This window comes from Salvelinus alpinus, chromosome 30 (assembly GCF_045679555.1).
Source record: "Salvelinus alpinus chromosome 30, SLU_Salpinus.1, whole genome shotgun sequence".
Classification (NCBI taxonomy): Eukaryota; Metazoa; Chordata; class Actinopteri; order Salmoniformes; family Salmonidae; genus Salvelinus; species Salvelinus alpinus.
Window position 1 is genome coordinate 37,653,298 of NC_092115.1, and position 131,938 is coordinate 37,785,235.

A 131,938-nucleotide genomic window follows, 5' to 3' on the forward strand; every position below is an offset into this window, starting at 1 on the left:
GGAGTCATTATTAATTATGATATTAAAGATAACGATTATCATTAGAATATTTTTATCAACTTAATACGTTTATTCAATGTTCTTTTAGACTTTTTAGAATTTTAATAATTCGTGTTATTAGAATTAGTGTTGTGAGTGTTATTATTTTATTTTCCCTCAAATATTAAAAGTAATATCTGAAGCACTTGGGTCTATGCTTCTTGCGTTGGCTGATGCATCTCTCTCTCTGTCTCTGTCTCTGTCTCTCTCTCGCTCTCTTTCGCTCTCTTTCGCTCTCTCTCTCTCTCTCTCTCTCTCTCTCTCTCTCTCTCTCTCTCTCTCGCTCTCGCTCTCGCTCTCTCGCTCTCTCTGTCGCTCTCTGTCGCTCTCTCTCGCTCTCCCCGATATGATATGTTTATAGGAACTGGAGTCGCCCGCGCTACTCTCCGATTGCCAGTTGAAACGCATTAGCGGCTCTCTCCCTTGATTATAAGAAGCGCAGACGGGGAGTCGGGGCGCGCTATGGCCTCTAAAGAGACCACCGCTGCAGGTTTCGTTCACGTCAGCAGGGAGAATACAGGTAAGCGCAAAACTGCTCTTTTAAAATCACTATCATGCTCAACACCTGCTGTAGCCTACATACTATATTTCCTGGGCAGAATACTAGAGCCTTTCGCTGTTATGAATTCCAATGGTTATTTTATTGAACATGTCACTCTCTTTTACGTTCCATGTTCTCTCTGCGCAGGCTAAAGGCTGTGTAAGCCCACGTCAGAAATGATAACCTGTTATTCCTATCGATCCGAATCGAAATATATAGGCTACGTTGAGATTGCTTTGGTTCCCGCTGCCTGCTCTGTATTTACCACAATCATACTGTAAACGGTTATTAAACCCCACTTCTGTCAGTAGCGAGTTGGTTGTATGTGTGTTACTGCAAATACGTGCCTGCCTGTGCTTGCCTCTGGGTGCTTTGACTTGGCTTTAATAGTTTTCATTTGAGTGTGTTTGTGTGTAGGGGTGTTATGCGAGAACAATCATTTTGTTTGAAGCTTGCAGGCATGGGTTTCTGCATTGAGAGGCCCTCTACCTGAAGAGATGGTCCATAGTGCCCTTAGGGTGTGCAGCGCTCAGCATACCACTGCTTATTACACACACACACACACACACACACACACACACACACACACACACACACACACACACACACACACACACACACACACACACACACACACACACACACACACACACACACACACACACACTGAGAGTTATATTTATACATGTGACAAGCACGATCACACTCACATTGGTCACACATGCCAACACAATGGTAGTGTCTGACATATACACACACACAAACACATTACACACACCGACTGACACCATTGGACAGAAGGGTGTTAAAAGGGTGTCTCTCACTGTTAATTATCGTGACGGCAAATTAATCCCTTGTTTGTTTCTGGATTTGGCTGTGGTAATGACCAGTCAGAGCTAAAGGTGCAGAGAGAGGAAGGAAGGGATGTGTGATGGGTACTCATGGAGAAAGAGCAGGTCCATTAGACAATCAAGGCAGGTTTTTAACTTCGCCAACAGATCCGACCCACTTGCTTACAGCTACATTAGGGTCAGACAGGCTTCCTGTGTAGATTAAGACCCGGCGGAGCCGGCACCAGAAATGTCTCAGAAAACGTCCCTCAATCCAGGGATGAGAAATGCATTGTACTCCGTATTGTCCCGCTATTACAACTGTTACACTGAGAAGATTGAACGACTGATTGAATGACTGATTGAACGACTGTTACGACTGTTACAGTCGTTCAATCTTGTCAGTGTAACATTTGGGAGTACAATGCATTTTTCATTCCTGGATTGATGTAGGGTGAATTCAGAAAGAGTGGGACATCATATAAACTGGGACAGCTTAATCCCTGACACATTTATTTATTGGTCTGACGAGAGAAAGTCAACACTATTGTGACTAAGCCCTTGCAGAGAAACCACATGATCAAAAGTACATCACTTCATTGGTGTGACATCATAGAGCAAGTGTCAAAGTGGGAGCTCACCCTGCGAAGCACACAGTAATATAAGTGACATCGATTTTTTTCTGTTTTGATGTTAAGGTTATAAAACTGTCATAAATAATGCATTGTGCCAAATTGTGATGTAAATGTGCATACTATTTACATGTACTATTGCATCAATATACATTAAAAAGTTGCCAATATTTTGTTTATCTTTTGTATTTCAACCATTTTTGTTGTTGTCCCGCTTTACCAACTATAGCTAGCTGAAGTAGGACGGCTTGTAGTACTATATCCTGTAAACATGTTTTTTGTAGTACTGTTATTGGTACTGTTATTTTAGTGAATTCAGAAAAAGTGGGCTTGTAACCTGTTCAGACATCTATCCAATATATTATCCCAACACATGTTTCCTAATCACACAAAATTGAATTGAATTGTCAATGGAGTACAATTAGGATTATAATCATCATGTCCCAGTTCATCTAACCTGCTGTCGTAGTCTACCAAATGCAAACAGAAAATATGGTTTGGACTCAGTGAACACAAATGAGTGTGTCATGCCTCTGTGAATATCATATCAACATTAGTTTTTTCTGTGTGATTAGGAAACATCTTGAGAATTTCAGAAATGTGTTGGATAGATGTTGAAAGAGGTTACAGAAGATGGAAATGCAAAATGTGTCGCACTTATTCAAAATTCATGCTACGTTTTGCGAATAATATCTTGCGCTGGCTCCACTGTGTTATCATCTATGCAGGAAGCCTGTCCGACCCAAATGAAGCTGTAAGCAAGAGGGTCGGATTTGCTGGCTAGGTTTTAACTCATCCTCTCCTTTCCCATCTCTCTCTCTCTCATTCCTTACTTCTCCCTCTAATGGTAGTTCAGCATATGCTGTGGCCGGGCCTTCTGTGGGAATGCCCAGTGTTAAGGGCTTTAATTGATTGGTTTTTAAGCATGAAACACACAGAGAATCTCACTGCCGATAGACTGCCGATAGGTACTTATCATAGTGGCAGGCCGTTCCTTTTCTTGCTAGAACAAAAGTGTTATCTGCTGCTTGCCGACCCGATAGCGACGAACCTACCAATTCTACTTGTAGAATCGCAATGATCGTCAGTGGCCAACAACTTGACTTTGAGCCAATCAGAGAGAACGAACCCCGACGTGGGGGTGCCAACAAAAAAAGGGAAAAAGAGGGTATTTTCATCTACAGATGAACCAGTCACACTTCATATGCAATGTAAAAAATACAATACAAAATATTTAAAAAAATGTGGACAACCCTTCAAATTAGTGGATTCGGCTATTTCAGCTATAAAATCGAGCACACATCCATGCAATCTCCATAGAAAATTGGCAGTAGAATGGCCTTACTGATGAGCTCAGTGACTTTCAACGTGGCACCGTCATAGGTTCCAAATTGCCTCTGGAAGCAACGTCAGAACAAGAACTATTCGTCGGTAGCTTCATGAAATGGGTTTCCATGGCTGAGCAGCTGCACACAAGCCTAAGATCACAATGCGCAATGCCAAGAGTTGGCTGGAGTGGTGTAAAGCTTGCTCGCCACTGGACTCTGGAGCAGTGGAAACGCCTTCTCTGGAGTGATGAGTCCCGTTTCACCCTCTGGCAGTCCGACGGACTAATCTGGGTTTGACGGATGTTAGGAAAACGCTACCTGCCCCAATGCATAGTGCCAACTATAAAGTTTGGTGGAGGAGGAATAATGGTCTGGGGCTGTTTTTCATGGTTCGGGCTCCTTAGTTTCAGTGAAGGGAAATCTTAACGCTACAGCATACAATAACATTCTAGACGATTCTGTGCTTCCAATTTTGTGGCAACAGTTTGGGGAAGGCCCTTTCCTGTTTCAGCATGACAATGCCCGCATGCACAAAGCGAGGTCCATACAGAAATGGTTTGTCGAGATCGGTGTGGAAGAACTTGACTGGCCTGCACAGAGCCCTGACCTCAACCCCACGAACACATTTGGGATGAATTAGAATGCCGACTGCGAGCCAGGCCTAATCGCCCAATATCAGTCCCCGACCTCACTAATGCTAAGTCCCCGCAGCAATGTTCCAACATCTAGTGCAAAGCCTTCCCAGAAGAGTGGAGTCTGTCATAGCAGCAAAGTGGGACCAACTCCATATTAATGCCGATGATTTTGGAATGAGATGTTCGAGGAGCAGGTGTCCACATACTTTGGTCATGTAGTGTAGCTGGCCAAGTGCACAGACACGATGCACACAACACTAAATACTTCCTACTAGCTAACCACTATAGCTAGTATTGATGTTATAATATAATTGCAATGGATTAGCTAGTTTCCATGAATCAGCTGCCTGTGTTAGCTGCTGAATTAGTACAGTGTCCATAGCTAGCTAGCTATGTTTTTCTAGTTAACAAATGTGCTAATGTTAGCTAGCTAGCTAAACATTTGGCTATGGGCTGGCACTGGCATAATAGAATTCTTTTTTTTCTTTTTTTCTTTTGCCTTTATTTAACCAGGTAGGCCAGTTGAGAACAAGTTCTCATTTACAACTGAGACATGGCCAAGATAAAGCAAAGCAGTGCGACAAAAACAACACAGAGTTACACATGGGATAAACAAATGTAAAGTCAATAACACAATAGAAAAATCTGTATACAGTGTGTGCAAATGAAGTAAGGAGGTAAGGCAATAAATAGGCCAATCGTGGTGAAGTAATTACAATTTAGCAATTTACACTGGAGTGATAGATGTGCAGATGAGGATGTGCAAGTAGAAATACTGGTGTGCAAAAGAGCAGAAAAACAAAAACAAATATGGGGATGAGGTAGGTAGTTGGTTGGATGGGCTATTTACAGATGGGCTGTGTACAGCTGCAGCAATCGGTAAGCTGCTCTGACAGCTGATGCTTAAAGTTAGTGAGGGAGATATAAGTCTCCAACTTCAGTGATTTTTGCAATTCGTTCCAGTCATTGGTAGCAGAGAACTGGAAGGAAAGGCGGCCAAAGGAGAAATTGGCTTTGGGGGTGACCAGTGAAATATACCTGCTGGAGCGCGTGCCCACAGGTGGGTGCTGCTATGGTGACCAGTGAGCTGAGATAAGGCGGGGCTTTACCTAGCAAAGACTTATAGATGACCTGAAGCCAGTGGGTTTCCTAGGGCCAGCCAACGAGAGCATACAGGTCGCAGTGGTGGGTAGTATATGGGGCTTTGGTGACAAAACGGATGGCACTGTGATAGACTGCATCCAATTTGCTGAGTAGAGTGTTGGAGGCTATTTTGAGTGAAGGAGGCTTTGTTGCGAAATAGGAAGCTGATTCTAGATTTAATTTTGGATTGGAGATGCTTAATGTGAGTCTGGAAGGAGAGTTTACAGTCTAGCCAGACACCTAGGTATTTATAGTTGTCCACATATTCTAAGTCAGAACCGTCCAGAGTAGTGATGCTAGTCGAGCGGGCGGGTGCGGGCAGCGATCGGTTGAAGAGCATGCATTTAGTTTTACTAGCATTTCAGAGCAGTTGGAGGCCACGGAAGGAGTGTTGTATGGCGTTGAAGCTTGTTTGGAGGTTAGTTAGCACAGTGTCCAAAGAACATAATGTTGTCGTCTGCGTAGAGGTGGATCAAAGAATCACCCGCAGCAAGAGCGACATCATTGATATATACAGAGAAAAGAGACGGCCTGAGAATTGAACCCTGTGGCAGCCCCATAGAGACTGCCAGAGGTCCGGACAACAGGCCCTCCGATTATGGAGAGTGAATTCTTGCTAGGCAGTTAATGTAGCTTTGGCCATAGTATTAACAAGGGCTTTTTACAAAATAGCAACATTAGCGCAGCTAGCTTTGAATCTAGACCATAAGCAATATGCTCGGATATGTATTGCCAAATAACGCTACTGCCACCTTCTGGTTTGGAGAATTTTAACAAGGCTTAGTGGCTGACGAGTTCCAAGGTCTTTGCTATTTGAACACAAAAAAGATTGACTGTTCACGGGTGCTAAATACTGTCGGCAGGCAAACGTTTGACAATCCTATCGCTGTGTCTGAGCTTTTACAGAGATTAAAGTTGATTACAGCTGCATTAACTCTGTCTTTCTCTGATCCTTCCTCGTCTCTCCCTTCTCTGTCCCCATCCCCCTCTTCTGTCTTTTGACCAATCACATCAGCTCTTTTTCAGAGATGATCAGATTAGTCAAGAGACCAATTAGTGAAAAAAAGATCAGAATTGGGCTGCCTGTGTAACGCAGCCTTAGTGTTTGAAAGCTTATGGTGTCCTTTGGATATGGCAGCTTAATTAAGAAATAGTGTGATGTGTATCAACTATTTGGTAAAACTATGATAAAACTTCCTTTAACATAACATTTTACTAAAGCTGTTTGCCATGCCCCTCTGTCTCTTTTGTCTCACAATGTGACTGTACCTCCATATCAGTTCCATCTCTGGGGCTAAATATAAAACCAGTTTCATTTCCTCTTGTTTTCTCGTGTATGTGTGTCTGTGCCGTGGTGTTTGTAATGTTGCGTGTTTTTGTGAGAGAGCAATTTACTTGCAGTATTGACTTTTGTTTCATGCCTTCTTTCCACAGAGAGCATCAGGAGGCTCATTGATAAACAATCTATCAAGTTTGTGCGAGCTGTAAAGCAGGACACCAAGCACAGCAAATCAGAGGACAGGATTCTGGTGAGGCCCCTTCACAATACACTCTACTGTCAGAAATCTGGATTCTATATTCTATCAAGTCAATGTAGTGTATTTTGAACTTTAAATTAGAGTACAATTTTAATCGGGCATTCAAGCTTGGTGGTCCACACACTCCCCTAGGAGCAAACGGGACACCATGGGGCATTGAGTCCATCCTTTCAACCTTTATTAGAAGTGGCAGTGTGCCTCTAATGCCAGAGGCGTGGGGATGGTGTGTATATGTGTGCGCCTGTGTGTGCGTGCGCGTGTGCTCATTCCAGTGTGTGTGTGCCTGAGGGTGTGTAAGCGGACTGAGAGGTGTCCTAGCAGCTTGTGCGAGCCAACACACACTTCCGGACTTTGCTGCTTTTGAGACATCCTCAATTAGTCACCCGTATCAGTTACTAATGACACACACACACACACACACACACACACACACACACACACACACACACACACACACACACACACACACACACACACACACACACACACACACACACACACACACACACACACACACACACATACATGACACAAGACACAAGACACAAGACACAAGACACAACGGTCGTAGAGGAGTAAGAGCACAAGCTCATTTCCTCTTCCTGCTGAGTGTAAACTGGTGCTGGGTAGAGAGAAGACTAGCTGTCATTACCACTCACCCCCTCTATTTTTGCCTCTGTCTAGTCTTTGTTTCCTTTTCCTCTCCTCCGTATCTGTCTATCTCTATTACTCTCCCATCTCCCCTCCCCCTCCCCGCTCTCTCGCTTTTCTCCCTCCTCATCATCTCTCATCTTGGCCTTCTCTCCTCCCCTCCTCCATCTTCATCTCAACACATAGAGCTGTGTTGAACCACTCTGCCCCCCCCCCCCCCCTTTATCCGACAGAACTCAAATTAGGCCTCGGGAGAATGTTAGTCTAAATGGGTTTTGCTGATGCAACTTCTCAAAACACTTACGGCGTAACATGGCATGATGGCAAGTAAAACATAGCATAGAGGCCTACATGTGTATTGTGCACATGTAAATGTTTGTAAATGGACAGAGCTTTTGGAACAAAGTGTAGGGTATCTAAAACACACACAGGCATGCATGCAGTGAGCTCGCTGTTGAATACGTAGCCTACTACACTTCATCTACTCTTTGTTTGTCCCTCCCTCCCTGTCGCTCTCTCTCTATGTCCTTTCTCCCTCTGGGGTTGTGCTGGTATTCAGCTGTCTATGTGCGTCTACTGTTCCAGCTGTCACGCTGTGCCTCACAGACACATGCACACACACATACCCACACACATACACACAGACACAGACAGTCTCACCCTCCTAGTGCCTTTCATTCAGACAGACACATAGTATGCTCAGCAAGACATCCACCACTGTGCTGAGGGCAACGTTATGAAGAGTAACAACATACGCCCAGATATACAAACAACCACATAAACACACCCTGTCATGCACACACAAACTGGAACACACACAGAGGACATGCATTTCGGAGCACTCATTTGAAGATTAGCGCCAACTCCAAAACAAAACATCTTCAAAGACAGAGAGGAGTGAAGGAGGGAGAGGCAGAGGAGAAGGAGGGGTGGTGCGAGTCGAGGGGGGCACCAGGGAAAGGGGTGATGAGAGCTCAGAGCAGCGGAGGAGAGGGGGAAAGGAAGGAAGAAATCTGATGTGTTTTGATGACCCAATTGCTGTCTTTTCTACCCTCGTCCATTATTTATCTCGATCCATTGCTCGATTTCGCCCGTCATTGGTTCCCAGCTCCCTCTCTCCTCACTAATAAAGGCCCTATTACTGGGATGTGATCGCTACAGTGTGACACTCCAAACACAGTCGGATGTCTCAAACCTTTTCTCCACTTAGATCTCCACATTCTCTGTTAGTCTCCTGTAACTACAAGGTACAAGGAGGGATCTGTCAACAGAGAAGGCCACTTGTAGAGACATTCAATGGCAGGAGAGAAGGAGAGCTGTTTATCTTAAACACAACAGAGTACCTCACTCGGATTTGTATTAGCACCACATAATGAAGACTGAAAATGCTTGAATTGAATCAAGATTGCTTGTTGTCATGTGAGTTCTGGTAGTCAGCTAAAGAGGTTGACACTTGCACATCATCGTTGGATACAACAGAGTACCTGTTGGGGAATGCCGTAATGGTTGAATGTCTGTAGATGGCAGGCATCTAATGATGGTATGATTGATCTGTTGATCTGATGATAGATGTCTTACTACAGGGATATTGCTCTGTCTATAAACAGGGATGTGTTAGTCTCCATACCCTCCCCCCTCTCGCCCCACTCTCTCCCTCCCCTCTCCCAGATCCCTTTAATGTTCCACAGGGCTCGGTTGTAAGTCTCTTTGAGTTAGGGTTGTGCAGACTTTTATGTGAGCAAAATCTGCAACAAGATGTGTTTTTAAGCCAGCATTTTCTCCCTCGTTTGCCTCCTCCCTCCCTCCCTCCGTCTATCTCTCTCTATCCATCTCTCCCTCTTCTTCTCCGTCTCTTTTTAAAGGCTGCTTATAGAGCAGGACCTGGGGCAGCTGTGCTTTCAAACGCGCCCGTACTCTCTGCCAGACTGTCTGCCAGGGAAGATGGAAAGGTTGTGTCCTTTTGATGCTGGGTTCACCTGGGTGAAAGCAGACTGTCCCCGGTGTCTCTTGGGGATGTTGTGTGTTTGCGCACCAGTGTGTGTGCGTGTGTGTGCGCATGTATGTGTATGTGTGCACGTCTCCGTGAGTATGTGTGTGCGCGCAAGTGTGTGTGTTTGGGTGGCCGCTCGCACTTGTGCGCACACACATACTCAAGGGGACCTGCACACACATACACACACATGCGCGCGCACACATACACGCACACATACACGCACACACACTGGTGCGCATGCACGCAAAATTCCCAAGAGACACTGGGGATTTTGTGTGAATGCAGGCACACACACCCGTTCTTCAAAACTGTCTTAGGCAGAGCCAGAGAGACGGGATCCTAGATTAGAGCGGCCAGGGTACGGTTTCTCAACAGCATCTTAAGACTAAATTGATCGTTAGGACTTCGTAGGAGCATAGTTAAATCTCAGAGCTGGTTCAGAAAAACCATGACTTGTTTGACTTGAGTCTGACGGTAAGGAAGTGAACCGCTCGTGGCTGGGGTGTGTGGGGTCCTTGATGATGCGGAGGGCCTTCCTCAGGCAATGTTTGGAGTAGATGTCCTGGATGGGTGAGGGCCTTGTGGTTGTGGATGGAGCAATTCCTGTGTCAGGCCGTGAAGCAACATGTCAGGACGCTCTCGATGGTGCAGTGGTAGTATTTGGAGAGGACCCGGGTTGGCATGCCTAATTTCTTCAGCCGCCTTAGGAAGTAGAGACGCTGTTGTACCCTATTCACAGGTGTGGTGGTGTTGTTGGTCAAGTTCTCAGCGATGTGGACGCCGAGGAACTTCAAACTGGCATTGTGGTGCCAGGACAACAACCTTGCCCTCAACGTCAGCAAAACAAAGGAGTTGATTGTTGACTTCAGGAAGCAGAGGGAACATGCCCCGATCCACATCAATGGGACTGCAGTATAGAAAGTCAGCATAGAGCTGTGTTGAACCACTCTGCTCCCCCCTTTATCCGACAGAACTCAAATTAGGCCTCGGGAGAATGTTAGTCTAAATGGGTTTTGCTGACGCAACTTCTCAAAACATATACTACCACTGCTGACTTTCTATACTGCAGTCCCATTGATGTGGATCGGGGCATGTTCCCTCTGCTTCCTGAAGTCAACAATCAACTCCTTTGTTTTGCTGACGTTGAAGGCAAGGTTGTTGTCCTGGCACCACAATGCCAGTTCACTTACCTCCTCCTGATAGGCTGACATGTCGTTGTTTGTTATCAGGCCTACAACCGGGGTGTCGTCAGCAAACTTGATGATCAATCAATCAATCAAATGTATTTATAACGCCCTTTTTACATCAGCCGATGTCACAAAGTGCTGTACAGAAACCCAGCCTAAAACCCCAAACAGCAAGCAATGCAGATGTAGAAGCATAGTGGCTAGGAAAAACTCCCTGCAAACCTCCCCGCAAAGCCACGCAGTCGTGGGTGAACAGGGAGTGCAGTAGAGGGCTGAAGACACACCTTTGGTGGGCCCCTCTGTTAAGAGTCAGTGTGGAGGAGGGGTTGTTGACCAGCTTCTCGAAGCACTTGATGATGACCGGGGTGAGTGTGACAGGGCGATAGTCATTTCGGCATGTCCCCGTGTTTTTCTTGGGCACTGGGAAGATGGTGGTCTCCTTGAAGCAGGTGGGAACTACAGCCTGGTGACTGAGACAGGTTGAAAATGTCAGAGAAGATGCCCACCAGTTGGTCAGCATACTCTGAGGACGCGGCCAGGGATGCCATCTGGGCCAGCGTCTTTGTGAGTATTCACTCTTTTGAGAGTTTTCCTCACATCAGCCTCGGAGATTGAAAGCACCTGGTCATCCGGAGCAGGGAGAGTCTTCCTGGATGTCTTTTTGCGTCCCTAATGGATTTGAGGAGCTCCTTCGTTCTGCTAACGTTGAATACTGCAGTAGGGGCTCTATTCATGGTATGGATATCTCCGTTCATCCAGGGTTTTTGGTTGGGGTATGTTCGGATTGTTATTGTGGGTACAATATCATCAACACATTACCTAATGAATCCTGTGACTGATGTTGTACAGTATATTCCTCAATGTTAATGGATGAGACCTGAGTTGATGAGTCTTTGAACGCAGTCTTTGAGTCTGCCTCCTCTGTCCAGCGCCAAACTATTCTCTGTGTTGGTGTCTGCCTCTTGAGTTGCTTCTTGTAGGCGGGGAGTAGGAGCAGAAAGAGATGTGATCTGATTGGCCGAAGTGAGGGCGGAGGGTGGCTACAGTATATACACGGATGTTTGCATATAAACGGTCCAGAACATTGTTTCCATCCGTGGGACAGCATACATGTTGGTGAAATTTTTGAAAAATGTTGGTAACACTTCATTTTAATGGGTCCTTATTATAGTGTAATTACCTGAGTAATTACACTGTAACAAGGATTGTAGTTAATTGTAAAATAAGTCGCTCTGGATAAGAGCGTCTGCTAAATGACTTAAATGTAAATGTAAATGTAAAAAAATAAAAAAAATAAAAAAAATCGCCATTTTAGTTATTTGTTTCTTCTCAGCTTCATCAGATTCAGTACCAACTGTCACAAGGTTGTAATATCTCGTGGACCGATGCGCTGGGATTTCGCGACATTACAAGCATTTCGCTACACTCGCAATAACATCTGCTAAACACGTGTATGTGACCGATACACTTTGATTTGACTTGATAAGAACAGGTGGAGGCTCAACAGGCTCTGATTACCTACCCGTGAATGCACCGTTCAAAATCTCCACTCAGTGTTGTTGCTAGCAGTTGCCCCCCTAAAAGTGTGTCGTCTGGGTAAACTTGGTTGAGTTGACAAAAACATATCAGATATAGGTCAACCTCCCTTAATCTGTCATCCCAGATTAATATCAATAAAATAATCAAATGTACAGTGGGGAGAACAAGTATTTGAAACACTACCGATTTTGCAGGTTTTCCTACTTACAAAGCATGTAGAGGTCTGTAATTTGTATCATAGGTACTCTTCAACTGTGAGAGACGGAATCTAAAAAAAAAATCCAGAAAATCCAGAAAATCACATTGTATGATTTTTAAGTAATTAATTAGCATTTTATTGCATGACATAAGTATTTGAACACCTACCAACCAGTAAGAATTCCGGCTCTCACAGACCTGTTAGTTTTTCTTTAAGAAGCCCTCCTGTTCTCCACTCATTACCTGTATTAACTGCACCTGTTTGAACTCGTTACCTGTATAAAAGACACCTGTCCACACACTCAATCAAACAGACGCCAACCTCTCTACAATGGCCAAGACCAGAGGGCTGTGTAAGGACATCAGGGATAAAATTGTAGACCTGCACAAGGCTGGGATGGGCTACAGGACAATAGGCAAGCAGCTTGGTGAGAAGGCAACAACTGTTGGCGCAATTATTAGAAAATGGAAGAAGTTCAAGATGACGGTCAATCACCCTCGGTCTGGGGCTCCATGCAAGATCTCACCTCGTGGGGCATCAATGATCATGAGGAAGGTGAGGGATCAGCCCAGAACTACACGGCAGGACCTGGTCAATGACCTGAAGAGAGCTGGGACCACAGTCTCAAAGAAAACCATTAGTAACACACTACGCCGTCATGGATTAAATTCCTGCAGAGCACGCAAGGTCCCCCTGCTCAAGCCAGCGCATGTCCAGGCCCGTCTGAAGTTTGCCAATGACCATCTGGATGATCCAGAGGAGGAATGGGAGAAGGTCATGTGGTCTGATGAGACAAAAATAGAGCTTTTTGGTCTAAACTCCACTCGCTGTGTTTGGAAGAAGAAGAAGGATGAGTACAACCCCAAGAACACCATCCCAACCGTGAAGCATGGAGGTGGAAACATCATTCTTTGGGGATGCCTTTCTGCAAAGGGGACAGGACGACTGCACCGTATTGAGGGGAGGATGGATGGGGCCATGTATCGCGAGATCTTGGCCAACAACCTCCTTCCCTCAGTAAGAGCATTGAAGATGGGTCGTGGCTGGGTCTTCCAGCATGACAACGACCCGAAACACACAGCCAGGGCAACTAAGAAGTGGCTCCGTAAGAAGAATCTCAAGGTCCTGGAGTGGCCTAGCCAGTCTCCAGACCTGAACCCAATGGAAAATCTTTGGAGGGAGCTGAAAGTCCGTATTGCCCAGCGACAGCCCCGAAACCTGAAGGATCTGGAGAAGGTCTGTATGGAGGAGTGGGCCAAAATCCCTGCTGCAGTGTGTGCAAACCTGGTCAAGAACTACAGGAAACATATGATCTCTGTAATTGCAAACAAAGGTTTCTGTACCAAATATTAAGTTCTGCTTTTCTGATGTATCAAATACTTATGTCATGCAATAAAATGCAAATGAATTACTTAAAAATCATACAATATGGTTGTCTGTATTTTTGTTTTAGATTCCGTCTCTCACAGTTGAAGTGTACCTATGATAAAAAGTACATGCTTTGTAAGTAGGAAAACCTGCAAAATCGGCAGTGTATCAAATACTTGTTCTCCCCACTGTATGTATAATGAATGTGTATGTTGTCCATTATGACAAGCTCAACCTCCTTGCCATCCATGTGGGAGGATAAACCCACTAATACACCAGAGTACTTGTACTATCTGCCTAAGTACAATGTAATTACTAGGCGTTACACAGGACTTATCTAGTTAAAATGAAGGTTATCTTGAGGGGTACTTCCTTGTAATTAATGTGTACTTATATAGTCCATTATCCATCCAGACAACTTGGCCCTCGTTTTAAGGCTTCTGGAAGCGCCATCCAAGTGGGAGGATAAACACACTAGTACACCACAGAGTACATGTAATATCTGTATAAGTACAATGTAATTACTAGGTGTTACACAGGGTTTAGCTAGTTCAAATGAAGTGTATCTTGAGGGGTTCTTACTTGTAATTATTGTGTACCTACATAGTACGTTACCTAGATATATATAGTTACCTATGAGCAATTACCATATAATTACTTAATACTCAGCAAGTGAAAACAAAAAATGAGCTTCTACTTTAGTCAACTTTATTGCAATGTAAAAATACCTTACATTTCTTGCAAAATAATACAGATTTTTATTGTTGGATTCATAATGTGATTAATTAGAATGAACAAAGATATAGGCCAATGCAGTAACATAAAATTTATATTTGAATAGTGGTGACTCAAATCAAATCAGAAGCCTTTAGTACGGTGAGTAGCCTTTTTAACATTACAAGTAACAATGGAAATCGACAATGTCTGTGTCTTCATCTGTTGTTTTTTTGGTAAGCATTTTCCCATCCAGGGGTCTGAGACCTTATGTGAATCTATGGTAGAGAAGAAGAATGTATGACAATTTAGCAAAGACACTCTACAATTAGTCTACTAGCGCTAGCTAGCTATCATCAGAGACCGTATAGAAACCTTCTTCCAATATCTATGCTATCATCATTATCATGATTTCTATAATTTAGGATTTAGGCCTATAGCTAGGCCTAGCTACCTAGCTAGTTGTTGTGTTATCCAGCTAACATCATACTAATAATGGTGCTTGCTATAACTTATAAGATAGCTGGTGTTGACATTGAAAAAGAACTACTCATACTTGTGTGTTGACACAAGTAGCTAGCTAGCTAACGTGAACATGTTGGGTGTGTCTCGCGTAATACCATTGCGTACCGTACAGATACCCTGAGAACAAGGTTCAGGGAAGATAAGACCATCAAGCCCAGCTACCTAGCTATTTGCCAGCTTTAGGTAACTAGCTAGGTAATGTTAGCTGTCAAGGCATGGAAAGTCTATTCTGTAGATATTAACTAAGTTAACTAGCTAGCTAACCTAGTTACAGTGTTGGAGTAGTGAACTACATATAGTTCAACTTGTAATTTAACAACATTTTGCAATAGCTTGGTGATAGTTGAACTAAATTCAAATCTAGGTAGTGTTTTCAGTACTTAATTACTTTTTTTGCCATGTAGTGGTGGTGTAGTGGTGCCATGTAGTGGTGTCAGTAGTGGTGTCAGACCTGCCTAATTCTCACTTGAAACAGTTTTTGTGTTTAAATTACACATTCTGTCAACATATGACCCCAAAGTGATCGATTCTTGCAATGTATAGGCTATGACATTTAAGATTTACATATGATCATTTTTCACAAAGTAGTTTGTTTGTAGTGAACACATTTTTTTGAAGTAACTTTATTTAAGTCAACTATGTTTTTTGAACGGGTAGCTTTAGTGTAGCATAATCAACATTTTACTGCAGTGTCAACAGAAATTGTTGGCACATTCGAGGTCGTCGTTATTTTGAGTGCATTGCGTAGATGGGCAGATATTGATGTGATGCCAAAATTCCTGGGATAAATAAATAAGAGCACCAATGCATCCCATCCAAAAGTGAGAATGTTCTTCAACCGTGAAACCCTTGCAAAGTTACATGGTGAAATAACCATTATTCAACCAAGCTCAATAGGCTCACAATTTGGTAAACACTGAATGAATATCTCACAATTTTGCCATAGGCTAACTATTTATGAATGTGTAAAAAATGTTGATTGATGGTTAGTAAAGTAATTCCCCCATTGTCAAGCCCTGCCCTGCCCTCCTTTTTATTTTTATTTTTTTAGGGGTAAGATCAACTTTAATATTGAAGATAGATTGTGGCTTCTGTCAATGTAATTGGCTGCATCATTTCTAATTCCCCATATTTTTGGGTAAATATGCAGTACCAGTCAAAAGTTTGGACACCTACTCATTCCAGGGTTTTTCTTTATTTTTACAATTTTCTACATTGTTGTAACGGCAGCCTTCCTCCTCTTCGTCTGAAGAGGAGGTGTAGCAGGGATCGGACCAAGACGCAGCGTATTCCGTGTTCAACATGTTTTAATATAGAGACGATAACGTGAACACTATACAAATACAAAATAACAAACGTGGCAAAACCGAAACAGTCCTATCTGGTGCAGAGAACACAAAGACAGAAGACAACCACCCACCAATCCCAACACAAAACAGGCTACCTTAATATGGTTCCCAATCAGAGACAATGACAAACACCTGCCTCTGATTGAGAACCATATCAGGCCAATTGACAAACCCAACATAGAAACACAAAACATAGAATGCCCACCCAGCTCACGTCCTGACCAACACTAAAACAAGGAAAACACACAAGAACTATGGTCAGAACGTGACAATTGTAGAATAATAGTGAAGACATCAAAACTATGAAATAACACATTGAATCATGTAGTAACCAAAAAAGTGTTAAACAAATCAAATTATATGTTATATCTGAGATTTTTCAAAATAGCCAGCCTTTGTCTTGATGACAGCTTTGCACACTCTTTTGTTTTGCTAAGAGTATTCATTATATTATTGATCAATTGACTACAACTTTTCAAATAACCCAGCAGTGCTATTTGCAGAGTTATTGCTAGGTATATGTTGTAATTCTTCAGCCATTCCTGAACCTGAGACCAAAAAACAACTACATACAGTGCATTTGGAAAGTATTCAGACCCCTTGACTTTTTACAATTTTTTTATATTTTTCTAATAACAGTTTATTTTTTATATTTTCAAATGTATTAAAAATAAAAAACAGAAAGACCTTATTTACATAAGTATTCAGACCCTTTGCTATGAGACTAAATTGAGCTCAGGTGCATCCTATTTCCATTGATCATCCTTGAGATGTTTCTACAACTTGATTGGAGTCCACCTGTGGTAAATTCAATTTATTGGAAAGGGCGTAGCCAAGATGGCGTAGCAGTCGGACGTCTGTTTTGTCTTGTCCCGTCCCGTGTATATATAGTTTTCTTCGTATACATTTTGTATATATTTTTTATATTTTAATCTCAATTTCCATCTACGGACTGAACATACTCTCCTGCAACCCGCCTCACCAAATGTGGGAAGGATCCGCTATTTTTTATACTTTAGAACTGGAACCCCCATCAGAAGCTAGCCAGTTAACTAGCTACTAGCTAGTAGTCAGTTAGCCACTGCTAGCGGTCATCACCGTTAACTCGGACATCAGCCAGCCTCAGCCCGGTCAATTCCTGCCAGTCTGCACAGAGCGATATCAACCCAGAGCATATCAGACTGCTTTTTCTCTACCACATCTCCGGATTCCTACCGCAAGCTCTGAACCTTTACTCCGGAACATCGCAGCAAGCTAGCTGCTATCCGATTGGCTACTCCTGGCTAACGTCTCTGTCCCGAAGCAAGCACCAGTTAGCCTGGAGCTAGCCTGGAGCTAGGCTCATCTCCCGGCTAGCCGAAGAGGTCCATCAGCCAATTCTTGGGCTACAATATCGCTTTTGCCAATTGGCCTGGACCCTTTACTGCCGACACGGAGCCCCGCCGATCCATCACGACTGGTCTGCCGACGTAACCGTACAATGTGGTTTCAACAGGCTCTTCCGTTGCGGCGTCCCCGGAGGCCCTTCTGCTAGCCTGCTAGCCCCGGCCTGCTAGCTGTCTGAATCGCCGTGTCTCCAGCTCGCCTAGCTACTCACTGGGCCCTATGATCACTCAGCTACACATGCCTCTCCCTAATGTCAATATGCCTTGCCTATTGCTGTTTTGGTTAGTGATTATTGTCTTATTTCACTGTAGAGCCTCCAGCCCTGCTCAATATGCCTTAGCTAGCACTTTTGTTCCACCCCCCACACATGCGGTGGCCTCACTTGACTTAAATGGTGTCTCTAGAGTCAAAACCTCTCTCATTGTCACTCAATGCCAAGGTTTACCTCCATTGTACTCACATCCTACCATACCCTTGTCTGTACATTATTCCTTGAATCTATTCTTCCGCGCCCATAAATCTGCTCCTTTTACTCTGTTCCGTACACACTGAACGACCAATTCTTATAGCCTTTAGTCGTACCCTTATCCTACTCCTTTAATTTTTGTATTTTATTTCACCTTTATTTAACCAGGTAGGCCAGTTGAGAACAAGTTCTCATTTACAACTGCGACCTGGCCAAGATAAAGCAAAGCAGTGTAACAAAAACAACAACACAGATTTACACATAAACAAACGTACAGTCAATAACACAATAGAAAAATCTAGGTACAGTGTGTGCAAATGTAGAGGTTAACCCAGGCCCTGCAGCCCCCAGCACCACTCCCATTCCCCAGGCGCTCTCATTTGTTGACTTCTGTAACCGTAAAAGCCTTGGTTTCATGCATGTTAACATTAGAAGCCTCCTCCCTAAGTTTGTTTTATTCACTGGTTTAGCACACTCCGCCAACCCGGATGTCCTAGCCATGTCTGAATCCTGGCTTAGTAAGGCCACCAAAAATCCAGAACTATAACATTTTCCCTAACTATAACATTTTATAACATTTTCCGACAAGATAGAACTGCCAAAGGGGGCGGAGTTTCATTCTGCTGCAGAGATAGCCTGCAGAGTTCTGTCATACTATCCAGGTCCCAAACAATTTGAGCTTCTACTTTTAAAAATCCACCTTTCCAGAAACAAGTCTGTCGCCGTTGCTATAGACTCCCTTCAGCCCCGAGCTGTGCCATGGACACCATATGTGAACTGATTGCCCCCCATCTATCTTCAGAGTTCGTACTGTTAGGTGACCTAAACTGGGACATGCTTAACACCCCGGCCGCCCTACAATCTAAGCTAGATGCCCTCAATCTCACATAAATGATCAAGGAACCTACCAGGTACAACCCTACATCCATAACCATGGGCACCCTCTTAGATATCATCCTGACCAACTTGCCCTCTAAATACACCTCTGCTGTCTTCAACCAGGATCTCAGCGATCACTGCCTCATTGCCTGCGTGCGTAATGGGTCCGCGGTCAAACGACCACCCCTCATCACTGTCAAACGCTCCCTAAAACACTTCAGCGAGCAGGCCTTTCTAATCAACCTGGCCCGGGTATCCTGGAAGGATATCAACCTCATCCCGTCAGTAGAGGATGCCTGGTTGCTCTTTAATTAAAAGTGCTTTCCTAACCATCTTAAATAAGCATGCCCCATTCAAGGAATGTAGAACTAAGAACAGATATAGCCCTTGGTTCACCTCAGACTTGATTGCCTTTGACCAGCACAAAAACATCCTGTGACAATCTGCATTAGCATCGAATAGCCCCCGCGATATGCAGCTTTTCAGGGAAGTCAGGAACCAACATACTCAGTCAGTTAGGAAAGCTAAGGATAGCTTTTTCAAACAGAAATTTGTTTGCTGTAGCACTAATTACAAAAAGTTTTGGGTCACTGTAAAGTCGGTGGAGAATAAGAGCACCTCCTCCCAGCTCCCAGCTGCCCACTGCACTGAGGATACGAAACACTGTCACCACCGATAAATCTCCGATAATCGATCATTTCAATAAGCATTTTTCTACGGCTGGCCATGCTTTCCACCACTTCTCCTTCAACCAAATCCAGACAGCTGATGTTCTGAAAGAGCTGCAATAAATGGATCCCTACAAATCAGCTGGGCTAGACAATCTGGACCCTCTCTTTCTAAAATTATCCGCCAAAATTGTTGCTGCTGGGGATTCTCTGATTCACCGCAGTCGACACCATTCTGTATACATCTGGCCCTTCTTTGGACACTGTGCTTTGGACACAAACCTCCAAACGAGCTTCAATGCCATACAACACTCCTTCCTTGGCCTCCAAATGCTCTTAAATGCTAGTAAATGCTAGTAAATCTAAGTGCATGCTCTTCAACCGATTGCTGCCCGCACCTGCTCGCCCGTCCAGCATCACTACTCTAGACGGCTCTGACTTAGAATATGTGGACAACTACAAATACCTAGGTGTCTGGTTAGACTGCAAACTTTCCTTCCAGACTCTGGATCTCCAATCCAGAATTAAATCTAGAATCGGCTTCATATTTCGCAACAAAGCCTCCTTCGCTCATACTGCCAAACATACCCTCGCAAAACTGACTATCCTACCGATCCTTGACTTTGGCGATGTCATTTACAAAATAGCCTCCAACACTCTACTCAGCAAACGGGATGTAGTCTACCACAGTGCCATCCGTTTTGTCACCAAAGCCCCATATACTACCCACCACTGCGACCTGTATGCTCTCGTTGGCTGGCCCTCACTACATATTCATTGCCAAATCCACTGGCTCCAGGTCATCTATAAGTCTTTGCTAGGTAAAGCTCCGTCTTATCTCAGCTCACTGGTCACCATAGCAACACCCACCCATAGCACGCGCTCCAGTAGGTATATTTCACTGCTCGTCCCCAAAGCCAACACTTCCATTGGCCGCCTTTCTTTACAGTTCTCTGCTGCCAATGACTGGAACGAATTTCAAAAATCACTGAAGTTGGAGTCTTATATCTCCCTCTCTAACTTTAAGCATCAGCTGTCAGAGCAGCTTACGATCATTTTACCTGTACACAGCCAATCTGTAAATAGCACACCCAACTACATCATCCCCATATTGTTACTTATCCTCTTGCTATTTTGCACCCCAGTATCTCTACTTGCACATCATCATCTGCACATCTATCACTCCAGTGTTAATGCTGAACTATAATTATTTATCCTCTATGACCTATTTATTGTCTTACCTCCCTACTCTTCTACATTTGCACACACTGTACATAGATCTTTCTATTGTGTTATTGACTGTAAGCTTGTTTATGTGTAACTCTGTGTTGTTGTTTTTGTTACACTGCTTTGCTTTATCTTGGCCAGGTTGCAGTTCTAAATGAGAACTTGTTCTCAACTGGCCTACCTGGTTAAATAAAGATGAAATATATATATTTTTAAATTAAAAAACATTTGGAAAGGCACACATCTGTCTATAAAAGGTCACACAGTTGACAGTGCATGTCAGAGCAAAAACCAAGCCATGAGGTCAAAGGAATTATCCGTAAAGCTCCGAGACTGGATTGTATCGTGGCACCGATCTGGGGACGGATACCAAAAAATGTCTGCAGCATTGAAGGTCCCCAAGAACACAGTGACCATTCTTAAATGGAAGAAGTTTAGAACCACCAAGACTCTACCTAGAGCTGGGCAATCGGGGGAGAAGGGCCTTGGTCAGGGAGGTGACCAAGAACCCGATGGTTCAAGAACCCGAGTTCCCCCAGAAAGACAACCGTCTCTGCAGCACTCCACCAATCTGGCCTTTATGGTAGAGTGGCCAGATGGAAGCCACTCCTCAGTAAAACGCACATGACATCCCACTTGGAGTTTTCTTAAATGCACCTAAAGGTCTCTCAGACCATGAGAAACATAATTCTCTGGTCTGATGAAACCAAGATTGAGCTATTTGGCCTGAATGCCAAGCGTCACGTCTGGAGGAAATCAGTGCCATCCCTACGGTGAAGCATGGTGTTGGCAGCATCATGCTGTGGGCATGTCTTTCATTGGCAGGGACTGGGAGACTAGTCAGGATCGAGGAAAAGATTAATGGAGCAAAGTACAGAGAAATCCTAATTATTATTATTTATTTAAAAAAAAAAAATTTTACCACTTTTTTCTCCCCTTTTTCGTGATATCCAATTGGTAGTTACAGCCTTGTTCCATCCCTGCAACTCCCATGCGGACTTGGAAGAGGCAAAGGTCGGGAGCCATGCGTCCTCTGAAACGCAATCCTGCCAATCCACACAGCTTCTTGACACACTGCCCACTTAACCCGGAAGCCAGCCGCACCAATGTGTCGGAGGAAACCGTACAGCTGGCAACCGAAGTCAGCGTGCATGCGCCCGACTTCCACAAGGAGTCGCCAGAGCGTGATGGGACAAGGACTTCCCAGCCAGCCAAACCCACCCCCCTGACCTGGACGATGATGTGCCAATTTTACGCCGTCTCATGGGTTTCTTGGTCATGGCCGGCTTCGACACAGCCCGGAATTGAAACCAGATCTGTAGTGGCGCCTGACCGCTGTGTCACTCGGGAGACCCCACAGAGAGATCTAGATGAAAACCTGCTCCAGAGCGCTCAGGACCTCAGACTGGGGTGAAGGTTCACCTTCCAACAGGACAATGACCCTAAGCACACAGCCATGACAACGCAGGAGTGACTTAGGGACAAGTCTCTGAATGTCCTTGGGGGGCCCAGCCGGAGCCCGGACTTGAACCCGATTGAACATCTCTGGAGAGACCTGAAAATAGCTGTGCAGCGACGCTCCCCATCCAACCTGACAGAGCTTGAGAGGATCTGCAGAGAAGAATGGGAGAAACTCCCCAAATACAGGTGTGCCAAGCTTGTAGCGTCATACCCAAGACTCGATGCTGTAATCGCTGCCAAAGGTGCTTCAACAAAGTACTGAGTAAAGGGTCTAAATACTTATGTAAATGTGATATTTCTATTTGTCTATGTCTAAAAAACAGTTTTTGCTTTGTCATTATGGGGTATTGTGTGTAGATTGATGAGAAAACAAATATTTGATCCATTTTAGAATAAGGCTGTAAGGTGACAAAATGTGAAAAAAGTCAAGGGGTCTGAATAGTTTCTGAATGCACTGTATGGGCAGTACTAAAACAAGTGATCTAATTATTCTATCTCCTCTCAGCCCTGCCTTCCTGGGCTACTGTTGTTTTCCACGTCAAATGCACCATTCAATGATTTAACAATAAATAAATACAAATAATTGAAACCCTCCGTTTTTTGCCATAGCGCTCATCAGCTTTCATGTATTTTAAACGAAAGCTGTCATGGTTCCACCTGTCACCCGAGGGCGGCAAAGACGGTCCTCGAGACTGTAATGACACTGGTGCTTTCTGTAACTAATTATGATTTCTTTACAGAGAGGTGTGTTTTCTGTCAGCCTTTGTAGAAACTTGATTTCGTTGCCATGTGTGTTTGTCTCCTGAGTGAGTTATCGAATCATAGTGTTGGTTGTTTTTCCAAGTTTTACTTTGTGTCTACTGGTTTGACTTTTTCCCAGTAAAGTGTTTACGTTTATCCTAACCACTGGTTCCTCATCTGGTTCTCTCTGCTCCTGGGTCCTACCTCACCATGTCACAAAAGCTAGACCTCGGCCTGGGCATCAGACTCCAGATGCCTTTATAGCAGAGTTCTGTCAATGAGGTGCTTGGTTTTTAATTGGCTAACACTTATAAGGTGGTTTGTGAAAGGCTGACAAATAGTTTGTTTGGAAACTTGAGCATTTGTAACAAGCATGGTAACAAGCATTCGTGGTTACGCCTCTACAATTACGGACTGAAATTATCACCAGTTGTATGTTGTTAGTACAGTAATTACATATGTAATTACACTGTAATGAGGACCCCTTTAATGAATTGGTACCAAGATGTGTTTTAAAGGTGCTTGGTTAAAATCACCTGCGACAATAAAGACTGCTTCTGGGTGAGAAACTGCTTATTCGCAAGAAAGTCGCACTTGAAAATGCTAAGTGCATCGTTAGATGCTTTTTTTGCCCCTTCGCGTCTCTTTATACGCAGAAGATCCCCGCTAAACGCACCATCTCTGTGACCACCGATAACTTCAGAATGAAGTTGACCACAAATACAAAGTTACCAACGTCTTTGCAACTGGAGGATAAAAAGATGCTTCAAATGAAAACGAGATGATGCATTAAAAGATAAATACTATTATATTTCAATCATATTGAAATCAATTTCATGTTAATTTAATTGAGCTCTATTTTGCTAGTTCTATTCGTTAAAGCGCCTGTAAGCCTAAGTTCCATCGCTATCGGGAAACCGGGCCCAAGTCTGGCAAACTCTGTGGCTTCGTCTCCCAGAGGCAGCGATGTGACGCGTTGCAGGTCTCGTTTGAAGTGCAGACCCAGAGCTTGATAGCTTATGATTAATATAAGCCAAAGCATCCCCCTCCCTCCCTCCCTCCCAGCCTGCCTACCCACACTCCCTCCACACAGACCCACTCTGGCTCTGCCTGGCTCTTTGAACTGTGAGTATTTGACTCTGTGCCATCATGGCTGGAAGGGCACCTCTGCAGCCCCCATCACAGACACTCCCGTCTCTAAAGATTCTCTTTAAGACTCGACTCCTCTGCCTCTTTAAGATTCTCCCTGTATGTCTCAGACGGCCAGGTTAAAGTCCCCCTATCTCATCACCCTGGTATCACATTAACTGTCTGATCCGGCTTGGCCAAAGTCATCTCCCCTCAGATATTAGGATTCTGATTGGTCATCTCAGAGCAGCTTGGAGAACCGTCTACTGTATATGTATGAGGAGTCTGATGAGATTTCACAGCCAGTGGGGCAAAGTTATATGTTTCCTCTCTTCAAGGTTGTGATTGGACAGTTCAATCAGTCAAGTGTATTTATAAAGTCATTTTTACATTAGCAGATGTCACAAAATGCTTGTACAGAAACCCAGCCTAAAACCCCAAAGAGCAAGCAATGCAGATGTAGAAGCACGGTGGCTATGAGAAACTCCCTAGAAAGGCAGGAACCTAGGAAGAAACCTAGAAAGGATCCAGGCTCTAAGGGGTGGCCAGTCCTCTTCTGGCTATGCCGAGTAGAGATTATAAGAGGACATGGTCAGTAAGGAAGATCGTTTTTCAAGATGTTCAAACGTTGGTGGATGACCTGCAGGGTTAAATAATAATCACAGGGGTTTATAGAGGGTGCAACAGGTCAGCACTTCAGGAGTTAAGTTGGCTTGGCTTTTCAAAGTCAGTTGGCTTTTCATAGCCGAACATTCAGAGGTCGAGACAGCAGGTGAGGTAGAGCGGGAGAGAGAGAGGGAGGGAGAAGGAGTGGGAGAGAGAGGGTCAAAAACAGCAGTTTCGGGACAAGGTAGCACATCTGGTGAACTGGTCATGGTTCCATAGCCGCAGGCTCAGACACCTGTCTCTGATTAGGTCCGCCAAACTACGTTTTCAGTTCGGCACACAGTACCTTGAATGTACCAAACAAGTGGGAGTATTACAGTACCAGCCACCAATCAAAAATACAAACGTGTATATAAAAAATAAGTGTATTTAAAAATAAAAAAAAGAGTCTATTGCTTTCTCCAATGTTCGTATTAAATTCTAATATCCAACATGTTAACCTTGATTTTGATTGCCACTTATTTTCGAACAAACAGACTCTTAACCAAAATCAGAAATCCATTGATTGGCATTAATAATGGTATCTGAATAGATGATGAATTATATTTGACGATGCGAACCCCATGTCAGGCTGTGTTCAACCTCTCGCTCAATCAAATCAAAGCCCACCATAAGACCTACATTATTGATGCCCGTGTTTACGCGCCTATCTTTTGTGTCTGATGATAAAAGCTTTGCATCTCTGTCTCCTCTCTCTCTCTCTCTCTCTCTCTTTCTTCTCTCTCTTTCTTCTCTCTCTCTCTCTCTCTCTCTCTCTCTCTCTCTCTCTCTCTCTCTCTCTCTCTCTCTCTCTCTCTCTCTCTCTCTCTCTCTCTCTCTCTCTCTCTCTCTCTCTCTCGATCTCTCTCTCTCTCTCTCTCTCTCTCTCTCATCTCTCTCTCTCTCTCTCTCATCTCTCTCTCTCTCTCTCTCTCTCATCTCTCTCTCTCTCTCTCTCTCTCTCTCTCTCTCTCTCTCTCTCTCTCTCTCTCTCTCTCTCTCATCTCTCTCTCTCTCTCTCTCTCTCTCTCTCTCTCTCTCTCTCTCTCTCTCTCTCTCTCTCTCTTCTCTCTCTCTCTCTCTCTCTCTCTCTCTCTCTCTCTTCTCTCTCTCCTCTTCTCTTCTCTCTCTCTCTCTCTCTCTCTCTCTCTCTCTCTCTCTCTCTCTCTCACTCCAAGCCTCTCAGCTATCATAAAACGTGTTTTCTCCACTGCTGTTCTCTGATCAGGTTTATATAACTGAGTTTTCCAACATGTCAGGGCATTCTGATGTGAATAACAATCTCTGTAATAGAGGCTCTCAAAAGGCCTTGTTTCAAAGGGGGTTTCTTGAGGCTGCCTGTCTTTCCTCTGTCATACCGCAGGGTCAACTCCCTGGCTGCCCGGCTTTCCCGGCAGTCTCATCTGATACAGCTTGATCCACTGTCGACGTGCTAACTTAGCTTAGAATAGCGTGGAGAGATGTCCAATATGAGGACTTTATTCATGGGAAATCTGTTATCTCCATCTCTCCCTCTCTCGCTGTCTTTCTCCTAATCCTCTCTGTATCTTTCTCTCTCTCTCTCTCTCTCTCTCTCTCTCTCTCTCTCTCTCTCTCTCTCTCTCTCTCTCTCTCTCTCTCTCTCTCTCTCTCTCTCTCTGCCGCACGGTGGGTTGCCATTAACGATTCAGCACAGAGAGGCCTTGAGGAATTGAAAGTGACAGAGCAGAAACAGAAAAGAAACCTCCAAGCGAATAAGAAAGGCAAGAGTGAGAGAGAGAAGAGGGGGACGGGGGTGGCGGGGGTAGGGAGGGAGCGAGGGTACAATGCACAGAGAGGTGGATGGTGAGATGGGAGGCTTAGGAAGATAGTTTGTTGGAATAAAGAACAGATTTCCATAGAGAAAGAAATGGAAGGATGGCAGGGGGTGAGAGAGGAGAGGTGTTAAAGAAAAGGAGAACTGACTGGAATTTGGTTAAGATTTGGGAAGGAGAGGGCGAAGAATAGACTTAAGGATGGAGGGATGCAGGGTGTGTGTAATAAAGGCGTGGACGGAGTATGCTAATTAGGACGTTTGAATTATGAATGAGATTAATTACTTCTGCAGACTCGACTTTGAATATATACCCACGTCCCCTCCTGCCAACCACTTAATGGTAATCCCCTGATCTGGATAAAACTGGATTTTATTTTGCTTTTTCTCCTGTTTCCCCCTGTGTCTCCTCAACTCCTTACTCCTAAATCAATTCAAGCTATGACACATTGACACTAGACTTGATTGAGAATAACTACCTTAAGTAATGAAATGTCAGCATCACAGTGTTTCAAAAATCTAGGCAAGACTGAGTAATGTGATGTTTGAGTAAACAGATATGGTGGTCGGTCCCCTATATTGTTATTTGTTGCGATGATGATTAGCATTTTTTATTTCCTTCTGTCTGACAGCAAAATTCATCTTTTCACTTCTTAGGTTCTGGCAACATGGCGAATGTATCTATTTGCTGTCAAAGTCCCTGCCAAGGTATTTCACAATCTTTTTCAATGTAATAGACTAATAGTGTTGCTTTTGATGATGATGAGTATGAGGATAATTCTGACGATTATTATCATCATTTTTCAGTAAAGGGATAACTTGGTCATATTGATTACAATGCACAATATCAACATCATTTCAGGTGGAGGTTACTTTCAACTTCCTGGAAATTCGAGCAATGAACACGTATCCAGATCATCAGGTGAGAAACTGTTTTGTTCCCACAACCAACCATCTGCCTCGTTTCAAATTTTCGATACATTTTTCTTTACAAAAACTTCTTGAGGGTACTGAGTTTCATTGGCATTAAATATTCCTAAGAGTGTTTATCGGGCAAAATTAGTTTTAGCTTTGCCGATTTTTGTCAACTGAGAAGCAACTCTCTGAAATTATAATTTCCATTTTAGCTCTGTTTAATCTCGGTGATGTCAACTCACACCTTTCAGGTTGTCATAGACACAGACAAATCGACCCACTCCTTGAGACTGCAGTCACAAGACCACCTTGATCACATGATGAACCATATCAACGTTGCCCTCTCACGAATATTCAATAACTCCATGTATGCGTAAGTCTCGCTTGTGAAATCACCTACTGCTACGAACCATGCTATGTAGTCTGTAAGAAGGGAGAGCCTGGCTGCAGACTGTAACATCATCAGGATTGACTCTGCACTGGGTATTGACCATAGAGGTTCATCTACAGTATATAATATACCAAAATATCTGTTTTCCATCAGACCATTTAACAGGGGACAGAGAGAAGGTAGTTAAAGGCACTACAGAAGGTTAAAGTAAAGACTAGTTAGGGCTATTGAGCTAAAGTAAGGATTAGGCTCAGAGATTAAGACAGACAGGTTCAGAGATTAAGTAGGGTAGTAGTAGGACTGGGTTTACTATACAACTTGATAAAGGACACTGTGTATTTAATGTAGTAGTAAAGTCATGTCACCAACATGTATAATATGCAGTATACTGTATCCATATGGCTTGTTCACTGACTGAGATGTTAATATCTTTCTAGTTATTTCTCGTTCTTCCTTCTTTCCCTCCCTCCATCTCCGTTCTTCCTTCTTTCCCTCCCTCCATCTCTCGCAGTCCGACCATCTGCCGAGCAGAGGGGGACGTCTCTGATGGAGTCCTCCAGTTTTCACCAAACTCTGAATCATCTGTAGAGACTCAGAGAACCTGTGGTGAACCACCTACTCACTCTCTCTCGAACTCACACTCTTTGTCGAGTCGGTGACACAGAGCATATGTTATTATGTTTAGAACCAGCTAATCTATGACTGTATGTGATCAGGGATCATTTTAATATCTCTATCTCAAGCTCTTTCATGCTCTTGTCTTTCATCTCAACTCAATATGAACTTTTTTTCCCCCCCTTGCTCTGTTTCTCTTTCTTCTCTTGCCCTCTCTCCTCATCCTCTCTCTCTCTCTCTTTCTCGTGCTCTCAGGCGGTTTCTCTGAGACCTACGCAGCTCTGTGCGACTATAACGGCATCGGCTGTAAGGAGGAAGTGCAGTGGGTAAGAAAACCACATATGCATTACATCAACCAACTGTAGTGCTCAATCAATGAAGTTATATTGTCAGTATCGCTGGTACCATCATATTTGTAACCTGACTCTTTCTATCGCTCTCTCTCTCTCCCTCCCTCTCTCCCCCTCCCTCTCTCTCTCTCCCTCCCTCTCTCCCCTCCCTCCCACCCTCCCAACTTCCCCTCTCTCTTAGGATGTGGACACTATCTATCACTCTCAGGACAACAGGGAGTTCAACCTGCTGGACTTCAGCCACCTGGACAGCAGGTACACCACCTGTTCTGTATGCAAAATGATGCTGCAGAATACTGCTGTTATACGCCCTTTCTCTTCCCCCCGTCATCCCCTCATCCTGTCCACTTACATTTCAGCCCTACACTGCTCTCGGATGGGACTATGTCAGTAAGTGAGTGGCAGGGGTACAGTGTAAAGCTTTCATGGGACTTCACCCATGTGAGGTGCTCTAGTTTAAGCCAAGTTTCACCACCTCCTGTGGGCTGGCCCTCCCGAACTCTCCGCCTCTTCTGTCTCCCTGCCAGGAGGCAATTGTGGTGCATCCCTCTGGGCCGTGTCCTTTCACCCCCCCCCCCCCCCCCTCCCAAATCCTTTCTGATTTCTGCCTTCTACAGTTACAGCCTCCGACACGACCATGCTTTTTCTGCTGACTGTCGTCCTCTTCTATTTAATTTCATTCTTTGCGCTAGAAAGTGGATACATTTCTCTCTCTCTGCTGCCTGTGTGGCCCTGCAGCAATAGCCCAACAGGTTCAGACATCGCTCCCACTGGGCACGCTGCAGCAGCTAAACCTGGTTCCTGTGTGTGTGTGTGTGTGTGTGTGTGTGTGTGTGTGTGTGTGTGTGTGTGTGTGTGTGTGTGTGTGTGTGTGTGTGTGTGTGTGTGTGTGTGTGTGTGTGTGTGTGTGTGTGTGTGTGCCGTGCGTGCGTGCGTGCGTGCGTGCGTGCGTGCGTGCGTGCGTGCGTGCGTGCGTGCGTGCGTGCGTGCGTGCGTGCGTGTCTCTCTCTGGAATATAGCTGGCAAACTGTCATGCTCTAGTGCCCTACAGGCCCCAAGGGGACCAATAGTGGTAGTAAACAGTTCTCTTCTACACATGGGCTGGAAGTGCAGCTCACACTTTTAATGGAATTGTTGATTCAGGGAAATCGTGCCAGTAGTTTGGTGTATGAGGGAGCTGCTGTTGGCTGGTGGGGAACACTGGGGGAGGTTGTGGAGTGTACACGCGCATACTGTACACACGCACGCATACGCACGCACACCATCACACACACACACACACCCTTTAGCCAGCCAGAGTGAAGTCCCTTCCACAATGGCATGAGAAATGAGAACACAGCCCTCAGCCATGCTACACTGGGCTGGGCGCTAATGATTTGCTGTAATGGAGGGAGGGCGTTCCCCTTTAAGAGCGCTCTCTCCCTCTCTGTTGGTCTCTCTGTCTGTTGCCTCATCTCTCTCTCTGCCTCTCTCTCTCTCTCTCTCTCCCTCTCTCTTTCACTCTCTCTCTCTCTCTCTCTTGCGCTCTCTGCCTCTCTTCCTTTCTCCCTCCATCCCTCTCTCCCTCCCCTCTACTAGACAAATGGTGTGTTGGGCAGGATAAAACGGTTTTAGGCCGTTGGCCAGGATCGAAACATAGCTCTGTTGAACCTCACACTGAGTAATCCACTGACCTGGCCTCTTTCAGTCAGCCAAATTGATCCTTCTCTCTGCCCTCTCTCCTTCCTCGGGCCCTCTCTCTCCAACAAGGAGAGTGTGCTGCAGAATCATACATCATTTCTGAAGCCATCCATATGGCTCTCTCTGATTAATTTTGTTTTGCTGGAGAATATTTTTTTTTTGTTGTTGTTGGTTTGGCTGTGGGAATGTAATGAGTTTTTGATGAGTATTTCCAGTTGATACGGCTCTATTGTATAAATCTAAGCCGGAAATTGTGTGTGTCTATTTCAGGGACCTGGCGGTAATTGTGGCTTCCATGGCGTACAACACTTGGTTCACCAAACTCTACTGCACAGACATGCGCATTGTAACTATCCATTGTACATTACTGATTGCATGTGATATCTGGCTATGTTTCATAAACCTGTCTGTCTGTCTGTCTGTCTGTCTGTCAGCCTGAGAACATCCATTTGTGTTTCGACTGGACTAGCAGGGTTTATTTCTTTTTTTAGTTGGTTAAAACTGTGTTTTATCCATAAGGAGCTTGTCCAGTTATGTAGCAATGTCTCTGTTTGATGTCCCCAGGGGTCAGAGGTGGTGGAGCAGGTCCTTCACACCATCAGTAAGTCCAGCAGTCTGGAGGAACTCACTCTGGAGAACGTTGGCCTCAAATCGTGAGTCTCCTCCACTCCTCCCCTCCTCCTGTTCTGCAACTTCTCTCCCTTTCATCTCCTCTCTTTTCATCTGTCTAATTCTTGTCCAACCTTCCCGACTTCGCTGCTGAGTTGAGCTTTTTATCTTCCATGACTCAGATATACACAGATGTATAATGGATCACTGGAATCATCGAAACCATCTTTAATCCTTCTCTCTACATGTGCTATTTTAGAGATTTCCCTCAGAAAATGGCAACGGCTCTGTCAGAGAATCCTGCCTCTGCAATCCACTCTCTCAACCTGGCCCACAACACCTTGGACAACCAAGGTACTGGACCCTCAGTGGCACGTCTCTCACTCTTTTGCTGCATCAGTCATGTGTTTGAATACCAGTCTGGGTGCATCTTTCTCAGTGTTTGCTGTTTACTTGTAGGGCTGATGGCGCCGGACGGGAGGGCTGCCGTCTTATCGGCTCTTAACCAACCATGCTATTTTGTTGTTGTTTTTTCACGTCGTTCGTAGCTTATGACCGAAAAGAGCTTATTATTCATTATTCTTATCTCTTACTTTTTTGGGGGGGATTTTCTTAAAACTGCATTGTTGGTTAAGGGCTTATAAGTAAGCATTTCACTGCAAGGTCTACACCTGTTGTATTCGGCGCGTGTGACAAATAAAATAGAATTTGATTTGACTTGGCAGATGTGTGTGTTTGGGCGCGTGTCCTCTATTAACGTGTGTGTGTCAGGGTTGTATGCGTGCCAGGAACTCTCGTTAGTACATCAGAATCTGCCTCTTTCACCTGTCACTTCCACTCACATCACTGTGTGTTTGTGCCTGTGTGCCTATAGACGCCAGGTACTAGATTGGCTTTGTCGTCTGCGTAGATTATACCTGTGTGTATGTGTTGATGTTGCTGATCATGTGTGGGTTGGTCAAGGGTGTGTGATTGTGTGTGTTTACTCTGATCTTTGCATGTTCATGTGTGTGACTGTTTGTTTGTGGACGTGAGTGTGAGCAGTGTGTGTGTGTGAGCAGTGTGTGAGTGTGTGTGTGTGCGTGTTTCATTCTGACACTCTCATGTGTGTTTATTTTATTCCAGGAGTGTCCAACCTCATCCAGCTGGTGTGTCGTCTCAACAAAGGCCTTCGTCTGCTCAACCTCTCCAAGACGTCCCTCTCCTCCAAGGGTGTGTTCATCCCTCTGTCCTCCCTCTGTCCCCTGGGCCACAGTGCCCCCCTGTGGTGGTCACCGCTCCTCTAAGAACTCATACTAGATCGGTTGGTTGTTTAGCAACAAAACCGACACGTGCTCAACTATGGGGCAAAACAGACGGGGTTGGCTTAGATTGTTGACAACATGTAAACTATATTTAGTCTCCAATGTTTATTTAAAACATAAAGTTGCACAATGAGCACTTGTGGTCTCTCAAATACATCGTTACAGTTGTTGGTTAGCTAGCTAGCGGATTTTTGCCATATTAGCATAGACATGACATCAGTCAAAACACCTCAAAACAAGACATGGTAGCAAGAACAAGATGAAACAAACTGAAACGAGCCACCCACGATTCCCCACATTGCCGTTTCTTGTCATTGTTGCTAGCTATATGGCCATCCAGAATCACAACAACACACTGCCGTCTGCCCCATTGAACCGTGCACATTGTTTTCCTGACGTTCTCAGCTAACCCGTCTATAGGGCCTGGGGTTATCAAGAGAATTCTATTCTTGGTCATACAGGGTCCTAAGGTTTATGTTCTCTTATATTTGTCAAGAGCACATTTATGATCAAAGTCTATAGATTGATAGATCTACAGATGACTCGTCAAAAAGACAGTCATAATATGTGAATGTGTGGATTCACATTGATGGGCAGAGGATTGCCTACCTGCTCCCTCTCAGAGTATGTGCCGCATGTCTGTCTGTTGTCTGCTGTGTGCTAATTTCCTCTTTAATCTGGGCGAATTAGGGATGAGATTAATCTACTGTAGTAGGGTAGAGCACAGGGCTAGCTATTCCACAGTCTTTGCCTCATTGCTCTAATTGTAACCTTTTGGTGCAGGCTTCAAAGTGAACATGAGAGTACAAGGTCTGGCCCTGCAAGTCGGACGTTTTTTGGGCTTGATTGAGTTCACTGCTCACTGAGCATGCTCTTGTTACTGTTTTCTCTCTCTAAATCTCTGCAGTGAAGAGATTTGAATGGGCTGCTCTAATGTAATGGACCAAGGGGCCATTTTTGTCTTCTTGGTTTCAGATGGAGCGTTTTATGTGATTCGTAGTTAGCTCTGATAGTTGGCCGGTTAATAGTGGTGTTCTGAAACTCTTTCCCTCCTCCTCTGCAGGTCCTTTACTTCTCTACGTCAACAGACTGTTTCTACTGATGCATGTTTCTTTATTCATTCATCCCCCTCTCCCTCCCTCTATCTTAGGAGTGGTGTCTCTCTCCCAGGCCCTCTGCTCCAGTGATGACTACTCCAACTCTCTCCTTCACCTGGACCTGAGCAAAAACCCTGGGATTCTGTCTGGGGAGGACGCAACGGTGAGACCGACACATAAACGCCACATGTACACGCACACGCACGTATTGTTGCTCGCATGTAACATGCACCCATGCGCACGCACACACAACCAGACACACACACACACACGCACACCTCTCTTTAAAGGCTCTCTCTCCGTCTATCTCTCTGCAGAACATGTACCTGTTCCTAGCCCAGCCAAACTGCCTGGTTCATCTGGACCTCTCTGGGACCGACTGCACTGTGGACTCGGTTAGTAGTGTCTCCATTCTAGAGTGCTTCATACTTTGACCATACAATTCAAAGTGATACGTGCTTTGTCTGGTCAAGGGTCAGGAGAGTCTTAACTAACATACTTATTGAAGTGGACTTTATAATAATTAAAGTGGAAGTGTGGACGCCCTAATCGGGATATACTGTATAACAGTTCTGGGATTCTACAAACGTATAAGCATGAATTTTCATCTGTATAACTTGGGAAGGAACATTCTGCCCCAATAGCAGGAATATTATGCCTTTTATGTTGAGCATTAATTTTGTCTAGAATATTACAGTGTGTTCTGATACAGGAAGCTTCTGGTCTGCCATTGCTCGTTCCCAACTCATTCCTCTTCCTCTGATGTGTCTTTGGGATGAAAGGAGGCCACTTTTTTGGAGGGATTTTTTTTTCCTGGCGATGTTGTTGTGTTCATATCTTGTTTTCTCCATATAATCTCCCCTGTAGAGAGTCTGGTTGCCTTTGTTAGAATGTCACTTTATTGGCACATTAGCGTTTTTGCAAAATGACTTTCTGACAGTGTTGGCGAAACGATCACGAAACTGCCAAGCGTATTTACATGATTGATCTTTGTATGTATTTGTTGTTGTGTTAACATAATATGTGATTTAATCATGCTAACTAACTGGTTTCTCTCCATAACAGTTATTTGGCGCTCTGTTGAGGGGATGTTGTGTTGATCTCTCTTACCTGAATCTCTCCAAGAACTGCTTCTCTCACAGGTGAGGTGACTGTCTAGCCCCTTGAATGGACCTTAATCCATTTCTATTCACTTAACTCTGTTGATCCCTGAGAGGCAACCAGCAGTATCCTCTCTCAGGGAAGTGTCCATGTAGAGCACAACACATTCTGTCGGAGATGGGCATTTACCCCTGTACCGCGTAGACAGAATTAGATAGAAATGTGTCCAACTGTACAAGACGCCCACTCATCCATCTATTCTGTCTCTGAGCCAGTGTTTACCTACCTTGCAGAGCAGGCGGGAGCAGAGCAGACATGATCCATCTCTCATCTGCTCTCGTCTGGCCTCCCTCAGGACTGGCAAAGCGTCAACCCCATCTCCGCTAAGCAGATTAATCCATTATAGAAAAGTTTGTGAAAAATGAGACTAATTTTGGAAGGGAATTATTGTTAAAATCCCCAGGCTCTCTACGCGCCAGCACATTCTCGGTCTCCCTCACCTCCCCCGCTCTCGCTCTCTTCTCTCTACTATCTCTCTCTCTCTCTCTGCTATTGCTATAGAGCAGGTTGGCATTTATTGTCATGAATCTTGCCCTAGAGGCACCTCTGCAGAGTGGTCAATAGCTGGCACAGCCACAAAGTCATAAAATCTGATTTTAACCCTAACCTTAACCACACTGCTAACCCTAATGCCTAACCCGAACCTTAAATTAACCCTTTAATTAATTGGGAATTGGAATTGGCCTCTATGGGTAGTACTAAATTGACATGTTTCTTACAATATAAATATGAAATGCATAATCATGGTAGCAATTGAAAGGGAACAGTTTGGAGATTATGGGAAAATGATTAGACTAAAGTTGAAGAACAGTTCACCTGACACAAGACTGAATCCAAACATTACACTGTTGATGTTATGTGCCTTTTACATTTACTGTACTTTTCGCTGCATTTGTTGATATCGAAATCTGAAAATACTCTGGATACATTCAGCAACATGATAGAATGTTCCTGGGAAACGTGGGTTAGGTGCAACATATGACGAAACAATTACAAGTGTTTGAGTGAGAGGACGAACTAGTGTCTCCAAGTTCAACTATAAGGGGCTTTTTTGGAGCTCTCCTAGCTGTGCCGTGAAGGCACTAGAGCAAGCACACTTGTAGTTGTTTTGTTTGGAACACAACCCTGCAATCCCGGTAACACAATCCAAAAGGGGCCCATTTTAAATTGCAATCTGGGTCAGCTGGGCATTATTTGAACGCTTGTTCTATTGCCAACATGACTAACTAGGTTATAAAACAGGATCTTACGGTGTTAGGCTTGCACAAAGCAATTCAGAGGAACAGACCGTAGGTTTGAGGCACATAGAAAGGAGTCATTAGTGCATTCAGGTGCGTGCTCCGTGGCCGTTCAGAACAACCCAGGGTATGACGCCGTGTCATCTTGTAACTGTACAGTGCCTTCAGAGAGTATTCACCCCCCTTTACTTTTTCCACATTTGGTTGTGTTACAGCCTGAATAAAACCTTTATTCCATTGAGATTTTGTGTCACTGATCTGCACACAACACCCCATCATGTCAAACTGCGATTGTGTTTCTAGAAATGTTTACAAATGAAACGTTTTTGTTATGGTGGCCCTAAATGAGTTCAGGAGTAAAAATGTGTCGAAGAATGTGAATACAAAGCGTTATGTTTGGGGCAAATCCAACACAACACATCACTGAGCACTCTTCATTTCTGGTGGTGGCTGCATTATGTTATGGGTATGCTTGTCATCGGCAATGACTAGGGAGTTTTAAGGATTCAAAAAACGGAATAGAGCTAAGCACAAGAGAAATCCTAGTGAAAACTTGGTTAAGTCTGCTTTCCAACAGACACTGAAATTCACCTTTCAGCAGGACAACAACCTGAAACACAAGGCCAAATATAAACTGGAGTTTCTTACCAAGACGACATAGAAAACTCCTGAGTGGCCTAGTTACAGTTTCTACTTAAATCATCTTAAAAATCTGTGGCAAGACTTAAAAATGGCTGTCTAGCAATGATCAACAACCAACTTAAGAGAGCTTGAAGAATTAGGAAAAAAATATTGGGCAGATAGTGTACAATCCAGGTGTGCAAAGCTCTTAGAGACTTACCCAGAAAGACTCACAACTGTGATCACTGCCAGTGATTCTAACACTTGACTCAGGGGGTTGAAAACTTATCTAATCAAGATATGTTAGTGTTTTATTTTCCATACATTTATTAAAACTTGTCATTACAGAGTGTTTTGTGTAGATCATTGACAAAAAATGTCTATGAAATCCATTTTAATCCCACTTTGTAACACATAAAGTCAAGGGCTGTGAATACATAGTGATCATAAACGTTGACACTGTACTGTATATGACATGAGTTTTATTATATGGAAATGTAAAGTGCACGACCAAAAAGCTAATTTTTGTTTTCATTAACTTTTACAATATACCCAATTTTGTAGCTGGCCCATCTAACGGAAATCTCACATTTCTGCATCCAGGGCAAGATTCATGACAATCTACGTCACCCTGCTACTGTAGAGCTCTCTCACCCTCTCTATCCTCTTTTTCTCCATTCCTCTCATGACTCGTTCTCTGTCTTTTCTCTCTCGCCTTCTCTTGCTCCTTCTCTCACTCTCTCCCCCCTCCAATCCCTCCCTCTCTGTGTGTCTGTCCTTCACTAGCAGCAGTCAGTGGAGCCTTGGTTGCTCTGCCTGAGCTCTGATCTCGCCACATGAAATAGAACATAAATCGGTTTGAACTGATAAGAATGAATGATTCATGGATATTAAACAGCCAGCGCTATCCTCTCTCTCTCTCTCTCTCTCTCTCTCTCTCTCTCTCTCTCTCTCTCTCTCTCTCTCTCTCTCTCTCTCTCTCTCTCTCTCTCTCTCTCTCTCTCTCTCTCTCTCTCTCTCTCTCTCTCTCTCTCTCTCTCTCTCTCTCTCTCTCTCTCTCTCTCTCTCTCTCCCTCTCTCTCACACACACACACTCTTTCTTTCTTTTTCTCTCTCTCTCTCTGCACTTCCTTTCTTCCTTCCTCTCTCTCTCTTTCTCCATCTTTCCTTTCGGTCACTATATGCTGAATTATTTGTATGGTCAGGCTAAAAGGAGTGTTAGTTATGCTGTTCTACAATATAGGAATATACCGTCCCCTGTATTCCAATTAAATGCCTGGATGCTTCTGTTACTTGGTATGGCTCAGAGGGCTTTTACTGACATCCTCAGAATGAGTTTATTCTTGAGCTGGTGTACAACTGCTATGGGCTCTGAAGTGTGTGTATGTGTCCACAAGGAAAATATTTTACGCCCAGTTGTGTTAACAGATGGTTTGATATAAAAAATCATTTTTGTAACTTAAACTTGTTTCGTGTTGTTCACATTGTCTGATGTTATAGTCTTGTTTTTTGAAGGCCATTTACTGCCTGTCTCTATCTCTGTCTGTCTCTCACGCTCTCGTTCTCTCTATCTTACATTCTCTCTCTCTCTCCCTCCGGTTCTCTCCCACTCTGTCTCTATCTCTGTCGGTCTGTCTCTCACGCTCTCGTTCTCTTTATCTTGTATTCTCTCTCTCTCCCTCTGTTTATCTCCCACTCTTTCTCTCTCGCTCTCTCTCGCTCTCTCTCTCGCTCTCTCCCTCTCTCTCTTTCAGGAAAGTGAGGGAGACTCTTCCTGTCTTCAGGCAGTTCTTCAGTTCAGCCTTCAGTCTTACGCACGTCAACCTGTCTTCTATGAAGCTCCCTCCGGACACTCTGAGGTGAGATAGGGACTTCGCTCTGGCCACCTCCCAAAATGTCGGCCTCATGCTGGACTACCTCTGTCGACGTAAATTTTATCCCATTTTCTCCCCAATTGTCATGGTATCCAATCGCTAGTAATTACTATCTTGTCTCATCGCTACAACTCCCGTACGGGCTCGGGAGAGACGAAGGCCACAGCGCGCCTCCAACCCGGAAGCCAGCCGCACCAATGTGTCGGAGGAAACACCGTGTACCTGGCCCCCTTGGTTAGCGCGCACTGCGCCCGGCCCGCCACAGGAGTCGCTGGAGCGCGATGAGACAAGGATATCCCTACCGGCCAAACCCTCCCTAACCCGGACGACGCTATGCCAATTGTGCGTCGCCCCACGGACCTCCGGCTGCGACAGAGCCTGGGCGCGAACCCAGAGACTCTGGTGGCGCAGCTAGCACTGCGATGCAGTGCCCTAGACCACTGCGCCACCCGGGAGGCCCCTATTTACCTATACTTAATAAATTCTTTAACACGTGTGTATTGTCAAAGGTGTTTTGTTGGTAAATCCAATCTCCCTATGAAGCGAAGGTGTCTTTTTTTTGTGTGTAGCACTTTACCACGCTTCCTGCGTTTCATTTGAAGCACTTACTGGTCCTTGGCCAAGTACTTCTAGGAATCTCTAGTAGTTCTAGGAATCTCTCAACTCCTTTTCTCCCACATCCTTTAAGACTGCTGTAACACCCCTCAGTGTGTGTGTGAATAGAAGTCCACATGGTTTCATTTTAGGGAAGTTGATGGAAAAATCCGTCACGGTAATTAAGAAAACAATTTGAAATGAGTTTCCTATGCATTGACCTTTCTTGACCTCCTCGCTCTCTCTCTCTCTCTTGCTCTCTCTCGCTCCGTCTCTCCATCTCTGCCTCTCTCAGAGCTCTCTTCCTTGGCCTGTCTTCCAACCCTCACATCAGTGACCTACACCTGGACCTCAGCTGCTGTGAGGTACGGCGCATGTCTGTCTGAATTGCCTTGCCTTCCTGTCTCTCCATGTGACTGATTAAGTCTTCTTTCTTTCTCTCTCTTTTTCTCTCTCTCTCTCAGTTGAGGTCAGCTGGTGCTGGGGTGCTCCAGGAGCTGTTTCCCAGAGTGGCCTGTATTGGTAGTCTGGACATCTCAGACAACGGTGAGTGACCCTTGTACCTTTCTCTTCCCTACGCATGCCACAGTCTTATGAGTATTTTCAGGGCTAACATAAATGCCAGTTTATATGTATTAGCTGATATACTGTGCATATGTGTCTCTCAGGGTTGGATGCTGATCTGCTAGGGGTCATCCCGGCCTTCTCCAGACACCCCTCCCTCAAACACTTGCTGCTGGGCAAGAACTTCAACATCAAGGGCAGGTAGGGACAGTAATCCGTCCTCCACAGGCACGTAGAAACACGCACTGGGAAGATGTGTATTTTGTCTAACAGTGGAAATTATGTGTCTGCAGGGTGCTGGATGAAATTCTGCAGAAACTAGTGCAGTTAGTGCAGGAGGAAGAGTGTGTGAGTTTCATAATGCACGTGAACACACACAGAGACACGCTCGCGCCCACACAAACTCATACACGTACGATCCGGGTATGTTTATGTACTCGCATCTCTCACCCACTGACTGCCATACTCTATGCAGGCACACTCACTTGTGTATGTTCTCTCCAGCCCTAGTCAATGATTCATTGGGACGTGCTTTATTCTCTCGGCTCCGGGCTTCTCTCTCAGCGCAGATACACCATCCCCATGACGAGCTCGCGCAATTATTTACTGCTGTTGACGCTGATCACTCACAAACATAACACAAACATACAGCCATCAAAGACACACACATACACACACACACATATACACACACTTTACAAATTCACTTCAGTTTTGAGAGCCCCTAACCTCTCTTGCCCCTTTCTCCCTCTCACCCCTCTCTCCGTCTCTCCATCCTCAGGCCCTGCAGTCCCTCTCTCTGGCGGACTCACGTCTGCGCTCTCGGGGCACAGTGCTGGTGAACGCTCTGGGCAGCAACACCTGCCTGCTCAAGGTGGACCTGAGTGGGAACAGCCTGGAGGATGCGGGGGCTAAGATGCTCAGCAAAGCCCTGCAGATCAACACTACACTCAGGTAAGAGAGAGGGAGCTAGGGAAAGTAGGAGCGAAAGAGAGGAGGGAGAAAGGGGGCTGGTAGAGAGCGAGAAAGGGGGAGGGAGAGAGAGGGAGGGAGGGGAAAAGAGAGACTGAGAGCGATGTGTCTAAGTTCATTATGCAGTTGCTATGCCGTAGTTAATACAGTGATTATGTAATGATAGGGGTTGTGTTACGGCTCTCAATACACTCTGTAGTGAACGCAGTGCATCTTGGAACGTACAAGCACTTCTTTGGTTATTCATGCCGTGCAATTCTGAATTTGTAATTTGACAGGTGTCATGTGAGCTTCAGTTTTCAAGTCAATTATTATTCAAATGATCTCTCCTTTTCTCCTTCTTTCTTCCACCAATTTGATCCTTCTAAGGAGTGTGACGTGGGATCGCAATAACACCACGGCTACAGGATTCCAAGATGTGGCTCGGGCCCTGGAACAGTGAGACACACACACCCCCAACACACACGCGCTCTCACTCACTCACTCAAACAAACTTGAACACGTTGGGACATGAATAAAAGTCAAAAGACAAGAGACGTATATCTCTGAGCTTGCCTTGCAGTCGTTGCACAGCGTTTCATCAGCACCCTGACCTGTTTGTGAGGCAGGGCTGCCTGTTTAAGTTCTAGTGACAAGGATTCACATAAAGAGGAGAAGACATTAGACTAATGTCCACTATTGCATCAAGCATTTCCAAGGCAATTACTCATAATTATTCATAGGAAAGGTATCGATTTGTAATGATTTCTTGTTTTTTCCTCTCTTCTTTTTTTCCGCTCACTCATTCTCTTGACAGTAACTTCACCCTGCATTACATGTCCATCCCCCTCAATGATGTCACACAGGCTTACCGGAGTGCCCCTGAGAAGACTGACCAAGCGCTGACCAAGGTGAGTCACCTGGGGTGTGACGTCCCACCATGACATCACGACTGTTGTCAGCAGCTCATCTCTCGTGTGTTCTTATTTCTGCCCTGGTCACTTTGCTTCGTCAAACCGTCTCTTCTCTCTGTTGCTCGTCTTCTTTCACCGCCAACATTCCTCCTTTCCCATCCCTCTCACTGTGTTTCTCAGATCCAGCGTGCTCTGTTGAGGAACAACCAGACCCAGAGGTTCTCTCAGAAACAGGCTCTTCGTCTGCACCAAGGCCTGGTCACCAGCACTGCTGAACAGGTACAAATACTGTGTGCTTATGTAAACTGTAATTTTGGCGAGAAAGACTTTGTCTTTGAGTCAAAACCCCACGGACTGACGGCTGTGTGTGTGTGTGTGTGTGTGTGTGTGTGTGTGTGTGTGTGTGTGTGTGTGTGTGTGTGTGTGTGTGTGTGTGTGTGTGTGTGTGTGTGTGTGTGTGTGTGTGTGTGTGTGTGTGTGTGTGTGTGTGTGTGTGTGTGTGTGTGTGTGTGTGTGTGTGTGTGCGTGTGTCAGGTGATGGAGCGGCTGTGTGTGCGTGTGCAGCAGCAGGTATGTGCTCTCCGAGGCTCAGAGGAAGGAGAGGAGTTGCAGGCTGCCAGACAGGTCCTGAAGGAGGCCAGAAACTCCCGTGCGGTATGTTGGCGTGTGCGTATGCATGCGTGTTTATATATTCTAAACCACTCTCTCAGCTATACTGTGTGTGTGTGTGTGTGTGTGTGTGTGTGTGTGTGTGTGTGTGTGTGTGTGTGTGTGTGTGTGTGTGTGTGTGTGTGTGTGTGTGTGTGTGTGTGTGTGTGTGTGTGTGTGTGCGTTGAACATGTATGTGTGTTGAAATATTCTAAGCTCCTCTCTCTCCCTCTCAGCTCTATCCATCTCTGTGTGAGCTGGCCCATGTTCTCTCGGTGGACGGGCCTGTCAGACAGAAACTGGACTCTCTAGCAGGAGAGCTGGCCAAGGCTGCTGACAAGGAACTACAGGTAGACCACTCAACACTCTTCTCCCCCTGCATGGTTGGATTTAGACTATGATGGATGAATTGAAAGATAGATAGATGGATATACATACATTCTTTGACAGGAGACCTGGCCATGTTTGCTGATGAGGAAATATGGGTACTGTGATTCTTATCGTAGACAGGACTTATTGGATGAGGGAATAACACATTGCTGACTTTCTTGACTGATCATTCCCAGGTTATAGTGGACTCCATGGTGTCTCTGTGTCGGGAGCTGTGTCCCATGTCCTCCTCCTCAGCTGAGCGACTCAACCCTCCGCTCTCCTCCGTCTCAGAACGTGTCTCCATCCCTCGCTCCACCATCCGCACCGCCCTGATGGAGAGAGCGGCACAGGACATCAACAGAGCCCTGGAGTAAGAGGGGGAGGGAAAAAAGAGGGAGGGGATGAGAAGGGTCTAGACTAAAGAGTAGGATGTGAATAGAGAACTTAGAGTATTCACTCCCCCCCTTCTCTCTCTCTCCCTCCCCTGATCTCATTCTCTGTTTTTATCTTTCTCCCTCAGGGACGTGAAGCTGTCGGTGGTCTCCTATCTGACCAACTCCATAGTGGATCAGATCCTTCAGGAGCTCTACACCACTCACAAAACCCTGGTACTAACACACACACTACTCTCTCTGTGCTCGATATGTCTTTACCTCTATGCACTGTGTACCTCTGTGACCTCTGTGTACCTCTAGAACAGTGACTTGTTCAATCTCAGTTTCATCTCCCCACCATCTCACACCAGTGAGCATAGTCTCAGACCAGACCAGTTCCCATTGTGTCGGACCAGTATATAGCATTGTAAATGTCTCTCTGTTGTCTTAGCTCTGTCAGGTGTCCCAGGTGAAGCATTTGGATGAGGCAGGGACAGGCAGACGCACCATCAGACAATCCAGAATCACAGACTCACTGGACTTCCCCGACGAGGAAGGCCTGGGCATGAACATCGTAAGTGTGTTGGCGGGTGTATATGAGTGTGTGGGCGGGTGTAAATTAGTGTGTGGGCGGGTGTATATGAGTGTGTGTACGAGTGCATTTTTCCATTGCTCTATCACGTCGCCTTTCCTCTCTCTTGTGTCTTACTAGGACACCATCGCCATCAAGAAACGTAGCTCCAGAACCAGAAGGATCCGTCCAGTGTCAACCAGATTGAGTAAGGTGACCTTAATAATAAAGTTTTCATGCAGGGCATTTTATGTGGATTAACATAAATTTGACCCAACGTTTATCTTCTCTCCCTCCCTTTTAGGTCTCGGTGATGATCCCACCTCCTCCCCGCCTCACTCTGGCCCCCTATCCCGCTCAGCATCGTGGGAGGATCTGTACACCCTGCCTACCCAGGGTGCACCACTGCGCCACGTGACACAGGTCAGACCACGGCCCCCGCGAAGGCACTGTCGAGGACAAGTCCCCGTGGAAACAGTGAGTCAACTCTGACCTGTAAAGAAGAGCCAGACCCAATCCCAAATCAAACCGTAGCCCCCTAAGCACTTCATATAGATCTGAAAGCTGGTCAAGTTGAAAGTTCAAACTTACCCACTAGGCTGGGTGAAATGTGTACCTAGGGGGTAGGGGTTGTCCAGGCCTCTGAGCCAAACAAATCTATTCACCTCTCAGTTCTAATGCAATGTATTTTGTATTCTAGAATTTTTGTCATCCTGCTTTTTCATGCCAGGGGCATCCCAAAAATAGGTTTCTTTATGACTGTGAATCTGTCGCATTATCTCATGACTCACTCGTTTATCACGTTCTCCAATCCGCAATGCCCCAAGGCATCTCTCTGTTGGCAGCGTATCAGATTCCTCAGCTGCGTCTCAAATGGCACACTTTCCCCTGTGTGGTGCGCTTCTTTTCGACCAGAGCCCTATGGGCCCTGGTCAAAAGCAGTGCACTATATAGGGAGTAGGGTGTATGTACACGAGACATGATAATTGCACCTGATAGCACAGCAGAATGTTGGTGGCTGTAGTGTAAACCTGTTATCTCCGTCCTCTCAGCACTGTTCAGAGAACGGAGGAGTCAACATGCTGGAGGATGATTTCTATACCAAGAGAGTCCTGCCTGACAGGTAGGCTACGCACAATTCACACACACACACACACACACACACACACACACACACACACACACACACACACACACACACACACACACACACACACACACACACACACACACACACACACACACACACACACACACACATGCACTCTCAGTGACCCAGCTACCCATATCTTTATCTCTCCCCGCCAGTCAGCTGTCACTACTCCATCAAGCTCAGTCCCTGAGGAGGAAGAAGAGACGCAGTGTGCTGTCGATCTTCTCCGGGTTCCGCAAGAATCGCAACTCCAACGTCTCCAATCAGGAAACAGAGTACGGAGGGAGTCCTGAAAAGTCACACATTTAGTTGATTTATTGACGAATATATGATTACAGGTCCTTGTTATAAATTGTTAAACAACAACTATTTAATAATTGTTTATTGTCAGTTTATCAGTTTATAATACGTCTCTGTCTCTGTCTCGTTCTCGGTCTCTCTCTCTCTCAGTAGTGGCTCAGAGAACGTGTACTCTATGATTCAGCACCCTAAGGATCGTGGGAAGGGGGGGCCCATCATTCAGGTGGGAGCCAATGGGAGGATGATGCCGTCCCCTAGGCCCATCCAGGGCATGCCACTGCTTGGGATGAGGGGGGCCAGGCCCAGCCCCCACTGCCTCTCTCAGAGACAGGTAGGAGCGTACCACTGTAGGTCTGTCCCTAGTTCATGAATAGGGTCAGGAGTTTTACCTGCCTAGTCATCTCCTTGTCTATCCCACTCATTACAAAATGCATCACAGTACAGCATGCATGCTTTTACATTCTATGTAATCTATTACATAGAATGTAATGCGGTTCTTCAGAGACTCCCCTACTACCTCAGCTAACGTATTCATTGGAGATCCAGCAATTTTCAGACCCACTCTCTGGACTGGCTGGTTCTGGAGGTCCCACGGGTCTCCACTGACCTAGGGAAAAATGCTGTGATGGAACATTTGATGTTTGTGCTTTCCTAATAACCAATTGCTGTGTTCATGTTAGTGACTGATTGAACGAATCCTCACTATCAGTATCTGCAATTTGGCAGTACACCCAGAACCTTGTTTTGAGAACAAAAGGATATCTCAGTTTTAAGGTCTCAGCTTGGAGAGAAGAAGCCTCCTGAGGTATTGATCTGTCACATGTTATGAACCAGTATTGTTCGGTCATATGAATGAAGCAAACGTTAATGATGAATTAATTATGTATGATGAATAAGCTAAATCTTGTAAATATAACTTGCCAGCAGTATATAAGAGAACTAATGGGACTGCCTCGGTAGAGCTCCTGACAGATGTGTACTATGGCATCCAGTTTGTTGAAACCTCTCCTGTTAACTGTTAATGAACAATGATTCATTTAAGATTGACGTCGAGTGTCCCATGTGTAGAATTTCCACCAGAATGCTTTTAGTTTTATACCCCCAGCTCATGGAATAGCCTTCAGGCCACCTTGAAATTAGACTTGCTGGTCTCCATGGGACAGTTTAGATTGAGTTTAAGCGAGGTGATAATTGTTTTAATTAATCTTGTATTTATATTATTATCTTACATTATTTGTATTCAATTGTGTATGTTCATGTTCACAGGGCTCCTTTGTAAATGAGACCCTGGTGTCAATGGTGACCCACCATGTAAAATTAAAATTAAATAGTAAAAATTGCATCTATGACACAATGTAAGCCTTACAATCTACTCTCTTCACTCTGTCTCTCTCCTATCTTCCAGCCTTCAGATCTGGTCGGGATGGTATACAATTGTATCGGAGCAGAAGACGAGGACTCAGACAGTAGCTTTGAGATCAGACCAGTGGACAGAGATACAGACAGACAGAAGGACACACAGATTGCATCAGACACCCAGACAGAGTCCCGTGCCAATGGACATGCAATGTCCTCCGCTTCTCTGACAGACAAACAGGCTGACATACAGACTGACAGACAGACTGACAGACAGACTGACAGACAGACCGATCCAGTCAGTCAGGACCTGCCGATGACAGACACACAGACGGAGATGGAGAGACGGACAAAGGAGACAGAGGGGACGGTGTCCATGGAGGACAGGAAGGAGGGTGCCCCCTGTGGACAGAAACCAGAACCCCCTTCTCAAAGCAGCAAGCCCAGCCTGGCCAGCATTAAACAGAGACACCTGCAGGGAAGCTCCGGTACTGCAACATAAATAACTAGAGGTCTATTAACTAGAGGTGTATTAACTAGAGCTGTGTTAACTAGAGGTGTGTCAACTAAAAAACACAATTTCACATTTTGCTACATAAGACCGATTTGAGCCGGTCGGTCGCATTTGGCTCCGGCTACTGCATGTGCTAGAACATGGATGTAGAGTTGTTACAGAATTACAATATCACTTTTGTTTCACACTTTTTTTCTTTGTAGAGAAATCAACTGATGATATAGGATGGATAGAGGGAGACAGGGTAGAAGAGGAGAATAATGAAAAGAGACGTGAGGGTGTGCAGAAAGACAGAGGGGCAGAGGGGCAGCGTCCCCCCATTCCTGAAAAGGTGTGTCTGTTTGTCTGTCTGTCTCTCCTTGTTTCTTGTATCGCTGTTTGTTGTTTGTGTCGGTCACAATGACTTAACAATACGTACAATCTATCTCCACAGCCTGGTAAAGATAAGACCTCTCCAAAGACACTGCCTCCTGTCACTCCGCCGGAGGAAACCACCAATGGGAAGAAAACCACACCTCCTGTTCCACCTGCCTCTGCCAAGGCCTCTTTTGATTTGTCTAAAGCTCCTGTCAGTCAAGACGAAGGGACTAATGAGAAGAAAAGCCTTCCTCCTGTGCCGCCTGCTTCTACCAAGCCTGTGTTTGAATCTCCTGATCATGCTGGTTGTCAAGGTACCACTATGATGGAATTTCACTGAAGTTTCACTGAATTATTAAGAAATTATTGTGGTGATAATTGATAACGCTCTGGAAAAGAACGTCTGCTAAATGACTAAAATGTAAATATAAATGTGCATGCAGTCCCAAAAATGATCAATGGCTATGAATATTGTATTATTGTTGTTGATGATGATGATGATGATGATGATGGCAGCAGGTTGAAATGTTGACTATTTAATCAGATGAGGAGGGAGGAAGAAATGGTTATCCACTGAAGCCGCATCGCAACAGGAAGGCAGACTCATGTGACATGGGTATGTGTGAGGGTGAGCGTGTGGGGGTTCACTGCATGTGTGAATGTATGCTGTACTTCTGTACATACATGTTTATCTCTACATATCCCTGCATGCATACGCTTGTTTTACACTATCGTTTGAATTCCGCTGTTTGAATTCCAATTAGGGATTTGATGCATTTATTTGCTTGCTATTTCAGTCATTGACTCATTGTGTCTGTTAGGTACGCTGACCATTCCTCTGTCCATCCCTCTGCCAGGGACTATCCAATAGATCTCTGCTTATCATGACTCTTACATTACTGCAACTACCCCCTGTCACCAGTCACCGTCTGTGTGGCCCTGTGCGTATGTCTCATATCATTTCCCTCCAGGCATGGAACTTAATGGCCCCAACGATCTGGAGACGGGGTCCTCAGATCGCAAACCCCCTGTGAAAAGACCCAGACTCCCAGAGAACAGAAACAGATCTCTGGACTTCCCCAGGACTGTCTGTATGTATCTGCTTCTCTGGACCCCTCTCTGTGTCATACGTTATGAGTATGTGCAAGCATGGGAATGCTCATAAGCTACTATACTGTAAGCCTCCTTTTCATGACTCAGTGGTGGAAGAGAGAATTGACATGGCATTGACAGTCTACCCAATGCGTCACATGTTCAGAAAAAACACTGGGCCGTGCCGGGCCATTAAAATCCTGTTGACTGTGGCCTGGGCTTTGTTTGGGGAGATGAGGGAGAGTCACCTTTCTAATACTTAATGGTAGATAAGACGAGGCCAAACAAGGACTCTGACTTTCAAATCTCTCTCTGTCTAGGTCCTGCGAGTCCAGAGCCCGCCAACGACAATGGTAAGACGTCATCATAACAACAACAGACAGGAGGCGAAGACAACATTCTGGACAACTAGAGGGAGAGGAGAGTGAAGAGATGGAGAGAGAAGGGAAATTATGAACTTGATCACCATAGACCCAACTGTGGTTATCCTCATATACAGTATTCATTTCCTTCATATTTACGAAACATGCATGTACACTCTGCTTTTTTCCTCCCTCATACTTAGTTGCACTTGCTTTCATTCCTTTGCAGAGGACACGCACACGCACACACACACACACACACACACACATTTTTACCTTTATATTTCAGTCATTTAGCCAACGCTCTTATCCACACAGACACACACACACAGAGAGGTCTCTGAGGGCTCTCTGGTATTCTCATGCCACTGTTATTTCTTGCACTTCTTGTTGTACAAAAATCTTTGATCATACTTCTTATTCTCCCTCGTCTCTCTTTTATTGACAATCTGTGACACTGTTACTGTAAGAATGAGTTGGTATGTATTCTAAACCAGTATTATGTAATTATTGAATATAAGTGAACAAACTCTGCACTAACCATTGTTATTACCAAGTCATTACATGGTAACAGGTAACATTCATGTTTTTATTTACAATAAGGTTAAGATGAATGTGAGTGTGTTGTAAGGATGTTTTTCCTATTGAGAAGATGGTAATGACATGTATTGTTTATCATTATTATTATTACAGTAATCTAGTAGTTGGTCAATAGAACAATGGCAGTTTTAAATCTGTTTTATTCATATTTTACAGGACTGAAATTAGTATATTTTCTAAAAATGCTAATATAATTAATCAATCAATAAAATTGACTCAACTAAAGGAACCAAACTGATGATGCACTACTATCTCAGGTGAAAACAACCCTAACCTGACATCTGCATTAAGAACTCACATTTTTGTTGTGCAAGATTAGGATTAGACCCTCTATGAAAATGACATCGATGGATTTTGGAGCAATACTATGGAGGGGGCAGCAGAGGGCGGTAAATACTTAGAGCTGAGTGATGAAACAGACTTGGATGAAACACAAATTAGAGGAACAGACTATGCCTGAGCAATGTCTGTAAAAATGTATATAATAGAATTGGTAGCGTCCATTTGTTTGAAGTACGCTTAAAAGGGATTTCAACTGACAGACGGGCCAAGAATAAATTAATCAATGAATTAGGCAAAAATGAAATTGGCTGTGTTAAAAGTCCACATTCATTAATCATGCCATGAATAATGTCACAAAATACGCACACGCGCACACACACACACACACACACACACACACACACACACACACACACACACACACACACACACACACACACACACACACACACACACACACACACACACACACACACACACACACACACACCAAATGTGGATTTAAATGACCAGAAAGCATTTGTCCTCTGACGCCAAAAGCTCCTCTTTCACGCCTGAGTTTGACAGAGTGAAAGAGCACACCTGTATGGCAGAGGACAGTGCACATTCAGGAGCTTTGCTAATCACATGAATTAGTCAGTATGGGGGATAAGCGAGTTTAAATCTGGAATCCTGAATGGTGAAACTGCCACGTCCGTGTGTGATCATTGCAAGCGCGATAGAGCATCAGCATATGAAATGCATTTTTTTTTTTTTTACCATGATGCGCCATGCACCTGTAATTTGTCTACAGAACAAAACCATAACAGTGCCCGTGGGGGGGAGGGACAGTGTCGCTGTTTCCCCCTACTGCGGATTCCATCTTTAACTATACAAAGATCTGTACCTTTTCTGTACGGGAAAACCAAGTCTGAGATTTCTAAGTGGAAGTGAAGAAAAATTTTAAAACCTCCAGTACACATATACATTTTATATTTCCTGCGATGCAGGAAAGTTCTGCAACAGTGTGATCAAATGAAGATCCTACATCTGTAGATGATGACAAGAAACGAACTTAACTCTTAAAACATGTTGTTTGGAGTGTCCGCTAAGTATGTCCGTGGATGAATGGATATACTTTATTGATCCCAAGAGGCTTACGTCATCATTGTAAAAGTTAGAGACCGCTGTGTCAAATGATAGACAGCATGTTTCCCCTCTTTCTTCTTTGAATATTGCAGGCTACATGTGAAAGGATGGCTGTCATCTAACTAAGTTTCAAATGGGCTGGTATTTGACCCCTGTTGCTTTGACCTGGTAGAGGATCATTCCGCACAACATGGCAACGGCTGTTAGGAGACACCCAGCCATGAACACCGTGTTCATGTTGGTCACTGGAAAGACAAGAAAACAAGTCAACACCTTTTTCACCAAAACTCTTTGCGAAACACAGAAACACCTTTCCATCCAGACTGAGATGTAGGTTGAGATGCTAATGCCTGTTTGGACTAGACTTGCAGATAAGAACTGTTGTAACTTCAACCATTCAAAGTACAACATTTGACTTCTAGCTTGTCCTGAGCTATAGTTACCCTCAGCTATTGTTACCTAAGCTTTCGGAAGTCTCAGGCACAAAGGACCCTGGGACCCTGGCAGTTTGCATTAGGGCTTCTCTCTTGCGGTGGTGGTGACCAGCAGACTGGGGGAGGTTGAGTTGACGCAGCCCTGGGCACACCGGGTGTTGAGGTTCCCAGCCTTACACAGGATTACTGAACAACTGATGTACACCTACAGCCAGAGAGGTCAAAGGTCACTGAACTGAGCAGTCTGTCCCCATTTATGTGCATTCCAATGAATTTGAAAGCTTCCTTTCCGAACCGGAAATGTCTCTCGTGAAGGGGTTAGAAGATTTGAACAGTCTCGTCCACATTGCATCTGGTAAAAAAACTTTACTAATACTCTTTCATTCAGACAATCTGTTAATGGCATATCTCGTAGTCATAAAAAAAGGATTTGACGTGCTCTGCTCAAATGCTTGTACTAAAATAAATACAAAAGTTGGTGCGGGTTGGTGCGGGTTTATAGATGATGTCACATTGTAGTACTGCTTCTTTCTTTTTTCACAATCATTATTTACATATTTTTCATACTGTTTTCCACAAGCCCTTCAAAATAAAAATAAACAAAGAAAAGTGCACCTGTTGCTTACAGGAAGTGACCTAACAGGAGTTCTTCCTTAATCTCTAAAAGTCTAAGCCATTGGGTGGGGGGGGGGGGGGGTCTACTAAGTTAACATAGGCAGAGTTCCCCTGTCCAGTGTATGTGTTATTTTGCCCATCTTAATCTTTTCTTTTTATTGGCCAGTCTGAGATATTACTTATTCTTTGCAACTCTACCTAGAAGGCCAGCATCCCGGAGTCACCTCTCACTGTTGATGTTGAGACTGGTGTTTTGCGGGTACTATTTAATGAAGCTGCCAGTTGAGGACTTGTGAGGCGTCTGTTTCTCAAACTAGACACTCTAATGTACTTGTCCTCTTGCTCAGTTGTGCACCGGGGCCTCCCACTCCTCTTTCTATTCTGGTTAGAGCCAGTTTGAGCTGTTCTGTGAAGAGAGTAGTAGTACACAGCGTTGTACAAGATTTTCATTTTCTTGCAATTTCTCACATGGAATAGCCTTCATTTCTCAGAACAAGAATAGACTGACGAGTTTCAGAAGAAAGTTATTTTTTTCTGGCCATTTTGAGCCTGTAATCGAACCCACAAATGCTGATGCTCCAGATTCTAAAGAAGGCCAGATTTATTGCTTCTTTAATCAGAACAACAGTTTTCAGCTGTGCTAACATAATTGCAAAAGTGTTTTCTAATGATCAATTAGCCTTTTAAAATTATAAACTTGGATTAGCTGGAACACAGGAGTGATGGTTGCTGATAATGGGCCTCTGTAGATATTCCATAAATATTCCATAGATATTCCAGCTACAATAGTCATTTGCAACATTAACAATGTCTACACTGTACTTCTGATCAATTTGATGTTTTTTTAATGGACAATTTTTTTTGCTTTTCTTTCAAAAACAAGGACATTTCTAAGTGACCCCAAACTTTTGAACGGTAGTGTATACAGTTGAAGTCGGAAGTTTACATACACTTAGGTTGGAGTCATTAAAACTAGTTTTTCAACCACTCCACAAATTTCTTGTAAACAAACTATAGTTTTAGCAAGTCGGTTAGGACATCTACTTTGCACGTTGTGCATCATTTTACCAACAATTGTTTACAGACGGATTATTTCACTTATATTTCACTGTATCACAATTCCAGTGGGTCAGACGTTTTCATACACTAAGTTGACTGTGTCTTTAAACAGCTTGGAAAATTCCAGAAAATTATGTCATGGCTTTAGAAGCTTCTGATAGGCTAATTGACATAATTTGAGTCAATTGGAGGTGTACCTGTGGATGTATTTCATGGCCTACCTTCAAACTCAGTGCCTCTTTGCTTGACATCATGGGAAAAAAATTAAAAATCAGCCAAGACCTCAGAAAAAAATTGTAGACCTCCACAAGTCTGGTTCATCCTTGGGAACAATTTTCAAACGCCTGAAGGTACCACGTTCATCTGTACAAACAATAGTACGCAAGTACAAACACCATGGGACCACGCAGTCCTCATACCGCTCAGGAAGGAGATGCGTTCTGTCTCCTAGAGATGAACGTACTTTGGTGCAAAAAGTGCAAATCAATCCCAAAACAACAGCAAAGGACCTTGTGAATATGCTGGAGGAAACAGGTACAAAAGTATCTATATACACAGTAAAACAAGTCTTATATCGATATAACCTGAAAGGCCACTCAGCAAGGAAGAAGCCACTGCTCCAAAACCGCCATAAAAAAGCCAGACTACGGTTTGCAACTGCACATGGGGACAAAGTACTTTTTGGAGAAATGTCCTCTGGTCTGATGAAACAAAAATAGAACTGTTTGGCCATAATGACCATCATTATGTTTGGAGGAAAAAGGGTGAGGCTGCAAGCCGAAGAACACCATCCCAACCGTGAACCACGGGGGTGGCAGCATCATGTTGTGGGGGTGCTTTGCTGCAGGAGGGACTGGTGCACTACACAAAATAGATGGCATCATGAGGGGAAAAAATGATGTGGATATATTGAAGCAACATCTCAAGACATCAGTCAGGAAGTTGAAGCTTGGTCGCAAATGGGTCGTTCAAATGGACATTGACCCCAAGCATACTTCCAAAGTTGTGGCAAAATGGCTTAAGGATAACAAAGTCAAGGTATTGGAGTGGCCATTACAAAGCCCTGACCTCAATCCTATAGAAAATGTGTGGGCAAAACTGAAAAGGCATGTGCAAAACTGAAAAAGCATGTGCGAGCAAGGAGGCCTACAAACCTGACTCAGTTACATCAGCTCTGTCAGGAGGAATGGGACAAAATTCACCCGACTTATTGTGGGAAGCTTGTGGAAGGCTACCCGAAATGTTTTACCCAAGTTAAACAATTTAAAGGCAGTGCTACCAAATACTAATTGAGTGTATGTAAACTTCTGACTCACTGGGAATGTGATGAAAGAAATCAAAGCTGAAATAAATCATTCTCTCTACTATTATTCTGACATGTCACATTCTTAAAATAAAGTGGTGATCCTAACTGACCTAAAACAGGGAATGTTTACTAGGATTAAATGTCAGGAATTGTGAAAAACTGAGTTTAAACGTATTTGGCAAAGGTGTATGTAAACTTCCGACTTCAACTGTATATATACACATACTTAACCCCTTATTTTTGTTGGCACAAAACTCCCTACATACTTCCATTCCTTATGTACGCGTTACCTTCAGACGAGTCCCATTACACTTGAGGGTCATAGAGAAAAAAGGAGAACACCATCGTGTTCGTGAGAGTCTCATCATTCCATAGAGTGGTCATATAAGTCCAGATGCTACAGATGTTTTTTGTGAGATAACCAATTTTCAGGATGTATCCTGGTCTGACAAACAGCTATGTAGCTCTGCCACTTTCCAGCGCGGAGGCAGAAAGGAGACATAAGTAGATGCGGTTGAACGAGACAACCCATGCAAAAACAGATTTCTCTAGCTTAAACTGACAGTTTTTGATGGGGATTTTTTTATGATGTACATTAGATTTGACGCATGGGTGTGTCAATAGACTCTTAAGGATAAGGCCTATAGGGCTTTCTGTTTGTAAGGCATGGATATAATTTGCCTCCCTCTGTAACAGCAAGTTCTCTCTATCACCTCCTCTTTTAAGTGGCTGAACAACTTCTAAGCCATTGAAGCTCATTTGGCACACATCATGTCTGACCACATTAAAGTGTCTGGCTACTGAGGACTTCTCGTCACCAGTTCTGATGTTGGTCTTGTGCTCTGTAATAAAAACGTCCCAATTAAAACTTAAAGAACATTTCAGTGAGTGCGGGTTTGTCCTTTCTTCCAGTACGTCACGTATTCAATCATACTCCAATGCTACTGATGAGCGGCCATTATGTGTTCGGATGGATAGATGCCTTTGTGTGCTCAGTCTCACCCGTTTTCTACGACGGGGTGGTAGTTGGGGTTGTCATACGGCGCACCTCTGCGGGATTCCACAAAGACCTCAGTGCTGTTGACGGAGGACGTGACCTCGATGTCCATGTAGATTATTTACTTTACCGCCACGTCTGGCGGGTAGTCGGGGGAAACTGGCTCGTCTGGTAGAACTCATACTGGTTCGTGAACATGCCGAAGCCTTTCTCCATGACTGTGATGTTGTCCCTGTGTGCGCTGAAGCCCAGGGTCACATCGCCATGTTTCTGCGTACTGGCTGTAGAAATGGATCTCCACCTGGTGTCGCCTGGTGATGATGTCGTTGGGGTTGTCGAAGGTGTGGATTTCGTTTTTGGAGATGAGGTTCTCGTAGTCAAATCAAACTTGATTATTCGCATACGCCGAGTACAACCGGTGTAGACTTTTCAGTGAAGTGCTTGCTTACTAACCTTTTCCAACGATGCAGAGTTTAAAAGTAATAATAACATAAAATAGTAACTAACACAAAATGAATAAAATCAATTACACAAGAATGGAGCTATATACAGGGAGTGACAGTACCAGTACAATGTGCAGAGGTACTAGGTACTTGAGGTAAATATGTACATGAAGGCAGGGTAAAGTGACTAGGTATTCAGAAAGATTACAATACGAGTAAAATAAAGAACAGAGTAGCAGCAGTAAATGATGAGTGTAAAAGAGTGTGTGTTTGTGTTGTGTCGGTATGTGTGTGTGTGTTTAATGCGTGTGTAGTGTTTGTGAATGTCTGAGGGTTTTGTGCTGGTGTAACACAGGACAGCAGGAACCACTGGCCCACTCATCATCAAAACCCTACGTATTGACCCTTTCTCTGAGGGAACCCATTCAAAATCAGTCAGGCTAGTTTGTCCTTTGGGGCGAATATTTCATTAGACCACGTTCAATTTTAATAACCCAGACAAACACCCAGATGTGAATAAGTCTCACCCAAAGAGATATCCATATAGCTATCATCCCCATATAATATTTTACACTAGACGCTGCCTGCCCTATGGACGGAAAATCAAAGGATCTAATGAATGTGACTCAATGCAATTTCATCTTGTGGACTTCAACCATAAGATAATTGTTCATTCAATAACCCTCTCTGCAAAGCAGAAATTCATTCATGCTGCTAATCGGCTATTTGCTACTTCCAGTTCAGTTAAAACTCACCTCTATCTGAGTGCCACAGACATTGAGGGGGGTTGACTCCGGTGACATGGGTGCTGTTAGAGATGCGTTGCAGGTTGCGGGCAGAGTTGCTGGGGTCGCTGAGGCGGAGATGGTCCTCATGAATTCTAGTGATAGAGAACATCTCCACTTCCACTGTCATCTTCGTCTCGTGGCAAACCACTTTCGGCTGTGACTGTCGCAGGAGATACTGTATCTTGTTATTGTAAAATGTATCAGTCTTACTCAATACAACGGGATTGTAAAACCATGATTTGGGTTTGGGCCATTTCAACTTCCCTTCTTAATGATGGGCACTATCTGAAAAGTCAGTCAATATCATGATAAATATGATTTTGATAAATATTTGAATTAGTAGTACTAGTATTCATGTTCACAGGTTTATCTGTTATTAAGATGCATATTTACACTGCAACATAGATCATCCTTGATCATAAAATAATCTACAACCCATTTCTGCGTCCACCAGGACACAGCTCATCTCTGATTGATAAATGCCTGACATGAAAGAGAAGATCAGGGTAAAAAAAACACAGAATATGTCATATTTGTATTGTTAAACATCCACATCAAATAATAACTTCTCTCGGCTGCGTTGGGAAATGACAATTTCATAAAAGAGATGATTCTCCAGAGGAATGTAGCCTACCGGAAAGTAGCAGAAAGTATCAAAGTACCAGAGCAGTTCTGGTGATGCTGCAGGACCATGAAACATGATGCCCTGACACTCACCTGTCTGCCTCCTCAGCAATGAAGCAAATGGGGAAATGTTCCCCCAGATCTTGAGTGGCACTCCACTGAATTACGAACCCCCATTGGGTGGTCCTGTGGTTGGTGATGTTCTAAGGTTCACTGATGATGACCTCCTTAATCCTAGCAAGGGGGCAAAACAGACAACCGCACAACTCCAAATCAAATCGGAGATATCAGTAGGAAGTATGATTTACTCTTGGTTTTTAGACCGTTTGGAGATCTTACACAGTAATTTATCCCTTACGTTGAGTATGTAGCCTGAGCCTTGACCCTGACCTCCAGATCCTCGTTGACCTCGGCACGGAGATGCTCTCCACTGCGTGGTGTCGGTTTGCACGAGGTACACTCCCTTAGTGCAAAACGGAGAAGCAGAAGAACACCGAATAATCTTGGTGTGGGGGGGGGGGTTGTCGTGCCCTCTTCACAACTGTCTTGGTGCGTTTGGACCATGATAGTTTGTTGGTGATGTGGACACCAAGGAACTTGAAACTCTCGACCTGCACCACTTCAGTCCCGTTGATGTTTCCTATAGTCCACGATCAGCTCCTTTGTCTTGCTGACAGTGATTTTCCCACTTGTTCTCCTATAGTCCCGATAGAGAAGTGGTTTCCTGTTATAGTGTCAGTAAAGTCTCTCAAGGGTACCTCCACCAAGGCGTTCCTGAGGATCTTTGAGTTCCTCTACTGCCTCATTGATCCCACCTTCCAAATGCCAACCTCAGGGTCCCCAGGATTCTCAAAGACTCTGGGTAAATCAATCATTTAGAAAATCATGTGATTCAAACATCAACTAACAATTTCTACATGTTTGCATGCTAGCAGGTTCATGTCTACTGACAACTAACTCTCTGCAGGCAGGTATCCATTTGCACTCTTTAAAAGTTCTATGTTCGTTGTGGGAGCACCACATACCTGGCCACAGGTTATAGGGGCTCTGACCTGGCTCACTGATACTGTGAAGGTAGGTATTAGACAGCCCAGTAGGAGATGACTGACTCTTTCTACAAGTACTACATATCACAATTCCACCTGCAATTAGTGTCAAATGTCAATCACCTACCAGTAGTAATGACTGAGTAAACAAATTAGGTTTAAAATGTATTTACATTTGAATGCCGTGCGACTGCCCTTTATTTTTTCTGGACAGTTTAAACAACTTTCCGTGTTTTACTTGAGTCTGACTTGACATTATCTGGCCAGTTTAAACAACTTTCCGTGTTTGACTTGAGTCTGACTTGACATTATCTGGCCAGTTTAAACAACTTTCCGTGTTTGACTTGAGTCTGACTTGACATTATCTGGCCAGTTTAAACAACTTTCCGTGTTTGACTTGAGACTGACTTGACATTATCTGGCCAGTTTAAACAACTTTCCGTGTTTGACTTGAGTCTGACTTGACATTATCTGGCCAGTTTAAACAACTTTCCGTGTTTGACTTGAGTCTGACTTGACATTATCTGGCCAGTTTAAACAACTTTCCGTGTTTGACTTGAGACTGACTTGACATTATCTGGCCAGTTTAAACAACTTTCCGTGTTTGACTTGAGACTGACTTGACATTATCTGGCCAGTTTAAACAACTTTCCGTGTTTGACTTGAGACTGACTTGACATTATCTGGCCAGTTTAAACAACTTTCCGTGTTTGACTTGAGACTGACTTGACATTATCTGGCCAGTTTAAACAACTTTCCGTGTTTGACTTGAGACTGACTTGACATTAACTGTCCAGTTTAAACAACTTTCCGTGTTTGACTTGAGACTGACTTGACATTATCTGGCCAGTTTAAACAACTTTCCGTGTTTGACTTGAGACTGACTTTACATTATCTGGCCAGTTTAAACAACTTTCCGTGTTTGACTTGAGTCTGACTTGACATTATCTGGCCAGATTAAACAACTTTCCATGTTTGACTTGAGTCTGACTTGACATTATCTGGCCAGATTAAACAACTTTCCGTGTTTGACTTGAGTCTGACTTGACATTATCTGGCCAGATTAAACAACTTTCCGTGTTTGACTTGAGTCTGACTTGACATTATCTGGCCAGATGATTAAACAACTTTCCGTGTTTGACTTGAGTCTGACTTGACATTATCTGGCCAGTTTAAACAACTTTCCGTGTTTGACTTGAGACTGACTTGACATTATCTGGCCAGATTAAACAACTTTCTGTATTTGGCCTTGACATTATCTGGCCAGGTTTTGTAGTTTGCCACACGTGGATTACTCTACACTCAGCCAGAGACAGTTGTAACAGATTAGCTGTGGGGCAACAATTACTAGCATAGTACTGGTGTTTTGGTGTGTAACAATTACTTGAAGTGTATGATTTACCTATGAAGCTACATTTGGAATTGTTGTTATAATGAAATATTAGCCTGTTGTGGGAAGACTCTCAACTCCTGCCAGTGGAGGGCTTTTTATTCTTGTTGAAATGTTTGCTTTCACATGTTGAAATGCACAGGCCCTATGTGTTCAATCTACATGACATTTAATACTGAAATAATTGCTAGCGTTTCATCATTCCATCCCGTACATTTATTGCTTCAGGTGTGATACGTGTATGATACATTTTCATTTAGCCAACCATTACTTACCCTGCTCGGAGTGGACGCAATGTTTATAGTGCACATCAATGTTTGCAAGACTCATGAGGTAGAATTTCTGTTTATGTAATTCAATGTATGGTTTCCTTTGGTCATGTTTTCTGTTAGGACACACGGACCTCTGACATCTGTTAATTGTTTTGTGGGTAATAGGAGCGCAGGCCTCGGTGCGCATAGAACGCTTTGGCATCAGAATGTTTAATAAGAGAATCATTGTCATGTATGAGTAGTGATGAAATGGCATTCAAAATAATGACGTCTGATTTAAGAGATGGAGCAATGGATGTGAGAATTGCCTTTTACATTGTAGAACCAGTTTATCGGTTGTAATTGTGTGGTCCTTGGGGCCAAGTGCTTATATTATGTAGGCCTAGTGGTTTGAGCTCATGTTGGACAGATTCGATTTGGTTTCTCACAGGGAAGCTGTACAGTCTTGCCCTTTAACTTTTTCCGATCAGATAGCCTCTCATGCTTAACATGTCTAAACTCATAAACTGAACAAGTTCCACAGGCATGTGATTAACAGAAATGGAATAATGTGTCCCTGAACAAAGGGGGGATCAAAATCAAAAGTAACAGTCAGTATCTGGTGTGGCCACCAGCTGCATTAAGTACTGCAGTGCATCTCCTCCTCATGGACTGCACCAGGGATATTCTCTTGAGTGTACGAATTTGACACTTTTGGGTGGGGGAAGGGTATGGAATATTTTTAGGAATTTAGTGAAGTATGTTGTCAAATATAAATCGTTAAGTACAGACACTCCAAAATAACTACTTTAGTTTTACTTTAAAGTATTTGTACTTAAGTACTTTACACCCCTGTGAAATCCCCTGGTGAAATGGTGTTCCTTGTAACATGTTAAATCTTGGCTCAGCAGTGCTGACATAGGATCAGTTTTGCCTTAGATATTTTTTAAATACGAGCCCTGGTTCTGTAACTGGGTGTTGGAAGACTATTGGCAATTGCTATTCTTTAAAATGCTGAACAGTTGTCGTCTGTTTCAGGAGACCCTCAAACAGGAGCAGTCGAGGCTCCAGCACATCCTCTCCACCCAGAAGTTCACCCCTGCATACATTGAGTTGGTTAACTGAGACAAGGGAGCTGCATCAGACCAAGAGCCTGGAGCTGGCTCAGCAATACATGTGGAAAGAGATTGCTCTGGCCAAGGTCAAAGAGACGGGAAGTGAAGAGAATGTTAGAGTGGCTACTTAACTTGGGTGCATTCATTAGGACATGCTCCTGAAAGTTTTGCAACAGGAAATTCACAACTTTTTTCTCTTCCAATTTAGTCTGTTTTCCTGCCATTTGGTGCCTAATGAAAATGACCCTGGTGTTGCCCAATGCTTATACAAAATACGTAATCGGTATGATTTAATATTCTCCCATCTTGTTTAGGCTGAAGCGACGCTAACCGCGTACAACAAGCTGGCCTACAAACTGAAGCTCATAACTGACTTTGAGATCAGGACCATGACAGAATACAAGCCATCGACTATGGTTCAATACAGAACAGATTCAAGTGTGATTATTTTGCTCACTTTTTTACACCCCTTTTGGGCACTGCGTAGGACCAGAAGCTGTTTTGTTTATTTTACAGAATCCACTGTAGAAAATGATCACTGACCTGGAAGAAGAGTGTAGTCGGCTGACACTGACACTGTTCCGGAACAGTCTGTGGAACAGGTATGAGACCAGTCTGTAACATTTTTGGTTTAAGATGGAACATGCATGTTTCTTCTATTGGTCTGCTTTCAATTCATCTCTTTCTCAGTGCATCACTATCTTGTTATTGTTATTGGCACGAAGTCACTTTGTTTTGGTTTTGTGTTTACTGATCGGTAAGGGTTCGACTGACGGATTGAAGGTGTGTGGAGATGGAATACTGTAAAAATACAGCATGTGAGATGTATTTACATAGGTTGCTAGTCATTTATACCTCAAAATATTGCAACAATTCAGAATTAGAGGTGAGCTGCTGCATACACTTCGAGCTGGTTTTCCAGACCCAGATTAAGCCTAGACTAGTCCTTGACTAAAAATCCTTATTTAAAAAAAAAATGGAAAATCAGTATTGAAAGTGTTTATAGACCAGGATAAAGCTACATTTCGGTCTGGGAGACCAGTGAATATATGAGGTGCCCTACTGGCAGGGCCGGTAGAGCTACGTTGGCAAAACCGGGCAGGGTAATTCATATACCATTGTGTTATGTTTATGGGAAAACAAAACTGTGGGGCATAAATTCTATCTGGGGGGGTCCATGCCTGGCTTTGCCACCCCGTAGAGCCAGCTCTGATTAGACCTACTTCCTTTCAACACTAGAGTGGAAGCATTTAATATACACACACCCACACATGCCATGTTGGAAGCTTTACACATGCATGAGCCCATATAAACATGTGCACGAATGCACACACACACACACACACACCGCTGACATAAGGCAATTGACATAAAGTAGATACCACGGGCGCCCTGCACACACACACACACTCTAACGCACAAGCATGCATGCATGTGCACACACACAAAGAGAGAGTGGTGGGGGGTGACAGTGGCAGATGGGTTATATTGGCGAGGCACTTGACATGGTTGTGTAAACACCAGAAGGCTCATAATGAGTTTATATGACCCTGTGTACCACAGAGTACCATAGTGCGCTATCTCTCTCTCTCTCTCCCCTCCACACCTGGGTATGTTGTTTGTGTTCTTAAGGGTTTCCTTAACAACAGGTGAATCTCATGATCCCAGACTGCCACTGGATTAGTGAGGATCAAACAGAGGATAGAGAGAGGGAGTGATATGGAGATACAGGAAGGTCAGCAGTAGGAGGGGGGATGGAGGGAGAAAATCAAGTGAAACATAATCTGGGAAAGTGAGCGGTGAGAGACGGGAGATAGAAAGGTCAGTGTGTGGGGGGATGCAGGAAGGAATGGGGAAAAAGTAGAAGGGATAGAGAAAGAACAAAGGAGGTTTTCACAGTGGGTAAGATAGAGAGTAGAGAGAGGTGGACAACATGAAAATAGGAGATGGAGGACTATCCTCTCTCTCAGTAACTGTCAATGAAACTGTTAATATAATGTTTTATTGAGGTCAGACAGTGAGATATTGTACGTCAGATTCAGACCACTGCCTTCCCAACTAGCACATAACGTTCTGAGAGCTTGGTGAGAGCATGGTTTTCCTATGATTATTTATTGCATACAACCTTGCCACAAATATCTGGGAATGGTGCAGGCTAGCTGATTTGCTTTGGATTATTCTCTGCACATTTAACAAACCTGACAAAAAAAGTTGTTTAGCTCTTTCAGCTAGGGGGCACTATTTTTATGTTTGGAAAAATAACGTTCCCAAGGTAAACGGACTATTTCTCAGGCCCAGATGCTAGAATATGCATATAATTGACAGATTAGGATAGGAAACACTCTAAAGTTTCCAAAACTGTCAAAATATTGTCTGTGAGTATAACAGAACTGATTTTGCAGGCGAAAACCTGAGGAAATCCAACCCGGAAGTGCCTTTTATTTGGAAAAATCCCTGTTCCATTGCCTGCCCCTCCTCCATTTAAAGGGGTATCAACCAGATTCCTTTCCCAATGGCTTCCTCAGGCTGTGACCAGGCTTTAGACATAGTTTCAAGCTTTTATTTTGAAAAATGAGCGAGATTTATCAAAATGTGTCAGGTGTCCTTTGATTAGTTCATGCGCCCAAGAGTTGTAGCTCGACATTTTCTTTCTCTGTAGTATTGAATAGTTTACCGTCCGGTTGAAATATTATCGATTATGTATGTTAAAAACAACCTGAGGATTGATTATAAAAAACTTTGACATGTTTCTACGAACATTACAGATACTTTTTGGAATTTTCGTCTGCCCTTCAGGACCGGAACGAGCCTGTGGTTTTCTGAACATAACGCGCAAACCAAATGGCGGTTTTTGGTTATAAAACTAATCTTTATCGAACAAAAATAACATTTATTGTGTAACTGGGAGTCTCGTGAGTGCAAACATCCGAAGATTATCAAAGGTAAGCGATTAATTGTATTGCTTTTCTGACTTTCGTGACCAAGCTAATTTGAGGCTAGCTGTTCTTACTGTTTTGTCTAGTGATTGATAAACTCACAAACGTTTGGATTGCTGTCACGCCCTGGCCTTAGTTATCTTTGTTTTCTTTATTATTTTAGTTAGGTCAGGGTGTGACATGGGATGTTTGTGTGTTTTTTGTCTAGTCTAGGGTGTGTGTATTGTCTAGGAGGTTTTGTAGAGTTCATGGGGTTGTGTTCAGTGTAGGTGTTTATGTAAGTCTATGGTTGCCTGGATTGGTTCTCAATTAGAGACAGCTGTCTATCGTTGTCTCTGATTGAGAGTCATATTTAGGCAGCCATAGGCATTAGGTAGGTTGTGGGTAATTGTCTATGTCTTGACGTTAGTTGCTTGTGTCTGCACTTTCGTATTATAGCTTCACGGTCGTTTTGTTGTTTTGTCTACTTTGTATTAGTGTTCGTTTCATCTTCTAATAAAAGAAGATGTATTTATATCACGCTGCGCCTTGGTCCTCTCTTTCACATAATGACGATCGTGACAATTGCTTTCGCTGTAAAGCATATTTTCAAAATGTGACATGATAGGTGGATTAACAACAAGCAAAGCTGTGTTTTGGTATATTTCACTTGTGATTTCATGATTATAAATATTTTTGGCGCTCTGCAATTCAGCGGTTGTTTACGAAAATTATCCCGCTAAAGGGATCCGTGCGTCAAGAGGTTAACTTGGTATTTCATTACTTTCACAGAATGTTTCCTAAAAGGTCAAACATGGTTCGAGGCAGTGGTGTAAAGTACTTAATAAGTAAAAATACTTTAAAGTACTACTTAAGTCGTTTTTTGGGGTATCTGTACTTTAATTTACTATTTCTATTTTTGACAACTTTTACTTCACTACATTCCTAAAGAAAATATTTTACTTTTTACTCCATAGATTTTCCCTGACAACACAAAGTACTCCTTACATTTTGAATGCTTAGCAGCACAGGAAAATTCACGCACTTATCAAGAGAACAAGTTGTCCTCCCTTCTGCCTATGTTCTGGCGGACTCACTAAACACATGCATCTTTTATAAATAATGTCTGAGTGTTGGAGTGTGAATCTGGCTATCCGTATGTTTTAAAAACAAGAACATGGTGCCGTCCGCTTTGCCTAATATAAGGAATTTTATACTTAAGTATATTTTAGCAATTACATTTACTTTTGATACTTAAGTATATTTTTTGGCCCTTCCTCTGACACCGCCTGGTATAGAGGTCCTGGATAGCAGGAAGCTTGGCCCCAGTGATGTACTGGGCCGGGCCGTACGCACTACCCTCTGTAGAGCCTTGTGGTTGGAGGCCGAGCAGTTGCCATACCAGGCGGTGATGCAACCAGTCAGGATGCTCTCGATGGTGCAGCTGTAGAACTTCTTGAGGATCTGAGGACCCATGCCAAAACTGAAGGGGAATAGGCGTTGTCGTGCCATCTTCACGACTGTCTTGGTGTGTTTGGACCATGATAGTTTTTTGGTGATGTGGACAGCAAGGAACTTGAAGCTCTCAACCTGCTCCACTACAGCCCAATCGATGAGAAGGGGGGCGTGCTCGGTCCTCCCTTTTCTGTAGTCCACAATAATCTCCTTTGTCTTGATCATGTTGAGGGAGAGGTTGTTATCCTGGTACCACACAGCCAGGTCTCTGACCTCCTCCCTATAGGCTGTCTCATCGTTGTCAGTGATCAGGCCTACCACTGTTGTGTCGTCGGAAAACTTAATGATGGTGTTAGAGTTGTGCTTGGCCATGCAGTCATGGGTGAACAGGGAGTACAGGAGGGGAATGAGATCTCACCCCTGAGGGGCCACCGTGTTGAGGGTCAGCGTGGCAGATGTGGTGTTACCTACCCTTACCACCTGGGGCAGCCCGTCAGGAGTCCAGGATCCAGTTGCAGAGGGAGGTGTTTAGTCCCAGGGTCCTTAACTTAGTGATGAGCTTTGAGGGCACTATGGTGTTGAACGCTGAGTTGTTGTCAATGAATAGCATTCTCACATATTTGTTATTTTTGTCCAGGTGGGAAAGGGCAGTGTGGAGTGCAAGATAAATTGCATCATCTGTGGATCTGTTGGGGCGGTATGCAAATTGGAGTCGGTCTAATGTTTCAGGGATAATGGTGTTGATGTGAGCCATGACCAGGCTTTCAAAGCACTTCATGGCTACAGACGTGAGTGCTACGGGTCGGTAGTCATTTAGGCAGGTTACCTTAGTGTTCTTGGGCACAGGGACTATGGTGGTCTCCTTGAAACATGTAGGTATTACAGACTCGGTCAGGGACAGGTTGAAAATGTCAGTGAAGACACTTGCCAGTTGGTCAGCACATGCTCGGAGTACACGTCCTGGTAATCCGTCTGGTCCTGCGTCCTTGTGAATGTTGACCTGTTTACCTGTTCGGTTTCGATTATTTGGGTTGAATGGTGCAACAACACAGAATAAAATAATTAATAAAAGCCCCATGATGGTAGTGACTGTCCATTACTGCTTATCACTTATTAAGCCCAGAAAAGTAGATGCACAATTGATTATGGTGCTTAATTACTACATTTTATGCACTGAACTAATGTAGAATATTGGCCTGTTGGAAACTACAACTCCCTACTACATCGCACGGTTCAGACTGGATCTGATTTATCTCTAGAGAAACTGCGCAATGTGCACATCGAGCTCACAGAAAAAAAACGAACGAAATGGAATTCAATAGCTGGAAAAATAACAGACATTTTGGTTAATCGCTCAGCACTAAAAAACATATACGTTCCGTTCTCATCATCAGCAAAACTCACTCTATCCTCTATCTTGTTAAGTGTCCGGTGTGTATGACATGAGCCGTCCCCAGCTCGGATAGAAAGTCGTTGTGTGTAAAACCAGTCTATTAATGCCAAATAATACAGTCAGTCCACCCTCAAAACACTATCTTACTAGGGATTGTTTCGTTGTGCAGTGTACTATTTATAGCTATATACGGTATTTAGCTGCTATTTATACACTTTTTCTAAAAATTACACATCAAATAGCCCAACAATGAGAAAAGAAGTAGTCAGCCTGAAGATCAATTCAGCCACTACTTATTGTTGAACTCAGCGGGTTTTGTCTGGCTAATAGCATCCACTAATGGCCTGAAATATTCAACGTCAATTCAATTCAATCAAATTCAATCCAACTTGAGAGACTCCCCTGGTCTCCTGAAGGCCTCCTTTTTTTGTGTGCAAATGATTCACCACGGACTGTTTTCTATACTGAGTATTGCCAACCCAGACAGTCTTTCCTGAGACGTTGTGCATTATACTGTATGCCCATTGCTCTGCACACATTTAAACTCAGTCTTGAAGGATGCATGCCAAGATATACCAGAGATAAAGGACTGTTGAAATTGCGACCACACAACTCAAACACCGGTTCACCAGTATGAATGAAATCGCAAACCGCTTTTTTTCGTTCAAGCCTTCAAGAACTGTTGTCCACCAAAGATGATCATCTGTTTGCATCAGTATCCAAATGACCTGTCCCCAGAGCTTCCTATACACTTCATCTCTTTCCGTAACATGCTGAGGCCGGCAATTAAGAAGAACGGGGGTTTTAATTAAAGATGTTACGGAACTGCTGTATTTGAAGCATTAGGCTCTCGGTCTGACAAGCACGTTTGAACATCTGAGTGAGCTCCACTTATTGCACATGCGCCGTCGTACCCTTGACCGATATTTGTTCACCGATATCCCCTTATACCTTCAATCATAGAAAAAGGTCTAAGGCACTTTTTCAGTCACATTCCTGACACCCAAGAAACAAACACTTAGCTTCCTAGTACATATTGACATGAAAAAAGGTATATTAATTACTTTTTAGAGTGTTACTGTCAAAATGATTGATTAAATAAATAGAAAATAGACATCGATTGCAGGCACATGGGCCCCCAGAGCTCGTGTGCCCCCCTCCCCCCACCCCTTTGGTGGGGAGTGTGTGTGTGTGAGAGAGAGAGATAGTGGGAAGCGAGTGAGGGAGGATGTAGGGCAGGACGCAGGTGTGTGCCCTCTTCTCTCTCTCTCTCTCTCTCTCTCTCTCTCTGTCTCTTTATGCAGCAAAGCCACTGATGGTGAAAGGATGACTTCTCCCTGGAGCAGGACCCTGGCCACAGTGAGTGTGACACACGTCTTTAAAGAAAGGTGTTCTCTGCTTACTGCTGCTGTCCTTCACTGACCCCTTTTCTGTTTAGCAATCTTCCTACTGTCGTTTCAGTATGCAGACTCTTGTCTTAATATTCAGTTAAGTTTCCAGCTAGGGCGTTATAGTGATTGAAGACATAATTATATAATGTCATGTAATGGTTAGGGAATTTAATAAGAGCCAATTCCCCTTGGATTATTGGTGCAAAGTGTTAAAGAAACAATCCTGGATAAATGTATGACATTATGAACATGGATACTAAGAGGATTTAATAGCAGGCCATAAATTTCTGTAATTCGGTTCAGCTGGAGGTCAATGTGTCTAAAATAATGCACAATTAGTTTATCCTTCTGTTTCCCATTAGCTACGTTTATATTGCTCGTAAATTCTCATGTGCTGCTGTCTTCGTCCCTCTTTTCACCTCATTCCATGTCTTCTCTGTCCTATATTTGGCCACTTCTGTCTCTCTTTCCTTCACTCTCTCTGTAATGTCTGCAGTGTGTTTCACACATTGGTTGAATGGGGAAAGGTACGTATTAAATATGATAGAGACACGTTCACAGTATTTTTGTCAGCAGCTGCATCCCAGTATAACGTACAGATTGAGGCGCTGTAATGATTATTTTCTCTCAGGTGGTGCAGCATCATTTACTAGCATCTCTTTAATGTACATTTATTCAAGCAGAGATATAATGTATCTGTATGGATGGATCTGCCTACAGCGTATCATCGTTATTGAATGTACATGGAGGTTGAATTTGGATTTCATTGTGCCAACATATGGAACAAATACATTTAGGCCTGATCTTTTGACACATCATATCTACAGAAGGGTGATGATAAGGTGTATTCAGAATAGATAAGAATAGAGGTGTGGAGTCTGCATGGCCACTAAAAGTATTTGTATAAATGACTGGTGTGGATGGAAAGCTCTGTATGAGCTATTTACTTTGGGCTATTTTTTTAACTTTTATTTCCATTTTAGTCATTTAGCAGACACTCTTATCTAGAGCATTTAGGGTTAAATGTCTCCCTCAATGGCACATGGATAGACTTTTTACCGGGTCGGCTCGGGGATTCGAACCAGAGACCTGTCGGTTACTGGCCCAACCGCTCTTAATCGCTAGGCTACCTGCCACCCAACAAACAACAACTTTCCAAATGTCAAGCCCTAGATAGAGTAGTTCACTTCACCCGTCAAGCTGACAAGGTGGTGTACCACAGTCACAGTCTGTTCCCAGCGGTCAGCTCGTTCCTGTTCCCTTCCTCACCTTGCATCTCATTCAGACAGACAACGCTGTGATGCTGATGAGGGGTCTGAACACTGTGTGTCAGTGCTGTTGCTGCACTGCTGCTTCCCCTGAGAGCAGATGTGATGTCTTTTTCAGTTTGTGTGACGACGTGTGCTGGCCTGTGTTGAATCTATGCTCTTAAGGTGTGCTCTCCCCAGAGAGAAAGAGAGAGAGAGAGATAGAGACAGAGTACATGTCGCCACACAAAATGACATCATGTCTGCTCTCAGGGGAAGCGGCACAGGACTGACACAGACTGTTCAGACTACCCATCAGCGTTGTGTGTCTGAACGAGATGACTTGGCCTGCCAGCCTGGTTCTGAGTCATCCCAGCCTGGTTCTGAGTCATCACAGCTGCCAGTTTAAGGGGAGGCCCAGTGAATTATGCAGGCAGGTGATTCACCAACTCAGCACCAGACAAACATAAACTATTAATAGATTAATAATAAAAGGGATATAATAACATAAATTATTAAAACATCTTATTCATCCCTCAAATCAATTTGTGTGCCTTTCTAATTATGTGCATCCCTCTTTCCCACCTTCCTCTCTCAGTCCATCCCCAACGGGAGCAGCTAGATCATACTTCTGTTTCCTCCATCCCTCTCCCACCACCATGCCGGCCATAGTGAACCTGCTCTTCAATACGGTGTCTACCAACACCACCATCTCCTTCTCCCTGGTGCTGCCTCTGGTCAGCGTCCTCTCCCTCCTGGTGGGGGTCGGAGGTCACCTACTCATGTGGCTGGTGCTGATGCGTAACCCTCGGCGACGCTCCAAACCTAGCTCCGTGCTGCTCCTCAACTTGAGCCTGGCTGACATGGGCGCCCTGCTCACCCTGCCCTGCGTCCTACTCAGCGCCAGCTCCCAGGACTGGCAGCTAGGGGGCGGTATCTGTGTGCTGCTGGGCTTCATGACCTCCCTGACGGCCGGAGTGGATATATTTAGTCTGGCAGCCTTGTCGGTGCTCAGGTACCGCATAGTGGCCCCACCTGCTAGACCGCCCGCCAGTCCCACACAAGTGTGAGTACGGAATTAAACCATTCATCTGCACACATTTAGGCCCACCTCAGCTATGTAACCTCCTCTCTCCCCCCTCTCTCAGAGCCGGCATCGTGGCAGTGATCTGGTTAGTCTCTGTCACCATGGCCCTTCCCAAGGTCACATACATCCAGTTTGACAGTGGCTGTACATGGTCTGTGGGGCGTGGCCAGTGGCTGGGCTTCCTGGTGCCAGCCTTCCTGGTCTACTACGTGGCTCCGCTCCTCTGCATTGCCCTCAACTGTGGCCTCATCATCACCCATCTCCACCGCTGCCGGGGTACGCTGACCGCAGACCGCCGCAACAAGAAGGCCACGGCGCTCCTGATTGGCTCCACACTGGTCTTCGCCATCAGCTGGCTGCCCTACTACGCCCTGGAGTTTGTCAATGTCATGTTCCCTTACGTCAGCTTCGTTGCCTCGCCTATCAGTCAACAACCCTCCTCCTCCCTCAACTCGTCCGCGTCCCTGTCCCCACCCACAGAGGGGGACACGGAGGTGTCTCTCCTCTGGGAGGTGGCATCCCTGTCGGCCATCTTGTTGGTGTGTTTGGCGCCCTGCTGGAACCCGCCCCTCTACTTCCTGTTGTCTCGCCCGGCGGTGCGTCAGCTCCGTGCCCTCCTGCCGTCGCTGAGGAAATGCTTGGGAAGCCTGCGACCACCTATCACCCCCGCGCCACCACAACGTTTTCCTCACCTCCGCCCTCTTCCTACTTTGTAACTACACACCACACCTTGCCACTCAGGCTGATCCAGTGAGATGAACACGCACGCACAAACGCACACAAGCAATTATTCAACAGATTGTGATTACATACACTCAGTGTACAAAACATTAGGAACACCTGCTCTTTCCATGACATAGACTGACCAGGTGAATCGAGGTGAAAGTTATGGTCCCTTATTGATGTCACTTGTCAAATCCACTTCAGTCAGTGTACAAGGGGAATGGGAGGAGACAGGTTAAAGCGTCATAAATGTGAAGGTGTGTCATAAAAGCAGAGGCTTAGAATCTTACAATCTTAGGTTTCGCCTTGCAAGTGTCACTTAGCAACTCATACTCCTCACACATAGAGGAATCAAATAAAATCAAATTGTATTGGTATCATACAAATGGTTAGCAGATGTTTAATGTGAGTGTAGAGAAATGCTTGTGCGTCTAGTTCCGACAGTGCAGTAATATCTAACAAGTAATCTAACAAGGAGAGACTAGGTGGGGGGCTGGCAGAGAGACGGAGAGGATAAGAAAAGGAAGAGAGCATAACCAAGACACAGATTCAAGGGTCCTGATCAAGCGGCATGTGTGTGTGTGTGTGTGTGTGTGTGTGTGTGTGTGTGTGTGTGTGTGTGTGTGTGTGTGTGTGTGTGTGTGTGTGTGTGTGTGTGTGTGTGTGTGTGTGTGTGTGTGTGTGTGTGTGTGTGTGTGTGGGGGGGGAAAAATTACATTAATGAAGGCAAAAGGGGGTGAAATATTGTTAGTGTTTCTCCCACAGAGAAAACAACAACATGATTGACAGGTGAGACCCATTTATGCCATTAGTAATTGAACAACATGGTTAATATTCTAAACATGCCTCCCAAATAGGGGAGAGTGAGGTATGTTGAGCCATTTTTTACACTCAGCATCACTACATCAATGGAAATGTAGTATTCCTTCAACAACAAAAAATACCTACATATATTTCAGAATGTTGTCTATCCCTGGAAATAATCATGTACACATAACAGTTTTAAAAACATAGCTTGCCCCAAAAATAGGGACAGGGTAAGCCTTGGGGTAAGTGGGTGATGTTGTCTTGTGACAGTGGGTGGTAGTGGTAGGCCTGGTAAGTTTCATTCTTGGAATGAGGGTGTGGTATATTGTATATCTTAAACGTACGCCTACATTCAGATATAGATGCCTCTGTTCAATATCACTTACTCTCCCATATCTTTTCCAGTTGTCTGGGACAGGGATGATGTTTCGATGTGCCAATTCGTAGGCATGTTCTCTGCATTTGAGACTACTAAGCCCATGAAACTGGTGTGCAAAATACTCGATACGTTTAAGCAATCTCAGACTCCAGGTCATCAGATAAGACCTTGTGTGCTACTCTATCGTAGCCTCTCTTTCGAAGAGGTACATGTTTTTTTTTTTTGCAGTAACTTCTTTGTGGTTGTAATATTGCAAATGGCCGCGGCAGTTTCAGAACGAAGGACGTCGTCTTCAATTGCATGCTGTGCATAATCTTAAGGGGGAAATATTGTGTTTTCATTTACAGTATAAGAGTGAAGAGCTATGAATCCAGTGTTCATGTGACTGTTCAATACGTAAACAAAAGGAAAAATAAAATGTGCCTTTGAATGTATTATTGACTAAATAAACTATTCTAAATCTGTTTGAAATGTTACTTTCGAGACTGGCTTGCACATAACACATATTTGTCATGCTTTATACATTGGAGTTCTCTCTAAACCAATCCAGGCCAGTAACCTTTTGGCCATTCCACTAGAACAGTGTTCTCTCTGGGGATTTGAACCAGCAACCCACTGTAACAGCTCATTTCCCCTCCACTCCATCTCACTTCAGGGACCTACACTGCCCAATATATAGGCATGACCTATCCAAGCACTGCATATAGAATCAACTGAAATCCCTGTGGAGCTTTCAATGAACACAGAACAAAATGGCAGTAAAGTGAGCAGTGGATTAGGAAGATATACAGCATATAGCACAGGAGGCCCCTTAATTAGGGAGGACGGGCTAGTTGCAATGGCCGGAGCGGAATCAGTGGAATGGTATCAAGTACATTAAACACACGGTTTCCATGGTTTCCAGCTGTTTGATGTCATTCCATTCACTCCATTCCATACATTATCATGAGCCGTCCTCCCCTCAGCAGCCTCCTGTGGTATAGAGAATGAGGTTGGTGTTCAGAATGAAATAAGAACTCCCCTCCTCTAGTAGCTAGGTTCTGTATTACATCATATCCACTGGTTTACTGCAGGAAATATAGACCCATAACCCCATTACTAAGCCCTATGACAGACAGGCAACACACAGAGGACAGACACACACACATAAGCACTTACACGCACACAAGCAAGAACGCGCATGCACACACAAACAGCATGTCATATAGGCTATTTGAGGGCTTTCAGTCGGCATGGTAACCTTGATGAAAGACTACCTCGACTTATGAGTGCTGATAGAAAGTGTCTTGTTTTTATCTGGAGCTTGAACAAAATCACCTGTATTTTCCAGGGACAGGAGGAGCAATCCGATCAACACGCGTGGGTCTGGTCTAATAACACAGCACAAAGGGCATCCCATCTATTTAAAGTGGCTTGGTTTGACAAACAGAGGTAATTGGATTTGAATGATAGGCAATTCATATGGAGAGACAGCAAAAGTCTGTTAACATTCATTGGGAAGTTAAAATTCATTGGGGAAGATTGGAATCACTTGAACTCCCGGCTGATTAGATAGGCTAATCGGTTGTTTTGCATCAGGCTGAGAGAGTGCGTGTGTGTGTGCGTGTGTGTGTGCGTGTGTGCATCAGTGTACGCGTGTGTGCGCTTGGCGTGCGTGTTTCAGTTGCACTGAAATTCAGTCTAACAGCGCAATGACATGGAAAACGTACTTACAAACAGGGCCAGCTCCAGGCATAAGCGACATAAGCTCAGTCGGGGTCTTACTGTTGAGAGTTAGAATAGTAGAATACACAAGGTGCAAGTTCAAAATTCGGTTGTGTATTAGCAGTTTTTCAGCAGTCACTCAATTAGCCATGTCAGCTAACAATTTCTAGATGGGTAAATTAGTCTAGCCAGTTATCTAAACTTGTTGCAATCATGGACGAATAGCGACCGGGCCCAGGGGCCCTGACCTCCAGGGGTCCCCTGTTGATTTTGTTGTCTCTCATTCAGATATCATTCATTCAATCAATAAAATGTATTTATATAGCCATTTTTACATCAGCAGATGTCACAAAGTGCTTATACAGAAACCTAGACTAAAACCCCAAACAGCAAGTAATACAAATGTAAAAGCATGGTGGCTAGGAAAAACTCCCAAGAAAGGCAGGAACCTAGGTTGAAACATAGAGAGGAACCAGGCTCTGATGGGTGGCCAGTCCTCTTCTTGCTGTGCCGGATGGAGATTATAAGAGTACACAGCCATTAAGGCCAGATTGTTCTTAAAGATGTTCAAATGTTCTTAGATGACCAGCAGGGTCAAATAATACTCAAAGTGGTTGTAGACGGTGCAACAGGTCAGCACCTCAGGAGTAAATGTCAGTTGGCTTTTCATAGCCGAGCATTCAGAGGTCGAGACAGCAGGTGCGGTAGAGAGAGAGAGAGAGAGAGGGAGAGAGGGAGAGTTGAAAACAGCAGGTCAGGGACAAGGTAGCACGTCCATTGAACAGGTCAGGTTTCCATAGCCGCAGGCAGAACAGTTGAAATTGGAGCAGCAGCACGACCAGGAGTCATCAGGCCAGGTAGTCCTGATGCATGGACCTAGGGCTCAGGTCCTCCAGGAGGGGAGGGAGAGAGGGAGAGAGGGAGGATACTTAAATTCACACAGGACACCAGATAAGACAGGAGAATTACACCAGATATAACAGACTGACCCTAGCCCCCCGACACATAGACTATTACAGCATAGATACTGTAGGCTGAGGCTGAGACGGGGGGGGGGTCCGACGATACTCCCAGACATGGCCAACCAGGCAGGATATAACCCCACTCACTTTACCAAAGAACAGACCACCAACTTAGTACCCTGAGACAAGGCTGAGTATAGTCCACAAATATCTCCTCCACCACATGAGCCCGAGGGGGCGCAAAACCAGACAGGAAGATCACATCTGTGACTCAACCCACTCAAGTGACGCACCCCTCCTAGGGACGGCATGGAAGAGCACTAGTAAGCCAGTGACTCAGCCCCCGTAATAGGGTCAGGTGCAGAGAATCCCAGTGGAGAGAGGGAGGCCGGCCAGGCAGAGAATCCCAGTGGAGAGAGGGAGGCCGGCCAGGCAGAGAATCCCAGTGGAGAGAGGGAGGCCGGCCAGGCAGAGACAGCAAGGGCGGTTCGCCGCTCCAGCGCCTTGCCGTTCACCTTCACACCCCGGGGACAGACTACACTCAATCATAGCACATACTGAAGAGATGAGTCTTCAGTAAAGACTTAAAGGTCGAAACCGAGTCTGTGTCTCTCACATGGATAGGCAGACCATTCCCCCAAAATGGAGCTCTATAGGAGAAAGCCCTGCCTCCAGCTGTTTGCTTAGAAATTCTAGGGACAATAAGCAGGCCTACTTCTTGTGACCATAGCGTACGTGTAGGTATGTACTGCAGGACCAAATCGGAGAGATAGGAAGGAGCAAGTCCATGTAATGCTTTGTAGGTTAGCAGTAAAACCTTGAAATCAGCCATATCCTTAACAGGAAGCCAGTGTAGAGAGGCTAGCACTGGAGTAATATGATTTAAAAAATTGGTTCTAGTCAAGATTCTAGCAGCCGTGTTTAGCACTAAATTAAGTTTATTTAGTGCTTTATCCGGGTAGCAAGAGAGTAAAGCATTGCAGTAGTCTAATCTAGAAGCGACAAAAGCATGGATTCACTTTTCTGCATCATCTTTGAACAAAGAGTTTCTGATTTTTGCAATGTTACGAAGATGGTAAAAAGCTGCCCTTGAAATATTCTTGATAATTTCGTCAAAGCAGAGATCAAGGTCCAGAGTAACGCCAAGGTCCTTCACAGTTTTATTTGAGACAACTGTATAACCATCCAGATGAATTGTCAGATCCAACAGCAGATCTCTTTGTTTCTTGGGACCTAGAACTAGCATCTCTGTTTTAAAAGTAAAACATCTGCATCCATCCACTTCCATAATGTTCAATCACCAATCTGAATTGTGACCACCATCCAACAAACTCACCATGAGAAAAATAGATTGGCGAGCTGGGATGAACAGAGAAAATTGCAGTCATTTCAGTTTAGTCACAAATCTGCCCAATTTGTCACTTGACCCCTCTAACCTATTTCAGCTGGAAACATGCTGTACGCTATTGATAATCCGAGCAGCCCATTAATATGGAGCAGGCAGAATTTTGTCAGGCTGAGCTTGCCGTTAATGAGTGCAGTTATCTCAGTGATCCGTCTGCACTGTGATTCTCTCACACACACGGCTCTCGCTCTGATTGCTTGATGAGACTTAATTAAAGTCTGCAGATTAAAGCTCAGCTCCACAGGCCCATTGAGGAGTGCTAGCTCGTCTCCCAGTCCCCATTCAGTCCTCATTCAGTCCTCATTCAGTCCCCATTCAGTCCCCATTCAGTCCTCATTCGGTCTCCATTCAGTCCTCATTCAGTCCGCATCAGTCTTCCTCTAACCAGTACATGCTACCTAGCTGCCACTGAGGTTGGGGCCCAGACAGAGAGATAGACAGACACAGGAAATGTCTTTATCAGCAACGTGAGTATGTAACAATCAACGACAAGGAGCGACTAGGGCTCTTGTTCATTATCCCCGGGGTGTAGTGAGTGTGTTGGAGGTGGTTCAGTGAAACGTTGTTCATGTGATGAGTAACTTCACCTCACCTGAGACCTATACAGACCTGTGTTAGCTCCCAGAGAAAATGCCTGCAGGCTTTAGCTTAGTGGGCTAATACAGTCTTAAGGTACATAGACAACCCGGTCTAATAACCAGCCAGATACAGGATCATCACAGATACAGGGTGAGTCATGGGAGTACAAACCACTATAAGGTTATAAGGTCATGGACAGACCATTGTAGTTAAACCCCTGAATGACACAGTCATAAATACTATGATTGTAAATTGATGCAGCTTCTAACATCCAACGGATGAGAACCAATAGGTTCATATGATTTCACAGTCACCATATCAGAGCAATTCATTACATTCAGATGTTGCTTGGAGCATGAAAACGCTATTCCATTACCATCACAAACATTCTTCAGAAAATTGTACTTTGCCTCCCTCTAGCGGCTCGAGCAATCAACGGCGGCAGATTGTTTTGGGAGAGCGGTCAGGTTGTGCCTGCTTTTTTATGCATGAGTAATGCCGGCAGTGACAGCCAAGACTTTAGTCAAGGACGCGTCCCTGATGCATATTTATTATAGTAAAATAGAGAAAGAGGAGAGAGAGAGAGCAACTCAGGTACACACTGGAGCGCATTATTGGGCGTGGGACAAGAGGAGGGGATGAGGAGGGGGCGTGCTAAAGGTTTTTTTTGGTGCGCGAGAAAAGCCGCTTATTCATAACACCCCCAGAAGCAGGTGTAGGGCAGGCCACCTAGACACATGCGTTGCATTGTTCTTAAATTAAAATCTACACATCGAGACCAAGGGGTTTCCGGAGGAATTAATTGCACCGGGAAATGGTTTCGCAATGTTAATTGACATTAGATGCGCTTCTTTTGTTCACCCGCATCTATACTTCCCGTTGTGACTGTCGAGACACACTAGTTAGGTGCGATCGCAAATGACTTGACATAGATAGTGGTGGTCGCAGTTAAACACTTTCTTTCTGAAAAATAGAGGAAGAATTGAACACGATGACTGACCAGGTAAGGTGACATACCTTTTTCTTCCAGCATCACCTCGCTGTTTACGTGCGCCAAACGTTTTCTTTAAGTTCAGTAGGAGATATTGAATTATTACACACAATTGCGGTGTAGGCTACACATCCTCTTTAGTGGAAAGACTCAAGAAAAGAGCCTCGCAATAAGTAGGCTAGCATTCTAGTAGCACGCTGGCACTTTGTTTATGTTCACAACTCACTCCATCCCCCTCGTCTGTCGTCTTCAAAAGATGCGGACACTCAGTTGTGAAATGTACAGTATGTAGGACCTACATCAATTAGTCTTTTTTTTTTCTTCTGTCTTTTAGAATAAATGTATCTAATTAGTGTTATTATTATTATGTTGCAGTATAATTACTCTAAATGTGAAATTCCAACACTGCAATTGAAATGTGAACACCAGTGGGTGAAATAATAGTGGGCCTAATTTATTGCACTTTAGGGGAAACACCATAGTAGCCTAGAAGCAAGAGTAGGCTAATTGACGTTCTACAGTGATAATATTAATATAGCAACACAGCATTGCCTTTACTGTACTATAATAATTGTTGTTGTCTGTGTTTTACTGTTTACCCTAGTTATCACCTGTCAGTCAGTCCGGGTGAGATTAACTGATGACATGCTCCCCTCACCCTTGTCACACAATCTTCTGTGTCTTTCTTTATCCCTCCCCTGCTTCTCCTTGACCATGATTAATTAATTAGACCCTTTCAATTAGTCTAATTGGTTATGTGGCTGAGTCCAGCAGTACACTCTCTCTCCCTGTGTGTCACTGAGAGGAGTGGAGCCTCTCACTCAGCCACAGGCACACCTGCTCCTGGCTGGTTGCTGGCTCAGTGTGAGTGCTCCACCTAGACTAATTGCTGTATTAATATTGATGGAGGTCATCTGACTGACCTGGTGCTGTATACACCCAGAGCGCTCCCAGCAATGCTTTTGTTTAAGGCGGACTGTTGGCAGTGTTCTCCTAAGTGTTATTGTTGAAATCAGAGGGCAGTGAAGTGTGTGTGTGTGTGTGTGTGTGTGTGTGTGTGTGTGTGTGTGTGTGTGTGTGTGTGTGTGTGTGTGTGTGTGTGTGTGTGTGTGTGTGTGTGTGTGTGTGTGTGTGTGTGTGTGTGTGTGTGTGTGTGTGTGTGTGTGTGTGTGTGTGTGACATGCAAGGATGGGAGGGAGGAGGGGTCATAGACATTCATGTTTTGACCTATTTTCTGCTAATGCATCCCAGAGTCCCGTCAGTCACTAAGCTGCACAGCAGGGTTTCCTACCGCTACACAGATGATTCAAATAATTAAAGGTGGGTTATTTGAATCAGCTGTGAAGTCATAGGGGATGGCGTATGGGAAGTCCTGCTGTACAGTACCACCCCTTTTACATAGTATATTACCTCTCTCTCTGATCTCTCTCTGTCTCTTGCTTCATCTCTCTCCCTCTCACACACACACTCTCTCTTTCTCTCTCTCCCAGTCCTTGTCTCCGTAGTAGAAGGCCTACTGTATCAACTATTTTTGTCACATGTAACACTTCCTCTCCTGTGTTAACATGCTCTCAGCTTCATTCGCATGAGGGTCATGTCCATTGGGGTGCGTACTCACTACCTTTCCTGTCTTTTACTCACTGCCATTCTTGTCTCTCTCAGTACAGTATGTTTCTCACCACCGCTCCCCCTCTGAGAAGAGGAAGCACACCTCTACCAATCAAGCACCAGCTGAGGCGGGAGGAGGCTGTATCAGAGGACCATGACTGGATACCAGGGATTGACGAACCGGCCACGCTGCCAATCAGTGACGCACTTTGCCGGGATGAATCATTTAGTCAAGCGCCGGAGGGGTATCATGGGAGTGCTTTAAGGATCGTACTACTTGGGCAGAATGGGGTTGGAAAATCAGCACTCTCTCTGGCCCTGGCTGGACTGTCAGACAGCTCACTATCTGTGGACTCTGAAACAGCCTGTGGTAAAGTTATTCTGTGGTGTGTGTGTGTCGTGCGTGCTTGCGCGTTGGAGTGTGTGTGCAGTGTGCACATTGTATCTACTTTATGTCAATTACCTAATGTCAGCTGCCACAAAAGAGCAACACCAATCTGAGTCGTGATATTGAAAGTTACTTTTCCCATTTGAGTGCACTCAAGGCTGAGCGATAACAAGACCAACCACCATTCGTCAGCACGGTGTGTCATTATGCTGTCTTGAAGGTCAGGGTAATGATAACACCAGTCTTGGGCCAAATACTCAATCAATCAATCAATGCACCAGAAAAGTGATGGGCACACTGCTCTGTAGGAGGTGCTGCCAGAGACATGTCATGAAGAGGCAGTCCACACAGGATGTAGATCCTAGGCTGCTTGGAGAGTCGAGTTGTTTTCTAGTGTTTACCTCTTTCTGTAACCTCAATGTTTTTATGTGGGCCACCCTACTGTAGTCTACAATAACCTTGTTCCAGATCTGGGACAACTCCTCAGGCTGTCATTGTGTAATACCAGGTATGGGCCCAGGTTAACTGGACCAGTCAAAATGGGCTGAATGACTCCCTGTACTGTATATTCACCTCAAAGCATTTATGAGCTTGTGTTTTGAGTGTCACTATGTTGACGTGTGTGTTTGTGACGAGCATGTTTGTTTCCAGGAGAAGGCTACGAGCGCACGGTGTCAGTTGACGATGAGGAGAGTTCAGTCATCATTTATGACAACTGGAAACAGGTGAGCTATTTGTGGCACACTACACTGACTGACTTTCTATTCATGTGTATGTGTTGTACCACCTCTCCATACTGTCTTGTCTTGGTCTTTCTGTCTCTTTCTCTCCGAATGCAATTCACTTTGCCTGTATTCCTGTTCACGCTGCTGTATTTTAAATGGAAAAGTCGTTTTTTCGAAATCTTTCAAATGCCAGGAAGAGTGTGTGGGTGCGTGCGTAGGGTTGCAGAATTCCGGGAACTTTAAGTGAAAATCCTTGGGCTTCCAGAAATGCTGGTTGGAGGGTACCGGATTTCCAATTTATTCCCTCCTTATTCTGGGAATTTATTGAAAGTTGAAAGAATTTTCCAACCCTACTTGTGTGTGTGGCCACCTTGAGGCAGTGGCAGACAGGTTTTTATATTATCCCTTTTTATTTAAAAAATGGTAACTTTTACAAAAATGTTTAATTGCTTTCATTCCTGTGATTTGATGCAGATATTTGTAGGGCGGTCATGCCAGTTCTCTTCATTTACCTATTACAAACGGCATGAATGTGTGCAATCCTCTCTATAGGCACAATTTGAATGAGATGTTTTGTCGTATTCAGTGAATTTTAATGAGGCCAGAGGAGCACAGCTGCTCTAAGGCTCATCTGTGTTATGTGGTGTGTGTGTGTCACTGAGGATTTCATTATGATGAAGTACACTGTAATAGTTTAATATTAACCATGTAATGGCCTTCTGTGATGATGGTACAGTCAGTGCAGTGCTATGTATACAGCCACGTGACCTAGGGCTCAATTCAATCCGTATCGTGGAAGTTCCGCGCTATAGCACGATTGGAATTTTAAAGGTAATTTCTGTCATATGTAGCGTTTACCGTGAATGCAGACTGCGAACGCGGGAACATTGCCTTTACATTTCAATTGCGCTATAGCACTGAACTTCTGCGAATACGGATTGAATCGAGCCCCTAGTCTGTCTCTCTACCAGAAGTCCAGAGCCCTATGGTTTGAGGAGTTAGCTACGTAACTTTTGTCAACTCGGGATAGCAGGTCTAGCTCAGGGCTGACTCCATTTATCCTGAATGAAGTTGTCTGAGCCGAGAGTTGAGCGCCAATAAAATCAGATTCCGTCCCTCTCGCGAAGATTGCGCCATCTTCCCCTTCATTTGAGGAAGACGAGCGATTACATATTTTATTAATCACACGTTTTAATTTTTTTTTAATAGTGTTGTTAAAATGCCTATCACATTACACATTTAGTAAAGACAGAATGCATTTGAAACTTCATGCACAGTAAAACTTTTGTATGACTTAATACAACTATTGTATCGATGGGAAGAAAGAGAGGGGAAGGTGCATTGCTAAGCACACAAGACGGCATTAACCTTTTGACTGCAGTGGGCTAAATCAGGGTCACACAGAGTGATTCTTGGTAGTCTTAAAAAATCTACTTTGGAACAAAAGTATACGCCTCACTCACATGGTTATGGGCTTTAAAAAAAGAAACCTGTACCATGTCAGATCTAGAGTTTAAATATTACATTTTGAATCCCAATATGACACGTTATATACATCACAGAAGACTGGAATATGACAAAACTGTTTGACATAGAAACACTAGATTTGATTAACTATGCAATTATGAAAAGTATTCATGACATTCCACCCATGAGGCCACTAGATGGCGCGTTTGGTCATTGACTGCAGGAAAGGGGTCTACCAATAAGTAATAAAATAAAGAAGGCCCTTAAAGCCTGTTTCACACACTAGCCTGCTGAATTTGCAAGATCATTGTTCTTTCACCTAGATTTTGGCACTGACTCGCTCATGGATTGAAGGTTCAGCATTGTCTCAATGAAGAGTTTGGCGTTCAACTAGCCACGTGCGACATGCACACGCAGCTACAAGCGATAGGTGGATGAGCAATATCCACCATCGTAATATGGATGAAGCCTTAGCTGGAATGTGAAGCTAACTGAAGCTGACTACCTTTACAAAAACCCTCAGTAGATCTAGCTTGCATTGTAGGATACCCCTCAGGAGTCCTCCTTGGTTTACTGAGTCTGAATTATTTAAACCTAGCTCAGGGGAACTCCATTTAAAGGCATTTCTCAATATCTTTCACTTCTTTATAACTGTCTGATCTCCCTTTCTCCAGTACCTCTCTCTCTTTCTCCTCACTATCTCTTCCCAAGTTGACCTCTTTCCTACAGCTGTGTCGTCATCTCAAAATCCATCTCCCCCTCTTTTCTCACGCCCCCCTCTCTTTCGTGTTCTCCCTGTCATACTCAGAACTGACCCCTTTTTTGTTCAAGTTAACTCTCTCTGAAAGTCAATTACATTTGTTATTCTCTGCGTGCTAATGCAAGTGCTGGTATTAAGCCATGGCAACATAAGCAAGCCAGCGGGATTTGGAGCCGCTCCAGCCCAGCAGCAGCAGAGAGCGAGAGGGGACTGGACCAGCTCCCTCTCCCCCAACACACACTCATAGACACGTACGCACGCACACACACACACGCGCACTGTCACTCAAACACACCCACCCACACCCTCCTTTCCCTGCTTATGCTTGCGCCACGACAAGCTGCCCATCAAATCAAATGACCCTTGACACTGACAGGAGCAGCAGAGTAGAGCAGTGTGTGTGTGCAGTGTGCAATGACCCCAGAGGATTTTGACTAGCTCCCGAGTCCCTAGCTAGTCCCCTTATCCATGGGTGCCCCACCCTCCCCAGGTTACCATGGTGACCAGTGGACTGAACAAATCCCCCCTCATGGGTCAAATCATGTAGAAGCATTGGGCTACAAAGCTTCTGGCTCCCCGGGGAAAACACTGGTTTTATTATAGCTTCATGTACAGTACCTCTTCATAACCAAGCTAATTATAGTCAACAAATAGATAACTACTGTATATTGTTCCTTGATTCCCAGCTGATTCACACCAGCTGCTACTCAAGTTGCAGCTTCCATGTCAAAGCAACCGAGTCTCACACTAGGCAGCCCTCACAGCCACATCATCACAGAAGATTTTACTGCGTACACACACACACACACAGCGGCTCTCCGAGTTTCTCTTCAGCTAGCCATGGGACTTGGAGTGCTGTTGACGTCAGGCAGAAGAATGGCTTAAATAAGTCATCCAGCTTCCTAAAATAGCCAGCGCATGCTTGGCTGTGACCTGACCGGCCGAGGATTTCCTCTGTACATGTTACATTTATTGTACCGTTGGTCGTTCTGTGTACACCACAGCCAATCAGCCACCATCTATCATGGTCAATGGGAGGAGCCAAGGTGTTTTGATGGCTCTGGGTTGACTCTCTAGGACTTCCTCTCTCTAATAACAGGCTAGTTTCACCTGTATTCACCACCAGGCTTTCTCCATGCTGGAGGGCTGAGCCAGCTGTGAGTGAATGGATCTCAGTGTGGAGCCATTAATTACTACACAAGTCAGCCTCTCAAAATACACTGTCTGTCTGCAGGAGGTGTCCATAATTATTTAATAACTATTAAATAGTTATACTAGAAAATCCTGGATGGACTCTGAGGTCAGTTGTAGTAAGCCAGTATATACGCTACATTACCAAAAGTATGTGGACACCTGCTAGTTGAACATTTCATTCCAAAATCATGGGCATTAATATGGAATTAATTTGCTGATATAACTGCCTCCACTCTTCTGGGAAGATTTTCCACTAAATGTTGGAACACTGCTGCGGGGACTTGCTTCCATTCAGCCACGAGCATTAGTGAGGTTGGGCACTGATGTTGGGCGATTAGGTCTGGCTCGCAGTCGGCGTTCCAATTCATCCCAAAGGTGTTTGATGGGGTTCAGGTCAGATCTCTGTGCAGGCCAGTCAAGTTCTTCCACACCGATCTCGACAAACCATTTCTGTTTGGACCTCGCTTTGTGCACGGGGGCATTCCAACTTGTAAGTCGCTCTGGATAAGAGCGTCTGCTAAATGACTTAAATGTAAATGTAATTGTCATACTGAAACAGGAAAGGAAGTTAGAAGCACAGAATCGTCTGCAATGTCGTTGTATGCTGTAGCGTTAAGATTTCCCTTCACTGGAACTAAGGGGCCTAGCCCGAACCATGAAAAACATCCCCAGACCATTATTCCTCTTCCACCAAACTTTACAGTTGGCACTATGTATTAGGGCAGGTAGCATTCTACTGGCATCCTCCAAAACCAGATGGTGAAGCGTGATTCATCACTCCAGAGAACGCATTTCCACTGCTCCAGCCGACACTTCGCATGGTGATCTTAGGCCTGTGTGCGGCTGCTCGGCCATGGAAACCCATTTTATGAAGCTCCTGACAAACATTTATTGTGTTGACGATGCTTCCAGAGGCAGTTTGGAACTCGGTAGTGAGTGTTGCAACCGAGGCCATAAAATGTGTATGCGGTTCAGCACTCGGCGGTTCCGTTCTGTGAGCTTGTGTGGCCTACCTCTTCACGGCTGAGATGTTGTTGCTCCTAGCCGTTCCCACTTCACAATCACAGCACCTAAAGTTGACTGAGGCAGCTCTAGCAGGGCAGAAAACTGACTTGTTGGAAAGGTGGCAACCTATGACGGTGCCACGTTGAAAGTCACTGAGCTCTTCAGTAAGGCCAATGTTTGTCTGTGGAGATTGCATGGCTGTGTGCTCGATTTTATACGTCTGTCAGCAATAGGTGTGGCTGAAATAGCCAAATCCACTAATTTGAAGGGGTGTCCACATACTTTTGTATATATAGTGTATTAGCGGTTTTGTAAGGAGACGAGGATGTGTGTGGTTTTTAGATGGTGTGTTTATTTGTGGAGGGCTTTTTGGTGTGTAAAATTGTATTTTCTAGTAAGAATTTTGGGATGTGTTTTATGTCTATATTGAGAGGTCAGTGTACAGTGGTGTGTACAGGTATTTGTGTGGAGATATTTGTCTTTACAGTAGTGTGTATATTTGTTAGACTGCACTGTTGTGTATTTATGTAGACAGGTCATTCTGTTCTTTGTGTGTGTGTGTAGACTGGTTGTTGTGACCGGCTGTTGTGCATTTGTGTAGACTGGTCATTCTGCATTTGTTTTTGTTTGTGTAGAGAAGTCGGTCTGCATCGTTGTGTATATTTATCAGTCTCTTGTTGTGCGTATTTGTGTAGTGAAAGATCAGTCTATATCGTTGTGTATTTGTGAAGGGAGGCGGCAGTTCTGCGGTGTTGTGTGACGAGGTCAGTTTGTGGCGTTGTATATTTGTGTATGTAGAGCAGTCTTATGTGTGTCTGTATAGAGCGGTCGGTATCTATTGTTGTGTGTCTATGCTACGTGTGTGTGTGTACGGCCGGAGCTGGCCTCTAATGTCAGCCCGGAGGGGTGTGGTGCCTCGACGCAGCCCCAAGAAACCAACTCAGCTCCACTAAAGAGTTACATCCAATTATCAGATTTTGACTCCTCAACCAGAGGAAGGTCTCTGGGCCAATCTATCTCCGCTCCTCTCTCTCTCCCGCTCCATTCATCTTTCTCTTGATCTATTTAATTCTGTCACTATTCTCTTGTGGTGCTGGACGATCTGGACCCTGGACTGATTCTTTTTTTCGTCTTCTTTAAAGAACGACTGAACTTTCTAATTTGGCCTTGTTTCCAAGCTTGGTCATTAAGAAATGCTAGCGGCCATAACTGAAGCCAGAGAGGAAGAGGCGAAGCGAGAAGGTTTACTCCGCCCCAAAATCCTGTTGAGCAGATCATGAATTATTAAGCAAGTGAGGAGTTTTTATATGGGCGGCAATGAGAAAGTCGAATTTAGTCACGCTTACGTCAGGCTTATTTGATCTAATAGAATTTTCGTAATGCTTAGGTTGTTACGAGGGTATTGACATAAGTGTGATGCACATGACATCCCGGCGACCTTGAGGAAAAAACACTTTATCAGAGTTGTCCCTGTTGAAATTCGAGAAGGTCTATCCATATTCATGAGGCTAGCATAGCATCTCACTCTCCGTTGAATACAGGCGGTTGATGTCAACACCCCCCTCATCAAATATTCAAAAACGTATTCAAATAACGAGATGTGTCAACCAATCCAAAGAGAGGAATAGGCGGGAGCTTGAGAAGCATCTAGTCATTATATCCAGTGTCACTGCTGAAGCCAAACGAGTTGGCTTATGGGTGTTTGATGTGGGTGTTTCTTGGGTTTGTCGTTGCCATTAAATCACAACAAACAAGGACAGTAGTGAGTACAGTGAGGTAAGGTAATCTAAGATAGCTTTGTTATGGAGAGAACAAAGTTTTGAAGTTGAGGACCTTTCCCCTCCTTACTTTCTCGCCATCTCAAGATGGTCAGCTACATTTTAATCATTTATCTGATTATCCTGAGCAATTAGCATTAAGTGCCTTACTCAAGAGCACATCAACAGTATTTTGACCTAGTCGGCTCAGGGATTGAAGCCTTGGGTTACTGGCCCAACGCTCTTAACCGCTCATCTACCTGCCGCCCTAATTCAGTTCTATTTGTAGGCTAAAGCCTGCGCTGACTTGGTGTTTAGCCAAGCTGACAGCAGCTAGCTAGCATAGCTTGATGATAGCTGCAGGGTCAAAAGCTTCACGTTCCTAAGCGTGCACACACTGAGGACCTGAAATGGTCTCGCCACACCGACATTGTGGTGAAGAAGGTGCAACAGCGCCTCTACAACCTCAGGCGACTAAATAAATGAGTCATGGCCCCTAAGACCCTCTGCAGACGCACCATTGAGGGCATTCTGTCGGGCTGCATCACCCCCTAGTATGGCAACTAGTATTTTTGTTACACTGTTTATACACACGCCGCATATGTAAACTCAGCAAAAAAGGAAATGTCAATTTTTCAGGGCCCTGTCTTTGAAAGATAATTCGTAAAAATCCAAATAACTTCACAGATCTTCATTGTAAAGGGTTTAAACACTGTTTCCCATGCTTGTTCAATGAACCATAACCAATTAATGAACATGCACCTGTGGAGTGGTCGTTAAGACACTAACAGCTTACAGACGGTAGGCAATTAAGGTCACAGTTGTGAAAACTTTCTACTGACTCTGAAAAACATCCAAAGAAATATGCTCAGGTCCCTGCTAATCTGGGTGAACGTGCATTAGGCATGCTGCAAGGAGGCATGAGGACTGCAGATGTGGCCAGGGCAATAAATTCCAATGTCCGTACTGTGAGACGCCTAAGACAGCGCTACAGGACGGACAGCTCAATGTCCTCAAAGTGGCAGACCACATGTAACACCTGCACAGGATCGGTACATCCGAACATCACATCTGCAGGACAGGTACAGGATGGCAACAACTGCCAGAGTTACACCAGGAACGCACAATCCCTCCATCGGTGCTCAGACTGTCTGCAATAGGCTGAGAGAAGTTGGACTGAGGGCTTGTAGGCCTGTTGTAAGGCAGGTGCTCACCAGACATCACCGGCAACAACGTCCCCTATGGGCACAAACCCACCGTCGTTGGACCAGACAGGACTGGCAAAAAGTGCTCTTCAATGACGAGTCACGGTTTTGTCTCACCAGGGGTGATGGTCGGATTCGCGTTTATCGTCGAAGGAATGAGCATTACACCGAGGCCTGTACTCTGGAGTGGGATCGATTTGGAGGTGGAGGGTGCATCATGGTCTGGGGTGGTATGTCACAGCATCATCAAACTGAGCTTGTCATTACAGGCAATCGCAACGCTGTGCGTTACAGGGAAGACAACCTCCTCCCTCATGTGGTACCCTTTCTGCAGGCTCATCCTGACATGACCAGCATGACAATGCCACCAGCCATACTGCTCGTTCTGTGTGTGATTTCCTGCAAGAATGGAATGTCAGTGTTCTGCCATGGCCAGTGAAGAGCCTGGATGTCAATCCCATTGAGCACGTTTGGGACCTGTTGGATCGAAGGGTGTGGGCTAGGGCCATTCCCCCCAGAAATGTCGGGGGAACTTGCAGGTGCCTTGGTGGAAGAGTGGGGTAAAATCTCACAGCAAGAACTGGCAAATCTGGTGCAGTCCATGAGGAGGAGAAACACTGCAGTACTTAATGCAGCTGGTGGCCAGACTGTTACTTTTGATTTTGACCCCCCCCCCCCCCTTTGTTCAGGGACACATTATTCAATTTCTTTTAGTCACATGTCTGTGGAACTTGTTCAGTTTGTCTCAGTTGTTGAATCTTATGTTCATACAAATATTTACGCATGTTAAGTTTGCTGAAAATAAACGCAGTTGACAGTGAGAGGATGTTTTTTTTTCTGAGTTTATTTATATACTGGATTCTTGACAGCTCTCTCTAATATAACTACTGCTGTACATACCATTCTTAGTTTATCTTGTGTAAATCCCCCTGGTGTCATATGTATAGATTGCATTTTGATACTGCTGCTATTTGGATTTGTTAATTGGATTTGTTCCTGCCATTCTTGATTTCTTGCCTTTTTTTCTTTGTAATTTTCTTTACATTTTAATTGTTTGACATTTGACTGCATTGTTAGGAGCTAGTAACATAAGCATTTCACTGCACGACTTTAACACCTGCTAAACTGTGTACGGGACCAATACACTTTGATTTGTAAAGACATGTTACTGTGGAAACGGTATCAACTGCCAGTTAAATGCCCGGTCTTGAGTCAGCGCAGCTGTCCTACAACACAATATGCTATAACTGGCTAGTTTGGTCTCGAGACTGACTTCATGACCAAAATGATCCTATATACACTTTGTAGTAAATGTTTACACACCAATAAATGTTTCTGACTCAGCCATGCCACATAGACCATTTTCAAGAGGAAAAGTTGGTTTTTAGGGTTAGTTTCTCTTTAATCCCAGTCCCTGTTTGTGTTCCGGGAAAGGGTGTGTGTGTTTTAGATGTTATGAGATGAGATTCCTGAACTGATTTCCAAGTTCAGGCTGTAAGCTGCTCTACGTTGAGCTCTGATAACTCATCTTGTTTTTTGTAAAGAAGTGGCTTTAGGGCAAATAGATTTATAGTGCTACAGAGTTTATAGTTTGACACAGGAGGAGAATACAGGCAATGACACTGTCTGGGAGGCATTTATAAAGCGATTACATTATATTATACATGTCAGGTTGCTGTTGACGGCTTTTACTCAGGAGTTGAATAATATATGGTGACATACGCTAAGTGACAAGTTAACTGACTCTCACAAGCTCGCCTAATGTTTATGGGTGTGTGCATGTGAGAGGGTAGTACACGTGTGTGTACTCGCACGTGTGTGTGAGGCGAAGGCTGTGTGCCCTGACAGATGGCCTGGGCCGCAGCAGTGAAACAGAAGAGAGAGGAGCTGACTGACTAAAGGAGGACAAACAGTGTTGAGTTAGCAAGCATCCCTCTGATGGAAAGCCCTTTTACGTTGTCACAGTTACTCTGGAGTGCTCTCCGTCATGACGCCGCCAATCGATCTGTGACGTGGCCGTGTTTCTCTTCGCTGCTTACAAAGATTAGTGTCTGTCTCTCCCTCCACAAAGCCTGGTAGTTCTGCTCCCCCTCCTCGTCCCCCGCGCCCAGCCCAGAAGGTGACAGGTGGCCAGGCTCACTTCCGCGCCACTAGCTCCCCTCTCCTCCAGAGAGAGATGGAGTGGGTTCCGGAGACCATGGATTTCCTGCTGTGGGGGTGCAATCCTCTTTGGCTCGTGGGGAGCTGTGAATTTTTCAGGCGGAGACTCTCCAGAGGGCTGAAATTCGTCTTCAGGGTCGTGTGGATGTAGGGCACACAGACAGAAACAGACACAGGCAGACATGGCTGGCTATGGTGGGTTAGGAGAGGGGGGAAGGCAGCTCCTCTCCTGTGTGCCTGAATGAATCTGAGAGGCCTTTCCTTCAGAGCCAAAGCATACTATAACTGACTCTATACTGACTAGAGGGAGGGAGACATTAATGGAAGCCCAGTGAAACAGTGTTTCAGTGGGAAGAGGACACTGCTAAAAGGGTCAGAAGCCAGTTCACAAGGGCAACGTGTTGTTTTGGAATTGGGACAAAGCCCCTGTCAGTCCACTCAGCAGAGTACGTAAATACAAAAATGCACACTGAAAAGTTTCTGTTTTGGAGATGAGGTTTTCATCCGACAGTGACGAAGTGTGTATCATTGTCATTAATGTCTCTCTGTGTGTGTGTGTGTTTTGGTGTTTGTAGGACCTGTCCACGCTGCAGTGTGAGGTGGTTGTCCTGGTGTTCTCTGTGACAGACAGGAGAAGTTTCCACCGCACCGCCCAGCTCCGCCTCATCCTCAGGGAGTCGCTGCCCCACACTCCCATCATCCTCGTGGGCAACAAGAGTGACCTCGTCCGCTCTCGGGAGATCAGCACAGAGGGTAGGGAGGACGCCCTCGTTATACTGTAAAACACCCTCCGTTGTCACTCGGGCGCCCAGAGTGTTTTATAATGTACCTCCTATCAATCTACTGGTCTCTCCTTTCCACCTTGAACCACCATTCTCATGGGGATCTTGTACAATGCATAGAGATGCAGTATTGCATAAAAATGGATGCAGTACATACTTAGTCGATGCAATGAACACGCCCCCCTCCCCCACCCTTTCCCAACCATTTTCATTTTAAAACCGGCAGTGCCTCGTAACACTCAGCACAGCATGGCTCCCTCGCTTTCCTATGAATATTGGTTTCTGCTTTCTACCCTTTTCCTCTGTCTGTCTTGCCTCTGTATTATGCCATTTGTCACCTATAACTGTGTTTCCATTTGAGAGCCAGAGCCAGTTTATCTGTGATCACCAAAAATCAATTCCTGGCTGCTGTGAGGAGCATTATGGGAAGATAAATGTTTTCCATTGCAATCTCCTTGTGGGAGAAAAATTGACCCATGGTTTTTTATTTTTTTTATTTTTTTTATTTAACCTTTATTTAACCAGGTAGGCAAATTGAGAACACGTTCTCATTTACAATTGCGACCTGGCCAAGATAAAGCAAAGCAGTTCGACACATACAACAACACATAGTTACACATGGAGTAAAACAAACATATAGTCAATGATACAGTGAAAAAAAATAAGTCTATATACAATGTGAGCAAGTGAGGTGAGATAAGGGAGGTGAAGGCAAACAAATATATGTATAAATAAATAAAAATATAAAAAGGCCATGGTGGCGAAGTAAATACAACACAGCAAGTAAAATAAAAACTAAAAACACTGGAATGGTTGGTTTGCAGTGGAAGAAAGCGCAAAGTAGAGACAGATAACAATAACAATGTAATTGTTACCGAATGAAACCATAAGCACCAGTTTGGCGCGGCGATTCACTGCGAAATGGCTTCCAGTGGATTGAAAAGCACACATTCTCTAGGGCCAGGGAATTAGGTTGGCTACCTTTTTTTTTCTTTTCTTTTTTTTCTTTTTGTTTCTGCGAACCATTGTTCCATTCTGACATGATGCACAAAGTTGATTCTGGAACTACATGAATCTATTCTAGTGTAAATGCCTATGTCTATATCTCTGTAACCTCGTCCGTAATTAGAATGCAAAACTCATAGTCACATAGCCTACAGTAATCAACAGAAAATAGGACACCGACCCCCCCCCCCAGTTGTTGTTTTCCTTTTATTATTATTATTATCCCATCATACCTGTTCACAATTAAAGCAGTGACCTCTAACTACTTTTATAAACTGGGTGGTTCAAGCCCGAATGCTGATTGGCCCACTGAACCCGAATGCTGATTGGCCCACAGCCATGGTATATCGGATCGTATACCACGGGTATGACAAAACATTTGATTTTTACTGCTCTAATTACATTGGCAACCAGTTTATAATAGCAATAAGGCACCTCGGGCAACTCCGCATTGCGTTGTGCGTAAGAACAGCCCTTGCCGTGGTATATTGGCGATATCGCACACCTCCTCGGGCCTTATTGCTCAAGTATACGTGTTTATGGACACGTAGCTCTCCCTCCTATCTCATCCCCTGCAGGGTTACTTCAGCTGTGTGCCTCGCCTCCTGTTCTGTGTTGTTTTTGGAGGCTTCCCCCACTTTATTTGGATGATCTCTCTAGCGCACAGGGCTATCACTATCTTAACGTGTGTGTGTGTGCACGCCTTTCACGTGTACCTCTGCCAGCACGCACGCACACACACACACACACACACACACACACACAGACTCGCACTTAAAAGTACCAGCCGGCAACCACATTCTCACACCTCTCCCTACTCTCTGGGTGGTGTGGGTGACACTGCTTGTGCTGTCTGGAAAGCTGTGATGAGGGGGATGAACCGGGAGGAGAAATGCCTGGGATGTCCATGCTACAAGGGCTGGTGCAGGAGTATGTGAATAAAAGTGATTGAGTGGGGATGGTTGTGTGTGTGGGTGTGAGACCTATTGTTTTGGGTGAAATCTTTTTTTAAATTTCAGTATAGGTTGTCTAGCCCACCATAAGACGTGGAAGGGTGTCTGTTGTGCATGAACTCATGCTCAGTCATGGGTTCAGCCTGCAGTCAGCGAGATCGACAGAGATAAATAGAGAGAGAGAGAGGGGAAATGAGAGAGGAGGGTTGTTCTTAGGATACTGCTCCTTACCCATGTACTCAGCATATTCCCCATCTGAGAGAACTGCAATAGTAAAAATGCTACATCTCTCTTACCCTTGCATTCTGACAGGCCTTTGGTATCCATCTATCTATGGTATTCTGAGTCCTGACTCCCTGGCTGATATTTAAGCATGAGTAAGGAAGTGAACTTGCCTGGCTGGTGGACAACTCATCATTCATATTCTGCTTGCGGTTGAGATTGGTGCCGGTCATAAAATGTATTGATGGAATCACGGTGACGTTTCTTTCTCTCTCCTGTCACAGTACACAGTATGTTATTCATTCATTTTCCAAGTGAGGGTGAAGCCGTACCGTCTTTGATTACACATTATGTAACAGTATAACTTTACGGCGTCCCCTCGCCCCGACACGGGCGCGAACCAGGGACCCTCTGCACACATCAACAACAGTCGCCCACAAAGCGTCGTTACCCATCGCTCCACAAAAGCCGCGGCCCTTGCAGAGCAAGGTGCAACACTACTTCTAGGTTTCAGAGCAAGTGACGTAACTGATTGAAACGCTAGTAGCGCGTACCCGCTAACTAGCTAGCCATTTCACATCCGTTACACTCACCCCCCTTTCAACCTCCTCCTTTTCCGCAGCAACCAGTGATCCGGGTCACGGCACCAATGTAACAGTATAACTTTACGGCGTCCCCTCGCCCCGACACGGGCGCGAACCAGGGACCCTCTGCACACATCAACAACAGTCGCCCACAAAGCGTCGTTACCCATCGCTCCACAAAAGCCGCGGCCCTTGCAGAGCAAGGTGCAACACTACTTCTAGGTTTCAGAGCAAGTGACGTAACTGATTGAAACGCTAGTAGCGCGTACCCGCTAACTAGCTAGCCATTTCACATCCGTTACAATTACACATTGACTGATGACAACCTCGTCTCCAAAACAGAACATTTTCAGGAAATGTAACCTCAGAAGCTATTGTAAATACATGTTATTGGTCAATAAATGTCAAACAAAAAAAGAAAATTGGCAAAAAAATGGAGTTACGAGGTTGTCATCATACTGTGTGCTGTTTAGTCTGTATTCTCTCCCTCCTTTGAGTGCAGGGACAATCTTTTCCTCTCGCGCTCTCCTCCACCCCCCTCTCTCCCGCTTTGTCGCTGCACCTCTCTCCCCCTCTCTCGCTCACCTTACCTTGTAGCATCCCTGCTCTGGGAGTCTGCTGTTGGAGTGCTGTGAGGGACACAGAAGCCCTGCTGAGTCATAGAGAACAGTGGCCAACCCTCACATCTCCTCCTCCACGCCAGCCAGCCACTGCCACCGCTACACTATGTTCTCATGTTGCTCTCATCTCATTGTGGCTCATCCCTGCCTCAGCTCAGCTCCAATTCAATGTTATTTTCATTTCACTCTTATCAGGTTGAGACTCCATTCAATCAGTTATATGTAGTAGATATTAGGATAAGCCCAGCTGATCTGATCAGATTTGTTCCTTTCCACTAAACATGACTTATCATGGTATCTCTATTCTCTACATCCCCACCCCTCTATCTCTCCCTGTTCCAGAGGCCCACTCCAGTGCCATGATGTATGAATGCCAGTATCTGGAGCTGTCTGCCTCCCTGGACCATGGTACCACCGAGCTGCTGGAGGGAGCGGTGAGGGCTGCCAGGGGAGACTGCGTTGGGCCGGGCTGGACGGAGGGGGACCCTGGGGCGGGGCGCAGGGAGAGTCTGACCAGCAAGGCCAAGCGCTTCCTGGCTGGCCTGGTGCCGCGGTCCTACGGCCGAGGAGACCGGGACAGGGGTCAGTACAGAGTGATGAGCAGACACCGGGGCAGCAAGATCCTCCGACAGAAATCACGCTCCTGCCATGACCTCAGTGCAATGTGACACATCAGACGGACCGAGAGAGAGAGAGGAGGTGAGGTGTGTGAAAAGGGGAGGGGGAAAAATTGAGGAAAACAGAGGATGGGAGATGAGTTATGGAGGGACAAACTGGGACGGGGGATGGTGAGAAGTGTAGCAATGGAGAGGGAGGGGCCGTTAGAAATGAAGCTGTACCTTAGGGAGCGAGAGTGCGAGAGGTGAAGTCATTAGAATAGCAGGATGAGATGAATACTAGTCGACTCATTATGCAATGTAGAGGGGGAAAAAACAGTCACATTGGAGAAAGAATCAAGAAAAAGGGGATTGGGAAATGATTGTGCAAGCAGGAAAATAATGAGTGTCAAATAAACACACACACACACACGAGGCACGTACTGTCTAATTATGTAGAGACTGATAGAGATCTAACGTAGACCTAGGGCTGTATTCAATCTGGATCGCTGGAGCGTTTCAGATTGCGCGCTACAAAATGTATTGGTCATTTCCGATTGAGCCGACAGATGCAGCGTTTACCGTGAATGCAGTCTCCGCTAACGCGATACGGATTGAATAGAGCCGACTTATATAGTCCCTGTTTTAAAAGCATGTTGTTACACAGTGAATAGAGTTGCAGAGAGAGAGGACTTGCCCCCGTAGGCTCATATAATAATAACAATGTCTTGTATTCCCATATTGGCCGGTAGCTACAGTATACTGACAACCCCCCCCCCCCCCCCCCCCCCTGTGATCTCCAATGCAAGGCCCTTTATAAAAGCCTCATCCATACACTTTTTATACTGTGGGTTCAGAACAGATTTCATGTCGCTGCATAATCCCTTTAAATCAGGTATAGATTTGGGATATTTTTTTTCTACAGCAACCCCACAGAGAAGAGAACTTGGTTGGAGCGGGTCATGTTACAGTAGCTATTCTGAAAGTAAATGTAGACTCAGGTCTTGTGGTTATATGAAATCTGGCCACCTATCCCACTACACTCACCTTTACACTGACTCCATGGTAAACATCCCTGCACTCAGTTATGATCCTATAATAGGGTCTGGAGTTTTTCCTCACCAGGAAAAACTCCAGGCCCTACCTATATATGCAGCTACTGCAGAGCCTAGCGATAAGTAAATAGCTCTAAATGAAAAGAAGCAATACTTGTAACTAGGGCCCAGAGTTTTTCCTGTTCACATGACTTGAAAACCTAACCAGGGAAAACTCTGGTCCCTATGTGCAGACACAGACTGGCAGAACCCACTCAACTAACTCCTGGCTGAGTCAGAGGACGTTGGGTTGCTACAGGAAGACCGACAAAGATGAGGGTTGAGGAGATGACGAGAGACTCAACTACCTGTGGCTGTTTCATGTTATATTGTTGTTTTTTTTACCTGCTGAAATTGTATACACACACTACATACATACAGGACATGTGCATATACGGATAACTACCAAAATAAAGGAAACACCAAGATAATAGTGTCTTAATAGGGCATTGGGCCACCACGAGCCGCTAGAACAGCGTAAATGCGCCTTGACATAGACTCTACAAGTGTCTGGAACTCTATTGGAGGGATGTCACATCGTTCTTCTACGAGGAATTCCATAATTTGGTGTTTTGTTGATGGTGGTGGAAAACACTGTATCACTGATCTTGATAGCCAAAATAATAGTAGCCAAAATAATGGTCATGTATAAAAATGTGCATTTTTATACTTGCCCAATGTTGTAGTTGAGTCACTAAACCTGTGAGGTCGAGTCTTGAGTCCCTATGGCTGAATTCGAGTCCGAGTCACCAATGGTCGAGTTACGTCCAATTTATAATAGGTCTTATTATGCAAGTATTTCTAGTCACCACCAGATGGCAGTATATTGCCACTCCCTCATGTGGAAACCCAACTAATGTACTATTCATCACTACCTCACAATTTCTACTCAATACCTGTGTTTCACTACTTATTTACTACATAAATGAATGGTATGTCAGGCTCTCAACTACTTTTTTTGTTATCGCCCACTGACATTTGTGTAGGTTTTTTTTATTGCAGAGTGAACTGAAGGGAGACTGGCTATGGGATACAGGGCGGAATTTGAGAGGGTAGAGCAAGATGACAAATTCAAAGACGGCCTACGTTTCTATAGTCTAGGAGAGAGAGAGACAAAGAGCTGGACTGTTTTACTATTAAACTCAATACTATTGTTTTCAATTTGGTAAAGCAGACAGAGCTAAATAGTAGGCTGGTGGTTACAGGGAAGCAAGAGAGACACTTGCGCGATGTGTAGCCTATGAGCGGAGCCAGAGCGGAGCCTGACTGCCCACAAACATCGCTTGCTCCCCCGCAGCTCACAAGCTGATGCCTCCCACTGCTAGAGAGCAGAATCCTCGCTGCTCTGCACACCTAGTGCCACTTATATTCTGCTTCTCATAGTAGCCTATCCAGTCCATGTGCAAAGTTACAAGAAGGCGAGTCCAAGTCAACAATGGCATCCTGGTCTCAGATCATTTTGTGTTATTCTATATGTAAATCTGAGACTCCCCATTTAGTATGCTATGTTACGTTTCATATGGTATGTATTAATTTTTGGAGGCCCATCCAATTCATATGATATGTTACGAATTCCAATTTGTTGTGGCTAATGTTAGCTAGCTGGCTAATGTTAGCTAGGCTATGAGTTAGGGTAAGGGTTGGGTTAAAGGGTTAAGGCTATGGGAAGGGTTAGTTAACATGCAAAGTAGCAAGTCGTTCAAGTTGCTAAAATGCTAAAGTTGTCCATGATGAGATTTGAACACACAATCTTTGAATTGCCAGACTTTTGCGTTATGCACCCACCCATCCACCCCGACCAATCACCGTCCTTTCATTTTTGCCTTAAGTAACCTTCTGTCTTATGTAACCATACCTAACATATCATACTAATTTGAGTGTCTCAAATTTACGTTTACTTTGTTACGTCTAGTCTATGAGACCAGGCTGCCAATGGTCGAGAAGTTGAGTCCAAGTCCGAGTCACCAATGGTCGAGTCCAAGTTGAGTCACAAGTCATGAAAATCGGACTCGAGTACTACAACACTGACCCTAAGCATGATGGGGGATATTAATTGCATAATTAACTCAGGAACCACACCTGTGTGGAAGCACCTGATTTCAATATACTTTGTATCCCTCATTTATGTAAGAGTTTCCTTTTATTTTGGTAGTTACCTGTACATGAACTACCATAGAACAGAGCATTACTGTGGGGGCTGGCCACACAGGCAAACACAACAATAAGCGTTCTGGAAACGTTGCTTGGATGTCTTGTCAGCGTGTGGCAACTACATTGACATACATTAGCTACATATGCTCACTCATTTGTCACTGTCTATTATTACACACTCTTGTCTTTCGAAAGATAATAAATTCATTTTGTTTGACGTCATTGATGAGTGTTATATGTTCTTGTCTCATTTGTTTCACACAATAGTGTTAAACTAACGCAGGGATGGGCAACTTTGATTGGGGTGGGGTCCACAAAAAAGATGAACTCATCTTGCGGAACTAAATGAATTATACCAGTAGCCAGACATAGTCTTTTAGGGGCCCTAAGCGAGATTTGGTTGGTTCCCCCCCCTATACCTCGCTGGCAAAACATTTTACTGGCCCCCGTCTTGAAGGCGGAGAGTTAATGTCTACACATTTGCCATGGGGCTTTGAGAAAATGTTGCATCTTTAAAGCAAATGTTGCATCTTTTTTTGTATTCTACACATTTTGCCATAGGGTGGAGATTATTTTCTCTCTCAATTTATACCAAATTTCATGCTATTCTACTAATTTTGCCATGGGGCAGACAGAAGTATTAACGTTTTACAGAAAATCTTCTGCAATTTTATAAATTTTTACCATTTTAAAACTAATTTTGTGAAATTCTACACATTTTGCCATAACTTATGCAACGTTTATATGATAACTGAGTGAGGGTGACTAACAAAATCAATGGGGTCAGGAGGTCAGGGCCCTGGTCGGTATTCGGAATATGATTACTACAAGTGTAGCTAGCTGGCTATACTAACTTACCAATGTAAATCATTTTTGCTGACATGGTTATTTGAGTGACTGTCAGTGACTAACTGACAATTGAAAAACCGCTGATCCACAACCAAATTTCAAAATTACACCTTGTGTATTCTACTGTTCTAACTCTCAACAGTAAGTTGAGACCCCGACTGAGCCGCCAGTTGCCCATCCCTGATCTAATGTTTAGTAATGTCTTTGTAAAATAAAGTCATCCTAAAAGCGTATTCTGTAAATATTATAAAAAGGCTATTGAGGGCAGGTATGTGCCCTAGTTACATTTTCTGCTGTGTCAGTTCTTCAAGCAAAAGTACAACCTCAGCACTTTGGGAGATAACTCCAATGTCAAAATGTTGTACTCCTCCAGAACTTTATTGGCCCATTAGTCTTCATCAAGGACAAGTGTCTTGGCATTTGCCACTGTCCCATGGTGTACCAACACTTACAAAAGCAGTGGAGTGTCTCAGAATTGAACAGGGCTTTCTGCTTTACCCTTGTTTGTGGGCAAAAATAACATCATACATCATGTTCCCTTTCCGAGGGGAGTACACAGCCAAAGTCACAGACACAGATCTATTGGTGAAAGATAAGTTAGCTACTGATGTTCATGGATGCTAGCTGGAGTATTTCAATTAGCTACAGATGTTCATGGATGCTAGCTGGAGTATTTCAATTAGCTACTGATGTTCATGGATGCCAGCTGGAGTAGATCCAGGTGAACTCTTGATGGAGTGGGAAGATGGGGGAGGGGAGATGGGGATGGAGGAGTGACGGTTGCTTGGAGACTGTTGTCAAGGAGACAAGGAGTCCCAGAGTCCTATGGCATCTGTCTTTTTATTTGTTTTAGCATCTTTTGGAGTAGGTTGTTTGTTGTCTTTCTAGAAGACAGAGGGACAGGAATAGCTAGCAGTGAGGTGCAGTCTGTGGTAAAGTAAAAGTAGGCAGGAAAAGGATAAGCACATTTTCAGCCTAGGGCTAATGAGAGCTTTTTAAATACACACATCTCTCTCAAACATTGACTGTGCACACACGCCTGAACACATTCAGAAATATACACTTGTGAAACATCACATATACATTAACATATCAAAATCACACCAACTTAAAAATACCTGTGGATCCACCGTCACACTGAACACACACGGCATAATGATAACCTGCAATTTTAGACTACACGGGTGAAGCTCAGAGGGGAAATAAAAAATGAGACATGATTCTTCACTGAAGCCCTGCTCAGTCTCAAATCGTGACCGATGCCAGATACCTTCTCTCCCTCCTCTGCTGACTCATTCTCCGGGCATAGCCGAAACAAACTGGGCAAATGAGCAGGAGGGATGGGGAGAGAGAGGTGTAGTACTATCTATGCCAGAGATCATTTTCATTCTGACTAATCTTAACAAGTAAACAACTTTTTAGTCAATTGGAGTACTTCTAAACACGCTATGCATATGTGTGTGTGCTTGTGTGTTATGAAAGAGGTCATTTAGCACGAGGGGGATGGATTACAGATGAAGGCAGCTGTACTATGCAACTAATAGCTGCCATGTACTGAAGTAACCAAGACATTGAGTAGCATTGAGTGATGCAACACAGAATCCCAGGGGAATGGGTGGGATTTAAATGCACGGAGCACTGCCTCATTGTACCCCAAAGGTCAGTGTTCTGCCGTCTCTCATCAGTGCATATAGAGCTGATTTAGGAATACACACTAATAAACAACACAGAGCTTCTGAGGATAGAGGAACACACCACTAAACCCAGTGCACTGTGGCTGAAACAGGTTATTCTTATTCGTGCAGATGTGGTTGCATAAGAATCGTGCCCCACAGAGTAGAAACAGCTCATCAGGCTAAGTGATTGCATTGTGGGAGCAACAGTGGCAAATCAACCTCAGTATAGTCTGAATGCCCACTAAATGGCCACTAAACCCCCTTAATGTTGATTAATAGCAGGTCAAGAGGAAAGAGTACAGCCACGTGGTTCTTAAGCTCTTTTTGGCTAGAGAATTCAGAATGGGTTTACGACATTAGTACTGATTTGAATGGTTGGACATTTGTTGGGAAAAAATGGTACGCAATATGAAGGGAATGAACTAAACTGGCCGTATTTATGTAACCAGGTCAACATTACAGTTCATTGTTTGAAACTAGTCCAGGACCTCCATCATAGAGAACAAAGCTTTGAGTTCAAAGTCAATAACATATCATTTATTTTACCGCCAATGCCATCAGCCTATAAGCCCAATAGTAGACAGAAAATTAACTCACAATTACATGATGTACACAGTATTATCCATACAGATATGTGCTTTAGGAGCTGATTAATGGTGACGTCAATGCATGATCTGATTATTTGCTATCACACTGCCATCTAGGGGAGAGTATAGAACATTGTGTGGTCATATTGTTCTATTCTTCAAATGCTGAGCTGGAAAGAAGAGGCCCTTTTTACCAGACCTCCATAAAACAATCAGGTAAGTGCTCCCAGTTCCAGTTGCAATACCATTATGACAGGTGCTTCCAGTTGGAATACCATTATGACAGGTGCTTCCAGTTGCAATACCATTATGACAGGTGCTTCCAGTTGGAATACCATTATGACAGGTGCTTCCAGTTGCAATACCATTATGACAGGTGCTTCCAGTTGCAATACCATTATGACAGGTGCTTCCAGTTGCAATACCATTATGACAGGTGCTTCCAGTTGCAATACCATTATGACAGGTGCTTCCAGTTGCAATACCATTATGACAGGTGCTTCCAGTTGCAATACCATTATGACAGGTGCTTCAAGTTGCAATACCATTATGACAGGTGCTTCCAGTTGCAATACCATTATGACAGGTGCTTCCAGTTGCAATACCATTATGACAGGTGCTTCAAGTTGCAATACCATTATGACAGGTGCTTCAAGTTGCAATACCATTATGACAGGTGCTTCCAGTTGCAATACCATTATGACAGGTGCTTCCAGTTGCAATACCATTATGACAGGTGCTTCCAGTTGCAATACCATTATGACAGGTGCTTCCAGTTGCAATACCATTATGACAGGTGCTTCCAGTTGCAATACCATTATGACAGGTGCTTCCAGTTGCAATACCATTATGACAGGTGCTTCCAGTTGCAATACCATTATGACAGGTGCTTCCAGTTGCAATACCATTATGACAGGTGCTTCAAGTTGCAATACCATTATGACAGGTGCTTCCAGTTGCAATACCATTATGACAGGTGCTTCCAGTTGCAATACCATTATGACAGGTGCTTCAAGTTGCAATACCATTATGACAGGTGCTTCAAGTTGCAATACCATTATGACCAAGCACATAGTGGAACATCATTAGAATGACAATGGTGGAGGGAATGAAATTGATTAACCAAAACATTTATTGATTCTTAACAAAAATACATTTAAATAAGCATGACATCCTTTTCGTGCAGATTTGATGCAAGTATAATGCATTCACATGAATCATGCAGTATTTCTTTGCAATTAAAAAGCTCCTTCAAAGAGGTGCTTCCATAGATAGTTAAATCTAATCAAACGTGCAGTAAGTCAAATCAATTGCCTATTTTAGGGAAACACTGGGTGAAATAAAAAGTTTAGTGTTCAATCAATCTCAAGTGACAAAACAGTCCTTTCCTTCATGCCTTATCGACATGAGTTTGCAGATGGCTCTTCAGCTGATCTCTCTTGACAAAACCTTTTCCACGTCACACTGGTGTGGCCTCTCCCCAGACGGAGTCTTCTCATGCCTTCTGAGGTGTATCAGATGGGTGAAGGTCTTCCCACATTGGGTACAGATGTGTTCCCTCTCCAGTGTGGCCCAGCTGGTGGCTAGTTAGAAGGACTCTCCACATTGAGCAGTGGTAGGGCTTCTCCCCACTGTGGTGCTATTGGACCTTCTTCAGGTATGCTACTGAACTGAAACTCTTCTCGCAGTCAGGGCAATCGTACAGCCTTCTTTCACTTTGGTGATACCGGACATGGAGTTTGAGGTTGTTGGTGAGCTAAGGGTTTTCCCGAGGTATGGACATTTGTACTCTTTGGAACCGGAGTGGAAGTCTTGGTGTTTCTTGAAAGTGTATTTTCTAGTGAAGGTCTTGCCACACTCACCACAGTGAAATGGTCCCTCCTGTGGAGTGAACGATCTGATGTGATTTCAGAGTACTAGGAGTTTTAAAACCGATCCCACGGTAATCACAGCTGTAAAGTCTCTGGTTGGCATGACGTTTCTCGTATCATTTGAGGCTGTCAAGCCGTTTTGAAGGTCTTTCCATACTGCAGAAAACAGAAGGGCCTGTCCTCGGAGTGAGTTTTCCGATGGCTCTTCAGAGTGGTTGAGTTTCGGAAACTCTTCTCACATATGGGGCGGCAGGTAGCCTTGAGTTTAGAGCGTTGGACTAGTAACCGAAAGGTTGCAAGATCGAATCCCTGAGCTGACAAGGTAAAAATCTGTTGTTCTGCCCCTGAGCAAGGCAGTTAACCCACTGTTCCTAGGCCGTCATTGAAAATAAGCATTTGCCTAGTTAAATAAAGGTCAAATATGGAACACCTGTATGGTTTCTCCTTGGTGTGGCTATGGAGGTGTATCGCCAGAGCAGCTAAATCTGTGGTGGTTTTTGAGAGAGCTGAACATCTTCTCACATAGCTTCTCTCCGGTGTGAGTTCTCATGTGTGATGTGAGATGAGAAGGTGGAAAGCTGTCTCACATTCAGAGCACTGAAACGCTCTGTCTTCAAAGTGTAACATCTGATGTGTAACAAGCTCATGTATTCTTGTGAGGTCCTTGCCAAATTTTTAACAGTGGAAGGGTCTTTGTCCAGCATGTTTGCACATATGATACTCAAGGTTGGACTTTCTGTTGAATGTTGTGTCACACAGAATGCAGGAATACAGACTTTCTCTAGTGTGAAGAAATGTCTGCTCCTTCAGATGGGTTACAATTTAGGCACTGATGAGGTTTGCATCCACTGTGGGCTCGCTCGTGGTTTTTCAAGCCACTCTCTTGGTGAAGCCCTTTCCACATAAAGTGCTGTGATACGGCTTCTCACCTGTGTGGCTTCGACCATGATACAACAAGGCACTTTTCTTTGTGAAGCCTCACACTGTAAGCAAGGAAACAGCTTCTAACCAGTATGTCGCACAATGAAGCACAAGGTCATCCTTATTAGCATAGCTCCTCCCACATGTGGTACAATGATGAGGCGTATTGCGTTCATGGGTGCGTTTGTGAGCCTTAAGCTCACTTGTGCTTCCAAAGCTTCTCCCGCACTGAGCACACGTTTCTGACTGGATGTGTCTTATCTGGTCTGGTGTCTGGATACAGCTGACCTTTGGTGACTGAGATTCTCAGTAGTCTGGACCTGTGCTTGTTGCATCTTCATAACTTGCTGTATGGGGCTGGTTGAGGTTTTGGTAATAACAGGGGAGTTGGAACACTTACGGATCTTTTGTAGGCCAACTTCTGCCCCTTGTTCCATCTTAATCAGACTAGAAGAGAAGAGAATAAAGAGATGTCATAGACAAGACCAGTAAAATGCTAAACATAGAGAACAATGTAGGAAGAGGAGACATATCCTACTTCGACGATATTAAGAGTAAATATCCACAAATAACATCTGTGATGTTTGTGAGAAAAAAACCCAGAGGATATACAGTACCAGTCAAAAGTTTGGACACACCTACTCATTCAAAGATTTTTCTTAATTTTTTACTATTTTCTACATTGTAGAGTAATAGTGAAGACATCAAAACTGAAAAATCATATGGAATCATTTAGTAACCAAAAAAGTGTTAAACAAATCAAAATATATTTTATATTTGAGATTCTTCAAAGCCTCCCTTTGCCTTGATGACAGCTTTGCACACTGCTGGCATTCACGCAACCAGCTTCATGAGCTAGTCACCTGGAATGCATTTCAATTAACAAACGACCTTGTTAATTTGTGGAATTTCTTTCCTTCTTAATGCGTTTGAGCCAATCAGTTGTGTTGTGACAAGGTAGGGGTGGTATACAGAAGATAGACCTATTTGGTAAAAGACCAAGTCCATATTATGGCAAGAACAGGTCAAATAAGCAAAGAGAAACGACAGTCCATCACTACTTTAAGACATAAGGTCAGTCAATCCGGAAAATTTCAAGAACTTTGAAAGTTGCAAAAACCATCAAGCGCTATGATGAAACTGGCTCTCATGAGGACCGCCAAAGGAAAGGAAGACCCAGAGTTACCTCTGCTGCAGAGGATAAGCTCATGAGAGTTAACTGCACCTCAGATTGCAGCCCAAATAAATGCTTCACAGAGTTCAAGTAACAGACACATCTCAACATCAACTGTTCAGAGGAGACTGCATGAATCAGGCCTTCATGGTTGAATTGCTGCAAAGAATCCACTACTAAAGGACACCAATAAGAAGAAGAGACTTGCTTTGGTCAAGAAACATGAGCAATGGACATTATAACGGTGGAAATCTGTCCTTTGGTCTGATGAGTAAAATGTTTCGATTTTTGGTTCCAACTGCCGTGTCTTTGTGAGACGCAGAGTAGTTGAATGGATGATGTCCGCCTGTGTGGTTCCCACCGTGAAGCATGGAGGAGTGAGGTTTCTTTGCTGGTGACACTGTCTGTGATTTATTTAGAATTCAAGGCACACTTATTAACCAGCATGGCTACTACAGCATTCTACAGTGATATGTGTCACGTTCCTGACCTTATTTCCTTTGTTTTGTCTTTATTTAGTTGGTCAGGACGTGAGCTGGGTGGGTAAAGTCTATGTTCTATGTTTCTAGGTTAGGTTTGTGTTATTGGCCTGATATGGTTCTCAATCAGAGGCAGGTGTTTTACATTGTCTCTGATTGGGAACCATATTTAGGTTGCCTGTTTTCACTGTTGGTTTGTGGGTGATTGTTCCTGTTCGTGCGTTCATGTGTTCTATGTTCACTAGTTCAGGACTGTAGCTTCATTGGTTTTCGTCTGTTTATTGTTTTTGTTCGTATTGAAAAAGTATTCCAATAAATATGGAAACGTACCACGCTGTGCTTTGGTCCTCCTCTCTTTCCACCGACGAAAGTCATTACAATATGCCATCCCATCTGGTTTGCACTTAGTCCCACTATCATTTACTTTTCAACAGAACAATGACCCAACACACCTCCAGGCTGTGTAAGGGCTATTTGACCAAGAAGTAGAGTGATGGAGTGCTGCATCAGATGACCTGGCCTCCACAGTCACCCGACCTTAACCCAATTGAGATGGTTTGGGATGAGTTGGACCGCAGAGTGAAGAAAAAGCAGCCAGCAAGTGCTCAGCATATGTGGGAACTCCTTCAAGACTGTTGGAAAAACATTCCAGGTGAAGCTGGTTGAGAGAATGCCAAGAGTGTGCAAAGCTGTCATCAAGGCAATGGGTGGCTACTTTGAAGAATATCAAATATCAAATATATTTTCATTTGTTTAACCCTTTTTTGGTTACTACATGATTCTGTGTTATTTCATAGTTGTGATGTCTTCACTATTATTCTACAATGTAGAAAACAGTGCAAATAAAGAAAACACATTGAATGAGTAGGTGTGCCAAAATTTGATTGGTACTGTACATAAAATAACAAAAGTTTTATGCTCAACCAAACATCTTGAGGATTATGTTACTTGATAGAGGACCAGTCTGGCTCTAACCTCGATGGTGATAGGCCTCAGCTCTATCCTCACACTTAATCCCATCAGTCATGATAGAGGAAGCTGATATCTCCTCTTCAACTGGCTCAGTTTTCACCTTTACCATCGGACAACTCTGGACTTTTTACATTGGCAACAGGCGATCAGGATAGCTGTCTTCTTTTAAATCTTTATAACCCGTGTCCTCAAACTTTGTCATGTTGTTGGTAAAGCTTCTTAGGGCTGTTGCATTTACAAAACAAAACTCGTTTCAAAGAAACTTAACATTCAAGGGAGGCTGAGCTTCTCCAGTGATGATGCAAGCAGTCCTTGCAAAAGCTGTGGCCAGACCTTAAATTTGATCTCCAAATCCAAGCCCTCATTTACTGTAAATAGCTAAATATTTGATGGAGAGCCTTATAGTTGTTTTCCAACTTTCACCTCCTTTGACAAACAACCAGAGAACCTTTTAATGAGGTGCCATCAACACACCTGCTGCTCAGGGCCACAATTTCCTGTTTGTTTATATTATCAAGAGGAAATTACCTAATTAGTATTTTATTACAGTTTTTATGGTAGTTTGCATAAAGGATTTTGGTAACACTTTATTTTAAGGGTCCATAATAAACCATTTATAAGGCATTTACAAACTGTCTACTCACCATTTATTAATCATTACTCCCATATTTGTAAATGTTAGTAAACTATCTATTTACACGTGTGTGTATATATATATTTAAATAATCATCCTGTGTTGAGTGCTTATTCTTTTACCGGGTACTACAGGATTGTATACCAATGGCATGCCCATCTTTTTGTGGGAAATTACACTGGTCCCTCATACATTTATAAATATACAGTGCCTTAGGAAAGTATTCAGACCTCTTGTCTTTTTCCACATTTGGTTACATTACATCTTTATTCTAAAATTGATTCTTTTTTTCATCCTCAGAAATCTACACCCAATACCCCATAATGACAAAGCAAAAACTGTTTTTTTAGACATTTCTGCACATTTATTAAAAATAAAAAAACAACTTATGTACATAAGTATTCAGACCCTTTGCTATGAGACTCAAAACTGAGCTCAGGTGCATCCTGTTTCCATTGATCATCCTTGATTGGAGTCCACCTGTGGTAAATTCAATTGATTGGACATGATTTGGAAAGGCACACACCTGTCTATATAAGGTCCCAGTTGACAGTGCATGTCAGAGCACAAACTAAGCCATGAGCTCAATTGTCCGTAGAGCTCCGAGACAGCATTGTGTCGAGGCACAGATCTGGGGAAGGGTACCAAAACATTTCTGCAGCATTGAAGGTCCCCAAGAACACAATGGTCTCCATCATTCTTAAATAGAAATAGTTTGGAACCACCAAGACTCTTCCTAGAGCTAGCCGCCCGGCCAAACTGAGCAATCGGGGGAGAAGGACCTTGTTCAGGGAGGTGACCAAGAACCCAATGGTCACTCTGACAGAGCTCTAGAGTTCCTCTGTGGAGATGGCAGAACCTTCTCTGCAGCACTCAACCAATCAGGCCTTTATGGTAGAGTGGCCCGAAGGAAGCCATTCCTCAGTAAAAGGCACATGACAGCACACTTGGAGTTTGCCAAAAGGCACCTAAAGACTCTCAGACCATGAGAAACAACATTCTCTGGTCTGATAAAACCAAGATTGAACTCTTTGGCCTGAATGTCAAGCGTCATGTCTGGAAGAAACCTAGCACCATCCCTACGGTGAAGCATGGTGGTGGCAGAATCATGCTGTGGGGTTATTTTTCAGTGGCAGGGATTGGGAAGCAAAGATTAACAGAGATCCTTGATGAAACCTGCTCCAGAGCACTCAGGTCCTCAGACTGGGTCGAAGGTTCACCTTCCAACAGGACAATGACCCTAAGCACACAGCCAAGACAACGCAAGAGTGGCTTCGGGACAAGTCTCTGAATGTCCTAGCCAGAGCCCGGACTTGAACCCGATCAAACATTTCTGGAGACCTGAAAATAGCTGTGCAACAACGTTCCCCATCCAACCTGACAGAGCTTGAGAGGATCTGCAGAGAAGAATGGGAGAAACTCCCCAAATACAGGTGTGCCAAACTTGTAGCTAAACCAACACTAGAAGACTTGAGGCTGTAATTGCTGCCAAAGGTGCTTCAACAAAGTACTGAGTAAAGGGTCTGAATACTTATATAAATGTAATATTTCAGTTTTAAGTTTTTATATATTAGCAAAAATGTCTAAACCTGTTTTTGCTTTGTCATTATGGGGTATTGTGTAGAGGATGCTTTAAAAAAAAAAAAAGGGAAAAAAAGCTATTTTAGAATAAGGCTAATGCAAAAATAATGTGGAAAGTCAAGGAGTCTGAATAGTTTCTGAAGGCACTGTAAATAGCACTCACTTTAGATGAGTGACTGCAACAATACTAATGATTAGTAAATGATTTATTCATGAAAGTAATGATTGATAAATGGTAAACACACAATTTATAAATGCCTTATTACAGACCCCTAAAATAGTGTTGGTTTAGTAAAAAATGTGTCTGGATTTTCATACTAAAATGCTGGAAAAATATACTGCAATTCTATACAATTCAGTATGACTTCTGTGAATCTTAATGTGAGATTTGGAAATTAGTGTACTTTAGTATCACTCCTAACCATGCATACAAATGAAGAGTGGATGTTTCTATACTTTTTATTTGATTGCGTAGAAAAATCACATTGAAATTCCATAGAAGACAATTCCCAGCACAATTTCTCACTCCAGAATGTCACTAAAGAGCTTCCTCTTCTTCGATTCGCCCGTCTGCACTTCCTGCCACTGGGCCCTCCTCTTCACAAAGTGGGTCAGTGCAAATTTGGCCCAAACGTGACGAGAAAACTGGCCTGATCTAAGCTGTGTCTCACAAGGCACTGAGAGAGAAAAAGAGAGAAAGAGCACAAATAACATTAAAAACAAAACACATGGTCTAAAACAGCGTTTCCCAAACTCGGTCCTGGGAACCCCAATTGGTACACACTTTTTTTTTGCTCTAGCACTACACAGTTGATTCAAATAATCAAAGCTTGAAGACAAATTATTTTAGGGCAAAAACCAAAACATGTACCCCTTGGGGTCCCCAGGACCGAGTTTGGGAAACGTTGGTCTATGTGATCCAACCTAAGACAGAATTTGATTATATGCTTGCCACAACCCACAACACAATGAAATCAACACTAACCAGTAAACTAGTGAGTAGCTACTAGCAGACCCATTCTTGGGTGACAACTTCAGCAACACGAACACATTTGTGTAGATTTTACCTAATTCCTTAGCGATGCTTTGTCTCTGGGGGACAGTGGCGCTGTTCCAGACTGCCTCCAACACACGGCTGCCATACCTGGAGCAGGCCATCTGGACATACTGGCCCTGGGAATCAAGTAAGGACATGGCAGGGAGAGGAAACAGGGGATTAGGAGATATGGGGACTGCTGTGAGAATGTGATCAACAAAACAGTCAGCTTTGGACCATGACAATGAGAGGAAGTACTCCGTTTAGGTTATCATCTCTCCAGCAAGTACTACCTCCAGTCTCCTCAGGATCTTTCCCCTCCCCTTATCGCTGGAAGATGTCACCAGGAGCTGCAGAACGTGGCTGCCTGATTGGTCGGTTCCCAGGGTCAGGTGGTCAGCGGGGGTCAGAGAGCGTAGGCTGTTCAGGAGCAGGGAGCGGTCTTTGAACTTGGCCAGTGACTGGACCAGACGCGAGCCATGGTAACAGATAGAGGATAGGGGGCGCTAGGGAGGGAAGAGGGAATACAAAAGACGACAGTGTTGGTCTTTTTATGGATAGACACACAATATGCTTGGTGTCAATAAGCCTTGGTGTCAGATCCAAAGTCGGGTGGGTGGGTGCATTCAGAACATCAGGTTCATTTGGGGACTTTGAGAGCAATACCTCTGTTTGTGTGTTGCCCTCTGCTGCCTCTGAGCTGTAGTACACCTCGTGTGTGAGCAGGGACAGGAAAAGAGGCAGGCAGGCGGTGTGTCGAGAGGCAGGTTCAGCACAGTGAAAAGCATTAAGGAGGCGTTGCATCATCTCTCCCTGTTTCTCCTCCCGCTCTGCACAGCTGTCTGTCAGCTGGACGATCACACCCATGTGACCTGCTGCCAAGATGGCCTCCAAACCCTCGACTAGCTCATCAAACACCTTCAGGAACTGTGAAGGAGAGAGGGAGGAAGGAAGAGACAAATAGTGGAGGTAGAGTTACCACTGTCATTGTAAACTTTTGTTCTGTTTTATCATGCACCCTGATAAATACAGATTACATTCATCAGTATCTACCATCTTATGGATTTCAGGACTAACAGTATGGTATCTGTATGAATGACACTTAAGTAACCATGATGCATACATATAACTTAATCACAGCAATAACTATAGGGGGTATACATACCACTTTGTAATTGGTGGAGGCTGCTGTCAGTCTCTGTATGGGGAAGTTGGCGATTGGATGGATGGCCAGGGTTACCAGCTGACCCTGGAGGTGGTTCTTATAGAGGTCCCGGAGCAAGGCCTTGTGGGATAACTGGAGGACTATTTCAATTAGCCGACTAGAGGCCTGGTCCTTCAGAAAGACCAAGAGAGGACTAAGAGAAAGAGGCAAAAAGAGAGACAAAGACAAGATATCCAAAAGTATAAAAAGTAGGGCCGGGACGATACCAGTACAGCGATACTCGTTAGTATTGTGGCAAGGAAACCAAATACTAAGTGGATTTAACTTCTTCAGGAAAACAGCCCTAATGTTTTAAACAAACATCATTATGATGTCATCCAGTCACATTTATTTATTTTCCCCAGCTACAGCAAACAATATTTTACATACAGCAGGTTTTTAAACAAACAAAGAGACTACTTTGTGTTTTCATTTTTGGCATGGAAATATATTGCAATACTGGTATCGTCCGGGCCTTAATAAAAAAAGGGCAAAGATACATTGACTCAAATGTCTAGAGGAAATCTCACTGACCTGACTCCAGGAGCAGAGCTGAGTGATGTCAGGTACTCCACGATACCTTTGGTGAGCAGCTTGCAGAGCTTGGGTCGGTTTCTGTGACTCACCGTCAACATGGTCTGGAACACTGTACTAGCCACTGCATCAGTCACACACACTGATGGGAGAGATGGAAGAGGAGAGAGAGGTCATGTAACGCCATTGTGACTTGCTTGCAAGAAACATCTCCAATAGTATGTACTGCGAAGATCTACTATGAAGATGTACTGCGAAGTGCAATGAGGGGTTTCAATGTACTGTAGCTTGATGACAGAAGACTTACCATTGACATTATCCATCAAGGAGGTAGACAGGGTTTTTAGTTCCCACCAAAATGATGTGGGCGCCTCAAAGTAGGTCAGCTGAGTGGTGACAATCCTGTCCTTTACACCTGGAACAAAATACACAGACAAGATAAGTTATTGTGTGTATGAGTCTGTTTGGATAATTGTGTGCGTGTGTGTGTGTGTGTACCTGGGCGTGCTGTGTCGGTGCGGGCTGGACCAAGGCAGCCTGCCAGTACATGTATGAGCGTGCGGGTCACGTGGGAGCCGTGTGTGTGTCTGATGAACTCTGCACAGTGCTCCATCACCACGTGACACAGGGACAGAACCTGGGCCTCTAGTATCCCACAATCCTCCCCTTCCGTCTTTGAATCTCCTTCTGTGGTAGCTGTCTTTTCCTCCTCTGATGAGCTCTTTTCTAAGAGACGATATAAAGGAGATTTATTTCATGTCATTCTATTATATCTTGACATTTCAGGTGCTAGGAATTGTTTTCAGACTGGTTACAATCAGACTCACCTCTCCATCTGGGCATCTGTCTGAGGGCGCTCTCCAAGACATGACCCCCACATTTGTCACATGACACTGTCTTAAAATCGGAACCCGATTCTCCGCCAAGCTCAGCCAGCACCTCCCCCACCTGGACGGTGCTAGCCAATGGGAGCAGACGCTGGAGGGTGACACTTCCTGTCACATCCATGGCAACCAGGGCAGCCTGCCCTTTGACCTCCGTCAGCACGTTCTCCACAAAGAGAACTATAGGGGAGGAAGAAATTAAGATGTGAAGCTATGTTGTAAAGGTCACAGCATTGTATACTCATGCAAACATTTATGCACATAATTGACACAATCTCCTTCCCTGTGCAAGGGCTCTCACCTCTCTCCTCGTCCTCTGTGAAGCCTTCGCTGAGTCTTTCTCCCACTCTGCGGAAGTATCCCACACTCAAGGCATCTAGACGCTTCTTGGCACCTCCTCCTTCACCTCCTCCTCTTCCACCCGCTCCTCCTCTCTTTCCCTCTCCATCTTCTCCTCGTTCACCTGCTTCTCTTCCTCTATTTCTGCCTTCATCTTCTCCTCTTTTACCCGCTCCTCCTCTTCCACCCACTTCTCTCATTCTCTCTCTATCTTCAGGATACTTCCTCTTCATTCCTGCCTCTCTCCACTGGTTGTTTTCCTCCATCTTCGCCAGCATTTTAAAGTAAGGACACCAACGCAACTTGATTACTTGGGTACTGGTGTCTTCTATCTGGAAAAAACAGTGTGCATGTTGTTGAATAAGATGAAAAGTAGATGCTTACCCCCTGGTCACTCTTAAACTAACGTAAACTCACCCCATTCCGTACAAATGTGTGCAACCGCAACATTCAAACGAGGCTACAAAGAAAACTAATGGGACTGTAGCGACTGTGTTGACTTCAAAATCGGGGGTGTGAACTAGGTTTCTATTCAAGCTTTGATCGACATGGTAATGGATCTATAGTATTGGAGAAAAGTTGAAAAAACGGACCCTCCATTACATCGTGACGTGTCGTAATGTACAGCACGCATAAAGCAACTATTTCTGTCTTACAATCTCTCTCCACCAGGTGTAGCACTTCTCTCATCGTTTAAAAACAAGAAATGGACAGTGACGGGGGTAAGGGGGGGATACCTAGTCATTTTTTGCGGCATCATTGCATGCGATCATCATTCTCAAAGCTGCTGTTTACTTCTAAGATCACTTTAGCCCCGCCCTAAAAACCTGATTCAAATTCGACACAAACCTTCAAATAGGTATAATGACACATTATATAAACTCTTTATAGTGTTTTATTTACATTTTAGAGGCGATAAGGTGATAAGTTGGACAGATTGAGTGAAAAAAAAAATCTCTCCTCCTCACTATCACGCATTAGTTTCGCTTCCCCACCCGCCATTTTTAAAAAGACCAGACGGGGCTCATTGCCTGCTTGAATTATGCAGAAACGGGCAGCGTTTAGGTCATGTAATTGATAATGTTGGAAAGGGGAGAAATTGTGCTTTACAATGGTATTGACATTACAGTTGATCTGGAAGTATTACGTTTTTGGGGCGCTAAAATAAGAGCAATTGTACGGACCAAGGCGATGTACGAGTTTACGTTAATACGGACCAGCCATGAATATGAGACAAAATATTTGTCAGTTGAAAGTACACTTTTGATTATTAAGAACAACCTACATTTAAGGAGCTGTCAATACATTAACACTCGGGATCTTCTTCGGTTTAGCTAGCTAGCTAACAACAAGAATAAACTGTTTTGGTTTAGCTGACGTTAGCTCGCTAACAAGAATAACCCATGGAATAAATAGCTAACAAGCTAGATCACTGCGACCGTTCTCTTCCAGTTCAAATCGTTTGTATCTTTGACTGTCTCATAACTTATAAACTAGCTATGTGAATGGACTCAAAAACAAGACACATAATAACATAAAAAAAGTTAGAAAATGTAACACCAAGCTAGCTAATAGAACAACTCACATGTGAAACGATGGTCTGTTGTTGGCGCGTGAAGATGACGTCAATTTCCAAAGGTCAATTTCGTGCATATTTTTCATCAACCAGCAGGGGGCTCTTGGCTTTGCTTCATTATCCACAGGGCAACGGAACGAATCATGAATTGTGGTTGCTGGTTGACATACAGTAGGACTGACTGTATGAATGGGCTCTTTAATTGATTAAATAAAAATATCATTGTCACAGTGTCTAATTTCTCCAGATATTCCAGAGTCCAGATATTTCATCACATTACAGTAAAACCAGTGGTGAAAAGGACTCAAGTAAAAGTACTTTAAGTACTAAAGTAGTTTTTTGAGTATCTGTACTTTACTATTTATATTTTTGACAAATTGTACTTTTACTCCGCTACATTCCTAAAGAAAAGAATGTTCTTTTTACTCCATACTTTTTCCCTGACACTTGTTACTTTTTGAATGCTTAGCAGGACAGTCAAATTGTCCAATTCACACACTTATCAAGAAAACATCCCTGGTCATCCTTACTGCCTCTGATCTGGCGGACTCACTAAACACAAATGCTTCATTTGTAAATTATGTCTGTGTTGGAGTGTGCCCCTGGCTATCCGTAAATTTAAAAAACAAATTGTGCTTTCTGGTTTGCTTAATATAGGGAATTTTAAGTTATTCATATTTTTACTTTTGATTCTTACGTATATTTTAGCACTTACATTTACTTTTGATACTTACGCTACCGGTCAAAAGTTTTAGAACACCTACTCATTCAAGGGTTTTTCTTTATTTTTACTATTATCTACATAAATAATAGTGAAGACATCAAACTATTAAATAACACATATGGAATCATGTAGTAACCAAAAAACTCAAACAAATCAAAATATATTTTGCATTTGAGATTCTTCAAATAGCCACTCTTTGCTTTGATGACAGCTTGGCACACTCTTGGCATTCTCTCAACCAGCTTCACCTGGAAATATTTTCCAACAGTCTTGAAGGAGTTCTCACATACAGTATGCTGAGCACTTGTTGGCTGCTTTTCCTTCACTGCAGTTTGACTCATCCCAAACCATCTCAATTGAGTTGAGGCTGGGGAATTGCGGAGGCCAGGTCATCTGATGCAGCACTCCATCACTCTCCTTCTGGGTAAAATAGCCCTTACACAGCCTGGAGGTGTGTTGGGTCATAGTTCTGTTGAAAAACAAATGATAGTCCCATTAATCCCAAACCAGATGGGATGGCGTATCGCTGCAAACTGCTGTGGTAGCCATGCTGTGTGCCTTGAATTCTAAATAAATCACAGACAGTGTCACCAGCAAATCACCCCCACACCATAACCTCTCCTCCTCCATGCTTTACGGTGGGAAATACACATGCAGAGATCATCCGTTCACCCACACCGCGTCTCACAAAGACATGGCGGTTGGAACCAAAAATCTCCAATTTGGACTCCAGACCAAAGGACAAATTTCCATCGGTCTAATGTCCAGCAATTCGACGATGAAGACCTGATTAACACAGTCTCCTCTGAACAGTGGATGTTGAGATGTGTCTGTTACTTGAACTCTGTGAAGAATTTATGCTGGAAACTCTAATGAACTTATCGTCTGCAGCAGAGGTAACTCTGGGTCTTCCTTTCCTGAGGCAGTCCTCATGAGAGCCAGTTTCATCATAGCGCTTGATGGTTTTTGCGACTGCACTTGAAGAAACTTTCAAAGTTCTTGAAATTTTCCATGTTGACTGACCTTCATGTCTTAAAGTAGTGATGGACTGTCGTTTTTCTTTGCTTATTTGACCTGTTCTTGCTATAATATGGACATGGTCTTTTACCAAATAGGGCTATATTCTGTATACCACCCCTACCTTGTCACAACACAACTGATTAGCTCAAACACATTAAGAAGGAAAGAAATTCCACAAATTAACTTTTAACAAGGCACACCTGTTAATTGAAATGCATTCCAGGTGACTAGCTCATGAAGTTGGTTGAGAGCATGCCAACAGTGTGCTAAGCTGTCATCAAGGCAAAGGGTGGCTACTTTGAAGAATCTCAAATATAAAATTATTATTTTGATTTGTTTAACACTTTTTTGGTTACTGCAGGATTCCATATGTGTTATTTCATAGTTTTTGATGTTTCATCATTATTCTACAATGTAGAAAATAGTTTTAAAAATAAAGAAAAATCCTTGAATGAGTAGGTGTTCTAAAACTTTTGACCGGTAGTGTATGTATATTTCAAACAAAATGCTTTTTTAAACTTTTACTCAAGTCATTTACTGGGTGACTTTCACTTTTACTTGAGTTGTTTTCTAAGAAGTCATCTTTTTCTCAAAATGCTTTTTAAAACTTTTACTCAAGTCATTTACTGGGTGACTTTCACTTTTACTTGAGTTGTTTTCTATGAAGTCATCTTTTTCTTTTACTCAAGTATGAAAATTGGGTACTTTTCCCACCACTGTGTAAAGCACACAGTGAGGACAATGCCCTCATGATGTCACCAGATCATTATCTAGAACTCTTAAATGCACTCAAACCCTCAGACACAGGAAAGACATGACACAGTAAAACATGTATTTGCAAAACATGCACACAGATGATCTGTTCTCTTCATAATTCCCTCACTCCCTCCCTGTCCACATTAATGTTGCTCTACTCATCTATAGGCTCTCTGGGCTATCTTCAATATATATTTTTATTCCATACACTTTCCGATGTCCACTTAGCTGCCTGTCAACATTATTATCGCTCTCGTTTTCTCGTTTCCTGTCAGTCAAAGACTTCCTACTGAATGTTCTCAATTGTGATGCTTTGCTTTCTTAAAAGCCAGCCCAACATACAATAAGTCACTATATTAAACATTGTTTGCCCATTTCATTTCAGGCCTCGGGAACATATGGCTAAAATACCCACGCTCTTCAATATGCTCTATTGAAATATTGGGGAATTATGTGACTATATAATCTCATTCAGATTGTAATAAAAATTTAAATAAATATAAGTAATGGGTTGTGGTCAATGTTATAAAAATCGGCCCTGACTAAACCCATATCCTGTCAGAAAAACATAATGAAAATCCAGTGATTATATGGAATCAATACCTAAAATACCTGCCGCTGCCCACCAAAAAAGTCACTTCACTTTCCTTACACCTATAGTTGAAGTAGTAAACCCCTCAACAGGAATGGGAGAGGTCTGAATAACTCAGTTATTGTTTAACAAAGAGGTGTTACTAAGGCACATACCAATCCTGACTCTTGACCCTCAGCCTCAAACACAAGAACTCTCTGTATTTCTAGACTGTGTTCGCTGTACTGTAATAGGTCGAGACGCATTTCACGCAGTATACATATGCAATTTGAAGAATGAGTCGCTTTGTGAGCTTTTGTAGGACAAACTTTTTGTATTTTCCTTTACCAGTATTCTCCTCCAATCATAATAATGGATCGTATTGGGACTCTATTCAGTGCATCCAGATTTCTATCTTCATCATCACATTTAATCACATCATCATGGTTAAAGGTATTATTTATATAAATAAATAGAGGTGAACACTCTATACAGTGTATTCAGAAGCATTCAGACCGCTTGACTTTTTCCACATTTTGTTACGTTACAGCCTTATTTTAAAATTTATTAAATCGTTTTTTTCCTCATCAATCTACACACAATACCCCATAATGACATAGAAAAAATAGTATTTTAGAAAAAATAAATAAACTTAAATATAACATTTACATAAGTATTCCGACCCTTTACTCAGTACTTTGTTGAAGCACCTATAGCAGCGATTACAGCCTCAAGTCTTCTTGGGTATGACGCTACAATCTTGGCACACCTATATTTGGGGAGTTTCTCTCATTCTTCTCTTCAGATCCTCTCAGCTCTGTCAGGTTGGATGGGGAGCGTCACTGCATAGCTATTTTCAGGTCTCTCCAGAGATGTTCGATCGGGTTCAAGTCCGGGCTCTGGCTGGACCACTCAAGGACATTCAGAGACTTGTCCCGAAGCCAGTCCTGCGTTATCTTGGCTGTGTGCTTAGGGTCGTTGTCCTGTTGGCAGGTGAACCTTTAACCCAGTCTGAGATCCTGAGCACTCTGGAGCAGGTTTTCATCAAGAATCTCTCTGTACTTTGCTCCGTTCATCTTTCCCTCGATCCTGACTAGTCTCCCAGGCCCGGCAGCTTAAAAGCATCCCCACAGCATGATACTGCCACCACCATGCTTCACCGCAGGGTTGGTGCCAGGTTTCCTCCAGACGTGACACTTGTCATTCAGGCCAAAGAGTTCAATCTTGGTTTCATCAGACCAGAGAATCTTGTTTCTCATGATCTGAGTCCTTTAGCTGCCTTTTGGCAAACTCCAATCTGTCTGTCATGTGCCTTTTCCTGAGGAGTGGCTTCCATCTGGGCACTCTTCCATCTGGGCACAGCAAGTGGTACCAGTGCATCAAGTCTGACACCAACAGGCTCCTGAACAGCTTCTATCCCAATGAAATAATACTGCTAAATGGCAAAATGGACTATTTGAGTTTACCTTTGTAGTTCATTCCTTTTTTCCCCACTGTCTCTATGCACACTCAAAGGGCCCTACACACTACGCACACTGATACTCCAACACACATACAAACACACATACGACACACATACAAACACTCCATCATTTGCTCACACACACATATTATGCGGACTACAAAGGGAAACCCAGACACGAGCTGCCCAGTGACATGAGCCTACCAGACATGGTAAATGCCTTTTATGCTCGCTTCGAGGCAAGCAACACTGAAGCACACATGAGAGCACCAGCTGTTCCGGACAACTGAGTGATCACGGTCTCCGTAGCTGATGTGAGCAAGACCTTTAAACAGGTCAATATTCACAAGGCCGCGGGGCCAGACGGATTACCAGGACGTGTACTCAGACCATGGGCGGACCAACTGGCAAGTGTCTTCACTGACATTTTCAACCTCTCCCTGACCGAGTCTGTAATACCTACATGTTTCAAGCAGACGACCATTTATTTATTTTATTTTTTATTTAACCTTTATTTAACCAGGTAGGCAAATTGAGAACACGTTCTCATTTACAATTGCGACCTGGCCAAGATAAAGCAAAGCAGTTCGACACATACAACAACACATAGTTACACATGGAGTAAAACAAACATATAGTCAATAATACAGTGAAAAAAAAAAATAAGTCTATATACAATGAATAGTCCCTGTCATAGTCCCTGTCCCCAAGAAAGTGAAGGTAACCTGCCTAAATGACTACCTCCCTGTAGCACTCATGTCAGTAGCCATGAAGTGCTTTGAAAGGCTGGTCATGGCTCACATCAACACCATCATCCCGGAAACCCTAGACCCACTCCAATTCGCATACCGCCCCAACAGATCCACAGATGACGCAATCTCAATCGAACTACACACTGCCCTTTCCCACCTGGACAAAATGAACACCTATGTGAGATGTTTTTCATTGACTACAGCTCAGTGTACAACACCATAGTGCCCACAAAGCTCATCAATAAGCTAAGGACCCTGGGACTAAACACCTCCCTCTGCAACTGGATCCTGGACATCCTGACGGGCCGCCCCCAGGTGGTAAGGGTAGGCAACAGTTTCAAGTTCCTTGGTTTCCACATCACCAACAAACTATCATGGTCCAAACACACCAAGAAAGTTGTGAAGAGGGCACTACAAGGCTTTTTACCCCTCAGGAGAGATTGGAAATATTTGGCATGGGTCCCCAGATCCTCAAAAAGTCTATAGCTGCACCAACAAGAGCATCCTGACCGGTTGCATCACCGCCTGGTATGGCAACTGCTCGGCATCTGACCGTAAGGTGCTACAGATGGTAGTGCGTACAGCCAAATACATCACTGGGGACAAGCTTCCTGCCATCCAGGACCTATTTACTAGGTGGTGTCAGAGGAAGGCCCAAAAAATTGTCAAAGACTCCAGTCACCCAAGTCATAGACTGTTCTCTCTGCTACTGCATGGCAAGCGATACTGGAGTGCCAAGTCTATGTCCAAAAGACTCCTTAACAGCTTCTTCCCCAATCCATAAGACTGCTGAACAATTAATCAAATGACCACCCAGACTATTTGCATTGACACCCCCCCTTTGTTTTCACACTGCTGCTACTCTCTGTTTATTATCTATGCATAGTCACTTTACCCTTACCTACATGTACAAATTACCTTGACTAACCTGAACCCCCGTACATTGACTCAGTACCATTACCCCCTGTATGTAGCCTCATTATTGTTATTGTAATTTTATTGTGTGATACATTTTTTTCAACTTTAGTTAATTTAGTAAATATTTTCATAATTCTAACTCTACATTTGATTTGATTTGCACATACATTTTTACTGACGCGACACACACACACACACACACTCACATACAATCACATACAATCATCATATACGCTGCTCCTACTTACCTTACCCATATACAAATCTACCTCTATTGATCCAGTATCCCTGCACATTGTAAATAATGGTACTGGAACTGACCCTGGATATACAGTAGTATGCTTATTTACTTTATCGTGTTCTTCTTATTTTTATATCTTGTGTGTTTTTGTTCTATCTTATTTTTAGCATTAAATTGTTATTGATTACTGCATTGTTGGGGTTAGAGCTTGCAATAAAGGCATTTCACTGTGCTTGTCCATGTGACATTAAAAACTGAGACTAAATACATTTTGAAAATGTTTTTTTAAAACAATGTTTTATTAACTAGATAAGCTACAGTAGGCCACTGTGTGTACTGTAATTAGCTGCTATCTAGGTGAAATGTCATCAGCTAGCTAACTTCATATTATCTTGTGTCGGGACTTTACTTTCATTAATCTGATGACTGTTATTTATCGAATCAACTAACTATGCTTAATTGTTACCCGATTAAATTAATCATGTAACAATTAACTCATTAAGAATTTGGGTCACCACGATAGCGGATGGTTAAAGAGTTACCATCTCCCAAATTAAACTGTAAATGTCTTTACCTATCACATCCATAAAACAGTTAACATATTAATCATAACGTCTTATCATATCATCATTCTGAACAGTCATTACCTCCTGCATCAGCAAAAACCCCAGCCTTACTTATGATTCAGTACTACACAAATTGGTGTAATTATTTATTTACTAGCTAACTAAATAATAACACAGAATAAACATACACACTTAATACATTAGGAAAAGGTCCCTAGCGGACTGATACAATATGATGACTTTTTACACAACGAGGGAGAGAGAGAGAAAGAGAGGAAGAGAGAAAGAGACACTTATCGTTGAAACATTTTAGAAACTATTCTCACAGTAATCATATACTTTGCACACGTACCGCCGCTCGTTTGGAGTAAGAAATCATGAATGTACTTACATGAATGCCTTCGTTCGACATTCATCTCTGTCGGAACTTCTTCTCCTTCTTAGGAAGGATGTGGGCCTTTCAGCGGTGTGGGGGCTGTGCTTTGGCAAAGTGGTTGGGGTTATATACTGCCTGTTTGGCCCTGTCCGGGGGTATCGTTGGATGGGGCCACAGTGTCTCCTGACCCCTCCTGTCTCAGCCTCCAGTATTTATGCTGCAGTAGTTTATGTGTCGGGGGGCTAGGGTTAGTCTGTTATATCTGTAGTGTTTCTCCTGTCTTATCCGGTGTCCCGTGTGAATTTAAGTATGCTCTCTCTAATTCTCTCTTTCTTTCTTTCTCTCTCTCGGAGGACCTGAGCCCTAGGACCATGCCTCAGGACTACCTGGCATGATGACTCCTTGCTGTCCCCAGTCCACCTGGCCATGCTGCTGCTCCAGTTTCAACTGTTCTGCCTGCGGCTATGGAACCCTGACCTGTTCACCGGATGTGCTACCTGTCCCAGACCTGCTGCTTTCAACTCTCTAGAGACAGCAGGAGCCGTTGAGGTACTCTCAATCATCGGCTATGAAAAGCCAACTAAGATTTACTCCTGAGGTGCTGACCTGTTGCACCCTCGACAACTACTGTGATTATTATTTTTTGACCATGCTGGTCATTTATGAACATTTGAACATCTCGGCCATGTTCTGTTGTAATCTCCACCCAGCACAGTCAGAAGAGGACTGGCCACCCCTCATAGCCTGGTTCCTCTCTAGGTTTCTTCCTAGGTTTTGGCCTTTCCAGGGAGTTTTTCCTAGCCACCGTGCTTCTACACCTGCATTGCTTGCTGTTTGGGGTGTTAGGCTGGGTTTCTGTACAGCACTTTGAGATATCAGCTGATGTAAGAAGGGCTATATAAATTTATTTGATTTTATTTGATTTCAGCGGCATGCTTGTAAGGCTCTGATTGTCCAAAAAGGGTCCTCCCTTTCCCGTCTTCTACTGTTGTTCACTCTGGAAGATGCTCCTTGGAAGATAGGCTAGCCTGCCATGTTTATGGTTCCCATTGGTGATGAGAGTCGTAGAATACGGTGATTTGAGAAGAATAGGATGGTTTGAAGAGTAGTAGAATGGTCCCACTTAAATTAGCTTTTCTAGATATTTGACTTAGGACAGCTAATCAGCCGTACCATGCTTTTCTGGTCTCCATGTTAATTTCTATCCCAATCCTTTTATGCACTCTGGTCGACAGGGACGGTTCCATCAGGCTGACACGCTCTCTGACCTCACTCGCGGCGTGGCTACTTACTGTGCATTTCACAATTATTCATATTTCATAAGAAACGTTAAGGATGGAGACTTCGTACATGTAGTATATATACTTTTCAAGTTACAGTATTTCCTTTATAACACTTTTAATGACATCACAAAATAAAAACCAATATGACATACATTTTCTATAGCTCACCACTGACCATTTCCCACGTTCTCTGTTAGGATTATTTTTCTAGTATTCGCTTTAGAATGAGTTTCGGCGGGAAACCTCTGTGTAGACAAAGCACTTTCATCTGTGAAATTTGGAGAGGGAGGTTCTGTAAGGATCTGGGTGTAGCTGGTGCAGAGGAGTCAGGTGCAGGACAGCAGAGATGAGTAACAAAAGGAACTTTACCCAAAATATCCAAATACATGAAGTCATACCAAGCCCACAAACATCGGACCGAACTTACAAAAAACAATCACGCACAAAAACCATGGGGAAAACAGAGGTTTAAATAATGAACATGTAATTGGGGAATTGAAACCAGGTGTGTAAAACAAAGTCAAAACAAATGGAAAATGAAAAGTGGATCGGCGAAGGCCAGTGACGTTGACCGCCGAAAGCCGCCCGAACAAGAAGATGGACCGACTTCGGCGGAAGTCGTGACATGTTCTCTCTCCTTGATTTACAACAGGGCGTGAGGTGTCAACCCCCCACCAGCTCCCTCCTCCCCCCTCTGTGGGTGAGAGAGGGTCTGGTTACTGTCATCCACTGCCAAGTTGAGCAGACCCATTCAGATTCTCACAGGACAGTCATGACACTTGTTATTTTGATATAGGCCTATTAACCATTGTAAATTAAATACGTATACTCCAAATGCGTTTGTAGATAACAGAAATGGAAGAGGGTGAAAGGATATTCTGCTCCAGCTGTCAGAAAAGGGAGTAGGTATACTAGCTAGTTAGATATGGCAGGTTGTGGGATGATATTCTGAAAATATTCTCCCATTCTAGTCCTAGATAGGAAGACTATGAAGACAGAGAGATAATAGTCAGAGCTGTCTAATTGTAATAATGAAGCCCGTTTCTTTGTGATGTTGTCTATCCTCAGATATGGAGAGCTGCGAAAGCCTGTCAGCAGATGAAGAGGTCCCAGTGAATGTCCCAAGAGACTACTGGCACATCCTTGTATGCCATGGGTCGTATGTGTACTTATGTTAGCAAATGTTCTATACAACAATACAGTTCAAAATCACACACAACGTAGGCTACAAACCGGAGCAGGCCAATCCAACAGAAGATTTTCAAGCAAACATCTGTTCCTCACCTGATTGGTTAACAGGAGTGGTGACCGCGTTCCATTTGCATAAAGTAGAGCAGAGCTGAACTGCAGAGCTGGACACTGCTTACTGGTGTAGCTAGCTAGCAAGGAGGACTCCGGGAGGCTGGAGCAAAATAACGAATATAATACTTTTATTTCCCTTTTGACCCACATTCAAAAGTGTCACAAGCATGAAGATGCCATGAGGGACACAAAAAGATCCCTCATGGCGAACGATTAAATGTTGTGTCGTCATTAATACAATTGTAGTGAAACGTCCTGTTTCCATCACCACTGTCGTGATTTTGTTTTATATGGTATGACTTAACTTGAATAAAAACGTGGTTAGTATGACGTATTTTTATAACGTCTTATTCTGGTCGCCAACTGGTTGAAAAGTATATTTTTTTAACGTCTTTTTCTGACGACCATATGACCAGTTGATCATAATTGTGACCTCTATCTGACCAGCTAGTCATAATTCTGACCACTACATTATGTGCTATATTATGTAGGCTACTGGTCATAGTTAAGACCTCATCATAACCTGGTAATGACCACCTGACTACAGCTCATTAACCACACTCTTAGAAAAAACGATTCCAAAGGACACTTCGGCTGTCCCCATAGGACAACCCTTTTTGGTTCCAGGGAGAAGCCTTTTTGGTTCCATGTAGAACTACAATATTCTGTGGAAAGGGTCCTACATAGAACCCAAAAGGGTTATACCTGGTACCAAAAAGGGTTCTTCAAAGGGTTCTCCTATGAGGACAGCCAAATAACCCTTTTAGGTTCTAGATACCACCTTTTTTTCAAAGAGTGTACTGTAAAAAGTATTGCAGAAGATAAAGTTGGATATTGAAATCATTGTTCATTACATTTCTATTTGTTTCCATAGTCACCAATTAAAGTTATTCTTCAACATATTCTTACATTTAAAATAGATCAAGCAATGGCCAAAACAAATCTACATTAAACATTGTAGCACATCTGCATACAGTAATTGTTTCATAATTCACCCACAGACATTACATGCATAGAAATACTGGGAGTATATAAAGGCCCATTGTTGTATTTTATTAATGATTAATAAGAGTGGTGTGATGGCATAGATCCTCATCAAGGACCTCTGGGCACAGAAGGCGATCTGGAGCGTTGTGGCCCTCTTGAAGAGTTGTGTGATTGGTCAGATCTGCATTGAAGAGAATCAGCGCATTCCGACTGATCAATTTTAGATATATACGCAAACTAGAAAAGGACATTCTTGAAGAAACTTTGTGGACTTAGCTGGCTAAAGGTATTTCCATGGTACTACATGAAGAATTCTGTGGCAGTTATAGGTTAGAGATGTCTTCAGTAAGGAGCAACTTACTCATATGCACACTTTGTGTCCTCCCCCACGGTGGTCAGGGAAATATTATAGGACTTCCCAGAGGGCCAGCAACAAACCAACATCCGGAGTTTCTGGCTTTTCATGACACTTCAATCTGTCATATCATTATCTGTCATGTCAGTCCTGCAACAAACATTGTTAGAAATGGGTGTAACTGGCTAATCTCTTCCTCTTCTTTATAATTGTGCACATGTGAATTAGAGTGAGCGACAGGGAGAATGAGCAAGAGAGAAATGGGAGAAACTTTACATGACTCACCAAGGGAGGTGTCTGTTGAATCAGGACGCAAGGGGTTTGCTTTACAAACTTATATTACTGTAGTTCTACCTGGAACCAAAGGGTTTTTTATTTAATTTTTTTATTCACCTTTATTTAACCAGGTAAGCTAGTTGAGAACAAGTTCTCATTTACAACTGCGACCTGGCCAAGATAAAGCAAAGCAGTGCGACAGAAACAACAACACAGAGTTACACATGGAATAAACAAGCGTACAGTCAATAACACAATAGAAAAAAAGAAAGCCAAATGTGGTAATGGCTTTGGGGATGACCAGTGAGATATACCTGCTTGAGCGCGTGCTATGGGTTGGTGTTGTTATCGTGACCAGTGAGCTGAGATTGGGCGGAGCTTTACCTAGCATAAACTTATAGATGACCTGGAGCCAGTGGGTCTGGCGACGAATATGTAGTGAGGGCCAGCCCACTAGAGCATACAGGTCGCAGTGGTGGGTGGTATAAGGGGCTTTGGTAACAAAACGGATGGCACTGTGATAGACTGCATCCAGTTTGCTGAGTAGAGTATTGGAAGATATTTTGTAGATGACATCGCCGAAGTCGAGGATCAGTAGGATAGTCACTTTTACTAGGGTAAGTTTGGCGGCGTGAATGAAGGAGGCTTTGTTGCGAAATAGGAAGCCGATTCTAGATTACATTTTGGATTAGAGATGTTTAATGTGAGTCTGGAAGGAGAGTTTACAGTCTAGCCAGACACCTAGGTATTTGTAGTTGTCCACATATTCTAGGTCAGAACCGTCCAGAGTAGTGATGCTAGTCGGGCGGGCGGGTGCGGGGCAGCGAACGGTTGAAAGCATGCATTTGGTTTTACTAGCGTTTAAGAGCAGTTGGAGGCCACGGAAGGAGAGTTGTATGGCATCGAAGCTCGTTTGGAGGTTAGTTAACACAGTGTCCAAAGAAGGGCCAGATGTGGTGTCGTCTGCGTAGAGGTGGATCAGGGAATCACCTGCAGCAAGAGTGACATCGTTCATATATACAGAGAAAAGAGTCTGCCCAAGAATTGAACCTTGTGGTACCCCATAGAGACTGCCAGAGGTCCGGGCAACAGGCCCTCCAATTTGACACACTGAACTCTGTCTGCAAAGTAGTTGGTGAACCAGGCGAGGCAGTCATTTGAAAAACCAAGGCTATTGAGTCTGCCGATAAGAATACGGTGATTGACAGAGTCGAAAGCCTTGGCCAGGTCGATGAAGACGGCTGCACAGTACTGTCTTATCAATGGTGGTTATGATATCGTTTAGTACCTTGAGCGTGGCTGAGGTGCACCCATGACCAGCTCGGAAACCGGATTGCACAGCGGAGAGGATCTGGGGACCCATGCCAAATTTTTTCAGTCTCCTGAGGGGGAAATGCAGGCACCGTGCCAGGATTTTTTGTGTCCCGGGGCTAGGGGGGGGGCTTGACCAATAACTGGGGGTGTTAAGAAAATAGTTGATTTTCATGACTTCAGAGTTATAAGGAAGTTCTAATTTTTTCAATAAAAGCAGATATGGCACACAGCACATTCGATATAAATTTAGTTTTTAATTGAATTTGGCCAAAGAATATTCAACAAAATAGCTATAAGCCTAATACAAGTGACCACAAGGCAATGACAAAAACGTCTTTCACCTGCAAAGGTAAAAGACGCACTGAAGTCTTTCAGCAATAACAACACAATACACCCAAAATGCGACAACAACAAGAAGTGCTTTTATTCTATATGCATAATCAAACAACTGTGCATTGGTAATAATGTTTCGGATTAAATGGCTATCACAACGTCAGAAACTAAATTAATAATATCCAAAGTGCAGCCACAACGAGAAGTGCAATGCGTTTAGCCTATGCCTGTTAACTGTGCACACACTTGTAAAACGAACTGGCTATCATCACAATCTTAGTGATTGTATTTCTATTGCAAAAATACTTGTAGACTGACTGGCCATCAGCGCGATTCAATCATGTTCGCACCAACGGACAGGCGCTCTGTCAATAAATAAAAGGCCTTTCAGTTGCAAATTCATAATAATAGATGAGGCTACGACAGGCGCACAATATACAAAATTACCCAACTTAATACCACATAATAATATCCTATGGCATATTTATAATTAATTAATCAGTTACTCACCAAGCCTTGTTTTATAGAAGGACGATGCGTCTGTTGTTGTGGTTCAGTGCAAATGAGTCTATAATATTCTGGACATCCAGCCTTGGTTCTTTCTGCGTGTATGGACAGGCAGGCAAGGTTGCTGAGTCGAGGGTTTGCCATTCTGTTTCTCAGGTAGGTTTTAATACGCCGCATGCAGGAAAAACTGCACTCACATGACAAGGACGTTACTGGCAGTGTGAAAGATATGCGTAAAAGTTTATAGATGTCCACGAAGGAGTCTTTGTAAGGTTTAAGCATGGACAGGAACTCCAGTGTGCTGCTAACTATTTTGGCCTGTTGTTTTTTTCTTTCCAAGAGCCGGCGCACTTGGTGCATCTCGGCCAGCCGATTGTCCTCTCTTATTCCATAGTGCTGTGCCATGGGCACTAGGCTCTCCTTTTGCAGGAATGTGGCATGCTTGGGGTTGAGGGCTGGCGTTCCCATGAGAACTGTACCTGCTTCTGTGGAAAAGCGTTGGGTAATTTCAATCAACAGTCGGTCAATGACAGGGTAGAACGAGGACGTTCGGAGTTCATCCGGAGAGGACATGGATGGATATTAGGTTTGAATTGGAGCTTCAACTATAAATTCCTGTAGATGGCGAGGCTGTTGCGATTGTCTCTTCTCTTGTGGGGGCGGCGGTAGTTTACCTTGCTACATATGGGTCTCCAAGAGTCCTCCATGCACTTTTCTTTTACGCTAGTGATGACCGAGTGTGCGAGGTCAGTGGCAGTCTCGAGGAAACGATCAGGGGACTGACATGAACTTTGTTGTGCTGAACAGATCCTCAAACAGGATAAGGTGGAGGATGAATTCAGCATCAATGAGTGAGAGTAGTGACCGCGCGTCAGTCGATCTGCCTGAATTTGGCTGCGACTTAATGTCCTTTAAAGTTGCAATGATGGCTGGGAGGGTTTTTTGCGCTGCCCACAGCGAGTAGTACTGGCAGGACCATCGTGTATCAGACAGTTTCTTGAGTTCAATGGGCTGCTGTGAAGGCTCAAGTTCCCTTTGCATCTTAAACCTCTTGTCACTATAGGGGGTGCTGTTTCAACTTGGACATTTATCGTTCCCAAATTAAACTGCCTCGTACTCAATTCTTGCTCGTACAATATGCATATTATTATTACTATTGGATAGAAAACAATCTCTAGTTTCTAAAACCGTTTGAATTATGTCTGTGGGTGAACCAGAACTCTTTCTGCAGCGAAATTCATGACAGGAACTGCGAAGGTCTGAAAACGAGGCTCTGTTCTCAGATCAGTTTAAAGCTCTGTATGTATCCTATGGGTCGACATGAACTGCACCCGCCTTCCCCTGGATGTCAGTAACCAATGAGAATTGGAATGGAGTTTCTACGTAGATCTCAGACCTTATAAAAGGCCAAGGAACGAAGGGAGCTCTCTTTTCGACGTTCGTCATTACGCAAAGCAAGACCTCAGGATGGCATTTTGAAACGCTCAGTTATCGGCCTTAGATATATCCGTCTGTAATTTAATTCGATATAGGTGTTAGAAACATCATAACGAAGTTATTTTAAACCGAGTTATATCAGTTTATGCGAGTATATTGCTATTTTCGGAATTTCCTTAGTATTGCGTTTTGAACATTTGGGCATGTTGTGGCCACATAGCTATTGTTAGCTGCTAATTCCGAAGTTGAAGACGACGTTTTACAACCAAGCAACGATTCTTTTGGACAACTTGCCCAAGATTCTGATGGAAGCTCGTCCAAAAGTAAGAGCTATTTATGATGTTATTCCGTATTTATGTGGAAAAATGTAAACGGATTTGTCCGCCATTATTGCGGCACTGGTCTGGCTGTAACGCACACTGTATGTCTAGTAACGTTAATTTTAAAAATCTAACACAGCGGTTGCATTAATAACTAATGCATCTTTCATTTGCTGTCCAACCTGTATTTTTTAGTCAAGTTTACGATTATTTATTGATTAGATTAGGTGCGCCTCCAAGATGGCGCCGGCCAGAATGCATGAAATGTTGCTAGTGATCACATTGTATAACCACGATTTGTGCTGCTAAATATGCACATTTTCGAACAAAACCTATATGCATTGTGTAATATGATGTTACAGGACTGTCATCTGATGAAGTATATCAAGGTTAGTCAAAAATTATATATCTTTTGCTGGATTGTCACGATCGCTAACATTTGCTGCTGGTAAATGCGGTTGTGTTTCTGGCTATTGTGGTAAGCTAATATAATGCTATATTGTGTTTTCGCTGTAAAACATTTAAAAAATCTGACATATTGGCTGGATTCACAAGATGTTGGGCTTTCATTTGCTGTACGCTGTGTATTTTTCAGAAATGATTTATGATGAGTAATTAGGTATTTGACGTTGGTCTCTGTAATTATTCTGGCTGCATCGACGCTATTTCAGATTGCAGCTGCAATGTAGAACTGTGATTTATACCTGAAATATGCACATTTTTCTAACAAAACATATGCTATACAATAAATATGTTATCAGACTGTCATCTGATGAAGTTTTTTCTTGGTTAGTGGCTATTTATATCTTTATTTGGTCGAATTAGTGATGGCTACTGATGGAGTAAAAAACTGGTGGAGTAAAAAAAGTTGTGTCTTTTGCTAACGTGGTTAGCTAATAGATTTACATATTGTGTCTTCCCTGTAAAACATTTTAAAAATCAGAAATGATGGCTGGATTCACAAGATCTGTATCTTTCATCTGGTGTCTTGGACTTGTGATTTCATGAACATTTGATTATATGATATCCCTGTGGCTTTAGGCTAGGCTATACTAGTCAGCTTGTTTGATGGGGGGGATCCCGGATCCGGGGTTGTGACTCGTTAGAGGTTAAGGACAACAAAGTCAAGTTATTGGAGTGGCCATCACAAAGCCCTGACCTGAATTTGTGGGCAGAACTGAAAAAGCGTGTACGAGCAAGGAGGCCTACAAACCTGACTCAGTTACACCAGCTCTGTCAGAAGGAATGGGCCAAAATTCACCCAACTTTTTGTGGGAAGCTTGTCAAAGTCTACTCGAAAGGTTTGACCAAAGTTAAACAATTTAAAGGCAATGCTACCATATACAAATTGAGTGTATGTAAACTTCTGACCCACTGGGAATGTGATGAAAGAAATAAAAGCTGAAATAAATCATTATCTCTACTATTATTCTGACATTTCACATTCTTAAAATAAAGTGGTGATCCTAACTGACCTAAGACAGGGAATTTTTACTAGGATTAAATGTCAGGATTTGTGAAAAACGGAGTTTAAACGTAATTGACTAAGGTGTATGTAAACTTCCGACTTCAACCGTAATAGCCTGGGAGCTCAGAAGAAAAACTATTCTGGTTGGTTTTTCTTTGGAATTTTGCCTGCTATATCAATTGTGTTATAGTCTCAGACATTGTTTAAACATTTCTAGAAACTTCAAAGTGTGTTCTATCCAATATTATAAATTATATGCATAATCTGGCTTCTGGGCCTGAGTAACAGGCAGTTTACTTTGGGCACGTCAGTCAGGCGGAAATTCAGGAAAATAGACCCTAGCTCTAAGAAGTTTTTAAGCAAAATGTTACTCCAGAGCTTATTTAGGCTTACGATAACAAAGGGGTTGAATACGTATTGACTCAAGACATTTCATCTTTCCATTTTTTATTAATTTGTGAAAATGTCTAAAAACATAATTCCATTTTCACATTATGGGGTATTGTGTGTAGGCCAGTGAAACAAAATCTCAATGTAATCCTTTTAAAATGCAGGCTGTAACACAACTAAATGTGTAAAAATGCATACTTTCTGAAGGCACTGTAGATGGCAATGGTTTTAATGGAACTAGGGGTCTCCTTGCCCCCCAGCAGCCAAGTCAAATATATTGTGACGTGTTA

The 131,938-nt window shown here is 43.8% G+C and overlaps 4 protein-coding genes and 1 pseudogene across 9 annotated transcripts; 3 read left to right on the forward strand and 2 right to left on the reverse strand.

Moving 5' to 3' along the window:
* The first annotated feature begins 342 nt into the window (after positions 1–342).
* Positions 343–49,415, forward strand: LOC139559646 (capping protein, Arp2/3 and myosin-I linker protein 3-like). 3 transcript variants are annotated; one of them, XM_071375820.1, is made up of 40 exons: positions 343–559; positions 6,583–6,677; positions 27,262–27,312; positions 27,467–27,526; positions 27,771–27,892; positions 28,422–28,516; positions 28,781–28,851; positions 29,057–29,130; positions 30,826–30,901; positions 31,120–31,208; positions 31,424–31,518; positions 32,290–32,376; positions 33,619–33,728; positions 33,883–33,960; positions 34,631–34,707; positions 38,340–38,444; positions 39,349–39,418; positions 39,518–39,599; positions 39,722–39,818; positions 39,911–39,965; positions 40,399–40,571; positions 40,959–41,027; positions 41,386–41,479; positions 41,663–41,761; positions 42,017–42,136; positions 42,367–42,480; positions 42,697–42,872; positions 43,023–43,110; positions 43,328–43,450; positions 43,589–43,655; positions 43,752–43,924; positions 44,500–44,570; positions 44,756–44,875; positions 45,054–45,231; positions 46,306–46,744; positions 46,974–47,101; positions 47,204–47,441; positions 47,672–47,743; positions 48,099–48,218; positions 48,540–49,415. In XM_071375820.1, the coding sequence occupies exons 1-40, from the start codon at positions 502–504 to the stop codon at positions 48,587–48,589; spliced, it is 4,359 nt and encodes a 1,452-aa protein (XP_071231921.1). In that variant the 5' UTR covers positions 343–501; the 3' UTR covers positions 48,590–49,415. The 3 variants fall into 3 exon arrangements, with proteins under 3 accessions (XP_071231921.1, XP_071231922.1, XP_071231920.1); XM_071375819.1 differs by having other exon boundaries at positions 344–559; positions 45,051–45,231; XM_071375821.1 differs by lacking the exon at positions 48,099–48,218 and having other exon boundaries at positions 45,051–45,231.
* Positions 49,416–50,720: 1,305 nt separating this feature from the next.
* Positions 50,721–56,360, reverse strand: LOC139560024 (CUB and zona pellucida-like domain-containing protein 1; annotated as a pseudogene).
* Positions 56,361–69,664: 13,304 nt separating this feature from the next.
* On the forward strand, positions 69,665–71,571 carry LOC139560340 (somatostatin receptor type 5). The gene is made up of 2 exons (XM_071377019.1): positions 69,665–70,126; positions 70,209–71,571. The coding sequence occupies exons 1-2, from the start codon at positions 69,720–69,722 to the stop codon at positions 70,861–70,863; spliced, it is 1,062 nt and encodes a 353-aa protein (XP_071233120.1). The 5' UTR covers positions 69,665–69,719; the 3' UTR covers positions 70,864–71,571.
* Positions 71,572–77,412: 5,841 nt separating this feature from the next.
* Positions 77,413–98,195, forward strand: LOC139559758 (GTP-binding protein REM 2-like). 2 transcript variants are annotated; one of them, XM_071376087.1, is made up of 6 exons: positions 77,413–77,709; positions 79,360–79,675; positions 80,345–80,418; positions 90,542–90,719; positions 94,475–94,831; positions 96,017–98,195. In XM_071376087.1, exons 1-5 carry the CDS (start codon positions 77,698–77,700, stop codon positions 94,798–94,800), a joined length of 906 nt encoding a protein of 301 aa, XP_071232188.1. In that variant the 5' UTR covers positions 77,413–77,697; the 3' UTR covers positions 94,801–94,831; positions 96,017–98,195. The 2 variants fall into 2 exon arrangements, with proteins under 2 accessions (XP_071232188.1, XP_071232189.1); XM_071376088.1 differs by having other exon boundaries at positions 77,551–77,709; positions 94,475–94,836; positions 96,017–96,127.
* Positions 98,196–109,162: 10,967 nt separating this feature from the next.
* Positions 109,163–114,460, reverse strand: LOC139559863 (nucleolar protein 9). Of its 3 annotated transcripts, none has more exons than XM_071376252.1 (11): positions 114,300–114,460; positions 112,677–113,042; positions 112,319–112,555; positions 111,990–112,217; positions 111,799–111,906; positions 111,492–111,633; positions 110,919–111,111; positions 110,420–110,680; positions 110,047–110,259; positions 109,785–109,890; positions 109,163–109,394 (listed from the first exon to the last, which is right to left on the reverse strand). In XM_071376252.1, the coding sequence occupies exons 2-11, from the start codon at positions 112,990–112,992 to the stop codon at positions 109,240–109,242; spliced, it is 1,959 nt and encodes a 652-aa protein (XP_071232353.1). In that variant the 5' UTR covers positions 112,993–113,042; positions 114,300–114,460; the 3' UTR covers positions 109,163–109,239. The 3 variants fall into 3 exon arrangements, with proteins under 3 accessions (XP_071232353.1, XP_071232352.1, XP_071232354.1); XM_071376251.1 differs by having other exon boundaries at positions 112,677–113,046; XM_071376253.1 differs by lacking the exon at positions 114,300–114,460 and adding an exon at positions 114,000–114,018 and having other exon boundaries at positions 112,677–113,046.
* Positions 114,461–131,938: the final 17,478 nt, after the last annotated feature.

Coding starts and splice junctions, on each gene's coding strand:
- LOC139559863 (XM_071376252.1), bottom strand. CDS start 112,992: ATGCTGGCGAAGATGGAGGAAAACAACCAGTGGAGAGAGGCAGGAATG. Junction 111,907..111,989: donor CACCGACACAGCACGCCCAG/GTACACACACAC, acceptor ATTTTGTTCCAG/GTGTAAAGGACAGGATTGTC. Junction 111,112..111,491: donor AGCTCTGCTCCTGGAGTCAG/GTCAGTGAGATT, acceptor TCTTTCTCTTAG/TCCTCTCTTGGTCTTTCTGA.
- LOC139560340 (XM_071377019.1), top strand. CDS start 69,720: ATGCCGGCCATAGTGAACCTGCTCTTCAATACGGTGTCTACCAACACC. Junction 70,127..70,208: donor CCCGCCAGTCCCACACAAGT/GTGAGTACGGAA, acceptor CCCCTCTCTCAG/AGCCGGCATCGTGGCAGTGA.
- LOC139559758 (XM_071376087.1), top strand. Junction 80,419..90,541: donor TTTATGACAACTGGAAACAG/GTGAGCTATTTG, acceptor TGGTGTTTGTAG/GACCTGTCCACGCTGCAGTG. Junction 90,720..94,474: donor TCGGGAGATCAGCACAGAGG/GTAGGGAGGACG, acceptor TCCCTGTTCCAG/AGGCCCACTCCAGTGCCATG.
- LOC139559646 (XM_071375819.1), top strand. CDS start 502: ATGGCCTCTAAAGAGACCACCGCTGCAGGTTTCGTTCACGTCAGCAGG. Junction 27,527..27,770: donor ACACGTATCCAGATCATCAG/GTGAGAAACTGT, acceptor CACACCTTTCAG/GTTGTCATAGACACAGACAA. Junction 47,102..47,203: donor GTCCCCCCATTCCTGAAAAG/GTGTGTCTGTTT, acceptor CTATCTCCACAG/CCTGGTAAAGATAAGACCTC.